General features: G+C 39.3%; 4 protein-coding genes across 7 annotated transcripts; 3 read left to right on the top strand and 1 right to left on the bottom strand.

The window, feature by feature from the left end:
* Positions 1-4,207: 4,207 nt before the first annotated feature.
* On the top strand, positions 4,208-14,884 carry CFAP90 (cilia and flagella associated protein 90). The gene is made up of 3 exons (XM_056330607.1): positions 4,208-4,454; positions 8,032-8,148; positions 11,641-14,884. Exons 1-3 carry the CDS (start codon positions 4,272-4,274, stop codon positions 11,818-11,820), a joined length of 480 nt encoding a protein of 159 aa, XP_056186582.1. The 5' UTR covers positions 4,208-4,271; the 3' UTR covers positions 11,821-14,884.
* A 133-nt stretch (positions 14,885-15,017) lies between these two features.
* Positions 15,018-23,923, bottom strand: FASTKD3 (FAST kinase domains 3). Of its 2 annotated transcripts, none has more exons than XM_056330603.1 (7): positions 23,816-23,923; positions 21,847-23,304; positions 19,479-19,564; positions 18,709-18,871; positions 17,472-17,541; positions 16,078-16,192; positions 15,018-15,308 (listed from the first exon to the last, which is right to left on the bottom strand). In XM_056330603.1, the coding sequence occupies exons 2-7, from the start codon at positions 23,273-23,275 to the stop codon at positions 15,198-15,200; spliced, it is 1,974 nt and encodes a 657-aa protein (XP_056186578.1). In that variant the 5' UTR covers positions 23,276-23,304; positions 23,816-23,923; the 3' UTR covers positions 15,018-15,197. The 2 variants fall into 2 exon arrangements, with proteins under 2 accessions (XP_056186578.1, XP_056186577.1); XM_056330602.1 differs by having other exon boundaries at positions 23,704-23,841.
* On the top strand, positions 23,420-24,130 carry LOC130145938 (basic proline-rich protein-like). The gene has a single exon (XM_056331503.1). The coding sequence runs from the start codon at positions 23,420-23,422 to the stop codon at positions 24,128-24,130; it is 711 nt and encodes a 236-aa protein (XP_056187478.1).
* Positions 23,914-55,304, top strand: MTRR (5-methyltetrahydrofolate-homocysteine methyltransferase reductase). 3 transcript variants are annotated; one of them, XM_056330606.1, is made up of 16 exons: positions 23,914-24,053; positions 25,007-25,145; positions 27,874-28,058; positions 33,062-33,215; positions 35,216-35,333; positions 36,419-36,791; positions 39,819-39,941; positions 41,775-41,928; positions 44,286-44,374; positions 45,990-46,170; positions 47,962-48,004; positions 48,437-48,623; positions 50,918-51,036; positions 52,585-52,677; positions 52,768-52,947; positions 53,918-55,304. In XM_056330606.1, exons 3-16 carry the CDS (start codon positions 27,915-27,917, stop codon positions 54,060-54,062), a joined length of 2,103 nt encoding a protein of 700 aa, XP_056186581.1. In that variant the 5' UTR covers positions 23,914-24,053; positions 25,007-25,145; positions 27,874-27,914; the 3' UTR covers positions 54,063-55,304. The 3 variants fall into 3 exon arrangements, with proteins under 3 accessions (XP_056186581.1, XP_056186580.1, XP_056186579.1); XM_056330605.1 differs by lacking the exon at positions 53,918-55,304 and adding an exon at positions 24,412-24,608 and having other exon boundaries at positions 23,920-24,053; positions 52,585-52,876; XM_056330604.1 differs by lacking the exons at positions 23,914-24,053; positions 53,918-55,304 and adding an exon at positions 24,120-24,301 and having other exon boundaries at positions 52,585-52,876.
* Positions 55,305-144,179: the final 88,875 nt, after the last annotated feature.

Below are 144,179 nucleotides of genomic sequence, written 5' to 3' on the forward strand. Positions count from 1 at the left end.
TTGGGCAGCAGGGTGGCTACAGAGGTGGCTTGTGTGCGAAGCTGCTAGAAACTTCTTCCATGTCCAATGGAGACAGTGCTGGCAAGCTCCAAGATGAACCCATCACTGGCCAAGGCTGAGCACATCAGCAACGGTGGTAGTGCCTCTGGGAAAATGTATTTAAGAAGAGGGGAAAAAACCTGCACAACAGCAACTGCAGCCAGAGAGAGGAGCAAAACTACATGAGAGCAACAACCCTGCAGACACCAAGGTCAGTGAAGAAACAGAGGCAAGAGGTGCTCCAGGCACCGGAGCAGAGGTTCCCCTGCAGCCCGTGGTGAAGCCCATGCTGAGGCAGGCTGTGGCCCTGCAGCCCATGGAGGTCCATGGTGGAGCAGATATCCACCTGCAGCCCATGGAGGTCCATGGTGGAGCAGATATCCACCTGCAGCCCATGGAGGGCCCCACACCAAAGCAAGTGGGTGCCCAAAGGAGGCTGCAACTCCATGGGAAGGCTACGTTGGAGCAGGCTCATGGCAGGACCTGTGGCCCTGTGGAGAGAGGCTGGAGCAGGTTTGCTGGCAAGACTTGTGACTCTGGGGGTATCCACGCTGGAGCAGGCTGTTCCTGAAGGACGGCACCCCATGGGAGGGACCCACCGCTGGAGCCGGGCAGAGTGTGAGGAGCCTCCCCCTAAGTGGGAAGGAGCGGCAGAGACAACATGTGATGAACTGACCACAGCCCCATTCCCCGTCCCCTTGTGCTGCTGGAGGAGAGGAGGTAGAGAAATTGGGAGTGAAATTAAGCCCAGGAAGAAGGGAGGAGTGAGGGGAAGGTGTAAGATTTGGATTTATTTCTCATATTCCTACTCTGATTTGATTGGTAATAAATTAATTTCCCGAAGTCGAGTCTGTTTTGCCCATGACGATAATTGGCGAGTGATCTCTCCCTGTCTTTACCTCAGCCCACAAGCCTTTCATTATATTTTCTGTCCCTGGTCCAGTTGAGGAGGGGACCTGGTGGACATTTGGTGTCCAGCCAGTGTCAACTCACCACTTCAGCATACAAATAATAATTGCAAATTATATGAGTCAACCAGTTATCATTTTATAATTTTTTAAAAAATTATTAGAATAAAAATAATCACAATAATCTGAAAAGCCTGATTCTCTGGTCAAGCAGTTGAAATTGTAGTTACAAGCCAACCAAGAAATGTTTGCAATCTGCAGACTGAGGCTCAGTCACAGTAATTGTGTAGGTAATTACTCAAAACAGCAGATATATTCAAGAAAAGTTAAAAAATTTTCTGAGCAGCTTATGAACAATAAACCCCTGAAGACTGCAAAACGTGTGCTGACTTTTGCAGGTGATGTATAGTTGTCCCCATCTCCTTCAGAAAACTTCTGAAGAGCTTTCCTGTTTGAGTCAGGCAGTTTGTCACTAATTAGGATCTAGAAGAAACAAGTGCTTGTGTGAAGTAACTGGCTTGGACCAAAGCTATAGTAGTGGAAAGGGGACAGAGTTTTTGAGCCATTTTTGTTTCAGCCTTTTTTTCAAGAGCCATCAGATGGAACAATTGTGGCAAAGACTGTCTCTCCTTCGTGGCTCAGCTGAGGGTCAGGAACAAACAGCAATCTGATGCATGTTGAGGTCAAACAGCAAGGACAGAAGATGAATTGCTAAGCCTTAATTTGACAGCAGGCTAGCCATCTCAGCTCTAAGTGACATGAGTTCGAAATAAATACATCACCTTGTAGTAAGAAAACGCTCCTGTGTTTTTTCTGCGTATCAGTAACCTCTCCAGTAATGTCATCTGGCCTCTTGTGTCTGTCCCATCTCCATCCCCCTGTGGTCATCTCTGTCATGTCTTCCTCCCACCCCCATTACCATTTGCTTCACAAATTCCTTTTAGGAATTTGCTTGCAAAGTTATTCCATAAGCCAGTTTCACATTTCAGAGCAGTGACTCTGCCTTTGAGACACCTTTATGGCTATAAAAGTACATATCAACATATCTGCAATTCAGGAACTTGAGTGGTGGAACCTGAGGGGGATATTACTGCTCCCTAAGAAGGCAGGCAATTGAACTTTTCCTCCTTAAGAACTGAATTCAAAGCAACTTTTAACACTTTGGTCTCTGAGCTTAGCTGTATTTGAGTGCATAGTTTTTGACCATATAAATTAAAATTTATCAATTGCCCTCTCACAACTGTTCACATGTTTTTATTGAAGTTGGTAAGAAAATAAACTGACCTCCCATGCTACTGCATAACAGGAACATACACTTAACAGTAGAATACTGTCTGTATATGATCTAAATCTGGTTATAACTGGAACAGAAGTATCTGGGCATTCCTATCCTGCTTCTGGGGAGTCTGCAAAAGGTGACCAGGAAGAAAAAGGCCTTTGTAAGAGTCAAATAATTCTAAAGAGATTTATACTTTTCATTGGGCAGGAAAAATGAACTGAAAAGCATCAATTTTAAGTATTTCCAATGGGGAGATGGGGGTGTGGCAAATCTATAACAAGCATCCAGCAATATTTTTAACAATCTAAATTGCATCCAGATAGTGTAATTCATCATAATTAATTCCATCTTAAATGTTAATCAAAATGAGCTACATGGGAGCAGTAGAAAGAAAACTGGAGAGAAATCTTTCAAATCTGACTTCAGAGCTCTTGTCTAGCTTAGTTTGTATTTCTGGCAAACGGTCTCTCACAGATCTATTTATAGCTGCAGCTTCAGCTAAGCTACTTTTTATAAATGGGCTTGCTATCTCTTGGTGCTTGGACTAAACTACAAAAAAGCACTTGCACAGTAGCAAATGTGTCTCTGCATAGGAAGCTGATGTAAGGCGGCTGTTGGATTTTCAATTCCACTGCTCGCTTATGCTGCACTAATTTGGCCTATGCTACAGAAAGAAGAGGATCCTAATAGGTAGAGGAATGTTATTAGATAGGCAGATGGAAATTGTCATGAATGATTAACAAAAACACACACCCAAGCCTGCAGAGTACAAATGCCTTCACACTGCACTTGCAAAGAAGCAAGAGGCTCTATGTTATTTGGTGCATTACTGGTGGGAGAGCAGTAGCTGTACAGTAGGAATGGGACTTTTAAATCAGTAGGCCTGATTTATTGCCTGGGCCCAAGATGCCCAGAACAATTGGTTGTGAAGATTTCTGGTACTCTGAATGTTAGCATTTTTAAATAAATCTTGGATGTTCAGTAAAATTGAAGATGCCTAAAAGTGCTGTTGTGAAAGTGCCTGTCAAAAGATACCAGTAGCAATGATAAATAGCAATGCTGTACCTACGGCACATTGGTTCTGCAACTGTGGTTACAGAAAAGACAGGTAAACCAAACCAAGCCAGTCACAGATCCCCCAGGCAGCACAGCAAGAAGCAGCATGGGCATAATTATGTGTACATATAAAAGCAGAAAAAACATGGTATAGATATTGAAACTAGGAGCCAGGCGCTACTAGGGCAGAGCAGTTTTAGAGTCTGTTGTTGGAGATTTGGACCCAGGAGATGCTTACTTTCAGTGTCCCCTACACAGGTGTTTGTGTGTGAGAGGCATTTCCAACTGCATTGCCAGAAATTACTAAAAATTCCATTATAACCTGTGCCCAAGTGGGCGAGGAGGTGCTGGCCTGAGACCCCAAGTTCCTTAGCACTGGGGATCCTTGTTCTGACAAAAACTGCACGCTTCGGTGTGGTTTTATTCAACTTCTCCACTTAAAAGGGGATTTCTGGATTGCTGCAAACTGCCACGGCATCAGTCAGCTCCTTTTCGGCCGGGCTGTGCTCCAGCCTTCCTCCCCAGGATCTGTACGTGATGGGGGCGCTGGCCGGGGGGCGCTGCCGGAGCCCCGGGCCGGGCCGCAGGGCTTGCTGCCCGCTGAGGCGGCAGGGTGTCCGCGGCTCCAGGCTGGGCCCGGAACCTTACTGCGGGGTACCCGGGAACTCACACCGGTAAGTTCAATACCGCCCTGCCGGAGCGCCCTGGGCTCCGCCGGGGCCGCAACCACCAGAGCCCAGCCGCGCCGCGGGGCCGGTTCATGTCGGGCTGCCTCAGGCTCGGGGTCGCGCCCGGGAGGGGCTTGGCCCGCTGCCCCCCGCGCCGGCAGCTCGTTTGGCGGCGCTACGGGACACCCTGCCGGGCCCATACCCCCGCCGCCCGGGCCCATACCCCCGCCGCCCGGGCCCATACCCCCGCCGCCCGCGCCCTGCCCTCGCCGCAGGCCACCCGCGGGCGGCGGCAGAGTGTTGCCGGGTAACGGCGGCAGCATGGCGGTCCCCGGCCCAGCTGCGGCCCCGGTGACGGGAGGGCCAGGACGGCCGGAGGAGGCACCCGGTAGCGCGGCAGGAGGGAGGCGGCAGCCTCCCCTCTCTGCCCTCTCCGCCTTCAGCCACGTTCCGGCCAGGCGGGAAGGGCCTGCGGAGCTCAGTTACTTCCACCGGCCGGCCAAGGTGAGGCGGGAAGGCGGCGAGCCGCGGCGAACCGGGGCCTGGCAGGGCCGCAGGGCCGAGCCTTCCCCTGGGTTTCTGTGCAGCGGTGCGTGGTCCCTGTTTCTGTGCAAGGGCGTCGTGAGGGACCTGGTCTGGCAGATGCCTAAGAAAATCCCACTAATATCTCAAAGAGCAGCAGAAACACCACACGTTAGTGGCGAGTAAGGCTATCTTGTGTCTAAACAGCAGGTTTCATCTGGATAGGCCTTTGTGAAGTGTAATGAGTGTTTGCTACTTCTGGATGTAAAATGAGGGTAATGCCTTCCACTGGATGGCAAGGGAGACGTGGTTTGCCAAGGATTAAAGACCAACCAAAATGGGAGACATCTTTAGGGAGAACACTAGGAAAGGCATCATCTGCCACTAGGGCTGGATGCAGCACCTTTGTTTTTTCTGTTAATGCACACTCTTGGGAACCCTTTAAAAAGAAAGTGCTTTGTTTTCAAAAGGTTTTCAGTGTGCACTGCACAACTTTTCTGTATGCTCAGCTTTAATAAAGAAAATAGAGCTACTCAAAACAATAACAGCAATATATGCCTTGATAACTGAATGCTTCTGAAGGTGTTGCACTAACTTGTGGTAACTCAAGCAGACTAGTAAGGTGCCTTACTCCTCAATCTCTGCTGCATTATATCACCCTTTTTCCTCATTCTCTCTATCCTCATATTTAAAACCAGAAATGAAAACAATCTTACACCTTCAGCCTCAGCTGGGCTACACTTCCTGGGTGCAAACCTTTTTCTCTCTGAAAAGTGTCATATGAGACATTGAACTTAACTCATTTTTTCCTCCAAAAAAATAACATGAAAAAATTCTGAAATGTTTGTTATATCAATGTAATGCATCAATATTAGGCAATGTGTATTTACTTATAACAATAAATACACCCCATGAATGTCCTCCCCACCCAAGTGATAGGCTGCTGATTACACAGAGCACTGGGCAGCGAGAGGACTGGTGACTTGTGAGAGTTTGCAGGTCTATAGTCCTGGAATGTGGGCAGGTTACAGACCATAGTACAGCACTGGGTATTAAAGGAACAGCAAATTTCCTGCATTGACGGGGTGACCCTGCTGAAAGACAGGTAGACGTGTAATGTCAGACCCTTGCGTGTTGATTTCAGCATTACCTTGGGAAGGTGCTCTGAGCCAAAGGCAAGTGGGCACAGTCAGTGCCATACTTAACAAAACATGGTAGGGAGAGCACAAGAGTAAGGCTAGGGCAGGTCAGAGGGCTGGCATGGTGCACTTGTGACTGGTGGAGCTCTCAGTCTATCCAATTTGCATGGAATTAGCAAACATATGGTAGAGTTTTTGCTTACAATATAAAGTCTGTTTTCACATTCCCAGTGACCTGGTTTGTGGAAAATGCTGCTCCAGTGGCATGGAAACAAAAAGCGGTAACAGCTGTTTAATAGGTTTCTTCACAGCACAGGCCATAGCCACAGGGGAGGAAGCAGATTCAACCCATTCTTCTGTCCAATTAAGGAATTAGATCATTTGAAATTTTTTATTTATACAGGAAAAGGAATTTCGTTTGTTTTTGCAGCTTAAATACTTAAAACCAACTCTGTGTCAGAGACTGAAGCAGAGAGAAATAAAATGAGGATGCGCTCAGCAAATGGCCAGAAGCCAGAAATTCCTACCTTTTAATCCCTTAGCCTACAGTTCCTCCCTTGATTGCTTTACATCAGTTACTGTAGATAGTTTGTGCAGTATTTCTTCTTCTGTGGCATGGAGAAAGCTATTACCTATTTTATGTGTGTCTGGAATGTTAATGAATGTTTGCAAAGTGCTTGGCTTTAGTAGAGTGCTTAGCTTCAGTTGCAGTACACAGAGGATGCCCACTCTGAGTGCAAATTTATTATCTGCTCTGTGTGAGCCCCTGGCTCTGAAGGGTTTAAGAAACAGCTCACCACCACCACCCAGGCCAGCTAAGTCAGCATTTGACAACAAAGAGAAACAACAGCCAAAGTTTATCAGTGTATTGAGCACAGAAGCGTTTCCTCTATGCATCTGGCAGAAGATCTTAAACAGACCATCCGGGACAGGGCTAATGTTTAACATAACAGGCTGGCTACCTATCTGTGAGTTTCAGAAAGGGTGACTTATCCGCTGTTACACAGGTAACGAATAATGGACAAATAATACCATGTGATTAAAAACAAAGGAGCAAATAACATTCCCAGTGGTTAGCACAAATCAGATGCCCTCTAAAATTCTGAATGAAACTGGTAGTGTGAGGAGGAAAGGAGAAGCAAGAAAACACAGAACAATAGTAATAGTAGTAGTAGTAATAATAATAATAATAACAATAATAATAATAATAGTGACAAATTAGATGCAGGATGCTCTTGAACATGCCTGAAATAATTCTCTGGGGCTTGATGTTTTCTGAGAAATGATGGGATGGATAGGTTAAATACCAAACCACCTCTCTCCTCTTGGCAGAACCAAGCAATGGAGATACCCTTCCAAATGAAGCCTGTGATTACAGCAGTGCCTCACTAGCACTCTTAACTATGGTTTCCTTTCAATGGAACCATTATAGCCTTCATGACCTGCCCTGACTTGACTATTTTTGGAGGATAGCATTGTAAATTGTAAGACTCAAGATACAGGAGTTTTTCAAAGGCTAAATTTGGCACACTGTAAAATTAGAGGTAAAAAAAAGCCCAACAAAATGCACAATTTTTCAAATTTGTAGTCAGCCCTGCACAAAACCAGTGATTGATTGACATATTTACCAGAATATAGACCTTTTAATAAAGTTCATTAACTAACAACAGACAGCCTACTTCAACAGGGTATTTTGCTTTTGTTTCCTTAAAAACTTTTTGGTTTTGAAATTCCTTTGACTCCATTGATGAGAACTTCTTGATTGGATTTAAAAAATGCATTTGTTAGCAGATCAGATCCTTAATGTTGCTTATCTTTAATGTTGCTTATTTGGATGCAATTATGTCAACAGGTATCATAAATACTATAAAATTATGACTTGGGGTGTGCTGTATTTTCATATGTGACAGATACATGCATACTACTGGATCACAGGATTACCTGTTTCTGAACTCTTCTCAGTTCTGCTTTAATCAAAAATCAATTAGTGATTCCACTGCAGGATACCTTTGTCTTTTTCATAACAAATGAATCTTGAAAATGCCTGCGTTCCTTTTACGTTACAGTGCCAGATCATTTGACAAAAAGATGAAAGAAGTTCAGAAAGTTAAAACAAATAAAGCAGTTAAATTTCCTAAAGTTACAACAGATTACAGGGAAAAAATGAGGTAAATGGCCACAAGGGAAATTTCAGAGCTGAACAGACTTAAAAAAAGATACCACCTGTCATTAGGTAATTTTTATTGCTGACTGTTCCAAAGCAGTGACCCAAACTTGCCAATGGTAGCTCAGTAGTATTACAATTGTCATCATCTAATGCTGTATGTGCACTGTTTAAGTATTGATTTGACTACAGATATTCTGTAACCTGTGAAGTTAAGCAATACTGTGAATTAACCATTTCCCCCCCTTTTCTCAAGACAGGAGATGTTTCCACATATGATGCCATTTTTAAAAGACCAGAGGGCTACAACAAAAATCTTCCCCGGTGCGACAGACAACATGCGAAGAGTCATGGTCTTAACATTAATGAGGAGGTAACCCTTTGATAAATTCGTAATTATCTTTGTAATTTTTGACATGGCTGGAAGCTATAGGCATTGTTTTGCCCTATATGCAGCCTATATGGTAGCAAAGGAATCAGAAGGAGGACATTGTCTTCAGCTTCGAGGTTTAGGTGAAGGCATTAGCCAGTGAAGACATCTAAATTAGCTCCTGCTCTTTGGCATCCTGTAGATTTCCAGGTGACAAGCTATATGCAAGTTAAATCATGGGGAAAGAGACACACAGCAAGGCAAACCCTCTGTTACAAAGCTTCAGGGTCACTGAGAGTGACTTCTGAATTGTCTGTGTCCCTCCAGTTCGGGTAGTCCTGCAGTATTTCTCTGATACTTGAAAAATCTCCCCGAGAGGTTTGGATTCAGGGGCTGCAACTCAAAACATTGTCCTCTGGCATCCACCCTCCCTGTGCCAGCACTGCTGAGAGAGCCCAGATCACTGAAGCTGGTTAGTTTGTTACACAGACTTAAACCAGGTTGCCCTACAGGAAGGAAGTTCATAGGGAGCTAGTGCAAAGGAGGGGTCAATCAGAAGACCATGGACATGCCTGGAAAACACTGGGCAGAGCATTCAAGGCCAGCAGAATGTGGGTTTGGTGTGCAGCCTGATAGCTAAGGGAGGATACAACCATGTTTTCAAAAAGCTGCCTTGAAAACAGAAATACTGTAATATATGTACGTATATATACGTATGTATTTTTCCACGCAGCATCTGAATAATACACATACATACACAAGTGTGTATGTATATACTTATATTTGTACACACACACACAGAGCCTACAAAAAACAAATGAAGCCTGTGTGTTAATGGCCCCATAATCCCAATTGGTTCATGGGATGTAAAGAGATGGGTAGGCTAGGAATGGCTGCCTGTACTGTTGATTCTATATGATAAAGATGGAAGAAGGAAGAGAGAGACAAAAGTTAAAATTATTGTAATCATGGTGTAATAAAACAAAGGCCACTGCGTGTAATTAGTCTCACTAGCAGCTCTGTACACCAGACATTTCAGTGCAAGTGCATAGCCATTCAGCTCCGTCAGAGCGTAGGCAGTATTAGGTGCTCCCAAGGGACTCCCAGGAGTGCCCATTACCAATCACCTGCTCAAGTCTACTAACTCAGCTGCAGATCTCCATAAGGCTAAAAGCTATGTAAATGACTACTCCAATTAAAAATGAGTCCAAAACAAAGCCAATTCCCCTCCCCAAATACCAAGTCCAATCTCCAGCTGGGAAATTTGTGTAGAAACGGTTTATCAATGCAGAGTTAAGTTTTTTTACTGAGCTCTTGTGTCAACAAAAACTCACTTTCCTGCCAGTTTGCTTCCTAAAACAATTATGGATGGGCCAGAATTCATAGCAGCTCTGCTGGGCAGTGCATGCAAGGGACTCTGCCTGAACAGATGTCCCTTAATCCAGTGCTTTAATTAGCATGGAGACACATGAATCCCACAGCTGTTAAATGTTATAACGCGATCCTCCTGCACGTGATGACACCTAACACCGGACTTACCCATAACTAAGTGCAGGTTACATACTCAACTCATGCTCTTTAATTACCTCAGTGGCCCTCACAGACTTTACGTAATAATAACTATGTTATAAAACATAATAAATAAAAAGGCCACAATTGACATCTTTCTAGTACAACAATGAAAGCAGACAGGCTGAATCCACCACAGTACACTGCTTTCCTTGAAGTCAAAAAAAAACCCGACTACAAGTAAGCCCTTCATTTCCTGCAGAGAGCCTGGGTGTACCCAGGGAATCCAAGACTACAGTCACCGGTACTGGTTTAGCTACACATCGCACAGCAATGGCAGCGGAGTGTTTGCACAAGGCTGCCATTGCTGATTTCAAGTGTTAGTAGTGCTAGAATTACATGCTGCGAAGGCGTGTAGTGGGATGCTTCCTAGCCAACTGTTGGAAAATCTGAAATCTGCTGAATGCTGAACCCATAAAGATGAAATGCCACTGTGCACAGTCAGCACTGTGCTACCAAGGATGCTGAAAACTGAATCTTAATTATTTAAAGGGAACATAAACTATTGGAATTTCATACTGCTGCCCATCATTATCATTGTAAACCCTGTATTGCTAGCAGTCTTTCTTGATGGTACAAAGACTGTCATTTCTCCTTTTTCAACATTTAACCACAACTGGGGTAGGGGAGGGAATGGTCTTATTTTTTGCCTGCCACTCCTCTTGACTTGTTTTTTGTTCTCGTGGGGTTAAAAGTTGGTGTACTGAATAGCTTTTAATGGAGTGGAGCAAGGTAGGCAGGAAGGGTTGGGGAGAATCTTGGGGGACGAATGGGTGTTTTGGTATGGATTTTTCTGTTGGGTTTTGTTTATTTGTTTGTTTGTTTTTATAAAGGGTTTACAGCATCTCCCCAAGAATGTCAGGTCTAGTTCTGCCCATGAGTCTGGAATGTCTCTCAGCTGACTGCCCTGCTATGAGAACCCTCGATCTGTGCTCCCACCTGCATCCTTGCAGGAAACACAGGGGCTCATGAGCTTCATGGGTGCTGTCATAAATGGTGATATGGCTCAGACTTGTGTCTGTTGTAGCAAAGAATCATTTGTTGGTACTTGAATTGTAGTGTTGTGTCCACGGCCTAATACATCTCAGACTTTTGGCTAGAGAAAGAAAAAAATATCCTGTCTTTCCCTTCTGAGTGCAGAGCTGCACATTGCTGTAGCACAGGAAGGAACTGCAGATTGCAGATTGATTGCACAGTCACTTAAAGTGCAGTTTACCAAGAACAAGCTTAAAATAGTCTTTTCTTGGTTGGGTTACTTTTCACAAAGACCATTTCCTATCATTGCAGAGCAGTCATTTCTGTAATCTTACAGCAACAAGCATTTTTAGTAAAACCTTTCACTGTACAAAAAAATACAGTAGTATATGCTTTATGTACTTCAGGGAAACCTTGCATGGACTAGTGGTTGCTCAGGGTTTCCTTTAGGCTTTGATTTTTTCCATGTGGTGCTTTCACTGAACTGTGCAAGCAGGGTAGGTGTTCCTGTAACAGGGGAAACAAATCAGATCTATCCTATTTTTCAAATGAATCATGCAAGTCAGTGCACAAGAAAAATAAGAATGAAAATAAAATCTGTGTCACTTTGCCGTAACAGCATTTAGTTTGCCCATAATTATATATATAGTAATTGTGTTCGTGTGTATGTGTGTGTAAAAAATTATCAGTCCACAGTAACTCATGGCACACCACCATACATTATCTCCCTGTCATCTAGTTATACATTCATGATTTATTAATATACATAAAAAGCTAGGTCAGGGATGGAACAGTGAGAGTGTAGATCACTGCTAAATAAATATACACCCGTATAGCAGAGGCTATACAGTTGTCTTGTTATTTTGCCCCTGGCCACAGCACATTTAGCAATAGAAAACTGCCAAGTATTCACTCTGATTTTTTTACAAGGAGACTTTTATATTTTCACAGGAAATGGCAAGACCTGTTGCTGTTTTGTCATCTTCAGAGCATGGGAGACGCATAAATAAGCCCATAGAGCAGCCAATCAGAGATCACACAAGGATTAATCATGTGCAGGCAGAATTCTACAGGAAAAATGGCATCACCTGCTTATTGGAGAAACCTCCTCCAAGCCTGGATCCATGCTAAATCTCTTGTATCTGTCATTGCCAGAAACATTTATGTGGAAAAAAAGACACTTTGCATCAAAAAGCAATGTGGTGCTTTTTCCTTTACATTTTAGTTAATGAGAATGATTTGGATTAAAAATAGGATGAAATAGCAGCTGTACTTTTCCTCATGCTGATTCAAATGCATGTCTTCTCCGTACAGTCTTGTAAAAATCTTACAAAGAGCAGCATCAGCAGGAGCTGAACATTTTATGCAGCAACATTGGAAGTGAAACCTGTTGGGTCAACAGCTGTCTCTGTGCAACTTCAGGCAGAGCTTGTACGTAATTATTCACAGACTTAACATTTAAGCAAGTCTGCTCCTCAAGGTATCAGTGGTCATCGACTTCTTAATCCTTACAGTGTTACTACAGAATTGCAAGGTGTCATTTTATCTGCACAATGGCTGCAACAGGGTTTCAACCTAGATTTTCCAAAATGGATGGGCTTACCCATAAATGGGAAGAAAAGAAATTATCTGACTTCCAGAAGAGCTTTAGCAGTTTCAGTAGACTTCAAGTGGAAGTCAAGTTAAAGGGAACTTCTGAGGACTTAGCATTTAAATAGACAAAATCTGGGCTTAGCTGATTGCAGACATCCATTTATCTAACTTTCACTATACAAATGGTGTCTGAGGGATTAATCTGTTCAAGAGTGTCACAGGAATCTTTAGTTCTCTATCCAATGCTGAAAAAAGTAAACAACAACAAAAAAGTAATACTAGCAGAACAAGCACTAAATAGTTTGGTAGAAAGAATGGGAAAAAAAAGGATTTGAGCAGTAGTCATTTAAAAAGCCTGTTTAGAGTAATTGTCTAAACCTGCTTAAACATTTAGTGCCTTGTATTCTGACTGAATCCAGTACTAAAGTTTTAAGGTCATTGCAGGAGAAGGAATACCTCCTGCAGGGTATGCACCAGTTTGATTCTCAAGAGCCATTGATCTTGTTGTTTAAATCACAGGCAGTATTGTTCAAAAAGGAACAGCAGCCAGACTGAACATACCAGAGCAAGGACTGGAAGTCCACAGCATTGTCTGACACTGGAGTTCTGTCAGGTACTTACAAATAGAGAACCTGTATCACTTGTGAACACAGTGAGTCTCCTCATAAAAAATAATAAAACCAAAGAACTTCTTAATCTGGGGCCTGGATAAGGAATAGCACAAGTGCAATCAATAGCACTTGTTTGGCCTGATGTGAGAAGCAGAGCACAATTCTGAGAGGTGTTTGTTACTTTCATTATTCATGACCTGCCAGTTCCTCTGTATTGAATGAGCTAGGGACAAGAAGGCAGTAACTGCTACATTCCATTTCAATAATAAATACTTTGTTAAACAAATCCAACAGCATTAAAGAATTAAGCATTTAAGTAATCACAGGAAGAACAAAGCACGAAGGAGATGATGTTTTCTAACAATACCAGAATGCTTTTTTAAAAACCAGTATTAAATGTATACCAGCGAAGAATGAGGTAGAATATGGCCATATTCTAGGCAGGTTATTTTTAGTTTGGGACAGTCAGTACAAATTACTTCTTTCTAGTCTTACTACGTTTAGCGTTTGAAAAACTACTGGAAATCAGATTTGTTTGAGAACACCACCACCTTCTGGCCTGTGTGAGAAACAGGCATCACCAGCTCACTTGCACCGCGGAGCGTCATAAATCATCAAAACACCAGTATAAGTTTTCCTATCTCATTTCTTTGCTTATGTCGCCCCCCTTCTCTTTCAGTCCTTTCTCATCCCTCCTCACTTTGAAGGCTTTTCACAGGTTGGTCCTCCCACTTGTTTCTCATTCAGGTCTGAGTGGTTGACTTTTTCCTTCAGTGCTCACTTTCAAAAGAATACCTTGAGGATTTCTTCTATCAGGGAGAAGTTCCTTATATATGTCTGCAAAGACATTTCAGTCGTCCTTCAACGTCTCTTTTGCCAGGATGACAACTGTTAGGTTACCTATGTGTTGTAAGCTTCCTGTTACACTGTTGGAAAGTACCTCATTACCTCTTGGTGCTCCCTCACCTGTCAGTGAGTACAGTGCCATATTACTGTGAGTAAGGGTTTTCACACATGCAACAAATTAACACTAACAGAATGCATGGTATGGTGCAATGTAAATAATATTTTGGATCTGGATTTTGTATCCAAAAATCTCCAGGGATTGCTGGGACAATTGACAGACATCTGCAACTTACAAATTATTAACAGTAGCCTTGGAGGAGAAAAAATAGCCATGCTTTGTATCCACTGGTGAAATATACCGACTTCAAGGATGTAAAGTTTCACCTTTTTTTTTAATCAAATCATAACAGTTAAAATCAAACTAGGTGATGCTGGGAATTCTGCTTTTCTACTCATAAATAATAATTCCACACAGGACAGGAAGCACAAGCTAACGTGAAAATGTGTGTTACATGCCCATTCATCAAGTATACATTATGTGATTGGAATTAAGGCTATGTTATTTTCCTTTTGTCCATTTGTAAAGCAACACGCTGACCCAAGTTAGGGTCACCTGTTCTAGCTGAAGTGGTTACTGGTTTCAGTTCTCAGTTCTACCCTTCTGCCAGAATTTATACCCATACATAAAAAAAGATGTCAGAAGAACTATGTCCTATGCACTTTAGAGCGTAATGAGTTTCAGTTTAGGCTTCAACAACAGGCAGTAAACTGAAGGAGCTCTAGAGTGCATACATTTAGACACTTTACCTAAAACTGCCTCCAAACACAAAATTACATATAGCACATACCCAAACATCAGGTGGCTCCCACACAGATAGCTGTGCAAGTCCACTACCCTGTGGCAGCTGTTCTTCTACAAAGTAAAGCAAATCTTTTTAATAAAAAATCTCTCATTTTCTGTAAGGCATTGCTGTTTATTGAATAGCACTGTTAAGTATGAGCAATAAGCCAATACTGCTTATGCAACTACTGTAAAGTTTAGTTTGCTACATGAACAGCTACAAGTAAATTGGACAATTTCTTCTTATACTGTCAAGAGAAGCCCTGATTGGTAGGTAGCATGGCACATTCTGTACATTCAGACCAGCCAGTATCCTTGAATAGTCACACCTGTCCATTTGCAGTTGTGAGTTAGAACCAGTGAAAATACAAAGGAAATGCAGCATTGACTGTCTGGCACTTACATCTGTTAACTTATAGTAAATACCAACACAAAACTTAAGAAAATATGTTGCTCTTTATTACTCTTTACATGTCATTTGTTCCAAATATTGGAAGGTCTCACATTCGGAAGGTCAAATGATCTTAGGTGGTGTTATTTAGAAAACAGAATTGAATTGTTTTTCCAAGCACAGTATTCACATTTTATAGTACAGGAGGCCAACCTGTCATTTAATATTATTCTTCAGTGTCAGCAGCTGAGTCCGTGTTATGAGGAAAGATTTTTTTGTGTAGGTATTCTGCCATTTTCTTGGAATTCTGTAGACTCTCTATCTCAAAAAATGGAATCTGGAAACAAAACAAAGATTGCTGAACTTACATGTTAATAAACAACTGGGTAAGGTTGATGTTCATTAAGCAGAAGTAAAACTACACATCAAAGATTTGTCCATTTTGAAATTAAACATTTAATTCTAAGCATATAATTGATCTGTAAATCATCTGAATAGAGATTACTGTAAAACAAAGAGTCATATCCATTATAGGTTAAACTAGGTTAAACATAACGGAATTAGGCTTATGTGGTAAGTGATTATATATGAAAATGGCAAAAATCTAAAAGTAACTGGTTTGGTCCAAAGTATGTTTAAAGATAAAAATAGCCCTATTAATTCAACAGGTAAAATAAAGGATATACTCTGGTGTGAAAATGTTATTTATAATATAAAGCAGTTCTGGTTTTTTAACTACTCTTTTTAAACTTTGAATTCAGACCTTTTTGAAAAAGTATTTAATTAAAAATCCCAATTCTACTGAACTCTTAGACATTTTCCTTTAAGTCAAGATTTGGACCTTAATCACTGCAGAGAAGTACTCTTTCAAGCAGCCACTATTTGGTGGAAAACACAGGCAGAATACACATCCAAGGAAGAAAAAGGAATTTCTGTAACACCCTCAGAAAGGCAAAAGCTAGACAGAGAGAACATAACACAGAAAGGACAAGAGTACATCTGCCTTGGGAAGTAATTGCAACTATAGTTTTAAGCATTATAAAATATTCATTTTTCACTTGTTTTGTTAGCCAGAGCAAAAGCAAACCTCTGTCTTTGGACTTTACCTGTACAACTTCATAACCAAGTAACTGAAGATGTCTCTGTTTAATAGCTTCTTTTCCCAACAGATTGTGGCTATTAACGCAAAATCTATTTTGACCATCAACACAGAGGGCAATTCTAAAATGAAGCACAAGTGTAGTATATATTAAAAAAAATAAATCAGTTATTTTAACCCCCACAGCTACTGCAGTTCTTAAGAAACATGAGACAATACCTCCCATCTTAGTCCCCAGTACCTCTCAGAATTAGATGATGGAAGTTACCTAGTTCAGGTCAATTTAAATCACTCAGTTTAAAGGGTGAGAGGGGAAAAGCCTGAAGCTTAGTGAAATTGATCTGTAAAGCTTATTTATATGCTCTGAACAAAAATTACTATACAAGTTAATGAGAGCTTGACATTTTTAATGCTACTATTGGTAAGCTATTTTGAATTCTTCTAGTAAAAAACATACAAATACATGTCTCAGCTTGAAAACATTTCAGCAGCTAAATTAAACTTATTAGTGTACCTGTTAATCCTGTCAGAGTTCCAGTTAAAGGTAAGTTTAAGTTAAACCTGTACATATGGATGGCAGCATCATGGATTAGAACTATATTTTTTTCTCCTTGGTGATAAATATCACATCAACTTAAACCAAAATTTGTACATCCACTGTAAAAAAACCTGCTTATATTTTCAGTATGTTAAATATATTGTGACCTTATTTACACAACAGCTACAATTTAAAAAAAATCAAAGCCCATTCTTAAACATTTAAGCAAGGGATTTTTTAAAGAACCTGTATTAGTCTTGTGAAGGTTAAACTGGAGAAAATGTAACCTTTTCAAAGACTTTTGCTTTATCCATAGAAGGGCCATTGCAAGTACTGTGCAGGCAGGTTGCTTAACTTTGTATCCAAGGTTTCTCGAAGTAATTGTTAACACATTCTTTAAACACCTATGCCTTTTTCAATAAAAACCAGCATCTGTAGCAAATATCCTCATTACACAGGATTCCTTACAGAAGTAAATCTGTGAACTCAAACCAGCTTAAACTGTCTTAAATCTATGCAGACATGCTCAATTAGAATTAATTTGGTTTTAGTTTGAAAATGAATTACAGAAGATCAAAATACATTACTATAAGCCAAATCAGGATCACTTTGATCCTGACTGTCACTGGATAGAGAGACTAATTGTCTGACACTGCATAGTCAGGGGGCAAAACAACGATGAAAAAGTAGAGATCTCAAATTTTGCCAACTTTTTCCTTTTGCCAGTGGTTTCAATGTGAAACCTGAACTTTTTTGAGGTCAATGGCAAAATGCCAATTAGCTTAAGTGTCATCAGTTTCACCCTGGATGTTCTTTATCAATGCTAACCAACATTTTACCAGCGGTTTCTTTTCATCACTTACCGTCTGTGTACCTCTTCACATTGGGCAGCAGGCAATACAAAACCTTCTTCATCTAATTTAATCTCAATATCTAATATAAATGAAAAGAGAACTGACATTAAAACTCAATTCATATTAAAAAGTTTACTGTAATTCTCATCCTCTTACAGTTCATTGTTTTACAAAATAAGTAAAATACTATCACAATACTTTTTTCTGAATCACAGATGCTTGTAAACATGTGTATAGGCTATTTAATAAATGAGTGATGATAAATAACACTTCAGCCTTTCATAATGCTAACAGCAAAACAGTATTCCAAGTCCACTAAAACCCATAACATAGTTAAATGGCACTTTGCTGGGCTGGCAAGACCTCTGAACTTTGAGGGTTTAAGGAGGGGATATCTATCTCTCTCAATGCCACCCCTGCTACACCCTTATTTTTTCTCACTAACTCCCTAATTTTATAGATTATGCCGATTTTCATGTAGAGATTTGGACCTAAACCCTGCCAACTTCAACCCCATGTGGAAGCTAAAATGCAGAATAATTCTGGAATCATCACTCATTTCCTATTTTTTTTTTAAATCTCTCCAATGTCCATGGAGTCCAAGAGACCCTTCCCTCAACACCTTGTTGATCATGCACTCCTACTGGACACACATCTTTCTCCATCATTACCTTCCCTGTTTCCTTTGCTGGCACATGAAACACTGTTTTACTCTTTCAGTCCACAAACCCCCAGTGACCACATATAATCAGTAGCTCTTGCTAAGGGGAGAGAGGCCAGCTGAGCAGGGCAGAGAGAGGGCTGACAGCCTTCCAGCTCTCCCTTTCTCTACTCACCACCAAAGCAGAGATCAGGCAAGTGGTATTGCCTCATTTTGATTTACATTATACAAATTGTTGGTAGGATAAGTAAAAGAGGAGCTGATAGTAAAAATACAGAACATAAAAGTTAGTAGCTATTTTCAGTGCAAACTGGCTGTGTAAATTCCAAGTAATACTGCAGTTCTTTTCCCTCCCTGTTCTTCCTGATTTTCAAAATGCATTTACTTAAAAGTTCCTATGACATCTCCTCATTGCAGACCTACAGAGTTTTGTATTCCAGTTTACTTTTTCTCTATTTGCACAATGTAGAAGGCCCACAAAGGGAATAAAATCAACCACTTTTTTATTTCTGGAACACAACAGAGCCTAAAGTTCTGACAGCATAAGCACATTTTTCATTATTAATCTAAAGAAATGTTACTTACCAACTGTATAGAAATATGATGTTGATACCTCTGATGCAAAATATATTCTTTTTTTCAGCAAATAAAGTAATCCAGTCTTCACCCTTCTCAGAAGGTGAACATCCAGAGAACTGTGAGGCACGGGAAAGGCCTTTACTTGATACTTTGGAAGGAGTTTGGGACCCTACGTAATGACAGAAAAACAAATCAAACAAAAGAAAAAGGGAGATAACATGTTCGTAATTACCTCACATTAATGTAGCAAAATGTATTCTGTGCATTTCAAAGCCATGTTTATTGAGAAACTTACAGTCTGAGGTCTGATCTGCTGGAAACTTACAAAACCAAACCAAACCAAACCCAAAACAACCACCAGAACAACATCAGCAAGCTTCCATGCTATCGCCTTGAACATAACGTTCATGAGAAATGCACAACTGCTCCCATTCCTCTACATTCAGGGGCCAACATCAAAGCGCCTGATCTCTTTTGTGCTCCAAGACTCCACAAATGAAACATAAAAACCAGAACAGCTGTTGGAAAAGTACTTGGAAATACACAAAAAGCACTTGATCTTGGAGCTATTCAGTTCCATCAAACATACAAATATATCAAGTCAAGCAAACAAGTAGCAATGCTTCATGTTTTTATTGGGGGGGGAGGGGCGGGAAGCTGTTCCATCCAATTCCAATGTTTTTATGGGGAAGACTGTCCTGAACTAATTATCTGCACTGCCCTAATGACCTTATCACCTCTTGTTAACATTAGTTCTATTTTCATATGTACCATACCTCATAAAATGGGCACTCCAGGGTAACAGCCAGAAAAAGCTGGGTTAGCTGGGACATAACAATTCTGTCCAAACCAGGTGGCTGAGCTGAAACAACAATATTCAGGTTTTCAGGTGCACCTTCAACAAAGTATCTTTACACAAACCATCATGCAGATGTTAGGAAAAGCTGTTCAGTTTAACACACAGGGAAGCAATTTGATCATTATCATTTTTGATCATCGTTGAATTAACAGAAAAATCAGTTGTGAAATAACATAGTTATTAAAATGAGGAAATGATTTATAGAAATAGCAACAAAAAACTCCATACAAGTAGCAAGATCTTAGTTAAGACTGTCATATTCTTTCACACACAAACGCACCCAAAAAAAAAAAAAAAAAAAAAAAAAAAAAAAAAGAGTTCTGAGAGATGCAGGACGTTCTACAGGAAGGAATATGTTTGAGTTGAGGTCTTGGAAAAACATCCCATACCCTTATTCCCACAACCCCTTCTCCCCAAGTTATAATCCCAGGATCTCATTGTTTTGCTCAGGTTTGGGGTGTTGGTTTTGGGGGGTTTTTAACCTGAAAAGTAGTGGATTAAAACGGACTAATTTCTGGAGATTTGTCTACAAGTGTACACTTGAAGTATCTTTCATGTTATACGCAAAGTATTATTATAGAATGTAGTGTAAAGTGCTGATCGTGCAGGTCCATCTTTTCAAGTTCCTGTTCTGAAATTTGACCACTCTAGTGGAATGCCTTTATTGATTTAAAAGAACGTATCCACAGTAACCGGGTGCTGTGAGAACTTTAAAAGACATTCTGGTTTTTAGGACATGAGTGATGTCTGCTTCCTAAAAATCAAGCCCTTAAGGTATTTCATGCTGAACAGCTAAAAATTGAATGACCTAAGTTTCTAATCACTTTGAAAATTTGATCTTATATACAGTTTTATTAACAGAGCAATCTTAGCTGAGATCTTGAGAAAGTCACTCATCTTTCTGGCATAGCTTACATATCTCTATAATGCTGCTAGATATCCTTTACCAGCTAATACAGAATTACTTAAAATCTGTAGCTTACAACTGTGTTGTTTATAATACATTCGTGTCCATAAAATGCTGGATTATGCAATAGTTAGAGCTAAGGATAGGCTATCACATGGAGGATGTTCTAAAAGTTTACTAGTCTGGGTTAAAAAAACAATTAGGTGGAGGCAGCCCTTGCAAACAAGACAGTCTTAGAAGCAGTGGGTGAGCAGACTCTGCGATCTCCTAAGATGGGATAAAACATGAGGTAGATTTTGTTACATTTTGTTACATTTTCCTCATTTTGGTACAAGGCCAAGGATGGGACTGTAGTGCTTGCTCAGAGGTAGCAGGGAAAGGAGCTCAGGGCAGGGAACAAAGATGGGCAGAGGAAGCCTCCACCAGAAGAGTGCAGTTGGCAGACAGGATGCCAGTGGAAAGAAGCATCACATAACCATAACAGATTCTAGATTAGAAGTAATTTAAAAGCCACGATGAAGCGCCAGTCTTCATGCTTTGTTAAAACATATGTGTGCCTTAGAATTCAATTTACAATTTTACCTAGATAATTAAAAAAACCATACCAGCCTATCCTTAACTGCTCACATTTATGATGCTGTTAAGTTTTACTGGTTCAGATCTTGCTTCTATTTTAATTAAGCCAACAATTATGCACTGCAAGTTATTTTTTTTAGCTTTATCCATTTAGCCTTTCCAGCTTTCACAAGCTGATCATAATACAATATGAAAGAGAAATACAACCAAGTTGGATGCAAGAATATAACAAAACAGTCCTTATCCTGAAAGAACAGAAAAGTCAAGAGGACAGCACAAGGCCATACATGGTTCTACCTTACCCCCACCAACCGCCGGACCTGTCACAGGCTAGTGGAAAGTAAGGAATAAAGTACTAGTCCATTGCCTGTAAGGGATTCTTTAATTGAATCATAAGGCAAAACAGTATTTGAAAAACACATTTTGTACTGCCTGAGATTTAGAGATGCTGTGTATATAATTGTAACATGTTCTTATAAATAATTGTAATTTAAATTTCTTTTATCCCAATGCTACACCTCTCTAAACCCACTTCTCTCTAGAACTTGTACTAACCTTGACCAAAGTTTATAAGGTTATTTAGACTATTTTCAAACTCCTCTAAATGATTAAACTGAAAGATAACTGCAACTGTGACAATTAGGCAACAGTCTTTGGCCTCCTGATCGCTATTCTCCAGTCACCTTCATCAGGTCACTGTTGATGTGACAGATGAAAATGGTAAGGAATGGGCACTTGACAAAAGACACGCCACATAACAGAACAAAATGTGGAACATCACAAGAGAAACACTGCTCCTTACCTTGAAGCTGTTGCAGAAAATAGGGACTAAATATTTTTGGCAGAAAATTTACTGGATAACGCTGAATAAGGACACATGAGTGCAGCAGGTTCACCAAGGTGTGAGGCTGAAAGCGATTAAGGTGAGTATGCAGTATGGTTTCAAGCTTCCTAAACAGGGAAGAAGCACTTGGAGGCTGATAGTTAAGAGTCCCAAATGGTATAATGTACCCAGCAATCTGGTCAGTGGTAAATCTGTCAGCATCAGCAATGAAACTTTCTGCGACTGCATCAAAGATGGGCTTAGAAAGGATCATCTTTCGGCAGCAATACTGCATGACTTTACTGACTGTTTGAGGATGCAAGGTAAAGATGGACTTGGGAACATGTGTTTCCAGTGCCTCTGTGAAAATTTGTTCACCGTGTCCGAAGTATAGGAAGGCTTCCAGTACATTTACCAGTTCATCATCTGTGAAATACGGAATATGCTTCACCGAATGTTTACACAGTGCCGTGACTAAGGGAACTGCCCGAGTCTGATGAAGAACGACCAGTGAATTCAGTATTATGCTTGTGGACTCTGGGCTTAGCTGGGAAACTGTGGTTAAAGTGGCACTGTTCAGTCTGTTTAGCAAGTCTTGGTATTGTTTCCCTTCCCTAACAATCACCTGCAGCATCTTATAAACCATCACAATTTCCCTAGGGCTCCACTTCTCAATGTCTTTTTCTTGGATGTGGTTCATGATTTGTTGCAGCGTCGCACAACTTGGGCCCTCCAACTCCAGCAAACTCTCTCCAAGAGCACATAGATTTTTAACAGTCAACTGTCCTTTACCAAGCCGTTCCTCACCCTCTGAAAGCAACCTTGCCATCAGTGTACTCTGCGGATCTATACGTAGTTTTATCAAAGCTTGCAATGCATTCAGCAGCCCCGTGTTTGACAGTTTTGAGGATTCTAATTCAAACTGGAAGCATAATGCCCTGAAAACTTTGTTGTCTAACACTCCTTCAGGGTTTTTCAGACCATTGTGATCCACCTCAACTTCAGAAATTCTCTGCAGGGCTCCTGATGCCATAGTATCAGACATGACTTCCAGAGAGCTAAGGAAGTCAAAAATCTCTTTTGATGTACAAAGGCTGTTCAACTTCTTGAAAAATAGTTGTTCATCCATCCACACATTATTAGATTTAGTACAGCTCCCAGTGTCCCCACAAAGACACACAGTTTCATTGAGAGACTGTAGCCACAGTTGTACGTGATTTTTTCTACAAAGCATATACTGAGATTTGTCTTTGAAACACAGTGTCCTCATGGCTACAGAGCTACAGCTCTGGGGCTTTCGCTGCCCACTGATAAAGCTCAACCTTTTGCTTAGGGTTATCAAAATGGACCTGCTTGCTGGTGTGCTGGATGAATAAAACTGGAAACTCTTTCGGCTAATCAAAGCCATATTGGATCAAATGGGTTCTCAAAAGATACCTAGAAGAAGAAAAATACATATAAATACATTGTTTGGAAAACAGCACCGGTGTCTTTAAAAAGCAGCAAACACCACCACCACCCCGCAACATTTCAGCGGCTGGACACGACGGGGATGATCCCTCTCCCACGACCACCAGCACAAGGCAACGCAGAGCCCCCTCCGCAGCCGGGGGTCGCACACACACGCGTTCTCCCTAGCAGGAGGCGCACGGCCACGCGTCCCCGTGGGGGGGAGCCTGGGGCGTGGCAGCCGGGGGCGACGGGCGAGCCTGAGGGGCCAGGCGGCTGCGGCGGGGCCTCTCCCACCCCCTCCGCCTCACAGGCCCCACACCTACGGGCACGGCCCCGAAAGCGCTGCCGTGGGCCGAGGCGCGTCCCTCCCACCGCGGCGCCTACTGCTGCCCGCCGGGCCCGGGCCGTCGCGCCCCCTCCGTCCTCCTCCTTCCTGCGCCGCTGCGGGCACCGGGCGGTGGCGGGGGTCGAGCCGCGGGAGCGCGGGCGGCCTCACCTCCGCCGCCATGACGGGCAGCGCGGGGGCTGCCGGGAGCTTCCGTCGCTCTCCCGGCGGCAGCCTCGGGGCGCCCCACCGCCTGCCCCTGCGGGACCCGGCTCGCCTCACCCCGCCCGGCCCGGCCCGCCCCGGCCGCCTCCTCGCTGCCGCCCCGGACCGGCGCGGCGCTGCGCGGGCCGTTGCGGAGCGCAGGGTGCCGCCGGCGCTTTGCCTCGGGAGTCAGATTGGCGCCTGCGTACGTATGGCTCTGAAGCGCGTCCTTCAGCGCAAGTGACCGCGTCCCCGCGGGCCGGCGGCGGGCGGGCGCTCTGAGGGGTAGCCGGGGGCCGGGCGGGAGGCGAGGGGGCCGGCCCGGCGGCGCCGGCTCTCGGGGGGCTCCTGCTGCTGCAGCGGCGTTCGGGCCTCTGCTGGCGGCCTGCCTGCAGCTCCCTAAAGTCACCGTCCCCCTCGGGGACAGCTCCCTCCCTTCCCAGCGCCGTGCAGGTTGGTCCAAACAAATTTTTCTGGACGGAGGTTCAGCCCTGGGCCGTGGAGGGTTTTACAAGCAGGTTTCATTGAAGTTCTTGTGGGTTTTGTGTTTGTTTTGATCATAGAGTGAAAGCGATTCTCAGTAAGTCGCTCACTGTTAACAAAAATGGCCATGGGAATGCCTTCGTGGCTGTGACAGCAGGGTCTTGCCGCCTGGTTTAGAGCCACGCTGAAGTGTGCAAAGCTGCTGCGGAAGTTTCTTGCGTTTTTATCCTGTCCGTGGCCACGCAGTTTGACATTTGTGGTGGACCAGGCACACGAGGTACGTAGCCTGGCCTTACAGTACGGCTGTGTCATTGCTGGGGCCGGCACGGCTGGCTCAGGGAATGTTCACAGGTGGCTTGTTTCCTCCTACAGTGTGTTCACTTATGGAGCTGATGGACTCCATGTTGTTCTTTTGCAGACCGTTAGTTTTCTGACTTCCAAGTACTGGAGCAGATGAGCTATAATTTGGAATTTCATCCGTAGTTTCATGTTAAGCTCTGGTTTGAGCCAGCAAATCCTGGACTGTTTTCGCAGCTTAAACATTGTTTTGTTTTTTGACATGTGATTACCAACACATCAACGTGTTAAATGCTGCTGGTGTGGTAATATATTAAATGTAGATCTCTAGAAAGCTTGATAGTCAATAATTATCATTTTTTCCACTCTTTATTCCAGCTGAACTCTCATCACATATGTGGAAGTGGCATATAGTTTGTGAAGAGTGTATAGTGCAGGAAAGCAAGAGCAGCGTGAGCAGCAGTATGTTCATCTGAATGCAAGTGCGTTCCTGCTTTATGATTACATTCACCTGCAGGTAGGCATGAGTACTTTTCCTTTCTTGATCAGTTTCTGTGTGAAACTCTTCCGGTTGATGACAAAGAGAAGATTCTCTCACAGGGAGAAACTCCTCAACTTGTGTAGTTTGGAATGAATAAGGATCAAAAAATTTTATTGATCTATTAATGAGAAAATTAACTGTCAGGCAGGTAATTAACTGTCAGGCAGGTAATTTAACTGCAGATTAATCAGTTAATTGAACTATATTTTCAAGATCAACATCAATGCAACAGATACAATACTAGGCACTTACAAATTGTTACTAAATGTCTACAGATATTTAAACAGCCTCTTAGATCAAATTGCAAGGATTTATCTAATTGTGTCCTCTGCCCATTCCACAAGCACACATTTGCACTGTTACATACACACATAGTCCTTTCCCTCAGGAGAGGATCTCAAGCATCTCAAGCACTAATCCTCTCTTCTAGCCACGTGAATTCTCTTGTTTACACATGCCTGCTGTGGGAGATGCGGTTGCTCTGACTTTTGTGTCTTTATGCAGTCTACTAGTCCACACACCAGTAAGAAAGCCCCCTGGCAAGGTCATATGTATACCCACAATATGGGTAGCTACTTTTTCCACCCTTTACTGTTACTGCACTAGCTGGAGTAGAAGCAGCTCACTGTCTTATGGGGAGGCTGCTCTCCCTGGCTTGGGCAAAGGTCATTATGTTGCTAGGGCAACACCTGTCCATGTCAAACCACACTGTGACTACTTTTCTTTCTGTTTCCTCTCCTCTCCCACTACTTCTGCAAATTTTAATGCTTTCTTATACATCCTCCCAAGATGACTCCTGTTTGAAGTCTATTGGTAATCCCCTGGCTATTATGTTGGCAGTTTACCCCTCAGCTTTTTCTGTATAGAAGGCTGCTGTCTTATGGTGTGGTCCCAGTGGAAACCTGATTATCTTTCTCCCTTTCTGAGGTGTGAGAAAGAATGTAGTAATGAAATGCTGCTTCGTCTTTATTTTCTCCATTTATAGTTGGGCATTGCCACCTGCTGTCAAGGGGAAAATTACATGACATGTGACTAGGATCAATATGTATTACTACAGGGATCTGGGGGTATTCAAACTATTCAAACTATTTCACAGGAATCATCATAATTTGTATGGTATCAAATTTCTTCATGTTTCTTTTGGAGAAGGAGGGTGAAAAATCACTTTGTGAATTGTTTTGGCATACGTATTTCCTGTGCACATGCACATGAAGCCAGTTATTTAAATGACTTTAAATAAAGTGACTGTTAAGCTATATTAATATTTTTAGGTAATATAATGTAATACATTTAAAGTGAAAACTATAATGGAAAATGTCATAGAACAAAATGCAATGAATGGAAGCCTTAACATTTTCTAGTAATTACACTTTTCATGGAATTCATGTGTAGTACAAGCACTGTACTCTTAAGTTGCCACTTAATTTTACCAGTTTTGATTTACAACTATGCTTAAAAAAAAAATAAATCTAATAGAGGAAACCTTTCACAATACTGTGGGGAGAGATATAGTGCCATACTAATATAGTGCAGTATTCTTCTTACACAGTTGAGCTGTGTTTTTTTCCCTTGAGAGAAACAGGAAGAAGATATGCCTGAGATTACTTAGCCACAGGTTTTCATAAATCATTGCATGTGGCTAGGACACTGAATGATTTCTGTAGTTGAATCTGCGTGGGAGTAGTAGATGAAGTACAGCAAACTGGGCCCAGGCATGAGAAAAAGATTTGAAGTTTGGAAGTGATAATTAGTCAGTTGTAATTCTAGGCATTTGAGTTCTACTGCAGTTCCGTAGCAGCGACAAAATATTGATGGAAGATTAATTTGTAAAATATGCACGAGAGGGCTAAATATGCACGAGAGGTGCTCTGCTTGTCTCTCGCACAGCTTCTTGAAGCTGTCCTTACATGTTGTGTTCAGTGTCAAAATCATGAAAGAAAACTCGCATTCAAACTTTCTTGGGAATGGATAAGGATATGCATCTCATTCAACCAATTGCTTACAAGACTTTGTGAGGGAATGGCATTTTATACTACAGCAGATTTCTTGAAGATGGCTTCCTATTTTTAGGAGAAACCTCCCAACCAGTCAATTCTGTAGTTGCACTTGTGTAAGAAGCTCATTTTTGAAATACAAAATGTAAAACTATGTGTGTGTTCTAAAATATAGACATAGTGGGCAATAAAGTGTAAAGGCATTCAGGCAAAAAATACTGATATCAGAAAAGAAGAAACTGAGAATTTTAATTTTTTCTTTTTTATTTTTTTTCTCAAGCATTGTAGTTTGACTTCACCAGCTCTGTGTTTTGTTCTGTTTTCAAATACATGTCAGAAAAGTAACCAAAGCAGTCACAGACTTACAGTGAAAAATATTATTAAGTAGTAAAAATAGTATATATTTTCGTGAAACTAGTTACTCTATTGTATTGTTTACTAATACGTTCTTGATAGTGAAGATGCTGTGATATTACTGCACCATAAAGTCACTACAGCCCATATGACCAATACCACATGTCCTTTGCCATGTGGCCTACAAGGCTTGGTTGTGAGAAATGACTTCTCTTTAGAATAGATGCCTGATTTCCAAGTTAAGTGCCAGTACTGCTCTCCTTTAAAGTATCTCTTTTTAATCTAATAAGCAAAGCAAAATCTTGCTGTTCTGCATGCAATAAATTTGCTTTTATTTCTTCTCTTTTCCCCTGCAGTGTCTTTAAAAAAAAAAAAAAAAAGTATTCTGTTTTGGGAAATGTGCTGTGATTTAAAAAGGAGGTTTTTACTCCTCTATGCAACACAAAAGGGGCAGGCAAAAGCCATAGCTGAGGAAATATGGCAGCAAGCAGGTGCCCATGGACTTGAAGCTGATATACACTGCATAAGTGAAATGGACAAGGTGAGATACTCCATGTTGTTTCAAAAAATAGGTATTTAAGAGCTGAATTTTTCTTCATGTGTTTGATGGGTGGCTGTTAATAATTGCGAAGGCTGAGCACATGCACCCACCTAAAATATACCATCTAGTTTTAAATTTTTGTTTGTTATGAATAAGTAATTTGGACCAACACTCACAGATGCTTAATAGCCTTCTGCCAAAGGTACATCTTTCTTGTGATTTTTCTTACTAGAACATTAAATGAATATATCTTTGATCTTTCTTCTAACAACAGTGCAGTGATTTCTTGAAATCTCTTTATGTATGTAGTAGTGAAACATAGAATCATAGAGTGGTTTGGGGTGAAAGAGGCCTTAAAGATCATCTAGTTCCAAGCCCCCTGCCATGGGCAGGGACACCTCCCACTAGACCAGGTTGCTCAAAGCCCCATCTAGCCTGGCCTGAACACTTCCAGGGATGGGGCATCCACAGTTTCTCTGGCCAACCTGTTCCAGTGCCTCATCACCCTCACAATAAAGAATTCCTTCCTTGTATCCAATCTAAATCTACCCTCTTTGAGTTTAAAAGCCATTCTCCATTGTCCTATCACTACATGCCCTTGTAAAAAGTTCCTCTCTAGCTTTCCTGTAGGCCCCCTTTAGGTATTGGAAGGCTGCAATAAGGTCTTCTTGGAGCTTTTTCTTCTCCATGCTGAACAACCCCAAGCCATTCAACCTGTCTCCATAAGGGATGTGCTCCAGCCCTCTGATCATCTTTGCAGTCCTCCTCTGGACTTGCTCCAACAGGTCCGTGTCCTTATGTTGGGGGCCCCAGAACCGAATGCAGTACTCCAGGTACAGTACTCCACGAGAGTGGAGGGGGAGAATCACCTCCCTTGACCTCCTGGTCATGCTTTTGATGAATTTTGAATGAATTCTATATTTGCTGGTCAGCTCTCCTGTTTCCTGTTGTTAGAAATAACACTTCCGCCCCCACCCCCCGCCCCCGTCTGCTGGGTTTTTTTTCTGTTGTGTTGAGGTCCTGTGTTCTATTAACTATGGGCTCCAGCATGACCCTGAGCTTTTGTGGGGTCTTCTCGAGTTACTTAGCATATGCACTCCAGTTCACAGGGGATACACTGAAGTTCTGTTCTAGAAAGAAATAAAAAGCTTGGCAAGGAAGTAAGGAAGTGGGGGTTTATTATTTGCTACTATCCAGGGTTAAGGGTCTGAAAACTGTTAGTGTCTGTAACTAAAAGCAATATGGACTGTAATTTCCTTCACAAAGTACTTTCAACTGTATGTCCTCAAAAATAAAATAATTAAAAAACCCAACCAAACAAAACTTGATAGCCTGGTATTTCATATGAGATGAGCAGAAAATAACCAAAAGAGTTTTTTTCATGTACTTGAAGATGTAAGAAGTTTATAAAAATAATTTAGTTTTCTTTTAGCAAGTTCCTTTGTTGATACTACATGTTGAGTAGCTGGACATCTGCTTTTAAATGAATGTTCACTGAGTATGTAGGAAAATGTTAACAAAGAGACTTTTATACAGCCAGCAAGGAATTTGAAGATTCTCTTTATATTCTTCCATTTAATTCCTTCTGCATTTGACAGGTTTGGAGATTAGTTTCAGGAAAGCAGTAGGCATGGTATTTCTAGCCCTGTTATTGGCCTGCCACTTCAATAAATCTGTTTTGTCAAATTTGGCAAGGCAACTCAAAGCTGAGAGTTGTTGATGAGGTTAGAAAGATGTACTGGATTGAGAATCTGAGAATTCGGCACTGAGGAATAAAGTAGTTTCTGCAGCTTTGTAGATTTCATCACTTAAGCTTTTCCTTACTCTTTGCTGTAACTTCTAGAAGCTTAAGTGTAGTTGGGGAGGGGAAGGCAGGATGGCATAATGTGATGGAGCAAGAGCTTGCTTGAATTTGGCAGGGCCTCTTCTGAACTCCTTTGGGCATTTTAGACCTGAGAGTTTATTCCACAACATGCACAGTTCAGAGAGAGGGGTGTGTATGCTTTAGGTGAAGGTGTAGGAGGTTTCCATTTTGTTTGTATTTGTCTGAAGGCCCGTCTTTATGCAGCAGTTCGGTATTTTTCAGACCTTGTCATCACTTAAAGGAATTGCTGTGAAGGCCTATGGGTGGAATCGGTGGCATCAGAGTCAATAGTCATAATGTGATCCTGTTGCCATACAAAAATTAACGGTCAAATGCTGCTCAAATCTCGGAAACGCTGGCTGTTTCCAGGTCATGACTCTCACCTACACTCTCATAGGTGAGAAAAGGTCATAAATCTTTGGTTGGCTACTGTGATTGCTTTTTATGCTTGATGGAAGACTGAAATGAAGTGGAAGTGAAGTAGGAGCAGTGAAATAGGAGGCTAAATGGAGATCATCTTGCATCACAGTGCAGGTAGTCAGCCTTGGATGAGTTACCTGAATAAGCACATTCACCGTGATATGTATTATTCTGAAAACAGCCTATCAGGCTGTCTGATCCCATCCTCTTCCTTCAGCAATCGTTCACAGCTTGAGCAGGTTGCTCACTGCTGTTGTATGGCACTGCTGTCCTTGGCTGAGGAGTACTTTTGAAAGAAAGAGAAAGAATGGGACAAAGGTTTAACACTAAGGATATAGGAAGAAGTGGAAGGTAGAGTAAAAAACTGTAATTGTGTAAGGTTCTTGTTGGTCTAGTGATATATCAGACCTCCCAGTTATCGACAAAAATTAGTGCAGGACTTCTGTCACCAAACGTTGACTTCCAAAAGGTCTTTAAGTTTGCAGAGGAGAATGTGCAGAAGAACAAGCAAGAATTTAGTGAACTAATCATACTTCTGTTCTAATACACCACTTTTTACTTTCTGAGCTTGTGTCTTTTTTTTTTCTCTTTTTCTTTTTAATGGAACACAAGTCACTGTAAACTTTTATTTGATATTGGTAGACTGTTGCTTTTTTTACTTGAATTTGCTTTTGTTTGTAAATGTAGTAGTCACCTGTGGTAATGCACTGCAGAAGCTGTTGTATTTGGACTTGCCAGATCAGCTGTGGAAGTTCTGAAAATATGAATTACTGCAACAGGACCCTTAAGGCCTTTTTTTGCACAGCTTACAGTTCAGTTTTGGAAGTCTCAAGAATTTGTGGGTACTTGGGGTTTTGCCTGAAGTTGTAAAAGACAAAACCTCTGTTTGGTATGTTCCTAGTCCACAACTCACTGAAGTCTGGCCAAGTACTGGGGAAACAACTTGCAAGCTTACTCTCTTGTACTTCTCCAGGCACCTGCTATTGGCCACTGTTCAGGACACTGTCTAGATGGGAATTTAAGTTGCTCCATGCAACTGCTTTTAGATTCCTCAGGAAAGTTTTAGAAAACATGACAACAGCAAAACCCCTTGATACTCTGTTTCTTTGTATTCCTAACCTTTGTGGATTGTAGGTATAAGGGGTAACTTTTTACATGGCTTGAGGAGTGCTAAGGTTTGAGTCATTTATTGGGTGAAGTGTTTAGAACATAACTCCTCACTCTGAAGTTTTGAATTGCAGCCCTGAAACTGCTTGAAATGCAACATAGTATCTCTTGCAAACTTTATATTTTCTCATAATCCTACTATTTTATTAAACCTGGAATGCTGCGAGAGTTTAAACTGAAACCTACAGGGAGCAGTAAAAGGAGCTTGGGTTTCTTATTATGGCAAAAAGGAAGTTAAGGAGTGACCTAATAGCAGCCTACTTGAGCCAAACTCTTCTTGGCAGCAGAAAACTGTACAATGGGAGGCAAAATCCACTGAGTGTAGCCTGATTAAACTCAGATTGGACGCTAGTGGAGAAGCTCTTCTGGGTGGAAGAGGCTGCCCAGAAAGGTGGAATCTCTACCCTTAAAAGTTTTCAAAATTCAGCCGGAGTAGTAGTTGACCTATGCAGTGTTGGCAGTTAGTCCCACTTGGAGCATGGGGTGATACTAGGTGACCTCCAGAGATCGCTCCCAAACAAGGTGTCAGTGATTCTGTGGAGCTGTGTTTCACATAAGTCACTATCTGTCCATGTGATTCAAAACCTGTAGCCTGTAGGGGTGCTGTGAAAGAGCGTTTTGTGCCAGTGACCTGACTGGCTGCATGCTAGCACAGTGCTGCAGCCCGCTACCAGTGGAAAGCTGGAATAATCAAAGAAACAGAATGCTTTTTACCTCAGAAGTAATAAATGTTTGCATGAGACCTGAATTTACGGAACTGGTGCATAGTCCCAAATATAGCCAGTTCTCATCAACCTGGTGTAATGGAGTAGCCCCCATAAAATCATGGGAAATATAGAAGATTGGTATTTGCAAAGGGGAGAGAAATGAACTGGGAACAGGAGCCAAAATAAATGAAACTGTAGAGCACTGTGAGACTTTGTTCAAGGCTACCTTAGTTCCTGCAAAGTACAGTGGGGGTTTTTTGTGACAAAGTCAGATGCAACATGGAAGTTATCCAACAGAACCAAATGATCCCTAATAGAACTTAGAAAAGATCCCTACAGTTTGTATAGCCACACCCCAGGTATCTGTGTGAAATGGTCAGGATTATGGCTAACAGTGTGATTGTGATCATATATATAAAAATACTTTTTCTACTTGACAAAGCAAATACTGTATGAGTTGTGTATTTAAGCTCTACGAGTGCAGTTGTGAAGTGTTCTTCATGTGTATACTAACCTGCCCAAAATGCTACCCTTCAGTGTTTGTGTATGGGATCAGGGGATAATTCAAGTTGAAAGGGACTTTGTGAGGGGAACTCAGTGGAGGTCAAAGCAGGTTCCTCAGGGCTTTACCCAATCTGGGTTTGAAAACTCCAAACACGATTATAACTTGCATCCCCAAACTGACTTGTAATTACTTGAAAGACTTTCTCTGGCTTAATACAGGTAAGATAAAATTAAACATTTTTCTGTGTACCTTTGGGAAAAGAAAGAGTGGAAGATAGTATCTAAGGCCACAAATAGATATCAAATGGTACCTTGAAACTTACTTGTTCTATTACTTGCAGTATAACCTGGAAACAGAAAAGGATCCTGTAGTTATTGTTATTTCCACCACTGGTACTGGAGATCCACCAGACACCGCCCGCAAGTTTGTAAAGAGAATTCAAGACACGACCTTGCCACCTGATTATTTTGCACATCTCCAGTATGGATTGCTAGGTGATGTAGTATTTTCTATGTAATTATAGTGCTTGTCTGTCAGTGAATAATACGTAATTTTTTCACTTGTGAATAGGTTGTTTGGGCTTTTTTAAGTGCCTGTAAAACACTTTATTTATAGTATGAACAGCTTTTTAATATAATGTCCTTTATGAGCAATAAAGGAAAATTGTCACAGAAATGATCTGAATGTAAGCAACCAACCCAATTTTTTTATAGTTTAATTTTCTTTGCTTAAACAACATATGATATAAGCTATCTATAATTGCTGAAGTTTTAATTTGTGTCAAGTCTCTGTGGACTAGATGAGCTTATTTGACTTTGTGGGTAACTGGGCACTTTTCTATACAGAGGGAAAGGCAGTATAAAATGTCCTTAAAAGATAAGGTATTAAGATCATCCCATCCCTTTAAATTCGCAATACTTTTTAAGATTTTGAATGTCGTGCTCCTCAATAGAAGGAAGGTAACTTCAGGTTAAAGGTTGATATGCAAATTCAGATTTGTCAAAATGCATCTGATATATCGTGACCTGATGGTAAGATCAGCTTGTTGAGTTTTCCGGTTGTGTTTAAACAAACTCCAGAAACTTCTATTTGAATCTAGGTTTTAACTTCAAAGATGTGAGGAGTGATGATGCTCCTAGGTTTCTCATGAGGAAAGTACCCACTAGCAGGAAATATCTAGTGGAGGTGTGATGTGGAAGTCTGAAATATATGCATCCTAATCATGTAACATTTTGAGAAGGTGTTATGCTGTTGCCTAGTTATACATTACAGTTTGTGAAACAGTTAGGTTTTCATAGCTGACTCAATGCTTATGTGCATATATGAAGATAAGCATTGCATTAATACTCATCAATACAGATATATTATCTAAGTTAGTGTTTTGTGATTCTGGTTTAAAATGTTATCAGTCTTAAAATACATTCATGGTATCCCTTTCAACTTGTCCAATGAAGTGTTCATTTTAAGTACTGTTCTTGACAGGGAGCAGAAGTCATTAAAGAAAAAAGAAAAAGAAAAGGAACAAAAGGGCTGTTATAAAGGAGAAAGCAATAGTCCATTGTTGGGGTGGGGCAGGGGATTAATAAGGATCTAGCAGTTTGAATTGCACACAAGAAAGGGTCAGGCTGTGAAAAATCATGATAGTTAGGATACTGAAACAGTGCTGAGGATTACATATGGAATTTGTGAAGACTGCCTACCAGTGGTCTTTGGGATTGGTAGATAATCATCTGTTAAGGATGAGGTGTGTGTGGTTGATCGTTTTTCGAGTGGACCAGTGGTTTAGTCGATCTCTTAATGTCTCAAATCCTCCATGAATGTACCTCCTGAGTCCACTGACTGTTTGACTGATATCAAAGAGCATCATCTTCTAACAGAACATCTTCACAACTGTTAAAGTGCAGAAAACCCAGTGCAATGAAAATGAGGTCTACAAAGAAATCAATGATTCTTGGGGAGGAGGATGTTGGACCAGATTCTCTTATGCACATTTTCCTACATTTCTTCTTCATGCTCTTTAAAGTCACTCCTTTTTTGATTATTTTTTCTCAAGGCTCCAATATTCTTAAATTACTTTTAATACTCTCTCCATTACATTGTTAAGATATATTAACAATTTTAACCTGAAGGTGAGATCATTTCTTTCAGTAATTCACATACAGTTTATCAGTTTCACTCTTATTAATTATTTTGGTTACTTACATTTTTCCTGTAGGAGCAGTTTTGTATTTTTTAAAAGCCTCAAACCAAAGCAACATTCTTCTGAAATATGAAATATTGAAAGCCAAGTGTTTTTAAAGAAATTCTGTGTCTTACATTTGTGAAGAAGGAACCACTTTTTCAGCTCTGCTTTGGGACAAACACAGGGTGTTTTTGAAGGTCAGATTCTTCTGTTTGCCTGCAAGAAAATCCTGTGTTGTCTTTGCAGATCTTGGTCTGTGTAGCCTGGGTGGCTGGCTGAATGACATAGTTCCCCTTTTCTTTAATTTACTAGGTCTGGGAGATTCAGAGTACATGTTCTTTTGTAATGGTGGAAAGACAGTAGATCGACGACTTCAGGAACTTGGTGCTCAGCACTTCTATGACACAGGATTAGCAGATGATTGCGTAGGGTAAGAGCTGCATGAATTTGGATTTTGTTTCTTCAAGGTGCAATAATTACATGTGAATTTGACTAAGCATTCTGAACTCTTTGAAATCAGGTGAACCTGAACACTCAGCACCTCATAGATATGAGTCTTGTCTGAACACAGTATGCCTTTTCAATCTCAGTTGCCAGTAAATAAAACTCCATTTTTAAAGTGTGAGTAACATCTGTAATGGCTGGAAAAATGGGGGGTATTTAGCAGTTTTAGAAATTAAGTAATTCAGAGTAAGTGGAGGCTTTTGAAAATGTAGTCTGTTTACTGGAGAAAATAAAAATAAATCCAGTTCCCAGTAGGTGTGGTACTGCGTAATGGGATCACTTTCTACATACACATCAGACTTTTATCCAATCTCACATCTTGCAGGTGAGCTGCTTTAGGCAAATCCTACAATGCTTTTTCATTTTTTTCTCTCCTCTATAAACATCCTTTTTTTTTTCTTTTTCCTTTTTTTTTTTATCCCTATAGAAAAATTATATAAGAAGGAATTTTTGATTGCTGTAGACAAATTATGTAAGAAAACAAGTCCCTTCCTGTTCTGTTGCTCTTTCTGGCCGGTAGGCTGCAGTCTTGGCTTGTTTATTTTGAACTTCAGATTGTATCAGCTTTGTGCATGGTGATGCAAGACATTTGAACACAAGCATTGCCTTAACCATAAAACTTGTGTTCTAAAATAATAAAATTGGACCGTTAGTGCAAGCTGTTGATGTTGCTGTTGCACAATGCAAAGTTGCATATTTTGCTATCATCCCTTCAACTTCCTGTCGTAAAGTTCAGCATAAGAAAATAAAAATAAGAAACTGGAGGAAGAGTAAGGCTGTTACACATTTTAGACTCCATAAATTTACATAGTGGTAATAACTAAATGAAAATACTTTTTAAACAAAAAAGTAATATTCTAACAGCTGCATATATATATATATATATATAAATAAATATGGGAAATGAACAGTGTTTTTAGCTTTTGTGATGTGTTCATTATTTGTAAATTAACAGTCTAGTAGATCACAATAATTCATCCATTCCTTTCTCTTTTGTGTGTCTCTTCCAAGTTTGGAATTAGTGGTTGATCCTTGGATTGATGGACTTTGGCTTGCCCTCAAGGAAGCATTTGTATTGCAGAAAGAAAAAGAAGGCATGAACGGTGTTGTCGATGCTGATTCTAGCTCTCACTCTGCAGCCCCACACATTGTGCATGAACTAAACTTAAGCTCAGAAGTACAGAACTTGAAGCTAGAAGATGAGGGAGTGAAGAGTTCTGATATTCTGTCACAGAAACTGATTGACATCAATCTTGTGGCTTCAGCTAGAGACAGTGAACCTTCACTTATTCATTCTGTCCCTCCTGTCTCTCAGTCTGCTCTGAATATTCCTGCATTGCCAGCAGAATATATAGAGGTACAGTTTCAGGACACCCATGGTGAGGTAAGGACTTCACTCTGAATGATGAAAGCTTCCAGCTCTGGTAGGAGCCAAGAGCATATGCTCCTACATATGGCTCAAAAGAGCAAAGTGGGTGCTTACATGAAGGAGATATGTCCATGAACGCAGGAGGCTTCTGAATTGTAAGTAAAAGATCCATTTATAATGTGAAAATGTAGTTACCACCATATAAGTTGAGTTATAGACACTTACGTGGAGGTATAATTTAGCTAAATAATAATCTGGCATTGCAGTGCCAGGAATGGAAGAATTAAAATCCTCTAGTGGCTTATGTTAGAACAGTGAAAGCATCTTCCTGTAGTAAGGAGTATAGGACAATTTCTGTTCAAATTTTTAGTACTTTCAGAATGCCTTAAGAGGGTGTAAAATTGCTCAGAAATCTTGATGCATATTTAATAACAGACAAACTGGTCATTGTAAAACTTTATAATAATTTTACTATTGGAAATGGAAGATGAACGGTAGATCAAAAGCAAGTGTGTTTTTTTCTATGAAGCCATGTTGAGCAAAGACCTGCTGTATAAAGAGAAGAATTAGCATGAGCTGGGAATTATCTGCAGTTGGCATATTTAGTGTTCAAAATGAACTGGCAGGTGTGACTCAAACTTTTCTGGTTGCCTGCCAAAGGGCAGACGTTTTGATTATCTGTGTGAGGGAGCAGTGAGGTCTGGCTGCTCTTTAAATAACAGGGAGCCAAGAGCTGAGCATGGTAACACAGCCAGTCCCGTCACCCAGTACTGAAGTAGTGAAAACCAGGAGATGTCAGCCAGGATCAGCCGAGAGTGCAGTGTCATCAGGCAAGTTTGTGGGAACGAGACAGGTCTGGAGCCAAGCTGGGAATTCCATCTGCAGATCCAGGTCTGGGCCAACAGGATCTGGAGCCAGTCATGGGCATGGTTATGGCCGAGCTGCCAGCCAGTGCTGCTGTGATGTCGCTCAGGCAGGGACTGAAGACCCAGGGCTGAGCTGAGCTGAGGCTCCTGGGCCTGTGAGCGGAAGTGGGGCTGGAATCCTCTGGTGGGGCTGGTCAGGACCATGAAGGCCAGTTAGTATTCTCAGGGCCCTGACACTTTCTACTGAGAGTGTCTATGGTAATGGTGGGAGAATCACTTAGTCTAGCTAATATAATTACATAGGAGTGTTTGAATGTAAAGACTGGATAATTTTGCTTTTATTTTAGACCTCGTATGTAGTTCGTTGTGGTCAGGTTGTTGAATTAAATAATCCAAATTACTGAAACAAAGATTTATGATTTAGAGGTACTCTTCAATTAAAGACTAATAGTTCGTTCAAAAGTGGTGCTACAGTAATTAAAAGAGCCTGTTTTCTTATTTTAAAGTCAACGTGTTTCAGAGATCAGCCTGAATATAATTGGTCATGTTCTAATATTGATGCCTTAACTTTTCTGTAAACAGAAAAAAAGTAAATTTTGCTTTTGAACAGCAGATTAAAAAAACCTGAATCTGCTAATCTGGAATTCAGTGACAGATTAAAGATTATAGTCCAGATTTCAGGTATAAAGCTGGGTGGTTGTCTTGAGCCTTGGAAAGAATCAAATGCAGGTTTTGGTTTTTTCCCTTTGGCACTATTTTTGACATAGTTGGCTAGACCTTGGCAACACGTAGGTCCCGTCTAGGGTCATGTTTGATTTTACAAGTATGACACAATTCATGTCCTTTTCCAGTATTTCACATTGCAAGAACCATGGGTGTTTTTTTCCAAGCACAGCTGAAGTCGGTTTGTTTTGAAGTGCATCAGCCTGAGGTTTGGGTACAGACTCCCTGCCGTTTAAAGAAGGCTGGGTGCACAGTCTCTCTAGTTATTTGATCTGTGTCCTGGGCTGTTGACTCTCAGGATTGAGTTAAGGTGCTGAGCAGAGTAGCACAGCAGTATGGCAGCAACAGTATGCATCTTAAGCCTTTGTGGCAAGTGTAAGATAATACAGTTTATCTTAAATCTTCATCTCATTATGCCTTGAACTTGACTTGGAGGGAATATGAATGTAGACACTTATCACTGTCCAGCTGATGTACAATAATTTGATATGGCCTAAGCTGTTAATTGCCATATCAAATATTTTAAGAGAATAATAAAATTTCCAACTGTTGGTACCAAGTGATTCTCCTGTCCTTTTTTTTTTTTTTTGTCTTTTCTTTTTTTTTTAATAGGGAATCTTCAGATTAACACATATTCTTTTACTAGTAGAATAATTCCTTTCCACTTGACAGAGTATTATTATGGACGTTTGGTGTGTCTCCCATGTCTTTTCATTTTTGTCTGTACTGATCTCAAATGAATCTTGCTGACAATAGGATTGGAGAAATGAGGGCTGTAGTCTGGTCTTCAAGTGACAGTCTTTGCCAGAGGTGGTCTGGAATTATTCTTGGTGCCCGTTTACAATTCTTGGGGCACATTTTCACCTGTGTAGAAATGTTGTGGCATAACATGATGCTGTTTTGTAGAGTGAGGTTTGCAGTTTAGCTCTGAATTTAACTGTAGGTTTTAAAATTCCTCTTATAAATTGTCTGCAATAATAGCCCCTTTTACACCTTTAAGTCTTAATCTGTAAATCTGCAATAATGTTTTTAAATAGCTCCTGTTCTTACTCCGTATGTTGTCTGTTCTGTACACCTAGTAATCCTTTAATTAGATGGGAGTTTTCTGGGTTTTAACATAAATACATTCTCTAATTGGCTGTTTTTAAGGCAGCTCTTGAAGAAGGAAACAGCTAGCTGCATTTGATGGGAGTTTAGGCCCATTAGACTATTCAAGCCAATTGACTTTTTATACTTGGATATATGCCTGTTACTGCTTGGATGTGATTTTAAAAAACGTAGAGCAAAACACTCTATGAATATAGAAGTTTTCTGGTTTTCCTCATTGTTTTGAATCATTTTCTAAGGTTGTTTAAAAAAACTTGTGTACCAACACTAATTCCTGTATGGCATAGTAAGCTGTTGTTCAGCTGACTGGCATTTTTAGTGTAAGCTTTCATGTCCTCTTTTTCAGAATCCGCATCTATCCTCACTGATTTCAGAGGGGACAGCCTTTGAAGTGCCAGTTACAAAAGCAGTTCAACTCACTAGAGAAGATGCAATAAAAACCACATTGCTCTTAGAACTTGATATTGCAGTAAGTTCGTGATGGCTTTCTCTTTAGTGGGTTAAAATAAAGGGTGAAAAGCATGTGTGTTATGTATGATAACTGGGAGGGTAATTATTTATTTGACTGTTTAAAAAGAAATAATAATTCTTAGAATGTTTTTGGGTGGAAGGGACCTTAAATAGTTCCAACCCCCCTGCCACTGGGGTGCCCTTTCTTTCGCTAGACCAGGTTGCTCAATGCCTCATCCAACCTGGCCTTGAACACTTCCAGGGATGGGGCATCCACAGCTTCTCTGGGGAACTTGTTCCAGTGCCTCACCACCCTCATAGAGAAGAATGTTCCCTATATTGCGAATGGATGTCACTTTAGACTGATCAATTTTTTAAATGAAAAGCTTGATTTGTTCACTGAAAGATATGACTCCAAGGAAGTCAAAACAGAATTAAAACTGTCAAATTAATTTCTCTGTTGTTCCATGGATATTGTATTAACAGAAATACCTTTTTGAAGGGAATTTGCAATGCAGAAGGGCAGGCAGGGAATGCTGAAAATGAGTAATCATTCAGTTTGTGAGTGCACAATGTAGGGAATATTCAGAAACTATAATAAATTGAAGCTATTGCTTGTGGTAGGTGGTCTACACAAGTAAATGTTTGACTCGTATGATCAAGTGGTAAGAACAGTTTAGCTTGAGCACTGGTCCTGCTTCTGGCATTCATTTGCTCTGACTTGTTAACTTACTACTCAAACTGTCAACCTCTGTTACCCTTGGTGTAAAAACTGGTTAGTTTATTCAGGGAAGATCACATTTTGTATACTGATTTGAAGGTGAAAGGCAGAGAATGCTCGATGTTACTTTACAAGATATCTTTAAAAGGAAAATATGTTGCTTTTGAGTAGGTTTCTAGAATATTGCCTTTGGGATATTGTGGTTTTGGCAGTAACTTTTATTGGACTCTATTAGCCTGATCTGTGTCAATATCCATGGGACATATTTATGACTGAGATTTAAAGATAGTCTATTAAGTTTTGAGCAGCTGAGTCTCTGAGGTGACATGTCTTTTTGCATACATCTATATGTATACATGTATCCTGTCATCGGCACCCACTGAAAATTAGAACATTTTTTGCCTTTTTTTCCTAATGTTCTCAACAGTCTGTGTATGCAGGTCACCTCACCTGATGCATAAGGGAAACATAATGCTGCAAGTATAATTACGTGTGTTCCTGTAACAGACAGAAGCTTGAGTAGGGTTTCAGCAATTGCACACAAGAACCTCAGCCAACTAAGTAGAATCTAGGTCTTAAGATCCGAGATACCTTTTAATTTTCACTGTGCTCTTCTCTTGCTAGTTTTCATTATTTTTTTTCCTTCAGAAGATAAAAGCGATTTCGGTCATTTCAGTCACAGTTCATCAAACAGTTTAACCAGCAAATTTTTAGTGGCAGGGTATCTCTATACAAAGTGGCATTAATTATAAGGACTTCCTTTCTCTGCTCTTTTCAAACCAGAAAACAAAGTACATCAGTAATTAATAATCCGGGCTGATTATATAATACATCCCCTTAATACATATGATTTTCCTTCTGTTTAGGCTGCTCATCAGTGCTTATTAAAGAGCGCCCAAATATGTAAACCAGATAAGGAAAGATCTTTCTAATTAATAAGGTTAAACCTGAAAAGAAGAGATGAGTATTTAGTTTCTAATGTGCTCTCAGCAGTGAAATGCTAGTATAGAGTAAAAGAACATATGACTTCATGTGACTGCAATAGCAGGAAGACTTTTGTCAGGAATGGTGATGCTGTTGGGCTTGGTTTGTGATATAATTTAATAGAAATGATCTCATATTTTAAAACAGGATACAGTCTTCGACTACCAACCTGGAGATGCATTCTGTGTAATATGTCCCAACAATGTTGATGAGGTGGAAGAACTTCTTCAGATCTTGGGACTTTCTGAAAAAGCAGAGTCCTTTATTTGTCTAAAGGTTAAGCAGGGCACTAAAAAGAAAGGTATGATGTGATGCACTAGTCATGAACAAATACTCCTTTCTGTGTTGGTAGTAGTTGGTATGCATAGTTTTGAACATTTTTATCTTTAGTATTGGGACACAGCTGTTGTTTCATGGAAGCATGTTGGAAGTCACAGAGATGTGTTAAAAAAGAGATAACACCTAGAATGCTGCTGGTGGTTTTTCTGTAGATGAGTTAGCTTCTGACTGGGAACTTGAGCCTGGCATTAGCATTCATCCATCTCATTCTTTCTCTGTGCTCCTTCATGTTTATGGAGATGAGCCTTTACTCACATAACCTAACAATCCCCCACTTGGAAGTAAAATCTCTCCTTGCGCAGCACTTCGCATCAATCTGTTTTACAACCTAAGAGGACCACACTCCTGAAGCAGAAGACTTAAGGCTGCTGCAAGATGCCTTTTAAGGGGCTTGTAGGTCTATGTGGATCTGTTCTGTCTTATGATCCCGTGCCTCAGAAAAGGGTAGCTGCAAGGTATGCCCGTGTACTGCCAGCTGGACCTGTGAGAATTAGTCTTCTCTTGCCTTGCAATTGTTGTCTTCATGGGGCTGCTAAGCTGTACCTTTAGTTCTGCAGGGTGGGTAGGGCTCTTTGTTGTTCCAGTCTATGGGTAAATTAGTTCCTATATCCAGATTCCCTGCATCAAGGGCAAAACAAGTTGTCCCTTAAGTATGAAATGTAAATGGACCCCTGTTCTTGGAATTAGGGAGTAACTCACCTGTTAATGAGGTGAGTTTACCTGACAGGCCATGCTGTAACATACTATATGGGATGTCCAGGCCCAGCTGATACCCATCCTAGACTCCCTCTCAAGTCACAAACCTCTGCTGGGAGGGGTCACCGTTTAGATTTGGTGCAGAGCCAATATCAGTTACAGCTTGGACCCTGCACTAGGGATGAGCCCTGCATCTGCAGGGCTGGCCTGGCTTGTTATCCAGCCCCACTGCACTGAACCCCCTCCCACTTCACCCCCCTGCTTGGGAAATCCCCATTGTTCTTGTTCCTCTGGGACAGACCCCTCCAAACACACCTGCTTCTTCTGCCCTGCCTGCCCCTGACCCCCACTGCCCCAGCACCAAAAAAAAAACTAAAACCAAAACCAAAAAACAAGTCCCAGAAAGGTCCCAGCTTTGTAACAATCAACCTTTGGATCAGGGCTTATCCAAAGCACCCTCAAGCTCCAGGCAGTATTATCCCATTCACCTTTGACGAGATCATTTGAGAGAACGAAACAGAAATTGTCTGCAGTCTTGTACAAGGTCTGTTGTTCAAATACTCTATTGCCATAGTTGGGTTTTTTTAACTGTATGTATGAGCGTCCTGGGAAGAGGATTAAGTACTTCTAACATGCTGTCAGCATGTTCAAGAAAAGGGAGTTTATGTGAAAGTGGATGCTTCTTTCCTGCATTGTATTTATGCAGATCCTCTTTATGTTTGAAAAATAAATTTTGTTCTTTGTAGCAAGGGTTCAGTCAAGTGATGCTGATATGAAGAGCTAATTTAGCAAGTTATATAGGTATATTCTTAGAGTGAAAATTCTGTAGTATTAAAGGGCTCTTGAACATGGAAAAAAGCATAGTAATCAATAGCTAGATGTTGAAGCCAAGAAGCATTGTCAAGAGAAATCACAACATGCAAGTTGGGTTTGTAAGGAAACCATTTGGGACCTGCAGAGCTTATTGATTACAAGTTTTGTCACATAAATGCTCTTATATTGCTTTTGGGGTTAACGTAGAATAACATGGCATGGTATGAGGCTTCTAAGCCTGGCTGCACCCTAGCTGATTCCATGAAGGGATAGGTGGGATGTCAGTGAACCTCCTTCCCAGAAATGGAACCTGTAGAATGTACAGGAGGGATTATTTGCTTGTACAGAAACCCCTTGGATCTGCTGGGCTCCAGCTTGGCACTGGCTGCATACACCTTTGGTTAGGTTGTTAGAAAACTTCAGCATGTTTTGATTTTCAGGGGTGGTTATTGATGGAGGGGAAAAAATACGGGTGGTCCTTTTCCTGGTAACTATTCCTCTGAGTTTCTTCAAGGTGGAAAGTGGCAACAAAGCTTCAAGTGGTTTAGCAGTGAAATTTATTTGAACACTTGTGTATATAGCCCTCTTTTTGTTTGACTTTTCATTGGAAAATTGTCATTGGTACTTCATTGGCAAACAGTCTTGCTGTTTAGTTTATAATTTACACTAACCAGCTGGGGTTTAAACATTCAGAATTGAATATGCTTTAGCATCTTGTAATTCTCAAAGGAGCAAGCACTCTGTGATGCCATTTTTGGATGTTAATAGATGCATGTTTTGTTTTGTTGTTTTTTTCTCCCAATGAACTAGGAGCATCTTATCCACAACATATTCCTGAAAGAAGCACTTTGAAATTCATTCTAACCTGGTGTCTGGAAATAAGAGCAATTCCCAAAAAGGTGTTTATGTTTTTCTTCTTATAAAGAGAAATCCTTAGTAGTTCTATGCTCTATGGGTTCTTACAGATCTATCCTTGCTTCACGTGTAGTTACTGTGTTTCTTGGTGAGTAAGGATTTTCAATTTGTATGCTGCTGTTTGTAATTTATTTTAAGAAATTTCACTTCTGATACTTTATCTGGCAAACTATGAGATACCGAAATCTCTGTTCCTGTTCTGCAGTACCTTGATTCATAACTAATCTGGAAGTAAATAGAAAAGTATTAGATATTTGGATTCAGGTAACTGGAAGGCTCATGGCACCTGGCCTCATAGGCATTTTGGAGAAATCTTTCTTTCTAATCAAAGGGAGCCATATCTGTGTCAAGTTTTGTTACTGAAAATACTCATGTTGCTCTATGCAAACACAGCCATAATGTCTTCACAGCATTTCAGTAACTGGCAGAATTAGAAGAAAGATTTTTGCTTCTATAGTATTTGTTCTCACAATGTGTGAATATTATTTTCCTTTCATTCTGTGCCTGCAAAAAAACCTGGAAGCTTGCAACTGGAAATGCGTGTGTATTTCTGGTATTGTCAGAACACATTTTAAAGATAACTTTGTATGAGGGTTAAAGCTAAACAGTTGTGTTTGTTGAGTCTCACTTTTTACTCACTTTTAGTGTATTTTGTAGCAGAAGAGAAGAGAATCTTCCAGTTGTTTCAACTTTTTCAAAAATGCATTTAACAATTTGAAGATTTGTCTCAACGATAAGAGTAGGCAGAGAGTGCTGGCTGGGGAATATCACCCAGGCCAGTTTTTATAACCTATCTACTTTATTACCTGTTCAGTGTAGAACGTGCTTTATGTAACTCCATACTCAAAACTATTGTTTGGGTGCACTCAGATTACTTTCTGAGCATTCTTTTGTGTAGACTGTGCTGTCTGATTGCACTTGGTGTTTTGGATCACTTTTCCTTTATGCACTGTGTCTATTTCCACCTTGCTTTTGAAAAAGAAATTGTAACTAATTGCATCTAATTTTTACTGTATCTTTCAGTGCTCAATTTAAGTTTCCCTTAAGAAAAGCTTGCAGTTCCATTATGTAGGCATAAAGTATGGAATAAAAAACCACAGCAGCATTTACATAACTTATTAAATACCATACTTTATTTACAGTAATACCTCCTCTAAGACTTTTTATTATTCCTTTCATTGCTTCTGTAACTTAGCAAATGGTGGTTTGTCTTGAATTAATTTGTGTTATGTAGATGTTTACTTAACTAAAGTGCAAATACTAAATAAGAAAGCCTCTCATAAATCTGGGATTTTTCAGGGAATGGGTTGTACCTGTTTATTTGTTTCTCCCCTGCTCAGGCTAAGTAGGATTTTCTGACTTGCTAGCTTGTCCCAGGCATTAGGGGAACAGTCAGGAACAAAACAACAACAACAAAAAGGTAAAAAAAAAATATCATAGTAGGTGAAAGTGTGCATTGGGAAATAAATTGTATTATCCATTTAACCTGTGAAGTGACTGCTTCCTGTCCCCAGGCAACTCAAATTTTTCCCAATTTTGTGACCATTTTCCCAAATGGACAAGTTTTGTTACCCTTCACTCTTATTGTTTCCCCTGCAGGCATTTTTGCGAGCTCTTGTAGAGTATACCAGTGATGCAGGAGAAAAACGGAGGCTACAAGAGCTTTGCAGTAGACAAGGAGCCTCTGATTACACACGCTTTATTAGAGATTCTAATGTTTGCTTGCTGGATTTACTTCATGCTTTTCCAAGCTGCAAGCCTTCAATTAACCTGTTAATCGGTAAGCGACTGATTTGTATTAAATTAGATCTGGTTTCTGAAAATGCATCATACTAAATGTTCACTTTTCCATGAAAGGGTAATAACTGCTCGGTTAACTTCTTTAGAAATATTATGGCATCCATAGTGATCAAACTAAAATTGGGGAATAAAGCTCTTTTCTCCTGTTTGTAGTCTTTGACCCTCATTCTGCAAACACTTAGGTGCATATCTGTGCTTCAACTGACTCCAGATTGCTCCTGTACATAAAAAATAAGCATAAAGTGTTTGCAGGATTAGGATCTTTAAGAAACAGTTAATCAGCTGCTTACAATTAAAGGCATGTTTTTACAACTCCTGATTTCCCTGCCTACATGTTCTTTTCTTGCACTTTTACCTGTTATAACAGAAAGCTTTTCTCAGTATATTTGTATTTATGTCCAACACACTCACTGGGTTCCTTGTATAGAACACTGAAGGACTGAGATCCCACCTGTAACCACCTCAAATATATCTGAAAATACTGGCAGTTATTTTCCAGATTAAAAAGCAGATTTTCTTAATATGCTTATTTATATGAAACAAAAAAATTGCATTTTATGTTCTTGCAGTTGGTCCTCTCCGTGCCTACCTTATATCTTTCCTTCCTTAGTATACTGTCAGGAATCTTAAAAAAATTAATACAAGCTCTGCTTCACTTCATACAAATACATGAATTTTCACAGTGAAAGCAAATACACTTAGCTTTTCAAAGGTGGTATGAAATGTGCTCTAGCAACTGAACTGAATAAAAGAAAATTTGAAAGTTTTTGCAGAGTGTTCCCCTAGGGAAGTAATGTGCTGAGTGGGCTTAGTGTCTTCATTAAGTGATTTCACTGAACTAGCTTTTCTTAACTGACTTGCAGCTATCTTTTGTAGCAAAGCATCTTTAAAATATGTCAGGGTGTCCATGTACTGGTTGGAACAACTACAAAAGCATGATACATGTGGAAAACTAATTAAAAAGCAGTTAAATTGTATGTTACCCTGTTACTCCACTCCACTGTATGTTTTCTGGCATTTGTTATGCCCAATTTTTCTAGTATTGGTTGCATATTGTCACTATTCCCCACCATATTGTTCACTTAGCAATATGTCTCTCCTTTTAATATGCCCTTCTCCTCAGCCAAAATGTGCAGTCTGCATGCAGGTCATGCCTTTGAAAGCACCAGTGAATTTGACCTTTTCTGTATACATACATACATATGTAGATATTAATGTGTGTGATATATATAGTGGGTTTCTCATAGAAAAAAATACCCAGTAAACTCCTGTGTCTGTTGCTTTTTTAGCTGTGATTTCAAAAATTTGCATAGGTACTTATAGTGGTTTGAAATTGAACTGGCACATCTGCTTCTAGGACATTGTATACAGATTCAGTCAAGCAATTCCTATTCTGAGAGCTTTTGAGCTCTTAGATGAAAAGTGGGGAAAACTAAATTTCAAGCTTCACCTTGTCCACTAGCTACTGGCATCTCTTCTGGCACCTTACTGTTGTTTTTAACTTACAAAGAACCCCGTAAATTAACTTTTGTGGCTTCGTCTTGTAGAATCGCTAACAGATGTTCCATGAAGTCTAACAACCATTCAAAATAGGGTGTGAGTCTTAATAGATAATTGTTGGACCACCAACACTGAATGTTAGTGGAGTAAAATTACAGTTAAATTATAATATGCTGTAATCTGTTGTAGTGTAAATACTCATTGTATGATATTTTCATTGGAGTGAATCAAATATTAAGGGATGCCTTTTTTTTTTTAATTATTTTCTCAGAACATCTTCCTAAATTACAAGCCAGATCCTATTCTGCGTCAAGGTAATGAAATATTCAAATTATATCTCCTTGGTAATTTAGGAATGCTTTTTTCCTAAATATGTGTGTGTGTATGTTATAATCTAAAGAAGAAAGAGAGGAATGAGGGATAAAACCGGAGGAAAAAGCGATTTTGTCCCTGTTGCAAAAAAAACCCAGGGTTTGAGTATTTCAAACATTGTTTTAAGTGTCAGGCAAGACTTTGATAGAGTTCTAAAGAACAAGCTCACATGTATGAATCTGGTAGAAATTTGGATTCCCTTTTGTAGGCAGTGGCCTCTGAGTCCAGCCTTAAGATATCTTCTAACTATATATAAATATTTCACAGTTACCTGAACACTGAGTATGTTGGTTCAGTTGAGATGGTTTGGGCTGCAGGTGGACAGCTGTTTCTCAGGTTTTGGTTGTTTTTTTTATATACTTTTGTCTTTGCAGTTCAAACTTATATCAGCCAGGAAAACTGTGGTTTGTATTTAATGTTGTGGAGTTCCCTGCCTGTCCTGCTAGACCAGTCTCACGGAAAGGAGTATGTACAGGGTGGCTTGCTGAGTTAGTTGCACCTCTACTGCACTGCAATAAAAATACTCTGGATACAAAGGGAGGAAGCTCTTCAACTGAGAAGGTATGAATATTAGATCTAAACTTCTTAACTGTTAGATTTATGCAAGTTTGAAACAACTGCAGTTTCTTTGTTCACTGCTGTGATGTAATGCAGGTTTTTGGCAGTGTACACCTTCATTTTGCAGTTCTACCCTACTTTTAAGTTTACCCTTCCCTCTGTAGGCATATCTAGAACTTCAATGCTCAATTACTAGATTTAGATTTTACTTTATCGACAGATACCCGAGTTGTGAAACTTTCCATTGCTGAAAGGCCAGAGTTGTTTTCCACCCCACTGTAGTCCTAAGTGAGTCTTGGATGATGTTTTTGTGGACTAAACTATCACTGTGCAATTAAATGGTTATGACTGTTAGTGTTGTAGGAGAGAGGGACTTGGTCACTTCCAGGAAAGGGTGGCAAATAGTATGGGAAAAATCATAAAACTCACTTCTTGTCAGGTCTCACACAGTTTGCAAAGGCCAAATTATTGAATACAACATAGGGGACAGTTGTCTGTGGTATTTCTGATGGGCATCAAAGATGGTTTGGCATAGTGGGTATTATTAAGGAAGCTACTTGCTGGGATTTTTTGCCTCTCTTCATTTTGTGGTGGAGAATCTATGTAACTTAATCAGTTTCAAAGTTAATAGGTGGAAGATAATTATAAAAAATTTGGAATTCCACTATATGTAATTAATTTGACAAAAGAACTTTTGCCAGTGTAATCTATATTTGGTTAAGAAAAAAGGAAGCAAGCACAGATTTTGGTTACAAGAAAACTGCCAATAATTCAAGGTGTTGATTCTTCAAAGTGGAAAGGAAACCCATACAAGTTATTCTCATTTTTTAAAACTAACTCAAAAGACAAACTGATTAATATGTGCATCATATATCTTATTCCAGTACTCACATCTGCTCTTTATTTAAAAATTAATTGATTTGCAATATATTAAAGATCAAACATGAAAAATAGATGGAGTTGAAAAAGAACGATTATTGCAAAATGAGTCTGAATAAAGTTCAGAACTATTTACATCTGCTGTGCAAGCTAGAATTCAGCATAGATAAATGTGCAGCAATACATGCAGATTGCAGAAATAGATGGAATACCAATACAAAATAGATGAGTGTGATCTTATGCAAAAATACCTTAGATTAATTGTAGACACTTTACAATATAAATGTGTTCACCATATGCAGTGTTTTTTTAAGGAATCACCAATTTGGAATCATTAACAGAGAAAATGGCTTCCTGACTCAAATGTGTTTTGAAGTAGTAAGTATTACAGAAATACAAGTATTGCCATCCAACAGAAGGAATTACATTATTTTTTTTATCATGAAACCAGAGAAATAATCCTATTTAACACTGTACTATCTGTAGTGATTTAAATGATAAGAATTGAGAAGTGCTAAACCACTGAGTTTGACAGAACAAAGTTTAAAAAATTTGGTCCAGTGCCTTATTCCTTCCTTAAACTTGAAAGTAAATTAAAATCCATTCATTACTAACATGCAAAATAAATCAGGTATTTGCTTATGACTTGAATGGATAAAACTCTACTATGGCTGCTGCTGAGTTTTGACTAATATATTAAAGAATTAAAAATTGTCATCTCTTGTTTTCTATATGTTGTTAGCCATGCCTCAGAGAATAGTTGTGGAGCTGCTATGAAAATTATATTTAGACTTCCTTTCAAACACAGGTCTGAAGGTCAGAATTAGAGTTTATTGGTAGAATGATATGAACCATTTTCAAAGATCTTTGAGCAGTTGTCTGCCTGCCCTCACCCATATGCATTTTTGGAGATCATGTAAAACTTTCATGAAAATTAAGAAGGCAATCTCAGTATCCCTAGGCTTGTTTGCTATAAACAAATCTTTATCTCCACTGGAATATTTTTAGATGTCTACAATGTAAAAAAAAAAAGGTTGAGTTGCCTAAAATAGCAATAAACTAGCTTTACTTCTCTTTGACTACAAACACCAAACTTCCCATGAATTCTGTAGCAGTATTTGCCAAATTTATGGTGCAGTCAACTTTCATATTCAGAAATTCAGGTTTGTGTGATTTTTCCCTAGATTTCCTCCATATAGATTAATAGATTTGTAAATATGGTGTGGGGTTTTTTCAGAAACTCATGTGAAATTTTATTCTAAATATCTGTGACATTAAAAATAAACTCCAAACTTTGGGATTTGGAAAGGTGTGTGGACACATACACTATGTAAATATCCTGAAGGTTCTAAAAACGTCATGGTATTTTCACTGCTTAAGAATATTCCTCACCTGTATCCTATCTAATTTCATTTTAGATATCTATTTTTGCTCGTCCAAACAATACTTTCCACTTACCTGCAGACCCATCTGTCCCACTCATGATGATTGGTCCAGGAACAGGAATTTCACCATTTATTGGTTTCCTACAACACAGGTATGTAACAAGTTGTTACCTGGAAAGCAGACCTTTTATGTTCAAGAAGATGCAGCCTCAGGTTTTGAGTACAAATGCAGTTAATCTCTTTTTGTTTGTTTGTTTTCCTTCTTTTTACTTTTTGTAACACTGGTATGCTGATTAGAGAGTCTTATTAATTTTAAACAAGCAGTGCTTGTATATTTATTTGTTTTTCAAGTGAGTAAAACTTAACGCTTTCATCTGACTGTACTGAATATCCACATGTATATGAGGTATATGAGGAATCGGGGTGAACTGGAGAAACAGTAATAAGAAATTAAATCTTTATCTATGTGTTGCTAGTGGAAGTCCTGTGAGAGGCTGGTAGTTTTAGAAAAAGCATCGATTGGCTTAAGTTTGGTATTCAAAATCCCTTTCTTTCAGAAGTGGCATCTATATTAAAAGCCTTGGTGTGATGATTGTCAAGGTTTCTCCCACATTCTCTTATTTCTATGTGTTTACACATTTCGATGTTTTAAGATGAGGAGCTTGGCATCTGAACCCTCAACTGGGCAGTAATCTTAGGTTTGTGGGTTTGCATTTGAGGGGAGGTAGATCCCTTTTTTTCCCCTCCAACTTCAGCAATGTAATTTTGCAAGGCAAAGAGATGCTTGTTGGAAAAGTAACAGACGCTACGTCACCAAGAATACGTAAAAAACATTTGGAGGAAATGAAGAATGGGGAGAGTGGAATATACGGGTGGGAATGGTCGCAAGTTTTATAGGTAACCAACACATACTATTCCTACATGACTCTAGTTCCAGCAATAATGGAGTTTCTTGCATCCTGTAACAGCTATTTTTAAACCATTTTATTTGAGAGAAAAGTGAAATTTTTATGTGATGTTTCTGACTGCATGCTTCTGCTTTAACCAAATCGTTATGTACAATACTTGCTCCTTAATTTTAATTCCCAAATCTGTCTTTCTCTCTCAGGGGTATTTTGCATTTCATAGCATTTCATAAGCATTTGATCAGTTATGACTGAAACCTCTCTCAGGCAGTAACTAGAAAGTTGCAGCTAAAAAAACCTCTAAGTAATATCTTCAGCATTATTTCAAGAAAACGTAGTGAGTCTTCTGATAATGTGGTAGTGAATAGATGGTTAATCATGAAGTCTAGCAGAATTCTACAGCTAAATGGAAAGCATGCTGAAACTGCTTTGTGCTGAGTTTTCCTAAGTGTCTTTATAGGGCTTCCAGTGAAGGATAAAGGGTAGTGATCTCCTTATTCAGCAGTCAGGATTGTTTTGTTAGATGTTTGGAAGTGTCACTCTTGGCTATTCCAATATGAAACTGTGGCAAAAAAACACCTCTTTGAAGCTGATTGATTTGCAGCTGGGCCAAAAGTGAGTTGCCAGGAAAGTCAAATAAGGAGGCTTTGGCAGTGATATACCTTAAGTCATTTCACATTTCTGCCAATCCAGAGGTTTATTAAAGCATTTAGTTATAGATGGTTTATATTCTGTACTTGATAAAACGGGATTGGATTTTCTTTTTTTTTTTTTTTTTTTTTTTCCTCTGTTTAGGCAGAAGCTCAGAGAAGAACATACAGACTGGGAATTTGGAGAGACATGGCTGTTTTTTGGTTGTCGGCATCAGGATCGAGACTATTTGTTCAAGCAAGTTCACTCTTTAGCATTCATTTTGTATTCATGAGGGAGTGCTTATCTCTGAGCCATTTCTAACAGTTTTTATTGCTTTTCATTCAGAGACGAGCTCAGATGTTTTCTTGAAAATGGCACCTTAACTCATCTTAAGGTTTGTTTCTCAAGAGACTCTTCGACTGCAGAACTAACCCAGCCTAAATATGTGCAAGATGTCATTAGGCTTTATGCTAAGGACGTTACCAGAGTCCTGCTGCAAGAGAGAGGTTACTTCTATATATGTGGGTGAGTAGAGTGGAGATGGAGTGTCTCAGAAAGAGAACAGAGTTAGCAGAACTTTGAGGCTTTAGAAAGACTTGGAGCTGTCTGAAAGAAAGGACCAACATATGATGCTGAAAGAGCCTTCCTGTAACACTAGAATTCCATCACTATCTCCATTTTTTCCAATATAGTCTTGAAAGTATAGCTTGTAACCACACAGTTCCACTGGCCTTAGTCACTTATTTTTTTTATTTTAGTATTCAAGCTGTAGGAGGTTTCAGGCTAATAGATTTCTCTTGAGAAAATGAGGTATTTGACTACATGTGATGATAAACTAACTGCACAGCTGTGAGATAGCAGCAGTCTTCTGCTGTGTTCCAGGCTTGGGTTGGCCAGAACGCTAGAGCTCTGTAATAATAATAATAATGATAATAGTGTATTTTACAGTGGGAAGTGGATTTTTTTTATTTGTGGATGATAACTTACCTGGAGGTTTGAGACTTTCAGGAAGTTTGTTGATGAATGGACAGGCTGTTTGAATATGGAGCCAAATCTCAGTATGTTCCCCTGCAGGAATAAGTGTCAGCTATTTTTATTAATAATAACATTATTAATAAATGAGGGTTTGGTTTTGGTGTTGGTATTTTTTAATTCTGGAACAATATAGTGATATAATAATAAATTCAGCAAGTCCAGTTCTCCCTAGAAGAAAATAGTTATGCTGTGACAGCTTAACTATGGTTCCAAGGGTTTTTTCTTATAAATTACACCATACTGAAAACCGTAATGCCTGAGAGAAACCCTTGTTACTGTCAGTGCTCAGCTACATGAATACTCAGTAAGAATCTTTTCATATAATATAAAAACTATATTTGGGGGGGGATTTTTTTTTTTATAATTCCTCTTTTCCAATATTATCCAGCCTCTGAAGCTACTGATAAAAGACAAAATATACCATTATGCATTTTCCTCCTCTTCCCCCCGCCCCCCGCAGAGATAAGAAGCACATGGCTGATGGTGTAAATGATGCTGTAGTGGACATTTTAAGCATGGAAATGGAAACCGACAAATTGGAAGCAATGAAAACCCTGGTCATGCTCCGAGAAGCAAAACGATATTTGCAGGATGTTTGGAGCTAAATACTTGGCTTTTCCTATGCCTTGAAACACAGAAAAGACTTTATTTCACCATATGCTTTTGACTAAAAGTAATCGTCAAAAGTGCTGTCTGTAGTCACCCAAATCTTAATTTTCTCTATTGACCTTTCAAGCAGGAATATGAAACCTCTTACGTGTCAACAAACCAGGCTGCCTTTTGAAGTGTATGGGGTTTTTTAATGATGTTGTATTAATGGGCTGTTTCAGTGCCTTGATTCTCTCATTTTAAGATTGGTTTAATGTAGAAAGTAAAAACTTCCATACTTGTAGAAGTATAATTGTATGTTTACATTATATCATGTGGATTTTTTTTCCTATAATGTATACACAAAAAAGCTAGAGAGATTAAATATGATGCTGATAAATGAGTCATCAAATATGTTACTCACTTTCCAAGATTTATTTGAACATTTCCTAGATACTTCCTGAGACTATTCATATTTTTTCAGCTTGCACAATGACAGTTACTGACAAAAGGAATGAATGATCAGAATATTGCACAGAAAGGTTACTGCATAATTTCAACTCTATAAAGTTTTCTTTAAATAGTTAGCTTTGTCATTACATCATATCTCAAAAGTTTTGCTACACTCCATACTAAACCTTATTAGATATTCCTGCATAGTTGTTTAAAACCTTTTTTTTCATTCCTGTCTCTAAAATATATGTGGTTTAATTTATGAGCAAACTCACCAGTTGGCTTGAATTTGATTGCTGGAGAAATATTGCTTAGTAAATTCCTTCTCAGATTACTAAACTAATTTTTTTTTAAGTTGAAGACATAGCAAAATACAGTGTTTTGAAAGCAGTTGCCCCTACATATGACAATCCACTGCAGAAATCAAGTTGTTGAAAGCAAATTGTTGAAGTATCTGGTTTTCTTTCTAACAAAGGCCATTTGGAGTGTAAATAGTTGGAAGAGTGAAAGTATAAGTAATTCATGCTTCTTTTCAGATCCCTCCCCTCTTCACTCTGCTTTTTCTGCTTTCTAAACATCCATGTTGTCTTCTTGGTTCCTTGTCATACTTAGATCTTTAAAGATAAACACAAAGCATGAGGAAATAAATTTTAGACAAATCATTGTTTCCTGGGGAAAATTATTGTTTTGCCTGATGCATAATCAGAACCATATCACTTTATTCCAAATCCTGTGGTTGTCTAATGATCATTAGTTAATTGGTAGGTAAACTTAAAAAAAAAAAAAAAAAAAAAAAAGGAAAAATATAGGTAGAATAAAAAATATAGTTAGAATAAAATCGTGTTTAAAGAAGAAACATTCTAGTGAAGTCACTGGAATTAAGGTTTTGATGTAACCTCTGTAATGATTATTTAAATATCCTTGGAAGAGATCAACTAAAACCTTGTGCAGAAATTCTTCAGCAGAGTGGTTATATCAATCACTGTCAAGTAACCTCTACAGAAATAGCTCCATAGGGAGAGATGGCTTACAGTAACTGTAAACAGTGCATTTTTTGATCTTTGGCACATAAGAAATGCTTTTTTTTTGAAAAGTACTCAGATTTTAAACTTTAATGGAAATTACTAAGGTGTTACAAACATCAACATTTTGGATCAGCCAGTCACCTTTACATGTTTTTAAGAATTATTAATAAAAGAAAAAAGCTATCAGTATTGCAGTAGTAAAAATAAATCATTAACTACCTTCTGTTAACTGGAGTTTGTTTGGAAATAGCACTTATTGTATCATGTGTCTTCTTAGGATTTATTATTTTCAGTGCTGCTTGGAAGTTCTTGGAGTTTACAGAAAAATCAATGTTTTTCTGACTGCAGGTTGCAGCTGTTCCCAGATCTCTTACAGGTGCCGATTGTTGTGTTACTTACATACCACAGTACAGAAGTTGCGCTGACCGTTTTAGCAATACTACAGGCAGTAGCCTAACACCTTTTGCAGTATTAACAGTTCTGTCCTTTTCTGATTGTGTGCATTACATTTGCCATACATTGCCCCTCTCCTGTTATCAGTACTCTACAAAACTAAAACACTTGGTTTATTTAGTAATGTAGTGGTAAATCCATAGAGAAGCGTGTGAGGTTTATTATGATCTCTTAGAACAACAAAAAAACAGTTGCAGCTTACTCTTTAATTTATAACTGCATGGTGCAGAGCCCAAAGTTCAAACAAATTAAAATAACCCCAACAAAAACCACCATGCCTTACCTGAAGGAAGTAATTTTGCATTCACATTCAGTGACACTGAACGAGCAGGAAAGGCAGGGAGGAAAGGTCTTCTGAGATCCAGGAATCATGGAGGTGGAGAAGGCTTGCAATAAGAACTTGTACGTTTTTCTCAATGCAATCATGTCTTTGTATAATTGGATAATGCTGGTTTATAAGTTCTCAGTGTGTCTTATGGAAAAGCATACAGGAGTGGATCTTACTACGTCTTCTAAAGCTAAGCAAGGGATTTTTTTAGGATCTTTTCTTTCATTTTTTTTCTTTCTTTAAGCTTTCTTTCATTAGAGAAATACCATGTATGTGTTTTTCCTTATAGTTTCAGAAATCCTTTGTTACAGCATTCCTTTGTGGTTTGAAAGAAGTTGTGTGCTGTTTCTTACATTTGAGAGGCATACTGTGGTGATTGTGCTGGTACAAGAACTGGCTGTTATGCTAAAGCTTTTGTTCCAGAGAAGCACTAATAGTAAAGCATTCATTATGGCTTGATTTCTCATCAGGTTTTGAATGTTACTGAATTTGTGAAATAGGGTTACAATTTTTCTTTTAATCTGGAGTTTCAAAAGAGGGGTTACTTTTTGAATTACTAAACTCGTGCCAGTTTTTTTCAGTTTGCTGCTTCTCAATTCAAGCTGACTCTACTGCACCTGGAAGCAGAAGTAGTATTTCTGTGTTTCTTGCACCTCTATTTCTTCTCCCTTTCCTTCCCCCTTCTCTCCCAACTTCTCAGGAAATCTAGAATATTAGCAGAAATAGGATGAACATGCTTTTCTAGCAGCCTCTGAAGATATTGAGTATCTTGAGAAGTTTCTTCTGAGAAATGACAAGACCAGATGAGAGAAATGGCAAAATCACAGAACATGACTAGTGTGTCCATTTAAGGTCTGAACTTAGCTAGTAAATGGCACCTTAGGTGTTGAATGGCACGGGGGGTGGGGGTGGGGGGGCGTGGTGGTATTGGAAGTAAAAGTCCAAGTTGATTAAATTTAAAAATAAAAGAAGCTTCTGGAATAAGGCAGGGGCTGTGTTGCAAACTGTAGAGTTTGTAGGCAGTTTGAAAATAGAGGAATAGCTTTTTCCCTCTTTCACTATTCCAAGTTACCAGCAACCATGATTTGGAGGTGAATCTGACGGCATTTTACCCAAAATGAAGTGGTTTTTTTCCTAAGAAATCTTAGATCACTGAGCTGAAACATTTTGAGGGGTTCTCCAGACACTGTTTTATTTGGTAATATTGACTCTGCCTCCATAAATACTTTTGTTCTGCCCAACTTTCTGAATAGGAAAGGAAAAGACTTTAAAGCAAACAACCAACCAGAAAAAAAACACAAAAAAACCGCAGCACTTGGCTGATTAACTTTGCTTTTTACCTCAAAGGAACAGGGAAACATCAACTGTGTGCTGTGCTTGTTAAATCTGTTTCACACATAAGCCTTATCGTATTTTCGATTGTTCCTGGGGAATGTGTAGTGTATTGCCCTCTGCTTGTTTCCTTTGGAGCTTAACTTCCAAGGCCGCAATTTTTGGCTTAACTGCATTCCAATTTTACTTTGGAACTAGAAATGGGAAAAAGAGTATTAGCTTCAGAGAAAGTGAGTGCAGTAGGTCTTACCGGTAATGTAATTAGGAATCAGGCTCATAACTCTTCCTTTCTGTCTTTGGTACTTCTGTTACTCTATCTCAGCACCTGTGAGCTATGTACATGTTACTAACAGCTCTTGCTCTGCACTGCTCCTAGATAAACTTGCCTTCATTTTATACAAGAGAAAACCCAGACAAGGAAAGGCTACTGAATTGTCCAAGGTGAAGAAGGAAATGAGCAGAGACACAAGCTGCTGTTTCTCCAAGAGCCGTGCTACTCATTAGCTCATAGATCCATCTTCCTCATGCATTTCCTCAATAATTGCAGTCTGCTATCACAGGAAATCTAGTTACTTTCCAAAAATGCAGAGGTGGTTTTAAATAATAATTTTGAGTATCTGTTGTACAGTGGGATGGAAACTCAGGCCTCAGGCTTGGTTGGAAGGGGTAGGTCCTGCTGTGCTCTACACAAATTCTGTCCCGGAACCGGTTTGTCGGAGGTGCCAGCAGCAGGTGTCAGGGTACGTGTGTGTCTCTTGTGAGACAGCTGGAGGTGTTGGCTACTGGAGGGACCAAGAGGTTCAGGCCAGCTGCTGGAGAGGCCATGGGGTCTGGAGGTCAACTGAGACCCATGTGCAGGTGTGTGTGTCTCTGTCTATGAGGCAACTGGGGGAGAGCAGAGATGTGGGGCCCAGCTACCGGTAAGATCCAGTATATGTGATTGTCTGTGTTGGTGGGATACTTTGTACGTATGTATGGATATATATATTTCCTACTAATGACCTTTAGTCTGGTCAGCTAGAGAGAGGGACAGCTGCTGGTTGGACCTGAGATCACTCCAGGTTAGGGCCTGATGCAGACCGGGTTGTGTGTGTAGCAGGGAATGTTCTTGCCCTCAAATTTCATCCCTGAAAGAATACACTTTTAAATGTATTTTTAAATAAAACCCCAAGACTATATTTGTCAAAATTTAGTGGTTTGAAGATTTTTTGTGTTTCATCACTTGGTATCTGGTGCATCCTGCGTAACTGAAGATGAGGCCACATGTGGGAACATTTATATTTTTCACATGCGGAGCCACACAGAGGTTTTGTAGCAGGGTTCTTGTGCGTGCTTTCTTGCCCCCCTGTTCCACAAATGACTGCAACGTGTGCAGGGCTAAGCAGAATTTCAGTGAAGCTATTAGCCATTTCTTACTCCCATGACATCTGGTTTTCTCTCCAGCTACTACTCCCTGTAGCTCTATGGCTGGTGATAAGACATTACCTGCTGCCACCATCTCTTCAAGCCACTATGAGGTAGTTGGTTAAAATGCCTTTTTTTATTATTATTTTTCCCCCTCTTCCTGTGCCAGTCATGCCTGGTATGTCAGTGGCCAGCATCAGATGTGGCTGTGCCTCGTGCCCTCGTGCAGATTCCAGGCTGGAGGTCTCTGAAGCCCAGGTCCTGCTTAGCTGGTACTCAGGAATATGGTGAAATCACGTTGTGGGGCTTTGTTTGTTCATCTGCTTGGATTTTTGACAAGGTGTATTTTTTATTGTTCCCATTGGCTGCATCCACTGTTAGGTGTTAGCTTCAGGTACATCCTGCTCTTAGGAAGACTCATGGGACAGAAAGATTTTTCTCTTCCCTGCCTCACAGAAATCCATGCAGCAGGATATTTCTTCTGACACAAGCGTCTTCCTCACTTGACCCTTCATTCTTCTGTAATGCTTTTAATTTATTTTTCTTGTGTTTTCAGAATTTTTTTTTTAGTAGAGCCCAGCAGTGATAATCAGTTCCATTAAGGTTTTCAAGAGTATTTACCAGGCAGGTTATATTGTTTTTATTTTAGCAGGTTAGATACAATCAAGACAGTGGAAGTGTTACTATTCCAGTATATTCAATGAAAAAAATATTCCATGTCTGCCTGTTAGATGTTCTTCAATTTTCTGCTTGTTCTTTGCAGTCATTCATAGTGCTGCACAGGGCAGGAGATGCATGGAATGCCAAAGTTAGTGCCATCTGTGCACATTTCCTGTGGACTCTTCCATTAAACAGTAACTTGCTGCACTGTTAGCTATTGTAAATACTCTGAAAGTCCTAATGTTTTTGAAACTGTGCCTGAGCCTGAATGTTATGCAAATACTTCTCCAGCAGTTATATTTTATGGTAACAGCAATTAGTGTTAGTAGGCAAAGGTGTGTTGTCACATAAACCATAGGGAAAATATACACTACATGTTTTATCTAAATGTTATCATGTGGCCTTACCAATACCACTTCCCAGTTGATAGTATTTCTGTGGTGTTAAGGATAGAAATATTTTGTCAGGTTCTTGGCCAGAGTAGTGTCCATGGTGGATATGATACCAGATGCCTACACCTGAAGATTTTATGCCTTTTAAAACCTTTGTCAACACCATGACATACATAATTTTAAATGCATCTGACTCACAAATCCTCTGCTTGAACGAACGATTTCAGCTGCAGCTGTATATGGTGCTAAATTCCACTTAAATAAGCATTTATATTCAGTCCATTATTCTGTGGATGATTTTTTTAAAAAAGAATAAGCAAAACATTTATAGCAAGCAGATATGAAATGACCTGCCTGAAGCTCAGTTTTGAGCTTTATGGTTCACATGAAGTCATATGCTTGCAGCTTTTCTTTTCTATAATGTAAATATGGATATTCTCATTGCATATTTATACATTTAGCAGTTTTGTACGTTGATGGCCTTGTACAACTAATTTATTAGTGTCTCAGTTTCACTGGATGTCCCTTGTATAAAAGGGACTGTTGTTTTGGGGTTGGGTTTGGGGTTTTTTTCAATAGCTCTTCATCCAGTGTCTCAATCTGGCAGATTCAGATTTTTTTCTGCTCTTCAAATGGAAACTTTATGCCTCCATCTCTGGATCTGTTTACCTCCAGTTATACTTCATCTGAGTTGGTACAACCAAAACTGAATCCAGTAGTCCAAGTTCCTACATGACAGTGATCCGATAATAAATAACAACAGAATATTTTCAGTATTATTTTCTATTCTCTTCTGGTTTTTGAGGTGTCATGGAGTAATAAAAATGCGAGAATCACTGTATGCCTGCTGGTGATTATAGGAAGAATATTAAATTGCTAAAAGTTAGATTCTACAGCCCTGGTCAGCAATGGTGAACTGAAGACATGAATCTACATTGTCAGAATGGTACAAGCAATTGATTTGGATCTGAAAATTGAGCTACTCGATACAATGGTTTAATATAAGAGCTATAGACTATTTTAATGAATCTTGAGAATCTGCTCTCCAGTTGAAGATAATACGTAAACATAAAAAGCTGCTCAGTATTTAATTAGTTGCCTATCATAAAGAAATCAAAATACTTTTAAATTGATGGCAAAAGCAGTATATCAATTTGTTTAGTCTCAAAACCCTATTCAAATATGTTTCACATTGAAAAAAATAGTTTTATTCAAATGCAAATTAAAGTCTTGAAAAGTTGATTCAGCGCAACTACAAATTACATTCACTTTCATTTGCATTTCAATAAATGCTCTGCTTTTGGTGGAAAAGGTTTGTCATGTTGACAAAGCACTCAAAGCCAATTGTGCTTATTAAAAAAGAAAAGATTCTACAGCTGGTTTGAAAACAGCAGTTTTGCAAGGCTCCATCAGTCAGGGGTATTAATTTCTAATCTGCTTTTAACTCTATTGCTTAGATGATCGATTGCTTTTCCTTTTTTCTTTTTTTTCTTTTTTCTTTTCTTTTTTTTTTTTTTTTTAATGCATTTTATTGTAACTTACTAGAAAATCAGCAGGGCTGTTTCCAGTACATTCTCCTCAATGGTGGGACAATGGTGTTTTTAAATTGTTTTTCAGGTGTTGTGAGAAAACAGTGTCAACTGCCCTCAATTTATGAACATCACTAAACCCAAGCAGAATTACAGGGCTATGACTGCTCTGCATTTGGGCAGGGCTACATGTTGAAATAGGCACTTAGTGCATACATGTATCTCTTTCCATGCTTTTGTATAAACTCCACCTTCCAGATAAATGCCAGCTCCCTGCTTGTGATTCTTGCAGAGCACTGCTCCTTGAGACTAGGATAATGCCGCACTCTTTTTCTTTTGGTGGGGACAGACTCCTATAGAATAAGCTACTTTCTATGTCACCAGCACTCTAATGTTTTCTGTAAAGATGAGAGAGGAGCGATATATAAGCTACTGAAACTGTGGTCAGGTAAACATCTTGTGGCTCTTAGACACGGTTTTCGAGGCAGGATCTCTTTCCCTTTTTCATGTTACAGTTCCTAAACACACTGGGAGGAGGGGGTGGCATTGATGCCAATGGAAGCCCCAGAGGCACAGCTTGATGGTAGTAAATTTTGAGGTTTTCCTTGCCTAAGAACAGCTGGAGCAGATACAGGTAGGAGGGGGAGAAAGGGATCCTGTAACATTTTTTAAATAAATGATCGGATGTCCAAGAATTTCACAAATTCACAATTCAAAATTCACAATTTTAAAAACATCTGTTCCTATGAGAAACAGAACACTGATTATTTTTGAAAAGTTATTTTTGTAAAATTCTCAAACAAAAAGCTGATTTCTAATTAGAAATGGGTATATTTCTTTATCAATGGACAAGTTTGTTAAGGCTTTTACAGCTTTGCACAAGGAGAGTATTGCATTTTAAGGTAAATGGAAACATTTTTCATGACTGTAAAACTTCCTGCAAAAGTCAATTCAGAACTCACAGGAAATTGGGATAATAATTCTTTCAGCAGTCTGTAGTTGCTTTGCTTTTTCTTTTTTAATGGGCTACGTAAAACATCTTTGTTTTCTTCATACACATGCATGTGTGCATGCCTATATGTATATATATGCATAAATATATCTCTCTCTCAATGTGCATTGCCAAGATCTCCATTTAGTTTTTGTCCTTACTTTACAGGTAAGACATTATTTTGAAATACCTGTCTGGATAACTGTGGCCTTCAGTTTACACAGCTGTGTTTTGCTGTCAAAATATATATAGACCTTTATTCAGAAAATGTCAAATGAATACTTCCAAGAAAAAAAATAGCTGCTGGGTAGTTTCCTCCATGCAATGCTATCAGAAGAATTACAGGTTTTTTCTTACTTTTTCATTTTGCAGAGAAAAAAGACCTTATGAGTGCACAAACGGTAAATAAAGAGAGCATAAGTCTGTAAACTGCTGTACAGGTGTGGTAGAAATATTTATTTCCCTCATTCATTGTTTCTTATTGTGCCTGTAGCACGCTAGGGGCTTTCAAACATAGGAAGAAACATAACTGATGTAGCTCATATTAATCTCACTAACTGTAAAGGGTTTTGCAAAGCTGGATATTGCCAACTGGCAGAAGATAAAGGAATGAGAGAGTCTGTGTATTTTGTAAACAGGTTATTATCCGATGTTCTTATTTATGTATCCAACATGCAGATTGTGAGTCTACTCTAGATTATCTTTGAAAGGTCATGTTGACCAGGAGAGGTTCCTGAGAGCTGGAGGAAAACAAAGCACTTCAAGATGGACCAGAAGGAAGATCTGAATACAGGCTGGTCAGCTTCACCTTGATCCCTGGGAGAGTGCTGGAGCAAATCCTCCTGGAAACCATTTCTAAGGGCAAAATGGTGACCTGTCTTAGTCATCATGGCTAAGAGGAAGTAGTGCCTGGCCAATGTGGTAGCCTTCTGAAGTAAGAAGACTGGGTTGCTGGATCACAGGAGAAGAGTGGGTTGTCATTTGATCTCTGCTGTAGTGAGGCTTTCAGCACTGTCTGGCTGATGAAATACAGACTAAAGAAGTAAACAGTAAGGTGGATTGAAAACTGGCTGAACTGCTGGTCTCCAGTGGTTGTGATTAGCTCAGCGGGATGCCAGTTACTAGTGGTGTGTCCCGGGGAACGATACTGGGTCCAGCCCCGCTCAACATCTTCATTAATGACCTGGACGACGGGGCAGGCTGCACACTCAGCAAGCTGGCACATCAGGCAGAACAGGGGGTGCAGTAGTGGTTGACAGATGAGCGTACTGCCTTGTAGAGGGAGCCTGACAGGCTGGAGCACAGAGCCAACGGGAACCTTACTTGCAAGTGACCTTTGCAAGTGCTTGTCCTCAGCTTGACTGCTGGCACCTCCCTTACATGGAGCGTAGTTTCCCCCAGCTGGAAAGCTTCTGAATTGAGCTACAGTCAATGCAAAGGTACTCCCCAAGGAAACCTGCAAATGAAGAGGGAGTCCTGTAGAGCTTATTCAAAGCTTGCACATTGGGGAGTTTGAGTGTTCTTTGATGCATCTGGTACCGACAGCATGATGTAATGGTCTACAGTCTACATCTTGTTTCGCTGACAATACTTTCTGAAATGTTCAGTATTACATGCATTTGGAAGGGGTGGGTGTGAGGAGGGGATTTCGTGGACCACTACTGCAGTTATCCTGTAGAGCCATTTTCCTTTCCCTGATGTTTGCAATAAAAATGATCACATTGTTTCCTAATAAAACTGTATGTTGAAGTTCAACAGTGTTTTTCCATTACAAGATTTTCAGGAGCATCTTAAGCACTGTTATATGACTACATTTGTATTGTGTTCCAGCTTTGTTTTGGGCCAAAGCCAGATTAATCTCTTCAAAGAAAATATTCAAGGCATGTTATAAACTTCTGCAATTCAGTACATCTGGGCAAGTTCATCTTCAACAGAGCTAAATTAAAAAACAAACCGGTTGACTTATTGTGAGTCAGGTTGTAAAAAAGGGTGCATACAGGCTTCAGTAAGACAAAGTATACGTGCCAGCTGGCCTAATAAACCAAATTTTGTTTTATATTTTCACTTTCGGGCTTGTGCAAAGAATGATTAGTTTGCTGTTATATGAGTCATGTACTGAGGCTTTGCAGCACTGGAGAATAGCCAGCTTTGATCTGGACAGAGATCCAGCTAATTGTGAGTTTCAGATGATCACTTATAATTAAATTTCTAATGCATCTGAGGAGGGTGGTTAATACTGACTTGTAATGTTGATATGGAGGGTAGATTAAGACTTAAAGTTTCAAGTAGACAGTACATGTTAATATATGGTTAAGCCTACTGGGGTTAACCCACAATGCTCTACCTTGAAATAAGAGACTCAAAGATTTTTGAATGCATGTGCTCCTGTCAGTGAGGGACTCTATAGATTCTTGTATTCATGGCTTGGTGATGGCTGAATATTGCAGTGAACTGTTTCACAAGTTACTTGTCATCAACTTGTATGTGCAGCACACCAGTCAATGTTTTATCATGTGTGATAACATAGCAATTAAATTACTGTCAGGACTTCTGGTTCATTTTGCCAAAGATCTCCATGAAATTATCACTCCCCTCGCTGATGAGTTATGGTTACTTGGGGCAACAGTTGCTTTAAATTATTTTCTCATTAAAATCCATAAATTCTCCAAAAGTATATAATTCTTGTTAAACAACTAGTTTTCATATTTTGGGTAGCCCTGAATATAAATATGACCCACTGTAAATCAAGGTGTTTCAAATGTCTTAAAGTATTATGCATAATTTAATTTAGCAATTTATCTCATGTCACACTATTCTCCATTGTGAGATTGCACAAACCACCTTGTTGCCTCTTAATTCTTGTATCATAGCTTAGTGTCAACGCCCGCTGTTAATTCTATGCAAAAGCTGGACTAAAGAGGTCTTTTTCTATAACATAACCATGTGGAATCTTTGAAAAGGGTTAACTAATTTCTCTTTATATTTTCTTATTTCCTTTCTTGCTCCTTTGTCCTTGCACCTTCAAGTCTACACTTCTGTCACCTGCTTATCTTCTTTTGCAGATGCATGTATTGCTCTGATAACCTCTCAGCTCTCCTCTGACTGTACTTGTGGCTGTGTTTCTCATGCTAGAAGGCAGCCTGTTGGCAGTTTGCATATTTGCATTTGAACACATCTACATCCAAATGTGACTCTGCCTTCCTGAAGGTATCTTAAGTTTTCCATGCGTTTTTGTGTTTCATGACAATAATTCCTATGGCAGTATCTAGGCTGGAATTCTGTCTTTCTCCTCTGCCCCCATAGAGATCTGGGACCTCTGTTGCAATAAAGTGTAAAGAAACATGCAGAAACGGCTGAAAGGCAGGAATCAGCAATGGAAGAACTTTTCCCTACCTCTCCCTGTATATTTCAGAAATTAAGGCCATAAAATTCCACTTTTTTAATAGGACACCTATATTTGTCTCTTAATAAATTGATTCTGTGTCTCTAAACTCATATTGGGGAATTTCTGGTTGTCTGGGTTATCCTCTGTGGAGGAGTCCTTTTCTCTAGCAGACCATTCAGATTAGAGAAAGAGATGGAAATAATGTTTTCTCTAGCACTGAAACGGGTGAACTAGTCAATGTGATGCAGATAGCCATGTCATCATTTGGTTTTATTTAATTCCAGGTTCAAAAATCTATCAAGGGTAACCCAAACTAAGCACTGATCATGCGTAAGATGACAGAAGGAGTCTGCATCTTCTTTTTCCTGTTCTTATCATACCCACAACAGGGGGGGGTGTATGTGTGTGTTTGTGGAAATCAACCCCTGGCAAGCCAGCAATTAAGCAATCAATGATCAATGCAGCACACACAGATTTCTGTTGCTGTAAATCTACCCATCACATATGTATCAACCTTTTTTCTAAGGAAGGAGGAGAAGGATCATTGAAGTGGGAATAATATAGCTGAACAGTCTTGAAGTATTAATTTTCAGAATGCTTGGTTTTCGTTCTCAGATTTGTGTCTCCTTGCTGCCTGCTGGGGTTGAGATTTCTTGACAGGGTGCCTGTGATTCATCACGTGCATTGTTCAGGAGCTTTCCTGAGACAGACTGCCAAGTTTATCTCTGCTAGCAAACTGTGGTAGAGGAATACAATAAAGGCAGTTCTGCCACAGGTGGACTTGCTTCCTAAGGAGACAGAGGATACTTGTGTTGCTGTCAGCTGCTGGGGACTCTGCTGTCTTGCAGTCAGCTCCAATTTGCAGTTGAAGTTAGATAAAAATTCCTCTGAAGTCAGCAATATGGGAAATGTGCTGAACTAACACAGTCCATCACCTGCTTTGAAGGATGAGTGCTTTCTGGCTAACTTACATTCCTGGTGAGCTAGTGTTTTGGAGAGTGGCACGTGCATCTGCCTTCAGTGAATTCTTTGACCTCTCCAGGAGAGTGTCCCCCACGGTGTGTACCCATCTTGCGTGCCGCTGAGCATAGCAAGTCTAGCCTCCTGCGCTCCTCAAACACTCCTGCCCTGTTACACGAAGACTACATCACCAGTCGCTCATTGCCAGGGCCTTGGGCAGCTGCAGTGCCAGGGACTACATTTTGATGACGTTTATAATGCCTACCTTCTTTAAGGTGGGGAAGGATGAAAAGGGAAAAGTGCCTTTGGAAATGGCAGCCTGGGTGATGTTAAAAGAAGTTGCCTGACATTATCTTGTAGAAAGAAAAAAAACCCTAAGCATAGCACAGATTTACTAGGGGAAAAAATGTCCACTTCTTTTAGAGGAGATTGTTACTCTAATTAAAATAAGGCAAAATGTGATGTTATATCAGAAGTGAACAAGGATGGAACTTCTGAGCAAATAATGCTGTCAGTCAGCATAAATTTGTGCTTGGGCATCAGTATGGAGTTCTTAAGTCCTAAATTAGAGATATGGGTAGATGGCACAACCTCTCCATAACACAAATCTTTTGTGAAATCATCAATGAAGACATCATAGTGTTAAGGGTGAAGCATAAAAGAAATCTATTGTGTTTTTATTTCAGATGATCAAACACAAAAATTATTATTTGCAGTGTCGCATCCTCATTGTGTCACAGTGAGTAATTATTGCTATGATCCATTGTCGTCTGTTGTCTGTGTTCTAGTCTGGCTAATACCTGACATCCCATTTCTGCAAATTTTTATATTCAGTCCATTCCACTTACCTGCCATTACCTATATATTCCTCTACACTCTTCCCAGTTTTATTTTTACTGATTGGATCAGAGAAAGAATCCAAGAGCTATAGCTAGTTTTACTCTTTTGATTTTTGTGGCTCTATTCTTTGTACTATTCTTGCTCATGTGGATCTGCCTCAATAGCATCAGTACCGTGCAGAAAGATAACCAGACAGAATGCATGTAGAGAGATAACCACTGTGATGACCTTTGTAAGCAGAGCTGCAAATAGCATGACAACGTTCAGAAGTAAATAAAAGATCACTTTAAAAGAAAACAGGAGAGAAAGCAAAATGAGACTGTACATTGATTTAAGTTCAGAACAATTTTAGAAGAGCTGAAAATGATTGCAAAGTCTAGAGACTAACAAATTTAACCTCAAACACTTCCATTTATCATTTTTGGCTGGTAGAATTAGCTTCGTTTCAGAAGCAATGACAGATAGCCTTCTTGATTTACGATATATTTTGGCTAAGGCCTGAAATAGTCTCCTAAAACCCTAGTAGCAGAAATCTTTTATATTGACCTGTGGGAGGATTGATCTTCAGCAGAAGGTAAGGCAAATTCCTAGTGTAGCCACAAAGTCAGATCTTACAGAAGAGATTCATCAATCTTGATGCTCTGTTTAATTTTCTTTTTAAAAGAAATAAGCTGCTTTAGTGGAACTGCTGTTAATAAGAAATAAAAAAACCCTGCCACATCAATGAGTTTGAAAATGTTTTTTAAAGCAGCAACTTGTTTTGCAAAACTGGTGGGTTTGTTCTGAGCTTGGATCTTTGCTTCTTAGTATGGCTCAATCATAGTGTCCAAGTTTTAGGCGAGTGCAATGACTAAGAAGCCAGGCAGTGAGAGAGTTGGGAGCTGGAATTCTGGGCTTGGCTGATCTTTAGTTTAGGGAAACTTTTATGAATGTTGGTGCTTTGGCTTTCCCAAAGATAAACACGTATCAGAGCTTGGCAGGATTTTTCAATTGGGCTTAATTATTTACACTTATAATTGTCTTGGACACATTTTAGAAAGTTGACCTTGTCCTTAGTATTTTGGCATGTGAATTTATTTGCTTCTCTTTTATTCTCTTTCCTTTCCCACTCACTCTTTCTTATTGCCTTGCTGTAGTATTTAAATATCTGCTAGATCTGTTTTTCGGCAAGAAAAAACCACAAAGGAGGATTCCAGAAACATTGCCCATTCATACAGGAATGGTATCAAGAAAGCCAAAGGTCATCAGGAATTAACAGTTGTGAGAGATGTTGAGGGCATCCAGAAAGCCCTAGAACAACATGACTAGGTTTGTGGATAGGGAGAGAACTGTGGATGTAATTTAGCTTAACTTCAGCAAGAATTTTGACATCGTTGTCCACAATATTTCTGCATCTAAGTGTTATGGGTAGAGACTCTTCAGCAGCTAAGTACCACACATTCAAGATTTAGGGGCTCATAGCCCCCTCCTCCCCCCAAGAGGATGGGAGAGAGAATAGGAAGAGCAAAAGTGAAAGAACTCATCAGTTGAGATAAAGACAGTTTAATAAGCAAAGGAAAGAAGTGTGTGTGTGGGGAAAATCACACAACAGTGGTGGTGCAAAGGCCACCACCTCCCCACAGCAGACTGATTCCCAGCCAGTGTCCGATCAACAGCTGCCTTGGAAGACTGAGTGCCTGGAGAGCAGCTCTGAGGAAGCAGACTTGAGGGTCTTGGTAGACCCCAGCTAAATACGAGGTAGCAGTGTGCCCTGGTGGCAAAGGCAACCCAACAGTATCCTGAGTCGTGTAGGCTGAGGGAAGCAACTGTTCCCCTTGGCTTAGCACTTGTAAGACCACATCTAGAATTCTGTAGCCAGTTTTGGCCCCTTAATACAGGAAAGACTGTACCAACAGGACCTAATAGTAGCCGTCTGTATGACTCAGCAAAAGATGAGACCAGAAGTTTCAAACTGATGTTGCTTAATGGGAGGACAAGGCAAATGGCTTAATTTGAAACAAGAAAGGTTTGGGAAGAATATAAGGAAAGTTTTTTTTCACTGTGAGGAGTATCATGTGGTGGATCAGGTTGCCCAGAGAGGCTGTGCAGCCTTCATCCTTGGTTTATTTCAGGTTTGGACTAGATAAAGACCTGACCTGTAGCTGGCCCTGCTGTGACTTTGAAGTTGGATTAGAAACCTGCTGGGATCCTTTCCAACTCAAATTATCCTATGATCCTACAAACGCGGTTAAGTTTCAGAGTCAAAATTAATCTTTAGGACTAAATATCAGGGCAGCCACCTGAAGCAGGGACACTACCTCTCACTGTATGTGTGTTGCAGAATGCAGCATAACGGGAGCCAACCTTGCAGTCCTGGCAGGGTAGCAGAGCATGTTACAGTAAGAAAGGAAAGAACAAAGCCAAAGAGCTTTTAGGAACTCTAGCTGCTCGGAGATACAGTTTCTCGAGTGGCAAGGCACACCTGGCTAACTGATCAGTGTCACTGTTCACTCTCTGAAAAGGTGCTCAGTTTGGCGTTCACCTGAAGCTCGGAAATTTTTTATTCATTGTTAATTAGAATTGGTTTATTACACTATGTTGCATGTGAATGTATGCATGTGTGTGTCTGCTTCCTATGACGGTGTATGAATTGGGATGCCTTAATGAATATGCTTGTAGTGATAGTTTGTAATGAAATGTAAAGTGATAGAGCGTGATGGAGGTGACTTTGGATCATCGGGCTGTTAATGAGACAGAATTAGCTATGATTTTTCTTTAAATATGAGGAAAACAGTTTGCTGAAGAGTGCAGATGTGCTACTAGCTAAGCCAAGCATTGCTTCTTCCCAGAATACCATGTGTAGGGAATTCCAAGATACCAGCTTTGATATAATTTCAGAATAGCTCCCAAGTACCACTAGATAGCTACAGACTGCCTGTACCATACTTGATACATTTGCAGGATTGCACTGAAGCAAAACAACCAGGCATCATACCAGTTGTTAGTATAAATAAAACATGTGTACCCACTGCACAAAAGCAATCAAATATTCAGCCTTAAGTCTATTTATCTACATTTATTGCATTTGTGTGTATGTGAGAGAGACAATAAAAAGAATGTTGTATGTGTGTTTGTGTTGCTTTGGTTTTTTGAACCCAGTCAGTAAGGATACGTAGCAGGGTAGGTAAAACCCATCTCTTAAGGTAGTGTAATGTAATTTTCTTTAAATGAGGAAGCCAACTTGCCTGATTTCTCAATCTTTTTGTTTCAATTTTTGGGAAACAGAAATGTAATGAACACAATGCGGGGTATGAAATTGAATAAATGACTAATACCCGTGTTTCCTTTCTGAGCTTCTGCTTATGTTTGTGTGAAGGCAAGTGGTGCTGTGTTGCTGCCTCTGCAATAGGCAGTGCTGGAGGTAAGGCTGGTCATCACCTGGGGTCAGTGCTCACGGTCACAGGTAACAAAGAAAAAGACACCCTGAATATTCATCTTGTTTTGAAGTAAAGTGTCCTCAGATTCGCCTTTATCTCCAAAAGCTGAACACCCTGTAGATTTTATTATTTCCCTTGAGGATGAGAATTGGACCATTTCACTAGGGAAACTGGGAAATATCAACAGTAAAATACCAGACTTTTAAAACTCTGTATTTTATTTGACCTCATCTGTTTTCTTCTTTTGAGAGAGAAAGTGATGAGCTAACCAAGTTTCCTGATGATGGAAATTCTTCATTTAGTCGGGGCTCAAGGGTGGTATAATTTTTACTTCACATCAGTACCTGCCTGTTAACATTAGAAATCCATGAAATTCTTGCTCTGGTATACCCATCAGGTATTACCACATAAAAAACATACATGCAAAAATCAAATCTCTGGTATAAAGTAAGTGAGTTGGTATTAAGTCTTCAGAGAGCAAAAATGTTATCTATCCAGACTTCAGCATGAGAGGCTTCAGGAGCTGCAGTTCAATTTTGGTTTGACTTGCTCTCCCCCAGACTTCCCAGGCTGGCCAAGAGACCTCTGTCAGAGCAGGCCATGCTGTGGCATAAAGAGCTGGTGAAGCTGCCTGGAGCTCCTTCAGTGTTGAACTAGTCTGCCCTCACCTATCTCAGATGAACACTTGGTGCAGCCCTTTCATTTTGCAAAAGCATTGTTTTCAGTGAGATTACCTCAAAGACAGAGGGGAAAAAAGCCAATCATGAGTCACTAACCTTCATTTGGCAAACAAAAACCATGGCCATCTCTCCTGTTCCCACACAGGGGGAGAAAAACTTTACCCATGATGTTGATTTCCTCTTTCTGATAAGTAATGAAGTGTAGTCTGCATCAGATGGTAATCTGCATCCCCCCCGCCCCAGTTTTGAATGGCTATTCTGTCTGTTTGTCTTCAACATTTTCAGAGCTCTCTGCCTTTGCTTTTAACAGGAATGCAACACTGGAGTCTTTTGCAACCAAAAATGTTGAAAGCAACCATATGGAAGAAGTCACTGCAGAAAAGCAGCAGAGGAATAGTTGTTACTCCTATTTCTTTGGACGTACAGGAAAATCAGATGTTTTTCTGAATTTTTGTTCACGGATGCCCATGAATAAGAAAACCCACAAATTAAAAGATCCAGTTATAGTGGATCCCATTATCCCCTCAGCTATGGTTTTGGATAATACATGAAGAAGGAATTGATGCTGCCAGGAAATCAACAGACAGTTTACAGAGAGTACCTTCTTCAGGAGTACACATAGTTTGAGAACTGGAAAAGAAACTTCCAATATATAATATGTATCCGAGTTTTATCACCTGTAAATATATCAGTCTATTTTATTGTCAAGCATAATTGTTAAGGCTCATCTGCCTTCGGATACTTAATGTGTGTACCCTTTTTTTGAAAGCAACATGCTCAGTTCCTTGAAAGAGGCTGAGCTGAGGGACTGAATCAAAATTACCCTTAACACCCAGAAACATTCACATAATCTAAACTTATTTAACTGTGACTTGGGAAGTTAGTTGTTCTTAATTATTTTTAAAAATCTAGATTTGGAGATGATAAGCATAGTTATTGTGGTAAAGCTCATAAAGCTGCTTTAATTCCCATTTAGAATAGGAAAGAAACATGCTTAATATTTTGAAAAAAATATTTTTAAATTTCTGTGAGGGTAGGAAGGGCAAAATGTGTGTGTGTGTGTGTGTGTGTGTGTGTTTGTGTGTATTGGAAAAGAAAATATTGCACACTTTTAAAATATACTAAAATTACCTAAAATTCAAAATTTGAGTCTTGGCTCTTAATAACATGCAGACATCCATCACCTCTGTAGCTATTTCTTTTGGAGTTTCCTTATTGGTTTTGGGGTTTGTGGCAAGTGTGAATTTTCTCCTGTCTTATTTCCTCATGTTTTTCATACTCTGAGCCAGCACTGGTTAAAAAAGTATTTTGATCTGTTGATGAAATAATGCGAAATACTTTGGAAACAGCTGTATTATTAACAACATGCAATTCAAGTTGATCTGCTTAAAACGTTGTGTGCAAAACCTGATAAATTAAATAACATTTCCTATGCATTAAAACATAAAAGGTGCAACTGAATGGGAAATAAACACATCCACCTGTTATGTTGCAGAGCTGTTCTGCAAGCAGTCATTTTTGATAACTGACCCAAAGTTTCAAGCTTTAGAAGACTTCTATTGATCTCCTTGAATGTTCCCTCAAGTATCCCATGAAAAGCCTAGAAGCTTCAGGCATCTTTGAAACAGCTACCCTCACTTTAGCAGTGGTAATGTGAAAAAAGGCCTTTTGGACATTCAGTCATGCTGTTTTAGTGAAAAGCCATGTCATGACATGAAACGTCATGGAAGGTAGCACCTCCTGCAGTTTTCTTTCACTCAGAGGAGCAGTGAACAAATGCAAGTGCTAAAGGAAAAGCCCCTCCTGATTCTGATTTTTGCTCCGAGGTCAAGGCTTCAGCTTGAAAGTCTTAAGTTGTCATTTCTTCTAGGAGTTTTCTTCTACTCAGGATTCCTGTTTGAAGACTGTCTCCTTTGTAATATCTTAACTTAGCTTCTGGTAAGGAAGAACTCTTGTTCTTTTCTTTTTGGTAAAACATGTTGGCAACTGTGTGGCACCAGAATCAGGCCCATTTTCCAAAACAACTCTTCAGGAAATCTTTGGATACAACTGTAACAAATCTGGTTTCCTGAGTGCGTACAGCCTGCTGCTTCTTCCATTTCCATACTAATCATGCATATGATAATTCATCCAAATCCACATCTCCCAATTTTGCACTGTCAGACTCACAGTAAGGGACTGGTAGGGACTGTGTACTTTCAACTTGTGATATCTTTTTGATTTTCACAATTTTTCAATACTGCAGAGAAACATTGAACTGAATAATGTAAAAAATAAAAAGCAAAAATTAGTAAAACCAAGTAAATATTTCTAAGGGAAAACTTTTCAGCTGAGGCTTGTGGTGGTACATGAGAAACTAAGACATCTTGAAGGCCAGTTTTTAGGTGGTTGCTGCAATGAGAATATTACATTTATGTTTGAGATATGGATGGCAGACTAATTCACAGGAACGATTCATGGCAATTCCCTCTCATCTCTTTACCAAGAATTTGCCAGCCATTTTTCTGCATTAAAATTTTGCTGTAAATCTGCTGTTCTGTACTGATTTTCTATGTGAACTTGCTGCTATCAGTGATTGTCAGTGGCCTGCACAATAAGGTTGGTTAGGTTTAGGATTCTGTGTTATCAGCTCTACTGAATCAACAAATCTGATAGATGTTCAGTGTCTGTGCCTGCTGCAGCCATAGATAGCCGCCCTGTCTTTACTGTGCAAGGGGAGGTTGCACTGTCATATTCTGTCCATACAGGTTTCCTCTGGAGCCAGAGAATTTTTCACCTACTTTGCTCTTCTGGTGAGCTCCAGGCATCAACAACTGGTTTGCCAGCCCCAGGTCCTCCTGCCTGGTGGCAGGTGCCTTCAGTCAATGCCAGCAGAACGTCCCTGAGCAGCAGAACAAACTTCACCACTGAGTCTTTGTGGGCAGAAGCCCTGAAAATGATCAGTGACATGAAACTTCCCAAACTTTGCAGAAACTCGTCTCCTTTTTACTAACAATTTGTTTCACAGGTATTCAAAATTTTACCAGTAACAGTTGTCTTGTTTATTTGCAAAAGTTTAATGCCACATTCCATAAACTATTTGTTAGCATAACATGTTCCTAGTCAGTAGCTGGTCCAATGCTATGCCATGCTGCAAACCTATTGCAACATGGTGTCTGTTTATTATTTTCAGTCATTTTGCAAAAAATCTGCATGAAACAGCCTTTTAGGTTGCAAAGTGACTAAAAATGTTTGCAGTAGAATAGAAGGAAGTTTGAGTGGATCCTCTGGACATTGTTATCAAGTGGAGGGTATTGACTGGTGCCTTCATGCCTGGAATGGCAACAGACACAGGATTCCTGCTTCATTCATCTGGGTGCTCCTTTGCCATCTGGGAAAGCATCTTACTTCATCCCTCTGTCAGGATCCTCCTGACCGTGAAAGCTTCTCCTCTGTGGTGGCAGAAAAAAAATTGCTGTTAATGCAATCATTCTTTAAATGGAACTGGTCATTACAGAATGCTGGAATAACCACTAAAGTTTACACATACAGATTGGTATTTTTATTTTCCTCCAGAAGGAGGATGCCCCTCTGTGGGTCTCAGGCTGTGGGGCATGCCTGGTACCCCTCACTGGGCCTGGCAGTAGAAGACAGCCTTGAAGCATGCAGGAGAGGTGCACTGGTTGAGGATCTGGGCTGCCAAGTAAGGGAGCTGTGGGAGGCAGTCACAAGAGTGCACAGCATCAGAGATGATGATGAAGAGATTAATAGGACCTTCTCTGGGACTCTGCAGGTTCAAGAGCCTGACTTCCCCACTGCACTGGAGGAGGGGCAGGCAGAATTTTTGCCTGTTTTGGAAGTGGAGACTCCCAGGGTGGTTAAAGCTGGCTGTGACTTCTGGCATCAGAGGAAAGGCTTCTGCTCCATCTGAAGGTCTGAAACTACAAGATAGACTCAGTGCCCTGCTAGCAGGCAAGGGGCTGGGGCCTCAGTCTAATGAGGCATCCAAATCATTTGAACCTCAGGCATGCAGCAGCACCAGGAGGAGTTGGCAAGCAGGATGATGAGATGGATGGAGAACCCCATCTGCCTGCTTGATGTCCCCTGGGTCAGTATGCTGCCTGTCAGGGGCTCCAATTCCAGACAGTATAGAGACACCTGAGGTTTATCCAGTTTTCAGACTATTAATCCCTGCTGCTCTTCTGTGAGGTCACCAGTTACACTGCCAGGGGACACCTGGAGCATATCAAGCATGACTACATGCCTCTAGGAGTGATGGTCAAGGGCTTGAGGCCCAGATATTTTTTTTCCTTGATCCTGTCAGTCGTCCTGTCTGTCTGCTTATTTTGATGCCCCCTGCACACCTGGGGCTTCATTTGAACTGCTGTTTCCTGTTTCACAGCCGAGCTTTATCAACATCTGTGTTCTCTTTCCGCTCTACCAGTAGATATGTTCAGGTGTGCAGTGCTGGGTTACCAGACTGACTGAGCTGCCAAAAGAGATAGTGTTATCTCAGCTTGAGCGTGGTACTGCACAAGTGAATCTCACCCTGCAGCAGACGTAATCAGCTCATATTTGCAGTGACATGCCTGAGATATGCTGCTTGGGTATCTGCAGCTATGCTCTGATCAATTGTATGGATGTGTCCCTCCTGGAACCATCAGTTTTATCAGGTTTGAATTCTTCATGGTTTCCAGCTGGACATACTCTTTGAGCACAGGCTAACATCTGCCCTTTGTCTCCATGAGAGAGGTCATGGTTCCCATGTATATGTCCCCAACTTTTCATTTCCCTGTCTCACATGGTGCTGTTTCTTCTGCAGTTCTGGGACATTGCATTCCGTCAGAACTCGGAAATGTTGTGTGAGAGAAGTTTGCAAGTTCTAGTGGACAAAGATCTGTTACAGCCCAGTTCCGTGTGGGCAAGGGAAACTACCGTGAGTGCAGCATCTCAAAGGCATTGGATCGAGTGCATGGAGTAGTGGTGGAATCTCTGTTATTGGTGATTTTTTACATGTGACTGAACTGGACCTTAAGCAGCTTTATCTAGCTTTGGAAGTTAGCCTCGTCTGGAGCAGAGGAAGAGCCTGAATGACAGTCAGAGTTCCCTTTCAACCTAAATCCTTCCATGATCCTATGAAATGATCATGTCTAATCACATATAGCTAAATGTAAATGATCATTATCTGTACACATTCATGTGCCCAGGTAAGGAAGAAACTAAGCAAACTGTCCTTCCCACGGCTGGGAAAGCAAAAAACCCACAAACATTAGCAAATAGCAATACTTAATGATAAAAGCAGTGTATATGGCTTAAAGATAATGTAGTTGTAGAAAGAATTTGTATGACTGAGCAGATATCCCATCAGCTGTCATCACTGCTGTGGGGGAACTGGTCATGCCTAAGATGACTGTCTGAAGTTTCAGGAGTCTGACTCCCAAAGCAATAAAGTAGGAAGCACTATGCATGGCACTGCTGTTTTGGACAATTACAGGACCTGTTTTTCTTATCAAGTCTTTTTGATTCTTTTACACTCAGAGTCCATTTCCATTATGAGTTACATGGAAATACAGAAATATTGTTCAAAGTCCTTTTTTGCAGTGTGGTAATGCACTGCACTAGAACATTTTTTGAAGTTCACCCTTTAGTCTTGAAAAGTTTGTATATTTAAATATGCACTTTAATTTTGTTCTGTTTCTCCCAATGCACAAGGGATTCACTGAATTTAAATGATTAACAAATATTGGCAGTCAGGTCTTTATTTTTTCAGCTTGAATGCCAAGTGTTAGCAGGATTCAATTTAGAATGGTTGCAACAAAGATCTCTCTCCTTGTAGTGTGTTACTTTATCTAGCCTGTACAGCCCATTTTTCTGTGACAGTCAAGTTACATGCCATGGAAGTTTTTAAAGCAGATAAATAATAAAATCCAAATACTACTGATTTCTTTGTACCTGTGGCCAATTTAGCTTTGAAAAAATATTCTCAGATTTAAATGGGTAAGTGCCAATTTTTCATTACCTTTCTGTTAAAAGTATGTATTAACCAGAAAATCATAGGCTCTGTTAGCTTCAAAATGAAATACACATCATAATTTTGAATGTACTCAAACTGAATTGTGAAATCAGTTTGGTTTCATATTTAAAAAAATATAAATTAGTTGGATTTTATATTGTATTTTTATATAATTCTTTCATATTTGTAGCAACAGTAACAGTTCATTAATTATAGTGAGGCTTTTGCTTTAGTGCTCAGAAGATATTATCTCAGGAAATCTGCTTCTAGAACTACTCAAAAGTGTTTAAACTAGTGATTGGCTTTCCATCAATGTTTTTTTCCACGATGAAAGTAAGGCAGTGTTGGGAATTCTTGGTTGGAAGTCCTCCTCATCCTCTGGAGGTCTCTAGTCCAGCCTCCTGCTCCAAGCACTCCTGCCATCAGCGCTGCCTCAGGTCAGCTGTGGCACTGTCCAGCTCTCTCGAAAACTGCCAAGGGCAATGAAGGGTGTGTATCTGTACATACATCAGTATAACTTTTTGAAGGTTAGATTTACATTTCAAATTCTAAAATTTTTTACAGAGAGAATTAATGGAAGGGAGGGGAAGATGGTCTCTTTTTAATAAATTCTTCTTTAGTTTTAGAAAGTTTCACAGCTTTTCTGGTTGTCTTCTACCAAATTCTTCTGGTTCTGTTCTAAACCCTTCTGAAATCACAAGCATCGAGGGAAGAGAGCATACCCAAGCAACCACAGCCACCAGCTTTAGGATCAGTGGAAATTTTCAGATTTCATTTCTACTGCAGAGTGCTGATGCACTGAAAGTGAAACACTGTGGAAATGTGTCAGCACTGATGAAGCTTTCAAAGAACAGTAAATATCTTTCTGCCTTGTTTATGGATAATTTGGCTTCCTGACTCCCCATGTCTCAGCAGGTCACCCACAGACTGCTCGAACACAAGATTTCCAGATTCCCTTTGGAACCAAAATGGCATGTAACAGGGTTTCACTTCCATCAGATTTTTTTTGAGCCTGTTGGCATTTTGTCCTCTCTTCTGTATGGATTTCTTTCAAGGTTTGCAGGCAAGCAGCAGTTGTTTTCTAGATCAGGCCTTGATCAGACCTTCTCTGGGGAGATCTACCCTATGACATCTGTAAAATCAATGCAAGGGGCAAGAGGAGCTGCTTTCCTCTAGTTTGTGGTGGTTTGCCTCTTCTCAGACATGGAATAAACACTGCAAAAGTTGTGCAAGATGGGATGCAGGATGAACCTTGGGTATACTAAACTGGGCAGGGTGTAGGTGTGATTTTAGGCAAAGCACAATTGTTAGCCTTTGGAACAGGAGATATTTTTGAACATTAAGCATGCTTTTAGGTATTTTATTTGGTTAATAAAAACTGATGAGGTAAATTCATTTATAAGAGTCTGTAATATTTGAATGTGTCTATATTACTCACTATATATGATTTCTTGCCTATCGTACCAAAAATCAGAAAAGAGATTCATGACCGAAGATCTCATTATATATGATTTAACTTCTATAGTTTTAATATTTAAACATCTCCACAGTGACTTGATTTATGTAAAGAGCTGTCCTGAAAGTATTGCTTATTCTCAGGGAACAGTCTTTTCTTTGTGTCTATTTTTTCTCCTGAATTCCATTTCTTTCCTATCAATATTACTTTACATTTTCTTGTGAATTGTAATAACATTTTCATGTTCTTAGTATGTGGTGCTGTTTTTACTGCATAATAATACCTTTTCTCCACTTAAAAGAATAGTAACTGTTGGAGAATAATCAACTATTGTAATTTCTTGCTAAATCAGAAAAACATTAACAGAGAATATGGATACTGGTTCAAAATTGCCCTTTTTTCTGCATTGCAAGAGGGGAAATAGTACCATAAATCAGTACAAGTGAAGCTTTTGCAATGGAATGGATGAAACTTTCTTTTGTAATAACATTAGAAAGATGCATGACAATGAATTGTGTGACAGCCTGTTACCAGCACGTCAGCACTTGCAAACTTGTTTCTGGTATGAGGATAATGTGATTTTCTTGGATGAGCTCTTTCTTAGGTAGTGTATGCAGAAGTAACTTTTCTGGATTAACTAAAAGCAGGTCTCTTTTAAGTCATTGGATACTTCCTTGTAAAATTCCAGTTTATCCCCAGTTATCCCTTTCACAACAGATTTCTTTGCAGATTACCATATCATATTATCTGAAAAAGTTTACAGGGAAACATCACGCCAGAAAGAAGCTGAAAATCTGTAGCTGCAGTTACAGGCAGAGGTACAGGTTCTTACCCGCATCAAAAGGACTATAATGGCACTCTGAAGGTGTTTGGGAGTAGTCAGCATAGATTTATGAAGAGGAGATCATGCCTGAACAACCTGACAGCCTTCCACAATGAGATGGCTGGCTTGGCAGATGAAGGGAGAGCAGTGGATGTTGTTTACCTGGAGTTGGGAAAGGCCTGCTTTCAACATGCCTGCTAAGCCATCCCTCTTAGACAAGCTGATGAAGTTAGGATAGATGAGCAGACAGTGACTGAAACCCAGCCGACCTGCTGGGCTCAGGCAGTTGTCAGCAGCAGCACGAAGCCCAGCTGGAGGCCAGCCACTAGTGGTGTGCCCCAGGGGCCAGTGCTGGGTCCAATCCTGCTTAATATCGTTAATGACCTGGGCAATGGGGCAGCACTCTCTCAGCCAGTTGGCAGGTAACGCAGAACCGGTCCAGGGAGGTTTGTGGTTAATTAAAAAGATTAATGACCCTGACAGACTGGAGTGTGGAGCCAGCAGGAATCTCATCAAGTTCAGCAAAGGGGAATGCCAAGTCCCGTACACGGGAGGAATAATCTCATAAAGTTTAACAACAGGCAATACAAAGTCCTGAACACCAGGAGGAACAACCGCCACGCACCAGCATATGCTGAGAGCTGAGTGGCTGGCAAGCAGTTCTGCAGAAAAGGACCTGGGGGTCCTGATGGACAAGTTGAACACAAGCCAGCAGTGTGCCCTTGCCTCAAAGAGGGCCAGCAGCAGCCAAGGCTGCGTTAGGGAAGGTGTTTCCAGCAGGTTGGGGTGGGGGATCCTTCCCCTCTGCTCACCACTGCTCTGCTGCGCCTGGTTTGGGCTCCCCAGTGCAAGGAGGGCATGGACATAATGTAGCATTTCCAGAAAAGGGTCACAAAGATGATTAAGGAATTGGAGCCTGTATCATAATAGTAACAAAATTATCTTATTTACATACTAAGTTTTTATTTGTTTCATTTACTTTTATTTATTATTTGTTTTTGCATATTGTACTTTATTTACTTTCTAATTTCACTTATGAAATAAATTTTATTATATAAAACAGTAACATATCGAGTCAAAGCAAGAGAGTAAGTAAAAACAACAGTGTGGGGTTTTTTTAACTTGTGTTCTTTTGAGAACTGATTTGGTTGACAAGTATGATATTACCTCTTTTTTGATGCAATAAATGGTGAAAGATTTCAATGTTTTGGAAAGTGAAGGGGATACCTGATGAACTACCATCACACAACATCTAAAAACTGAAGCTGTAGGACACAAAGTTTGATTTAAGAATGAGCTGTTATACATCAAGATTGAGCATATAACAAAATAATTATGAAAGTGAATATTTCATTTTTGTGATATATAGTTTGGTAGTAATTTTAAATCATATAAATATATTGCCTTTCTTTGGATGTCTGTGTTGGAAAAGCATTTCAGGGAAAGATGGGGAAGAGGTAGGAAAACATGAGGTGTAGCAGGCTTTTAAATGTACTTTCCACGCTAAGCTGATAAAACCCAAGTTTGTTGTGCCCTGAAGCCACGTGTTAACCTTTAACTCTGCTGTCAAATGACAGCTAAAAAGGAGCAGCACAGCTTTAAGACACAGGATCCTACAGGCACAGCTCAGACTTGTCAAAAGTGACTCCTTGGCCTCCCCTGTCCCACCCCAGGTAAACAAAAGCAGTGAACCCTAAGCTAAGTGACCTGCTCCTGGCAATATACACTGTCTTAGGGTCACACTTTACTGACAATGTTTGAATTAAAAGGTCTTAATATAAATGACTTATAAACTGTATGAATAACCTTGTCCTAAAGAAACAACCTGTTTTGTCCGTTTGTGATGAGCTGTTGCAGACCCTTTGCAATTGTACGTTTACATAAAGCATGAAGCAAAATTAATGTGCCATCAAAGATCTCTTCATTATGTGCTAGAAAAACCTGACTTGGTATTTATTTGAGTAACCTGCTGGTGGTACGAGGCTTGTAGTCTGTCTTTTCTGCAAGATAAACATGCAAAAATAGATGAAGCCATTAATTTTCTGGAGACAGAAAGCCTCATGATCTCTGAGGCTTGTTTTCTCTCCCTCTCTGGGTGCCTGTGGACTTGGTTGACTATTCACTATGAAGTCTGTGGAAAAATTGCTGTTGTTAGGGTGACAGTGGGGAGCAGCCAGTGGTTGCAATTGTGCTTGCACCTTCATTTACGCAAGCACCGCTGCTGGATGCAGGGTACAAAAGGAGCTGGAAGGAAAGAAGGGATCTCCCCTGGGACCCCCGGAAAGTCATCGTAGTATCATATTTGGGAACTGCAGCTGAGCTGTGATATGCTAGCATTTTGGACTCAGTTCCTCTCACTGTACATTATTTGGTCTGTCCACCTTTCTAGCTTTCACCCAAGTTACTATGAATTTCTTTTTGAGTTAATTCGTCCCAGATAGTCAGGCCTCAGGACAGCAAGAAAGACCACATAGGTCTGCATTTGATTATGCAATATCTAAGTGCTAAAATGTCAGCTAAATTGCTTTAGGAGTGTTAGAAAGGTGCAAATCGAGCACAAGGAGAAAAACATATGAAGGAAAAATATAGATGACAGACAGAAAAAGTTTCAGAAACACCACAAAAGGATGACTGTATGGAACAGAGGTAGCAGAGCTCTCTGTCTCAGGCTGTTATTGACTTATTTGTGCAAAACTATGCCTTATAAATTAGTAATTTCCCAGAAAGGTGCTATTTATCTTGCTAGTATCTCCCATAATGAGCTGATCAGAAGAAGCCTGCGGTTACTGTCTGGGACTATCTCTGAGAATGAGACACCCCACGCGTTGAAATCTCACCACACTGACTTCTTTTGGAGGCACCAGTCAGTCTTAGCCAGACACATTGGTATTGTGATACTCAAAGTAACTTCTCACTAGTTACCCAGCATTCTGCAGTGCTGCAAGTGGCCTTTCTCTCTCTTTCTTGTGGATATTTATGGGATTGAGCATCCTGCTGCAGAAAACTTGAGACTTTTCATTCCTGCATATTTTCCTCCTCATTTTAGCCTCTCTTTAGTTGTATTTGGCCAAAGATAGGACTATATGAAAATCGTGAGCAAGGTACAATGCAGTACTTGGTTTAGCATCTCTTTCCATCCTATGAAAAAGTAAAATGAGAAACTTAGATCTGAACCATTTGAAATCTAGCATGTCTGAAACCTGGGAAGCTGGAATGTGAAAGCAGAAGAGCTTGAAATATCCTCTTGTTTTCAAGTATCACTAAAATGGAGAGCCTCCACTAACTGTTTCTACATAAACTCCAAGCTCTTGCTGGACCTACCTGGGGGAAAATAATGCATTTTAGTATTTTCCTCTAATTCCCAATGATGCTGCTCTGACTACCTCATCCAGAACAGCTCCAAAGTCACCGATGCCAGCCTGGGTGCTATTGCCTGTGACAAAACAGGTAAAGCACAGTTTGCATCTCCCTTGGCTGGCTCCTTGCCTCTTTGTCATTCTGGCAGGTCCCACCTGACACATGGTCGCTGTGACACTGGGAAGTCCTTCTGACAGAATGCTCCAGAGCTGAGGTCACCAGCACCGGACACTGGTGGTTCCTCTGCTCAGTTATAGTCTGATGGATAAAGTCACTGCACAAGGGTACCTGCATTTAATGGCTGTCCCCTTATGCCACACTCTTTCAAGTTTCTCATAGCCTGGTATCTCTTGATTTCCCAAAGAACATTACTGAAGCTGGTTATGTATCCCTTCATGGGCACTGGCTCTTCTGTGCTACATTTTTACATCTAGCCCAGAGGTGATGAACTGAAAGAAGCCCCAAAAGGGTAGGAAGATGGAGATCTCGATATAAAAATACAAGCTGTTGCAGAATAGGCTGAAGTATTGTTTATTTAACGTATAAAATAAAATCTGTAAAACTAACTTCACCCGTGCTACTTTTTTCATATAAAATGATCTGTTGGCTGTTGGAGGCAGTCTAGTTTACCTGTTACTTTCGTGAGAGATTTTCCTGGCCTGAGAATTTGCTATTTAAAAATATAAAATCCCTCACATACAATTTTGCATCCAGTTGCCCTCCTCCTTTTATCTAAAGTAATAATTTGTCTGAATGATTTATTTTTTGGAATAAGGTTATCCCTACACACAGAGACTTTATCAAAGTACCGCATGTGTATTTGTATTAATGGGATGATTTACTGGTAGGAATTTCTGTCTGGTGCCAGAGTTCTCTATCTTCAGTGATTATTTATGTCATCACATGCTTTACTTGTTTATTTTTTGGCTGACCTTTTGTAGGCATTGTCTTTCATTAATAAGCATCAGTCTGGAAAAATTGTGACTTGCAAATTGCACACTGCTTCAGTATTTACAAGCCATCAACTGCTGATGATGAATACAGAGAAAACAGGAAAGAATGGCCTTGTAAGGCTTTTGTGCAGGACTTAAAATCTGTTTTAATTTGTGGTTCTGCCACACGCTTCTTATGTGGCCTCTGGAGAATCGTGTAGGTTCAGAATCCAAGCTGTATAAACATGATAATGATAATTCCTCCACTTTGTATTTACCTTGCTCTTGCATTACAACCTTTTTGGAAAATGCTGTAATTTCTGCTAGATTTACAAGATGGCTATAACAGTGGTCTGTGAGCTCCTTTAGGCCCACAGAAACACAAATCATCCCTTTTTTGTTGCATATGTTCAATGGAGAATAACAGGTGGGCTTGTGACTTATCCTAGAGGCATGGCATTAACGTGTTGTAGAGTCATACACACCAGCCATTTCTAATTTCCTATCATTTATCCAGAGGATGGCTTTAAGAATCAGAGAAAGGCAATGAAGAAAAACATTTCTTCATCAGACTCAATCACCCATAAATATTGGTGAAACAGATTTGTGTCTGAACAGGCAACCCTTTCTTAACCCTTCGTCAGGGACGATGTGCTGCCCCCTGGACCAGGACACTGCTTTAAGTGTATGGAATGACTTGAAGGCTGAAACAAGTACCAGGTTTACATGCATTTCATTAAAATGATGTCCAATGTTAAAAATCCACATTGCAAGAATCATCAGTTTTATTAATAATTATATTGAATTCCTCCAGAAAGGAAGGGATTTAATATCTGCTTACACTAATTTCATCTGAAGCTTCAGAATGAAACTGAATAGTATTCCACACCTTTTTTCCTTAGTGAACATGAATCAAGTTGTATTTGGGCTGCTAGGAATGCATGGGTTTACATCTAAAATGTAATTTCTGACTTCCTGGGGAAAGCCCTCCAAATTCAAACAGGAAATAAGAAAACAAATCATTTCACCTTCAAGTTACTTCAGAATATTTAATTTGGCTGGTCACATCCTCTGTACCCAGCAGCTGTCAAGAGATAACTTCCAGAAAGAAAATAAAAAGGCTTGACAGTTATACTATCCTACACTTGGGTAGAGTACCCTTTCCTGACCCCTGAAGGTGAACAGTTAGCATCTGACATGAAGAAAAATCCCTGCATCCCTGTTTTGCATATTCACAAATACTGGTAACAATCACTGGGGTTTAGCCCAGTTTCTTCAGAAAGTGAGACTTCACACTGTTCTCCCTGAATCTAAAGAAATCCCTACGGCTGTTTGTTTAGCAGATCATTCGAAACACCACTCTGGAGACAGTATTAAATGTGCAGGCTGAGAATTGGGAAGTTTCACACACAGATCAGCTCTGTCAAGAGTGGACCAGAAACAAATGCTCAGGTTAGTTTAATATTCCACTCTGGCAGCCCATGTGGAGAGCTGACAACCACTCACCTGGCTCTGACTGTTGGAAAACATCAAAGAATTTTCAAAACTTGGCAGCACTTAGTGCAAATGCAATCATTGACAAGATAGGACTTGAGCCCTGGTGGTTCCTGGAGGAGATTTTGCACACAAAGTCATAGTAGGATGAAGACTGAAGCACTTACAAATTTGATTAAGATTTGCTACTCTTACTGGTGTAATACCCAAGACTACAGGCTGTTGTAGTTGAAGGTCATTAAGAAAGCTGTCACAAACTCTTTTTCTTGACCTGTTGAGAGAGTTCATGGTCTAGAAAGACCGTTTGATTCACACAAGATTCTACTTTTCAAAGGTTTTTTTCATTTTTGAGAGATTTTTTTTTCTGCCACTGAAGGAGATGGTAGAAGGAAAGCAGAAGAGTTGATGCATATGCTGTGTAGCACACTGTCAAAATCACAGATGAATAGCATCGGAGTTCCTCCAATTCTGTGTAGCTAAGGACCTCCAGAGGAGAAATCTTGACTGAGTTTCTGGCATCTGTAACAGGAGAGAGGCAGGAGGCTGAGCAAAGAGTGATAAACCAAAAGGATTTAAAGCAGAGGTCTGAACTTTGGAAGCAGATACTTGCATTGGCAGGAGCTGAAACAGCCCCAGCATCAGAAAGAACACCTACTGAACCAACTCAGGGAGTCGTGCTGCACAGTTTCTCCTTTCACTGGCCATGTGGTCTTTGGGACTGAGAGATAAGTTCACAGAAATAGTTTAAACAAAAATAAATGTTACTATTTTTTATGCTTTCACATTAACTTTCTATGCCTATCTGAAATGTCCATTTCTTATCTTTCACTGTTTTGCAATCTCAGAAAAGTTCATTCTAGCTTTATTCTGCATTTATCTTCATATTTCTTCTTTTTTATTTTTTCTTTTATTGTTTCCTGTGTTATTACAGTCCTCCTGCTTCTCCCTGAAAGCTGCTTTCATATAAGTCCTCTTTTTCCAACCCCATCTATCCCTTCTTGTCTTCCTTGAACACCGGGAATCCTCTCTGCTGTTCCAGGTCCCTCCAGGTAATTGCCTACGATGGATCCTGTACTCAGAACAACCCCCTTAATCCTTTCCACTACCACTCAATACACCTTGCATGTCTTCCCATCACACATCTGTCCTGCTGTCCATGATGCTTGGCTGAGGGCTGCCATGGGAGAGATTATATACAGCAGAGACAATCAAGGCAGTTTGGAGAACAGAAATCCCATTTCAGGTTCAGCCCTCAGTGGTTCTCTCCTAATCCTAGAAAGGCTGTCGCCAAGCTGGAGGGTGATGGCTCCACTGGGAGATGCTGTGCCAATGAGACTGTTAGCTCACAATTTTGGAATAACGTGGATGTGCTGGAATCAGCCTTTCATTAGAATTGATGCATTCCCATGTACTTGTTAGAGCTATTGCTAAGAGCCTGTGAAAACTGATTTTCATTAAATGAACTTTTGCTAAAGTTGAAATTACTTTAATAAAAATTGCGGGGAGGGGAAAGGCATCTGAGACAGTTTCACAGCTGCGTGAGTTGACTCTTCCTTCCCATTCCCTGGCCAACTTCATGTCCAGTTTCAAACAATTCATTTCTTAAAGACAATATTGTGCAATGTTTCTGCAGTTGTTCTAGTGTTTAACAAAAACAGATTTCAAGGCAGTAATGTACTGCAACTGATTCCCTTCAGGCTGCTCTGTCTCTAGGTGCTACTAAATTTTCTTTCTTTCAGGTCTCTCCAAGGCTGTCCAAAGTATAGCAATACTGTCCAAAAGACTAGCATTGTGTTTACAGCATATTTGATTCAAGAATGGATTAATTAAATATACAAAATGGGTTTGATTTTTGTTTTAAGCTTTGCTACATGTGTTTTCTTTGCTTTCAGGGGTGTGTCATCTTTTCCGACATTCCAAGTCAGAAATACAGAAAAATTATCAGATGCATATGAAGAAAATAAGGCAAGTCAGCCAGTTTATTGTATAGGTTATTGACAGCAGAAAGTAGGGAAAAAATTTTCATTTCAGATAAATCATCCATCTCAATAGTTATTACATTTTAAACTCTAAGATTTTTTTCTATATGATTTTGTTATAAGGCAGAATACATAGCAATTTATTTATTTTAAAGAGCTCTTTGTGCACATGAGGAATAATGAACTACAGGGATTGTTGCTATTGGACCACAATGCAAATTGTATCTATGGGATTGCAGGGTGCAACAGAGAGCATCCATTTATTTCGTTTATGTTCAGTTTGTGTGCTATATTCCTTCAAAAAGCAAGTAAGTGGTTCAGACCCTCCAGGGCAGACTGTCCTTTTTCTTGGGAGTAGATGAGTCTGTTCCTGGAGGGGTCTTGAAGCCCACACACTTCGGGCAGAGGCAAAGAACTGGGGCCTGCAGTTCACAGGGAGACACTACTGAGAGGAGCAGCAAGCAGACAACCCCCACACCAAAAGGCTACAGAGGATTGTGCGGTTTCACACAGTCCAGAAAGTTCTTGATTTAACTGAAAGCAGAACTACAGTAGACAGGGGGAAAAGTGGTTTATGAGCTCTTAAAATTTCTGGTTTACCCATTTTTATTATTTAGGAGGTCTTTGTCACCTTTTACTTTCTCTGTTTAGAAAGTTAAGTATTCTACATTCTTAGATACAAGATAAAATCTGCTTTGCTCCCCACCCCCGCCTCCCCCCGCCCCTGCTTTGTCCCATTTAAAAACATGCTGTTCTTACAGAGGCTCACTGCAAGGTCATGACTGAGATCACCTCAAAACTGTAGTTGATTTAGGGTACTTTTATAGTTAGCAAGTGCATTAGCATACAACTATTTCACTTACCTCTTCTTTAAATAACCCAAGTATAAACAGACTGTATTCAGATAACATGTAATAAGACATGTATAAAAAGCAAAAAAATATACATAAAGGACCAATACAGTAAAAAATCAACCAATTTGAAATTCCTGCTGATTTTGTGCATTTGAGTCTACTGAGTTATTACAAGGCACATTCTAATTTTCCAGTTCTGGCTGCCTGACCGATTGTGAGGTATGGATTCTGCAGTCTCTCAGACAAGTTACAGAATTTTAACTTACTCCATTCCACTACCCATTTACTGATATATGCATGTAACATTATTGAAGCGTTGTATTGTTCTTACTCAGGTATTGTTAGGATTAATGCCAAACTGCAAATGCTTTTGCCTCACGTGCTGGGTTTCTGAATGCATTGATGTCCGTACCGTTCTCAGTTGCCAGCCCTTGCAGGCAATGTTCATTGGCAAGATGGAAAGTCTTCCATTTGTAGTAAAATACAGAGATGTGTGTGGCTAAAGATCAAATGAGAGCAGCTTAATAAAGCAGATGGGAATTTGCAGTCAGGTCAGAACAGGCAATGGTTGTATTGGCTGGGATTCCGTACTGGGGACTCTCAGAAGATTCAGACATTTGACATCAGACAGAGACTTGGGGCTTTCAGCCAACAGTTTGGGTTGTTATTCCAGCTCTCCATCCTCTCATGCATGGTTCATTCACTCAGCTATGCTTTACCCCACAGTTCTTCCTTCCTAAGGGGTCCTCCTGCCTTGCCTCAGCTTGTTCTCTCTCATCATTGTCTCAACAGCTGCCTGTTTCTTCTCAGTGAAAGGAGAAGCTTTATATCTTCATTTTTATGTTTGAATGGACTTATGCTGACCTGGAAATTGAGTGAGAAATCTGCGAAACAGCTGCCATAGCTTAGTGCAACTTGTTGAAATGTGGACAAGCCCTTCACCGACCTACCCCAAAGCACTAGGAACAAAAAAATGGAGTGACTTTTTATTTTTCCTTATAAAGTTTGATGTTTTAAAACATTTCTTTGTAGATAGATAATTATTAGGCAACATCTTAGAAAATAATTCCCAGTAAGACAGTCAGGCAAAAACAGACTTTTCTATTGATACGTGAAATCTCTTAAAAGGAACTATTGATAAAAAAAGCAGGCTCAGGCATTTTCTGTAACAGTGTTCCCTGGTGGCTCTTGATGAAATTGTAGATTCTGGAGCAGTGTTAAAAAGTATTCTTACAGGACCTGTGATCTGAAATGGTTACAGATGAATTGCAGCAAATGCTTTTTTTTAGGTGTGGAAGAAAACATACCTGATAAACATGCCCTCAGTTAAAAAATCCCTCAATAAACATTTGTATATTTGCCATATATCTCTGTGTCACAGAAAAACTGAGATTCAAATAAAACATCAATATATATGTAAGCATTTAGTGTATTATTTGTGCAATGTATGTGTTTATACATATATAGGTATACATTCCATATGCCCAGCATTTGAAATTAGGCATCAAAATTAGGAGTTGGACAAATTCGAACTAGCCAGGGACCTTCTACAAACGGCATAGTCTTCAGATTAAATGAAAGGTTTTGGGACATACAGTTTCCAGAATGCCACCCGTCCAAACCTGAGTCTCTGGTGTACTCCTCTGGTCAACGCGGTGTAACGTAGCTGTGGTTTAGCTTGCACAGAGGTGGTTGCGACTGGAGAGAGAGAGAGAGAGACGGTGCTAGTTAACATTACAGTAGACACTGCAGTGCCTGAAAATGAGGCATTAATAATTTAATTTTAGATTATTTAGAGGACCTTTGTACTGTATCTTCATTCTGAACTATTTTGAAATAATTTTGAGCAGTGTCTGGTTCTGCTTAGCTGGTTCTGAGGAAGTAATTGAGAGCTAATTCCAATTATAACCTGTGTTAGTAAAAGGGCTCATGTCACTGCACGCACCTTAGAAATCCGGTAATGATGTATTTTTCTTACACCAGTGATCGTTGGCGCAACCCACTGTAACAGTATTCAGACTAAGAAATATGGTATGCCTTCATATTTTAGGTGGACTAAAACCAACAAATTGTGTTCCCTTTTTTTTGGCGTACTCTAATTCAGAGATAAACCCTCATATCAAATGGCTTTTGCAGATTTATTTGGAGTTAATATTCCAAGCTTAATTTTCAATTTATGTCAGCAAGGAAAATGATTTTTTTTGAGAAAAGCCTTTTTTTTTTTTTTTTTTTTTTAGTTTTTCACACCTATCCTACTTTGAACATCATTTCTTTCTATCATCTTCTGGCATGAGTTTACCTTTCTCTTTAAAACAAACTGCCTTTTAGTCACTATCCTTGTGAAGAATGGTATTTTCAGAAGGAACTTGCACTTGTTTGGCAGGTGACATGCGCTGAAGCACACGTTGACAATCTCACTGATTCCTAGCAGGCCAAGTGCTATCTATGGTGATTGTCATGACTGGACTTCCAGTTGTCACAAACGTGGCTGGCCTTGATGAATTTCTGCGCATCTTTTAATGCTATCCCATGAATTATCCAAGGAAGTCCTCTGCAGTCTTCTCCTATGATTAATGACTATGCATAGATAAATTCTGCATATATACTGGTTTTTACTTCAGGGGATTCTAATTAGTGAGAAGAACAGGTTCTTTTAATAGGTGCAGACAATTATTCCACACACCAATTTTTCTGCTAGAACTATTACATCTTTACCAAAAGAAGTGACCACCACGGCAGCGGAGTCTGTCAAACATTACAGTCTGTTTTAAGATGAACTCAGGAAGAAATATTCTTTTTTTGCCACATGAATTGCTATTTCCAGAATCCATGTTTTCCAGAGGACCCCTAGATAATAATAGTTTGTTTAATCAGCTCTTTAAGGATCACTGTTCTTGTTTGTATCCAAAAGAACTGGCTATTGCTGCTGCTGGGTATAAACAATAGCAGTGCTGCTGTGTTTGCTCTTTCCTTCCTCTCTGTATTAGTCACAGAAAAGATGTGTTAACATTGTCTGGAAGACTGTAAGTTCATTTTCCTTTGCTGTGGGGTGATGATAAAGCTCCTTGAGACAGTACTTCTTGTAGGTCTGTAACTCACAGAAGTTCTGCATTTTGAAAATTTCTCTCTCAAAATTCCCATTAGAATTTGCAGAATGACATTTAGATGCAGGATTTTTTTAAATCCTTCTGCTAGAATTCAGAGTATCTTGAAACCTGATCCTTGCTGCCAGCATACAGCAGCCATGAACATTCACTCATTCTGACTTGGATTCCTTATCATCTGCTGGAAATAATTTTCTTTAGATAGTTTACCCTTTAAATGCTATACTACCATGTATTTATTTGTAGTTATCTCAGGTCCTCCTGACCCTATGGGATGAGGGTATGGATCCCTCTCCCCATTCCAGATCCCTCTCCTTCCTTCTTGGTGAGAGTTTTGTACACATGGGATGCTTCTTCCTTCTGGTAGGAGGCAACCCTTGGGAAAGGGGGAACTGCTGACCTCTCAGCACAGTGTTTTTTGCCCAAGAGACAGAGGAGACCCTGTGTTGCTTTGTTTGACCCCGCTTCAGACAGCCCTTTCTTGATCCTCAGAGGGTCCAGGTGATGTTGCATGAGCTGGGGTCCTGATGCTGCAGGCAGCCCCTCTTAGGTTACAATCTTCTTTCACTCCCCTTTGTGGCCAACAGTATTGACTGCCCTGTACCAACTGGCAGTAAAGCAGAGCAGATTTAGAGGGCTGCTGAGCAGGTCTGGTGATCACAGATGTCACATACGGAAATCCCTGCTTTAGTTTTTGGTTGAGAAGGGACTGTTTTCATGTGCTCCTGCTTACTCTGACCACTGGTTTAAAGTCATACTTCAACAAATAAGATTAAAACATACAGGTCAAATCACTGTAGCAAATCAACACAGGTCCTAAAATCTTCCAGTAGAATTTACTTAATACTGGAGAATTCTTATTTTCCTCACTGAACCAGAAAAGTTAAATCTCTCTGAAAGGCGATGTGTCTGAAAGCTACATGAGCCTTATTTCCAAAAGGCTACTTGATAGCCTAAGAAATCCTGGGATCATGAGAAATAGAAAAAAACTCCTTGTCAGTGCAGATCCCACCAGTTGCAGCTTGGTTTTTTTCTGTCATCTTGGATGCAGAGGTGATCAGAAGGCTCACAAGCCCCTTTTTTCCATAACAATACACCTGCAGCCTTCTCTGTGACAGAGAGTTTGAATGACATGAAGCAATTATAGCAAGATTTATCAGCAAAACTTAAGCCCTCTGGGCTTTTGAAGATCAAAAGACTGTCACAGATATGATCAGTTCCATTTATCATGTTATCACATTCTCCATTTTCACCTTGTACTTCTGAACGATCGCAAATTCTAGTCTTGATAAGTCTAGCTGCAGCATTTACGATTTTTATTTCATACCTTTCAGCCCTGAGACCTTCAGATCTAACTAACTGCATCACTTTTATCTGCTCACTAATGATTCTTTGGCTGACATGTTGTTACAACAGAGTGAAGCTTGAAACCATCCCTGTGGGCTTTAAAGGTTGATCATTTATATGGGGGTGTTGATGAATGTAAGTTGTGTCTGCAAAATTTGAAGTTTTTTCAGGATCTATGTTCCCACAAGCCTTTTTCATATTTTTCATGCCCAAAATTGAACTCATAAACTTGTCAGCCCATCATGACTATTACAATCATAAACAATTACAAATGAGACCATATGATAAAGCACCTTATTCTCTCCTCCCCACACCCAATGTATTAATACTGCTATATTAAAACCTGGCATTTCAATCACAACAGAAGTGCATTGCTGATATGAAGGATGACCTAAATGGAATAAATGTAAACGAACACTTTCTCAGCCAGACATCAAGTGTGCTCTGTGTGTGATTGGTACTTGGCCATGTATGAGACAAATAGAAATACCGTTACTCAAATTTTGAGTAGATTTTTTCCTTTGCCTCTCAGTCATTTCTTTCTTTTTAATAGCTTAAAAGGGCAGGGACTTCAGAGCAGGAGAAAAGGGGCAAAACTAGTCTCTTTTGGTGATGCACTAAAACACTATGAAGTCATCAGGGAACAGTCTACATGTCTGAGCACTCAAAAAAGTAAGAAGGGCTACTTTTGACAGCAACATAAAATACCACATTTTTCTCAGTAAGGTAACCACAGCAAGTGAAATTACAGCTGAACACTGCATCTGCAGAAGGCGAAAATGGCACTTTCCTTGTACCTAGACAACACAGTTTAGACAAGCATGCTGTCGCTTCATAGTCTGTGTGGATGGTGTGTTGTTTCTCTGGATGAATTAACTCCATGCTGGTGTAGAAATGGTCATTGACTTGCAACTGCATTTATTTACTCTGAAAATACAGATGCCAGATGTACTGATCAAGGAAGCTATAGGTGCTAATAACGCTTACCTGTACAGAGCTGAACTCTCAGATGCATTAGGAAAGGTTGTTCAAGTTCTTTGAACGAGGAAAGACAGGTGAAGATGTTAAGCAGCAATATCATTGCATTTCTGGGAACCTGCATGTAGGTTTATCATGTGAACCAGAACCACAGCATCTCATGACGCAGAGAAATCTATGATTATGCAGGCTGTATTTCTTCATAGGCACTGTGGTGGGACCTTAGGTCATGTGGAATGCTTGGGCTGGGCTGTCCAGGCCATCCTTTTCCCTAAAGTGAACATCTCCTAAAAGACCTTTAAATTCAAATGACTTTTTCTGTCAGGTTTTCTATCAGGCCAGTTAAGAGATTATACTGGATGGTGCAAATCCCCACCCCTGTTCTGCAACCTTGGGGTGATACATGTGCTCTCCTCTCCTCCACAGGTGGAAGCTGTTGGTTCTGTAGAAGGTTCCCAGCTGGTTAGGTCTTCCCTACCCTGTCTCCTCCTTTGTCTTGCTGGTCTTTTAACACCTATCTCCTAAGCAGAGCTGCTCTCAGGAATTGCTTCTCTGGTGGGCACCACAGAGCCTTCTGCAGAGCAGCCTGAAGAAAGAAACCACTTGTGTCCCTGCAGAAGAAACACAGAGCAACTGTGAGTAAAGACATAAATTTCATAATCCATCTGAAATAATAGTGGCCATGCTCTTGCATGAACTGAAATGCAGATCTTGGGACCTACCTATTTGAGTACTAGGAAGCTGAATATCAAAATGTTCAGTTTGTTATGCTATTCTGTACCTCTTTGCTCTTTCAGAAGTCCTGCATACCAATAAGGCTACTTCTCTAATAGTCTCAAATGACCAAGAAAGATATGCTTTCCTTATGAGATTAATGACCTACAGATACTGTGTTTGGTATTAAACTCTATATATTGTAAAATTATCTGTGGTACAGCTTCTGGTAGCTCTTAGATTCACACAGGAAAATATCAAACCTTCACATCCTTACATGTGAATATACCAGCTAACCTTCAGCTAACTTAGTTGAAAAACAAATCAAGAAGAGATTAAATAAGGAGATTCTCTAGTGACATCAAATTCCCACCCACAAAATATTGCTTCCTTAAGTGCAGTTTGAAACTGACTGTAAGCATTTGCAAGTGAAGCAGCTAATTAATTGCTCCAGTGGAGGATAATACGTGGAAGCAATCAGAGATTTAAATAAAACCAGTGTTCTCTAGCATAACAGACAAAGGCAATGTATTAAGAATACATCAGTATTGCAAAGCCCATGAGCAAAAGTTACCTTAGCTCTAAGACAGGAAATGCTGGACAATCAACTCAATTTTCAGTAACCATTAACTTTCAAAAAGCCTCTCAGACGCTCTCTCAAGACTCCTCATTCCCAGTCAACTTCTGTAATGTATTCTGTTTGTTGCAGAGAGAATAAAAGCAAGAGCATCCCAGAAACCAGGCAGTGGTTCTTACCCTGACCTCTGCTAATGAAGTCCTGTCTGATTCTTTACAAGTGTTGAATTAACTCCTCTTCTTGGAGGCTTACATTGACTTAAAATACCTAAGTGATCAAATGTACGGCTGCTCTTTGATTTGTTTACTGCACTCAGCAGCACAAAGTCTAACAGCATAGAAAGGTTTCAGCAGGAGCTCTAGTGCAGTGAATTAACAGAATGACTTGCAAGATTACAGTGCTTGGCAGTGATCACAGCACTGCCAAATTTCAATATCCTCTGTGGGGAAACTGCATCTGTAACCAACAGTGTTGTGTAGACTTTTCTGTCTTGGTCATACTGCAGCTGCCATTTCTTAAGACATACTTCCAAAATGTTGAACCACATGAGCAATGAGTAAACTTTGTGTAGAACAACTTCAAGGGTATGTCATAACAAACAGCATAATGTTAAATAAATAAAAGAAGAGATCTTCAATAGCTAAAGCAATCAGTGGTGATGTATGCAACTGAAAGGAAAAGGTCCGATGTTCTGCAAGTTCCCAGGCAGGGCATTCCTGAATGGGAAGTACTAGATAGGTCAAAGAGTCTGAAAGGCAGAGTAACATATAAAGCATCAGCCACATTTTTCCTCTTAAAATTCCTGGATGAAGATAAAGGTAGCATCAGATTCTCACCAGAGAGAAGGGCTTGTCCAAAATTAAATTAGTCCAATCAATTGGTTAAATCGGTACTCTGTTAAAACACAAGGCTCAGAAGAAAATTTCATTTGAAGTCCCACCCCAGGTTGTTCTCCAGGCGGTTTGCAGGGGTAACCCAACACCACCTGCTAACATGAGACAATTCTTTTTCCATTTAGGGAAGATGTTTAGCTCAGAGTGTTTAAATCAGATGAATACTTTTTCTGCCTCTCAAATGCTTGTCTACGATGATGTATGTGTGTGGTTTTAATACACATTTCATAGGTTTACACTAAGAAAAAATAATTCCCATCTTGGTTCTACAGGTGTTGCTTTAATGTCAGTTGGAAGGGAAAATGCTAGAAGAGAATATTTTCACTATGAGATGAAATTCTGCTTAATAAAGCAGTTTTTACTCGGTTAAAAAGTAATGTAAATGTCACCCGTTATGAATAGATTCCAAGTTTTCCAGTGCTGGTGCTGCAGTGGCTAAAGTTTTCTTGTCTAATGTTATTGTCAGAATAAGTAGGAATGTACATGAGGAAGGGGCCACCTTGCTCAGAGATGGGCTTACTGCTGTTGCTGACAGCCACACTACCTGATCTCTTTCATACATTGATAGAAACATGATTTTCAACCCCAGTTATGTGTTTTATCCCTTGTGACACTTAAAAAGCTGTTCCAAAACTCACGCAAGTAGAATTAAACCTCCAGATTCAATCATACGTTTGTCTATTAACAGAGAACCGTTTGTTCCTATGCAAAAAAGTCATTTAGCTTAAGTAGCTTTTTCTTCCTCCCAGAGTTTGTGCTTTTGATAATGTATTTATGGACAGTAACCATATCCCGTCTTACTCTTAAAGATATTTCAAATTTTACACTTGAAGAAGATAGGCTATTTAGAAGAATATATTTAATTCAGAAGTAATGCCAAGAAAAATCTGAGACACCTGATCCTTTAAAGCATAAGATACTCAAACTGTGGAAAATACAGAGCTATACTTGCTCTTATATTATCACTTGCAGATATAAAATATGGTAAAATTATGTACAAAGTAAGGAGTTCGCACAGACACTGTTCTGATGGTGAGGTGTGTAGGAAAATGTGGTGGGCTTTATACATAAACTTGGATTATTTGGAAATCCATTTATTGGAAGGAGAAATGTTTGCAGAGATTGTCAGCTGAGCTCCTAGTACCCACATCTTGAAAAAATTCACTGGACAGAGACGTCAATGGATAAAATGGGGAAAAAGAAGCTCCGTTGTTCAGATCTGATCACGTCTTTAAATTTTTCTGTTTGTCCTTTGTTAAGTCATATATATATATAACTTTTCAAAGGTGTTTATGAAAAATCACTGTAGAACTATTTTCAGGTGTAATTATCACCAGTACCTAGTAGATATCTATACCTGTACCTGTGACTAGCTAAATTGTGCATGTTCTACGATTATAGATATAAAATCTGCCAAAATACGAAAGGTCAGTTTTATGCAAATTAGGCACATGAGTTAAAATATGTCCCGATAGTTCTCTTGACTTTAGTAGGCTTTCGATCCCACTTTAAACATTTGTTCTTTTATACATCAGCTCTCGTAATGATTCTGTGTGACAAGCTACATTTCTATAAACTAGGAGAAGTAACAGTTCTTGAACTTTTAGGATAATGTAAGACAGTATTTTTAATTTTATTGAAAAACATTGTTCATTTAAATCTCACCTTTAAAGGTCATGGCTGACACGCAGAGGATACCAAAAGAACATCTGCTTTTCATTGGCTTGCTGGGGTACTGAACGTACTGGCAGGCATGCCTTTTAAGAAAGGTTGTTCTAAAAGTGGCAATGCTGTCAGCAGTTATGCTTCCCTGGTTGCCTGGAGTATTAAGCATTCCTGAATGGCTGCAGTCTCTTTTTAACAGCAACTAAAGTAAATTTAGATAAATAAGTACTAGTCTCCACCAGAACAGAAGGGTTGAACATCACTTTATTTGTATGAAAATCCCCCTGGTGTATGTATTATGTGTTATCAAGTTTTCCAAAAGGAATGTGTGTTGTTTCTGGGCTGAATTTGATTAATTCCTGTTACAAAACTCAAAGTTTTGTTCAGAAGACTCTACTGAAAATACAATCCAAGGTATACTATAGTTCAAATTCATCTGTCATTTTTTATCTTGCAATAGTAGGCTGGAACAGAAGAAGTTAAAGACTACTTTGCTATTCAGAATCACCAAAATGTTTTTTTCCTTTCCTTTAACCAAAGCATGAACAGCTGGGCAATGGGCTATAGGCGGCTCTGTTCTCTGGGGGAAAGTCACTTTGTTTCTTTTGGATTTAGTAATTACGTTAAGTTAAACACTAACTAATTGTAGGCATTTTCCTCTTCGATTTAGTAAGATAGGAAATCTGAACCATAGTGAGACACTTAAAAAAACAGAGAGAAGCATTTGGTGTCCCATTCACACCCTTGGGCTCCTTGCAATTATTGCTGCTGCTCATGTCTCTTTTCCTGGATAGCGCCAATGTCAGTAGCAGCTTACAATGCTCAGGCATATTTAATTGAATGACAGATGTTGTATGATTAGAAGGGACTACTGGTGGTGGTGGTTCATCCAGTTTCTGACTTGCAGCAAGGCTACTGCCAGCACAAGGTTAGGTCATCCACAGCTTTGTCCAGAAGAATCTTGAAAACCTTTGAAATCCAATGGGATTTTCCACACCCCGCTTACTTCATGGGGTTGTGCACCATGGGACTGAGGCAATGCCATATTGCCTCATATGCTCTTTAAAGTTTGGGTACTTGATTCTTCAGACAAAATGCTGTGTAAACTTTAGCTTTTCTGATGTCTTACAGTTTAAGAGCTCTAATTTTAGAAAAGAAATGACGTCTGCTTCATCTCATGCACTCTGCACTTTAAAATAGTTCTTTCAAAGTAAGTGCAAAGTTTAAATGAGGTGCATATCTGCTTTCAAAGTTGATTTCTTGCTTTTTGATCATTTATGAAAGCAGATGCACCCATATTGATAGAAGAACTTGCAATAATAGGAAAGCAGTTTTAAAATGAGCTATAAAGGAAGTTAACTGGTTAAATAATTACGAGTGATGACTCATCAGACTGCTATGAACTGATATTTTGTGCTTAAATAAAACTATGGTCTGTTGGGTTGTGGACATAATGGCTTATAACACCACCACTTTCTTCTGATACCTTTGGCTTTTTGCTGTAACCTGTTAATTTTTCATTTCTTTTCCAAATGATTCCCCTTTGTGAACCCAAATAGAACTGCCTGCATAAAAACTAGACTAGGGTAGTACAGAATAAATTAGAATAGCAACTTTGCATTCTACTTTTGAGATTATGTACATTTTCAGGGCACTTGACTGAACTCCCCAGGCTTCTACATTCACTTTTTTGGAGCAGAACATTTTGTCTGCCTTGGTGTTCAGTTTTCCACTGAAAACTGCAACTTCAGCCTAAACTGAGCAGTACTTTTGTGCTTTTGCACTTCACTTTTGCTGTAGGGATGAAAGAAGAAATCTGCAGCGTGAATGCAGGAATGACAGCAAATTGAAACTAAAAGTGTAATTGAAATAAATTATTTTATTACCAAGTCTTATTTTATTACCAACTGAGCTTTGACCTGAATGGAGCCCAGGCTACTGGTGCCTAAAAAGCAAGGAATTGCCCAATTATCAAGGCTGGTCTTCAGAATGGTCTAATGGTCTTCAGCCGTGACTACCCTGAGCCACTTTAATGCATTTATCATTCTACATTCTCTGGGACTCGCTGTCATATAATGTGCTAATAAAAATAGACATAAAATTAATTTTCCAAAACGATTAAAAATTTAGCTACCTCGGGTAGGCCTAAGGTGTTCAGCTCTAGGTCTTATCAACATCAGGCTGATTCTCATGTAGAATGTGTTTTCCAGTTCTAGAGAAAAATCAACCTCAGTTTTGTGTATTAAGGAGCCACGTTGCATTTCATAAAAATGTTTGCACTTGTGTATATTATTTGTAAAAATACCTTAAGGCTTTGAAGCTTGAAACTACGCACACTTTGTTTATCTTGAACTTCTGCTTTTTTAACTTACTCTTCTTATTTAATTTTTGAGAACTGAGAACCTGCTATATAGTTTCTTAGCCAGAAATGTTCTTTATGCAGCAAAACTTTTGACAGCATGGTTGGGAAATTACCACCTTGATATACATGTACAAAAATGCATGCAGATTGTGGGGCTGGGTAGAGCTTTTGGACATGTCCTATGATACAATGAATATACTACACATATATATATGTACACCATATTGAGCAGTGCACGTGAAATTATTACCAATCCTTGTTACTTACCAAATGCCTCCGTTATTGTGGTGGGTTGACCCTGGCTGGATGCCACGTTTTCACCAAGCTCCTCTATCACTCCTCTACTCACCAGGACAGGGGAGAGAAAATCAAAGGCTCATGGGTTGAGATAAGGATAGTAATTGGGAGAGGTAATGGGCAAAACATGGACTGGACACAACTAAAGAGTGAAGAGTGGAATGATCATGGGGAATTACAGTTGTGGTGAAGGGATGAGGGGTGGATTGTGTGTAAATTGTGCACTTTTTTCTGTGCTGTGATGATGTTATTTTGGTTTTGGTGTGGGGAATTGTTTTTTTTTTTGTTGATGTAAGTGAAGTTGGTAAAGATTGTGTGACTAATATGTATTTTAATAATGTTTAAATATGTGATTCATAGAGACGAGGGATAGAATGTATAGGGTTTGCATGGCAAGGTTTTGGTAGTGGGAGGTGGCTTTTGTGAGAAGCTGCTAGAGCTTCCCCTGTCTGATGGAGCCAATACCAGCCAGCTCCAAGATGGACCTACTGCTGGCCAAGGCTGAGCCCATCAGCGACCATGGTAGTGCATCTGGGATAACAAATTTAAGAAAAAACCTGCTGCACAGCAGCAGCCAGAGGAGACGAATGAGAATGTGAGAGCAACAGCCCTGCAGACACCCAGGTCAGAGCAGCAGAAGGGCAGGAGGGGCTCCAGGTGCTGGAGCAGAGACTCCCCTGCAGCCCGTGGTAAAGACCATGGACATTTTTGATTCGGCTACTTACACCTGCAGATTTCTCCGTCATATGTTGAAAGGAAGGATCTTACATTTAAAAAGCCTTAAAAAGTCTGAACTAGCATTAGGCTATGAAGAGATGTAACTTCAGTTGTTGACTATGTCTTCAAGTTGACTTCCAGATGCCTAATAGATTGTGTGCTTGTAATGTTTAACAAAATAATCATGTGCTGCTTTTTAACAGGATTATAGAGTACATAAATGATTGCTGATAATTTATACGAATTATATAAATGACACTAGAGAATGTAACTGTATTTCCTTCAGTATATCCCACTCTTTTAAGAGCCAAGAAATGTGATATTTGAAGGTTCAGTTACAATTTTCAAGTTCAATTTTAAATTGAAATTTGATATTTGCTGGAATAAAGATTCTTGACTGTCATCCAGTGTACCATATCTTCTTTCCCCAAACTGACAATTGTACAGATGACTGATCTAGTCCTGGGGAAACAAGTGGAAATTCCTTGGATGCCCATTCACAAAGTCAAACATAAAGGCTGATGTGTTTTTGCATCAATAATTTGCCATTCTGTAGAATCCTTTCTCTGTTTCCAGGTCTGTTATTGATTCCAATTATTGCTTCTCTCTTGTCCATCACCTAAACTGATCTCTGATTGCAGTCTCTGTTTTTCCTTTTATGATGAAGGTCAGGAGACCTAGTCTATTTTCTACTATCTCAAAAGCAACAACCTCTTAAAACTTTCCAATTTTCTGTGCTTCCTCCATATTTTTCACTCCATTGATTATAATGTTACTTTCAGAAGTTTCCAAATGAAAAAGTGTTTCTTCTGAGGTTTTCTGAGATGTGCATGGTTCAGTCAGTGTGTTAAGTGTAACAAAATTGTCTGCATAATGTGGCATGTGGGATCACTATATGAACACAACATCTGTGATGTGAGAGCACAAGACATTTTATGATAAAAACCCAAAGAACGGGTGTTTGAACATAGAACACTCTAATTATAAAAAATAATGGATATTTTACTTTTACAGATAAAAGTATATTAGACAGAAATTAATTAAAAATATTCTAGGGTATTTCTTAAAACATTGCTGCTTCCTTATTGACATGTCAGTATCAGTAATTCTATATGATATGTCAGTGTTGCTCTGACTTTGAGTTTTATTGGTAAGCCCATTGTACACTAATGCCTGTGGGGAAAAAAAAAATCTGTTTTCTTGATTATCATTCTCTTGTCAACTTTATCATGCCATCCTAATTCTCAGATCTTCTTCCATGTGCTAACAAAAAATATAAATACAAGCTAAAAGCCACACTGCAGCTATGGACTAAATACATAGTCTATCATGTCTGCCAGTTTCCAGTATGAATATGCTCAGAGGTGAATATTGAGTTTTGAGGGCAAGGGGTACTCTGAATGAAATAGGCAAAATCACTTTGACAGGAAATAGTTTTCAGAATTTGTGAATAAAATCTCAGGCCATCAGCGTATGTATCTTTGAGAGAGTGAAATGTTAAGAGAAGAAGGAAGAATTTGTTATAGATATCATGGGATATGATGTCAAAAGTCTTGCTGAAGTCAAGATAAACAACATCTGCTGCTGTCCCCTTGTCCACTGAGCCAGTCATCTCATCGTAGACGTTGGTTGGTCAGGCATTTCTCCTTCATGAATCTGTGCTGACTAAACCCAGCGATCATCATGCTTAATATGATTGGAAATGGCTTCCAGGAGGATTTGATCTACCACCTTTCAAGGGAATACAGTAAGGCTGACTGGGCTGTAGTTCTCTGGATCTTCCTTCTTGCCCTTCCTGAAGACAGGAGTGACATTGGCTTTTCTTTCAGTACTCGGGAGACTTCCCCCATTGCCATGACCTTTCAGATGATGACAAGAGGCCTTGCAGTGCCTACTCCTTTAGTACTCAAGATCCTGTCAGATCCCATGGACTTGCGCATGTCTAGTTTATTTAAATATTTCCTAAGTTGATCCTGCTTTATTGAGAGTAAGTCTACTTTTCTCCAGACTTTCCCACGGGTCTGAGGGTCCTGGTATTCCTGAGGAGAATTCTAGCCAGAAAACAAACAAACAAACAAAAAGATGTGAAAAAGACACTCTGTACCTCAGTGTTTTCCTTGCCTCATCAGCAGGGTTTCTGCCCCGTTCAGCACTGGGGCATTTCTAGCATTCTCTAGTTTTCCCTTTGCTGTTGACACTCCTGTGGAAAACCTCATTGTCTGTCTCCACTCACACCTCTGTCTGTTCTAGCTGCTCTCTGCCACAAAGGAAACTCCTGTTCCTCAGAGGGTCTGTATCCTTCCTAAGGAGCATGCACAAAACTATTTTATATTTCTTGTCAGAACCAAAGTTCAAGATTAGTGAGCCAATCCAAAAGAAAATCATAATGTACAAAGCTTCAATATGGCACAGACAGTATAACTGCACCTGTTGTACAGCATTTGAATGTGTCACCGCCTACAGAATTAAAGCAGCTGTGTGCTTGCCCAGGTTTTTCATGCCAGTTTTCTAACTGGGAAGACCTTACTGGCATCAAAACTGAGTAGCATCTAAGTGTTCTTTTCTGTATTCATAATAAGTAAACAAGCCTTTAATAAGGAATAGTCAATATAATGCTCTTTTAGACCTTGCATCACAAAGAAACAAATAAGCGATAGTCACAGAAAACCGATTTGGCACCAGGAGTGGATTAGAAAGACAATTTTGTTGCGGTTACTCTGGTTTTCCTGCTATTTCTGTTGTTCCTTTTGCTACCCTTTCCTTCCCAAACTGTTGGAAGAACGATACAGCATAGGTCTGTGTAATAGTATCATATACAAACTTCTGCAGAAATATTCTTTTGTTTCAGTACTTAAATTATTTATATGTACTTGTATGAAAATGTGTTTTTCACTCTTGAATAAAAGAAAATCACATCTTCCCAGCATTTGAATCAAGTATGAGCTGCACAGAAGACACAGAATTTCCAAATAGCTGTGAACTAAAACAAAATAAACTTGCTACCTGGTTTGCTTTGAAGATACTTTTAGGCTTAATCCTTTTGTTCTAATTAAGAAATGCCTCAGAAATACATATATTACGTTACACCCTCTCCAGTGAGCCATGTAATAGGACATGTTCTGTGAAAGAGCCTGCCATCCATGCTTTATTGTCTAATATAGAAAATTCTGTTTATATTTAAGAACGTCTGTTGTTTTGAAAAAGAAGCCATAAAGCTCTTTTAAGTATTTTAGACTATTACACATTTTACTGAGGAAATGCTATATGTCAGGAATGATAGCAGTTTGAAAACTAGGCATGCTATGCAAGAATTATAATCTCAAAAGACAGAGATGGTGAATCCTTAGACAGGATCCTTCATTTAAGTCAAGTGAGTTCCATATACGGTACTTATATCCAGAAATGAATTGTGCGATTGGTGTGTGAAAACTAATTACACAATTCCCTTTACATGACATAAGAAAGCGGAATAATCTGAAGGTGTTAAAGTAGAAAAAGCTTGGAGAAAAAATGCAGTTTAAAAGCCAAGGAGGCTGATTTCTTGGCTTTTATATATTGCATCTCAAATACAGCGTCTCTTTCCCATACTTGCATATTTAATATAAACTTATACAAGTAAAAAAGTTTTAATGGGCTATTCACATGGAAAGTGGTGATTTGTGTTAATGGTGTAATGATGAGACTTGTAAAGGACTACACTGGAGACTTGTTACATGTACTGTTATTTATCTGCAGCTAATTTGTTAGCGTATGGTTGATTTTGTTACCCACTTTATTTAACTTTCTGGGAAATTTAGTTTTCTTTCTATCTCTAATTGCATCTATGTCTGTCTTTAACCTACGATTCCCCAGGAAAGTTTGATGTTAACAGTGTAAGGCATTTCTCAACATAAAGCGGGACTTTGGGAAGCGACTGCTGGGAAAGTGAAATATCAGAATCATCATGACACCTAGCCAGCTAGCGGAGAAGAAAGAAACCCAGTGATGGGCTTTTGGTAATATTTTGGATCTCAGGCAGCAGCAGTGTGAAGGCAGGGGAGCAGTAGCGCCTGGAGGCACAGCAGCAGTGTTAACAAACTGGATGTTTTCACACTGAATACTAAGCAAGGCTCACTGGTGTTGCCACTGTGTTTACTCTGACTCAGTGCTGCAGTATCAATTACCTTGTCATGTGAAAAGGTTGGGGCAGAAAACACAGGCACGTATGCTGCTCTTTAAAAATCTCATTTACTAAAACCAATTAGGAAAAGATAATGAGATTGCTGAAACTACAGTAACAAAATGTGGTAAATGGCAACTCAAAAAGCAGTGCTTTCACTCTACCAAAGTGAAAGGAACTTGTTGGGGCTTAATTAGCGGTAATCTGGTGTGCTGAACTGGGGATTACAATACTGGAGCAATTCCTGTCTATCTGCTCTTCCTGTTGTTCCTGTTTTATAGTGGCTGTGACTGTCTTTTACTCCTTTTTGTTATCTTCTCTGTGTTTTCACCATATACAATGTCATATATATTCAGTTTGCTTCTGTCATGTCCTGAGATCTGTTCTACCCCACTCCCAAAGCTGCGTTCCTTCAGTAAACAGTGACTGAGTGTGTGGTGTCGGATGTGTTTGAAAGGTTTCCTTCAGCACCTTCTGCACTGGTCAACTATTTCATGGTGGATTGCAATGGAAGGGTATGGGACTTGATAACCTATTTAATGAGGGTGTCAGTAATTAGATTGGATATTTTTTCAGTCACCCACAGAAATGGTAGAATCTCCATCCCTGGAGGTTTTCAAGACTTGGCTAGAAAAAGCCACAGCTAACCTGGTGTAGTTTGGTGTTAATCCTGCTTTTAGGAGGAGGCTGGACTACAGACCTCCACAGGTTCCATCTAAGCATCTCTTCTGGGATTTTGTAACCCACAGGTTTTTCCAGCCTCTACTCATCCCATGACATGAGAGAGGAGACACTTTGTTTAGGACTTCCCAGGACACAGACTGGCATGAGACCCACATATCTGTTTTCTCAGTGTTTTAGAGCTGGTGTCCTGGTTTCAGCTGGGAGTAGTTAATTTTCTTTGTAATAGCTGGAACAGTGCTGTGCTTTGGACTTAGGATGAGAAGAACGTTGATAACACGTTTTGGTTGTTGCTGAGTAGTGCTTACACTAAGTCAGGGGCTTTTCAGCTTCTGCTGCCCTGCCAGCAAGGACACTGGTGGTGCACGAGAACCTGGGGGGAGACAGCGCGGATAGCTGACCCAAAGTGGCCGAAAGGTTGTTCCATACCATTATGATACCATGCTTTCCAATGGTGCGGAAAGGCATGATTGCCACAAGACACTGGCAGAGGAGAAAGCAAAGACAAAAGACAGATTTTATCTGGAAATGGTATAGAATCTTTTCTGAGGAATGAGACAAAAAATGGAAATAATGGGATTGTTTCTGGAAGTATGGGAGAAGAGGAAAGGGAAAGATTTTACAAAAGGAATCTCTTGTGTACTGCTGACTTGGGCCATTTCATCCTCTGGTCTTTTAGTCGAAGAGTCTGCCATGGAAAATCTAAATGACAAAAGCAAGCCTCTCACATACATTGTAGTAACAATGATTATTTCTTTTCCAATAATTAAGTTTTTTGTCTTGACTTGGACTTCTTTTAATGTATGTGTCATTACAGTATCATTCCCACTATCTCAGAAAGATCATGATTACAGGAAGGAAACACGTTGTGATAGTAAAGACATGTTTCTTTAAAGTATATGTCACTTAGAAATGAAGGCATATTGGAGAATGACTGGATTTAAACTGATGAGTGACTTAATACCCTTCTCAAGGTTATAGTTAGAAAGAGGCTAGCAGAGATCAAATGATTGTTGTGTAGACCATTTGGAAAAGAAAAATATAACAACCTGTTCTAATTTACAAGCTTAATAAAAAGATTAATAACTTTACCAAATTAAACATAACATTAATCATATTTTTTGTCCTGCCTTAATCAGCTCTGTCAAATCATCAAACATAACCCTATTTTCTTCCAACACTAGAACTGCACTGAACTGCCATTTTGATAAAGCATTTCATATTAATCAACCTCTGTATTAATATCTTCATAGGATAAAATGGAATTTTAAGTAAATGGTTCAGAAGTTTGTGCTTTTAAAAATCATAGGAACTGTGATTTTGGAAAAAATTAGCTTTCTGAAGGCATTTCTGTCTGTCATGTCTTTAGAACTTTTCTCAAGGAAATAAGTACATGTGACAAGATAGCAGCAGATCAGTGCAGTTTGAAGCAATTACCCATCTGCTCAGAGATGTGGTAAAAATCTGTAAAACGGAAGCTTAAATTTTGAGGCATTTTATGTGGGTGTTTAAAATATTTTGATCATTGAGAAATTAAAGGTTAAATTCAGTAAGTATTCCCTCTCAAAGCTAATAAATTATATAACTTTTAAGTAACATGGGGAAATGCTAAAGCACTTTATTTTTCTTTTTATAAGGAAAGTGGAATTAAGTTTAATTTTTCAATCCACAGTGACTTATTCTTTCACGTAAAATAAATTTATATGACTTGTAAGTGAAAAGTGTATTGATATTAAGGGCTTCTCCTTTTTAGTGTTTTAGTGGAGAACGTATTTCACACTACTCTTATATGAATGCTGGCAAAAACATGCCTTGGTAACAGGTAGCGTAAAATATGATTTACCTAATCCATTTTATGGTTTTCTAATTCCTGATGGGATTATAAGAAAATGTTTGGAACTAGAGCTGTAAAAGAACCAATTTTTACCATTTTCTATAGCTTTAATGAAGTTTCAAGGCTTTTCTCATTGTGGAGTAAGATAGCCCAAAACCTGGCTAGGACTGCAAAAATGAAACACAGCAGTCCCGATGAGCTTCAGGAGGGAAGTCTCACTTGGAATGTAATCCGCTGGTTCAGATTTCTGTTTTGCCAGATCTGGCCTTTTATTCTGAACTCTAGGTATTCCTCTTCTCATGAAAGTGACTTAGTCTTGTTTGCATTGGCTACCAGGGAAGTCTGCTTTCTATTATCTTTTATATCTTTAAAGGTTTTAAAAACTTTAAACATAACATTAACCAAATCAGAGAATCTGATCTAGTTCTGTTTTGATTCAAGTGAATGATCTGAACCCTGAATTGTGCAATCATTACCTCTTGACCTATTTCTGATGCATCAGTATTTTCCAATCTGTGAGATTTTTTTTTAAATTCCTATCCTGTTCTCTGTAGAACTTGTTTTTTATTAGTTAGAGGGCATGATGACATTATGATTTTTGTAGAGAACATTGTGATGTTATGTTTTTTGTTAGATTTTTAGCATCTAATGCTTATGGACATACAGTCTTGGACTGCAGTGTCGGGTTGAATATGACCAAGATCAGGTTAGTCCATTAAGGCAAACTTGTGTGTTACTAGAAACTATTCTCATTCCTCCTTGAGACTGCTAAAATAATTGCCTCAATACTGTTAATGAAATGTTGATAGTAGTTGGAGTACTGAAAGCAAAGCCTTTTTGTAATTAGTCTCTGCAAAGATCCTTTCCTAAATATTATCTATAAAGCTAATGGAACAAAATATCATATTTGACTGCAAAAATGGAAGCATTGTTGATGAATGAAAGGATCTATGCAAAAACTCATGTAGTCTTTTGGGATACTTAAAGATGAAAGCTACTCTGTATATCAGTTTGCAACAAGAGTTGCACCTAAAGGCTTTTATTCAACATTGCTATTGTGGTTCCCTGAGGAGTCTGCCAGGGAACACATGCACCATCAGCTAAGGTTTAGAAACCACGTAATTCCTCCTATCAAATCCTAATTTTTGTGCTTTCTCAAATACTTTTTTTTTTTTTTTCAGTATTGAGGATAGACTTCTTGAAAGTAGAAGAGGTTTGACCGTCAAATAGTAGTCATGGTTGGAGCTAAGATTGCAGTTATGGTCATGTGTGCCACACAAAGGTAAACATTTCAGTAAACAAAACGTTATTCTCCCACTGAATTTTATTATATCTTTCATTTTGAATCATCATTGATGGATGGAAGTCCTTCCTGACTGTGTCTGGTTTTGGCTGGGTTAGAGTTAATTTTCTTCCTAGCAGTTGGTACAGTGCTGTGCTTTGGATTTAGGATGAGAATAATGTTGATAACACATTGCTGTTTTAGTTGTTGCTGAGCAGTGTTTACAGAGTCAAGGATGTTTTAGCTTCTCACAACACCCCACCAGTAAGTAGCCTGGAGGGCATGAGAAGCTGGGATGGGACACAGCTGGGACAGTTGACCAGACAGACCAAAGGGATGTTCCATACCATATGGTGTCACGCTCAGTATACCGACTAGGGGGAAAGCTGGCCAAGGGATGCTGCTTGAGAAGTGGCTGGGCATCAGGCATCAGGTGGTGTGGAACTGCATTGTGCATCCCTTGTTTTGCATATTCTAAAATTATCATCATCATCATCATCATTATTCCCCTTCCTTTTCTGTCCTATTAAGCTGTCTTTATCTCAACACATGAATTTTACTTTTTTTTTCCCCCAATTGTCTCCCCCATCCCACTGGGTGGGGGGGAGGAGTAAGCAAGTGGCTGTGTAGTGTTTAGCTATCTGCTGGGTTAAACCACAACAGCTCTTTTTGGCACCCGCCGTGGGCCACAAAATGTTGAGACAATGATAGATCTGACCAAAGCGCGTTAAAACAGATTTGTTATAAGCGTTCGTTATATTAGTTTAATAGTCGCCAGCCAGAATGCTGATTTATTTGCTGTCAGAGTTGTGCTTGTTCTCAGAGTTGCATTATGTGATACCTTACTTGCTGCGTAGTTCCCTGTTGTGGTGTTTATCACCTCTGGGGACTGGGTTAAGGTTAGCATTTTCTTGTAGTTTGTAGCACTGGTTTACGGTGTGATAAAATCGCCGGTCAGGAGACTAACCTGGTGTTAGCTCTCAGCACCGCCGTCATCTCCGTAGCTTGGGCGCCATCTATCGGAAGCTGTTAACAATTACACCTTTGATCTTGGAGAGCCAACCTACGGGGCAGATGCCTTCCTCCATCTTCCCCTCTCCGCGAGGATAACTACAATAGCTCTTCAGGATTTTGACTATCCTCGGGATGTTCAAACCAGCGTGTTCCTACTGCTACATCTCCTGAATGAGTTTCAGGTCTTTTTTAGGGTTAAACAACTGCTTAGGAATACCACCCAGAGATCTGTCCCAAAGCTGGATAGTTACAAGCCGCAGGGTGCGTGGGATAGCATGGGCAAGTGCCTAGGACAGTGATTACCTCCAGCATTTTGGAATTTCACCCCTGGATAAGTGCAGAATCCTGAAAAACAAGTAAAAATTTTGGAAAAATATGCTGTCACCTTGGCAATTCCAGAGAGATGCAAATCACTTCAGTGGGCTGAGGCCTGGCCCGTGCCTGCTGTCATGGCTTAACCCCAGCCAGCAACTGAGCATCACGGAGCCACTCACTCACTCCCCGCTGATGGGATGGGGAAGAGAACTGGAAGAGTAAAAGCGAGAAAACTTGTGAGTTGAGATGATGACAGTTTAATAGGTAAAGAAAAAACACATGCACAAGCAAAGCAAGGAATTCGTTCACCACTCCCCATGGGTTCCCATGGGCAGGCAGGTGTTCGGCCATCCCCAGGACAGCAGGGCTCCAGCACATGTAGCAGTTCTAAACTTCATTACAGTGCTGTGCTTTGGATTTAGGATGAGAATAATATTGATAACACGTTGCTGTTTTAGCTGTTGCTTAGCAGTGTTTACACAGAGTCAAGGACTTTTCAGCTCCTCACCCACCCACCAGCGAGCAGGCTGGGGGGGCACGAGAAGCTGGGAGGGGACACAGCCGGGACAGCTGACCCCACCTGACCAAAGGGATATTCCGTACCATTTGGCACCATGTTCAGCATATCAACTAGGGGGAAAAGTGGCTGGGGGATGCTGCTTGGGAACTGGCTGGGCATCAGTCGTTAGGTGGTGTGGAACTGCATTGCCTGTCACTTGTTTTGTATATTCTAAATCTTTTATTATTATCATTCCCCTTCCTTTTCTGTCCTATTAAGCTGTCTTTATCTCAACCCATGGATTTTACTTTTTTTTTAGTTTAGGGATGAACAGTTGAAAACCTAGGCTGTTCTGATTTCTACCATGAGATACTTAACCCTGCCCAGGCACGATGTAAGCAGCTTGACTGCCAAGCACAGTGCTCTGCATTCTTGAACCACAAGATTCAGTTCTTTCTTTGTTGATATCTGGGTTTTGTCCTGCAAGACTTTGCACAAGTTGGTAAAGAGGGAAGTTCCCTCAATTGCTGCTCCTGAGGAAAGTCTTTTTACTGATAAATATATTTTGGGAAGAAAACAATCTCTTGGAAAGAAGTGGGCACTGAACTACATTTCACTGAAACTGGTGGAAAAGTGGCTTCCTCTTTGTGACATATGTATTATCAGTAGGTGGGTGTTAGATTTGGAATTAAATTTCTGTTATAAATACTTTGTATGCATGAATACTTTTTATGTATGAATGCATTTTATTTTATGCATTCGGATTATCAGGGTTTGTTGATCACAGTTGCTTGCATTTATGGTCTTATCCTTATTGTGTTGGTGTGGCTGGAGCACAAGTGGCCACAGCTGAGCCTTCTGACTCAGTAGACAGCTGATATTAGTTTGCTGTTATGCCAGCTGTAATGTCACCGATATGGAATAATTGAACTAATGAAATATAAATACATAAGATTTATAATATTAATATTGTTTATGATATAATGTAATTATTAACAAAATAATCCATATTCCACAGGATCTCTTTTTCTCACTGTCACTTCGTTATACATTTTTGAGGAGCATATTTTTTTCAACAGTCTTGTAGAAATCTCATTCGATATAATTTTAAATAAAACTTGTTAATGATCTTTTAGCAAACCCTACATTAAAAAAAGACACACAAAAATCTCATGCCCCTACCATATCTCTTCTACTGAGTTCCCCAACAGCTTAAGACATGGATACTTCAATAACCGTTAAAAAAGCATGTAATTTCAAATAATTTTGCTTGTAAATATATTCCCTCATATCTACAGTTTGGAAAGCCCAGTCCAAAGCAACAGTTAAACCCAGATCTCCCCAGACAACATCCAATGAAGTTGTATGTTCTCAGCAAATAATTATGTAACATAATCCCCCAAAATATTGTAAGAAGCATAAAATAAATGGAATTAATTAAATTCAAGGATTAACAGGTACAAACCGCCACACAGGAAGTTTCAGCTGAATATGAGGAAAAAACTCTTCATACTGAGTGTGACAGAGCCCTGGAACAGGCTGCCCAGAGAGGCTGTGGAGTCTCCTTCTCTGGAGACATTCAAACCCTGCTTGCACACGCCTCTGTGTAACCTGCTCTAGGAGAACCTGCTTCAGTGGGGGCTGGACTAGATCATCTCCAGAGGTCCTTTCCAACCCTGACCATTCTGTGATTTCATGAGTTTAATGTCAAGTTTTAATATGAGTTAGCCTGTGCTGATTTAATTAGTGAGCTGTGGATTTAATTAGTTAAAACAAGTTTCCAACTTGAAATGTGACTAAAGCTTCATCACTTTTGTCTGATAGTGAGAGAACACTGGACATATCAAAGGTGTTTGTCAGAAATCAGGGTTCAGCACGCTGCAGATTAACTTGGAAATGGATCCTGAGCAAAAATCTAATGGCTCTTGAGGACAGAAAATAAATAACCAAAGAGTTCTGTAACTTTTTAGTCTTGAAAAATCCACCCACATTATTTCAGGATGATTGTTAAGACTAAACTTTGTGTGTCCAACTTTGGAGACATTTACTTGTAATCTTGTAAAAATATTTTACACGGAAATATACAATGGAAATATACAGTACATTTTTGTTTCTTCCTTCAATAATTTTAAAAAATATTTTGGGAAAAAAAAAAGTCATAACTAAAATATGGTCATCTATATTTTCTTCACCTGCCATGCAAAGTATAATGACCCAGCTCACAGGTAACACCCACGAGGGACCCAGTTTCTGGAAAGAAAAAGGCAAGACTTCAAGACTCATGTTACAAAGATGAACTTCTACTAGCATCTGCACCACGCAGAGCTGTCAATAGAGAAAATGGTAACTACTGCTCCAACCTTCCTATTAGGGAGTCATGATCAACCTGGAATTTCCTTTAAGCACCCATCCTTTTATTCCTCCCTGGCACATAGCAGGTTTGAAGACACAATCTGGCTCTCACAAGATTTCTGTGTTTTTAACAAGAAAAAGGAACTTAATAAGGAAGATACAAAATTTACATTTTTTTAAAAATAATATATTTATTTACTGACTTCTTGGCCTAAGCCAGATTTTTAATTCTGTACTATCTACCTTGATCAGGTTAATGCAGATATAAATGTAAATTTCATTTTCTGTTTTTGAAGGACACCTTTTAATGAGATTATCTGTAAACTGATCTTTGCTATCTGTCTGCCCCTGTTAGCTTCGTATTGCCAGGTGTCAAATAAATGCATGCATTACCTTTTGAATTTTTGTCAGTTTGAACTCATGAACACTGTTCGCCTAATAATTTTATTCTTAAAGTGGTAGCCTCTTCCACCATTTAGCAGTTAGTTTTTACTTAAAGTAATATCCACTATTACCCTGGGTTTTTTTACAACAAATGATAAGAACTGACAGCTGGGCTGAAGTGCCCATCTTTTCATAAAAAATCTTGTATTTATGACTTCAGAGAAATAACCAGCACTGAAAAATAACCAACCTGGATTGAGTATGTGGAAGGGTGGAAGGGGAGAGTGTAATATCAAGGCTAAATCAAGTTACTCAGGGTCCTGTACAATGAAATAATGAAAATGGCTTGTAACCATGCAGAAGTGTCCCTTAGCTGGTGCCACAGTAACTGGCAGCGAGTGTGGGAAGTTTCCTTTTCAGATCTGCAACTGATAACTTTTGAGTTCAAGAAGGATTTTTATCTTTTTTTCCCCAGATCAGTTTGGGACTTTGCTCTCCTATTATCTATGCAGTGGTAGAACTGTCACTTAACAGTTAACCTAGGGCACACCAACCGCCTCTGCTCTCTCTAGCATTTTCCTAGGGCACCTTAGCTCTTCATAGTTTTTGCCTTTTGTACTAGAATTTATTGAGTGTTTTATAGTGATGTGGGAAGTGTTTCTCATTTCTTAAATGTGGATGAAGTATTCTCTGTTTTTTCTTACAGTATTGTTCCCTATAAACTTTGGGGGAAAGAGGAGTTGGAGAACCAGAGAACTGGATGACCTCTGATAATTATGTGGTCCTATATACAATGAATGACACATTTCTGAGGGAAGATTTTCAGGGAAAAAAAAAGTGTGCTAGCATTTATTATATTTTTGAGCGGTTTTGTGAACAGTACTTCAAGCCAAGTCTCTCTAAACTCTTCCCTTACAGTGCACACACCAAAACACTGACGAGGTTTTAAAACTCAGGGGTTACTCAGCAGCAGACCATGGAATTGTCTAAAAACAGAGAAAGCACAAAGTAATTTGAAGGAGACAAAAAAAAAAAAAAAAAAAAAATGGTGTCATGGACATATCTCCTGTCTGTGCTGTCTTTGCAGGACCTATCCTATCTCCTGGATTTGTCTGTAAACTCTTAAGTGTCTTTCTAGGTAGCAGCAGAGCACAGTCTCTGTGCAGAAATTCCATCCTTCCACCCCTTTGGAGGTCTCACAGTGTGCCTGCTCCTTACTCCGTTGAAGTGATCTGTATCTGTTGCTCTGTAAACTACACTCCCGGGTAGCTCTCATTTCTCCCTGTGCTCTAAAAACTTCTGTTTGTTGACGGGCACTTGTATGTCCCTAGGGAAAACATACTTTCCCCTTCCTTTCTGAAGGATCCACCTGCCCTGAAGTGTAGTAGTAAATACTGGATGAGCTGCAGCTTTCCCTATGCTACCCAGCACAGTCTTTCTATGAAACATTTCATAACAAACTGTGACGTAAGTGCTGCCTTTCAAAAAATAGTAAACATTTTTATGAATATGCTGCAAAACGTGTACACATGGGTAGATGGCAATTCCTTGAGTAATTATGAACCATATTTTGTTGCTTTTACTTACCAATTAAGTTTTCATTTATTCAACGTTTTGTCATGACTTCATAAAAAATTATTATTGTAAATTGGTTTGGGAACAAAGCAAGATCCGAATTAATAATATGTTATAAGACATTCCTTCAGAGCTTCTCACAAGCATTCCTTAGAGCCATTGAATTACTAACATGAACATTATATGGAATTGCACAACCAACATGCATTTTTCTGAAAGGAGATAGTTTCTTTATGCATTTGCTATGAGTTTCTGTTTTGACTCAGCAGTATCTGTGCCATAGAGAGTAAGCTGTATTTGATAGTCTTTAGTCACTGAAGCTGAAGCATTACTTTCCCATTAATTACTTCTGCTGCATGGCTCTCTAGCTACTGGTCAAGACAAAATTAAAATAATTCAATATTTTTATAATAAAATATTATTTAATATGGTTTTATACTCTCCCTTGATATGAAGGCTTAATGAATGAAAGTAGTATAAAGGCATTGTGTTAACTATGTAAGCAAGAAATTCTAGCTAACATGACCCTAGCTTCTCTTGGAGTGGTGTTTCATATATGGAGCATTCCAAGTTCTGATGCCTTCAAATGAAAATAGGTTGCTGCTTCCTTAGAATTAACCTCCCTAGAATCCTTTATTATCACAACATGATCATCAAAGTTGTATTCCTTAAGGAATTATCTTTTTTGGTACAGTGTTCAACTATCTTGAAGAAAAATTCTTGAGTAGTGAAATGGTTCAATGGTGCCTATAATTTTCATTGACATTGATGCCATTTTTTAAAATTTTTAAATAAGACTGAAGCACAGCTTTACAGACAATGAGGGACTGCTTTTGAATTTGAAAAAAAAAAAAAACCCAACAGCTGTCACAGAAATACAGTACTCATCACAGCAGAAATATGTAACTGCGTTGCTCTAATGCAACATCATGGCAGCTAGCTGCAGTTTATGTGTGCGTTGGCATTTTCACCTTTAAGCCTATTTTTGGTTTCTCATAAATTTCTCAAACCATGATATTCCTGGTTGAAATATCTTGTCTGGCATCAATTGAGAAGTATTTAATTTTAAAAACACAAAAAGACAAAAAGAAAAACAAAAGTAGTTTCCACATAAGCCATTCTGGAGCACATTCTTGAAGGCACAAATGTGTAGAATAAGATTCAGCAACTTTGTTTACTTGAAGAAGTTTCAATTTGAATTTTTATTTTAAAAAACTGGCTTTTGAAAAATAACTTACAGATCATACAAAATATATTTTCTTTGAAGACTTTGGACCTTTACTGGGGTGGATATCAGAATTTACAGACGTGTCAACCGAGAAATGGTTGTGGGCAATACTGGGGAAAAAAAGAAGGAAAAAGGAAATGAAAACAAACTTAATACTATATTACAGAAGATTTTCTATACATCAGTTGCATTAGGACTTGTCTTCAGGACAAACATATAAAACAGTATTACGGCAAGGAAGTTTTTGAATAATGAAAGACACTGTAGAAAGAAAGAATTTTGTGGTAAGCAGTCTTATGAGTGGACTGTAAATAGTTCTTAAAGGGAAAAACAGGACTGCAACAATAAAATTCTGTTGCTTTTCCTAGGTGACTGATATTGTAGAAAAAAAAAAAGCTTTATTATCTTGCATCTGCCAGGAACCATCACAAGAAACAGATGAAGACTTAGTGATTGTGTGTAAGACATTCTCAAAGAACTGTCTCTATAGTCATATTCCAGTGTAACTTCGTATGTCATGATATGTAGAATATTTCCAATGACATAATGACTATTGGTTGGGTTGGTGATTTATAGATGTAGAACTGGGATAAGGCTTTGGAATAGTTGGTTGTCAGCAACTGTTAGAAGAGATCTGAAAGGTGATAGTTACTGACTTGGTAAGGAGGATCTCAAGTGGGAGCCTGAGAATTATAGAAGGTGTATTATGGAGAAGTGTAATTGTGGGCATTTTTAAATGTTTGCTTTAAGCCTATTATTAAAACATGGGAAATTTTGTACCCTATAATAATTCACATATTTCTACTTTACATAGTTATGTAAAAGCTATTAATGACCTGTCAGGAATCTTTGAGATAGGCAGAAGTGAACCGACATTCTGATGAAGTCTTGAACCTTGCTAGCGTGAGCTATTCTGGCAAAGAGAGAGGGGGGTTTATGGTCTCATAACCACTGCGAGGTTTCTGTGGCCAAACTTAATACTGTAGAAGGTGAAATAAAGGCTCCTATTTTTCAAGTGAAGATCTTTTAATACATGTTAAATCTTATTTAGGACTTCCAAAACCTGCTCTAGACTCTTAGAACTAATGTGAGAGAACATAATAAAACTGAATGACATGAACATAGTTCAGCATAACTTTTTTTCTTTTTTTTTTTTTTTTTAAGGGGGTGGGTGGGTGGCTACAGTTGGCTCAATGTAATGTTTCCAATTTTATTCTAACCAGGAACTGAAAGTGACAGACAGACCTACTGAAACTTTATTTAGACTCAGTGGCAATGGTAAGAGTGACTATGCTGAGAAATAAAATAGTAGTAAAATTGTATTGTGTTTTTCTATAGGCAGGGTAGATTTTGAAATCTCTTCACCTTACTGTAAATGTTAGCTATTTTGCAATTTAAAAAACCAATATGTAATTTACATTAAGGTGTGATTCCATGGTTGTGTATGTGCAGGTAAAATAATACCTCTTTCAGTCCAAGACACCATGTGAAGTAAGGTACATAATGTTTACAGGTATTTTATTCAAAAACTAAAAATGGATATAGCTGAAAGTTTGTTATGTTTGACAAGAAAATATTGGTAAATGGGAATACAATCTTAGATTCCTTGTATTTCCATTCAAAACTACATTGACGTATAAACTCCATCATTTTTAGTAGTGCTGATGAGTCTTCCAGTTGTTATAAAGCAATACTGCGTCGGATGTATATTCCTATTTCAACCTCTACTTTTTCTATTTCTATTCTATTTCTAGTTTGGTTCTCTTAGGTGCCTATTTCAGCGCTATATGGATGGCAACATTGAAAAGAGAAGTTATAGCTGATCCAGTAAAGATTCCCTTCTTATCCAAGTATGCTTGTTTTGAGAGGTTCCTCATCCCTGAACTTGGACAGCTCTTAACAAAAGATATATTTTGTGCTCAGATAATATGAGGTGCCGGACCCATTTTTTGGCCTTTTTCCCTTGCGAGTGAAAAGAAGCTATCTGATGTATGGAACACTGAACCAAGGCTTTTAACTGGCAGGTTGGGCAGAAAACCCATGGAACAGCATGAAGACTGCCTAAGATTTAGTAGACTGATACTTTGGATAAGGAATAGCACTTGGCTCTTAACAAGTTAAATTATTACTCCAATTTATAAATAGAGAAATTGTGAGAGATACAGTATTTTTTAATTCCTCTTAGGTGTGCTGGCACCATACAGGGAACATGAAATAAATATTAAGAGTTCATGTCAAACAGTTTCGGATTTGACCTGCTCTTAGGGCTATATTATGTGAAGAATCCAGTGTATTTCTTCTCTCATCAGAAAGAGAGTCCTTAAGTGAAATATTTTTCTCTATCTACACATAGAACTAATGTGCCATAGCATTTCAAAACACTTGGAAAAGCAAATACTTGCACCTGGGTGATCCTCAAAACAGGAAATCTACCTTTAATAGCAAATGGGGTTTGTGATATTGGGGCACCATATACACTTTTTTTCCCAGAATTGTCCTATGTGAAGAAATCTCGTTGAGTGTTTTTTGCTCAGCACTGTGTACACAGTTAAAAATTCTAACAGTATACAAACATATCACTTTTGATGACTTGCAGAAGATATTTTCTGCTTCTTACTGGTTTTGTTTACCTCAGTTTCACTTATGTTTTACATTAGTGTCAGAAACACTACTAACAGTTCTCTGGCAGTTATCAAAATAATTTTGTGTGTTCTCTGAGATGTAAGTTAAATTGAAATTTAATATTAGTTTAAATAAAGCATCAGGCTTCTAAAGTGTGTTTATTTCCCCAGAGATCTATTTGATCCTATATTTTCAGGTCTATGGTTTTTCTGTGACACATTTTAAAAATCAGAAAATGATCTGCTAAAACAGAACCCATACTGTGATTTAATATGATTACTAACACACTGTATGATTCCAATCTGCTGCAATTATATAATGTAATTTCATGAACCAAGATGGATATTCTGATCCTATTACAGTTTGACACAGGGGGCTGTCCTGCAAGCCACAAAATATTCATTACTGGTGTATCAGATTGATTTAATGTCCGACCAAAATTTCCTAAGACGAATAAGAACATATATAGAAATTTATTTCTGTATTAATGCCCACTCACAAAATAACACAGAAAACTTATTCCACTGTATACAATTCAAAATATTGCATCTCAACACAGGCTAGCTCTTGGCTAGTACCAGAAAGATAGAGCATGCATGTTCTGCTCATGTTTATTTACTTGCCATTTATTCAATGGCCTTAGTAGGAAATAAATCCTCTACTTCTAATGCATTATGAGATAAAAGTGTATATCTTTGTACTGATCTTTTAAAAATGAAGACTGCAGAACTTTTGCTTTGAATGCTGTTCTTTCTCAGATCCAGACATCACTGGCAGAAATAGGCTTGTGCCTTGTAGAATTTTATAGGCATTATGTCACAGCAGATTATTAAGGATAGACTGATTAGTAAACTGACTGTAAAGGTGGAACTTGGTTTTGGATTTGATAATTTGTTTGAAATTTACTCTTTGTCATATAACTAAAGGCAACAACTGCAGTCCTGTAAAAGCAATTTTGAATGGAGTAGTAACTTGTAGCTTGTGATGACTTTGCCATCCTGAATTAGTAAATTCAGTTTATTTTGACTGTTACAGAGATGAGTAACTGTAACAACATGAAGAACAACATGAAGAAACTCCGGATAAAACCAGCATTTCAGACAAATAAAAATTGTCCTCCTAGGGTAGCACATCTAATATAATATAAAATATAACTTTGAAAAAAAAGAGCTTATTAGAATGGCTTTAAAAATAACTATACAAAAAGCCATGCTTGATGGATGTAGTGCTTCATTGCAACAATGTGGTATTTCTGTATACAGGTTTAGGTAAGAGTGTTTTCTCTGTGGCTGTGTTAGTTAACTCAGTTAAAATCTATCCCTAACCCACTTTCAAGCAGTTATAAAGAGGAGATATGCTGAACACCTAATTCTGCCCCATGTCTTCTTTCTTCAACAGCCTCCAGAAAACTTACAACTATTTTTTCAAGCAATTTTGGAAGGCACCTGCTACATGTCCCCATCTCCTGCAGTGATCTGAGTATCACTTGCCTCACATATTGAATTGATACCAGAAGTTAAATGTATAACCTTAGTATATGTAAAGCCTTAGTATCATTATTAGATTGTAACCAAGAAGTCCTTGTATCAATATAATTGTTAGGTTGTGATCGAGAAGACCTGGTATTGTATGGATGAGATTTATGATCTAACTTGAAAAGAACATCTAAGATGAAAGAAAAGAACTGATTGAATCCATAGAAACCAAGCACGTTTTGCCAAGTAACATCCCAAGAGGACTAAGATGATCAGGTCTTGAAGTAATCAGAAATGAATTTGGGTTGGTGGTTGCAAAATCAGCCCTTCAACTCAATTCAGAAGAAACTACGTGTGTACAAAGGGGGGACTAATGTAAGAGAATACCAGGGAGATAATTGAATATGTATGGGATATCAGGGACAGGTAATGCATATGTATGATTATACAGAATATAAGGGACGTGTATTCAAGGATAATGTGAGCACGTTAGGAGGAGATACTCCCTGTGCTGCTGGTGCTGTAATAAAAAATGCCTGCTTTCTAAACTTCAAAACAAGTCTTAAAAAGTTTCTTCAACCGATCTTTTCATAACAGAGTCAATGAGCTTGAGAAATGAAATACTGCGAGCTAAGATTGTTACTTCTCATGAAACCAGCTGACAAAGACCCATTCTGGTGTGAAGATCTGGCAGTCTTTTAGCAATCCCCGTTGGAAGCCTGCTGTTCGGTTTCTTGTTGAAATATCTTCATTGTTTTGTTTTTTCAAAGTACAGCTTTTTATTCTCTCATGGGGTGCTAACTGTCAATCATCCAAGCTCCATGCTGCTTTGGTAATTAGCTAGTTTTTGATCAGAGGACAAAAAACAAAAGAGTGAACCCTGCCATGAACTGAAAAGAGGAGACTGAAGTGGAATTAGAGATTAGTGTTTGAGACCTGATTTTCAGATGCTCATTGGTACAGCTTTACTGCTAATGGACATTTTCAGCATACATTGACAAAGAACCTGGTCCCTAAGCTGGGGCAGACAGAATGGGTGGAAATACCTGGGAGTTATGTTTTTCCCTGGCTATGGAGTACTATAGGCCATCATTCAGATAGTCTCTGGAAAGATCTAGAAGTTGTGACTGCAGAGTTCATCTGTTTGCTCTCTAACATGAAAATGTTTTTCTGCCTCTGACTAACTTGTCACTGACATCTTTCATCCTGTGCCACAGAAGGTGCAAACCCTCCTTACACCAATTTAAAAAAAAAAACAACCCAACAACACAACACCCAACCCTTAAGAGAAGTTAAAAGAAATTTGAGAAGGACTATTTCTGGAGAAAGAGTTATTTAAAGAGAAAAGTAGTGGAGACATAGGATGTTGTAGGACACCAAGAAATGAGAGTAGCTTATATCATAGTCACAGGATAACAGCAATTTAGATGAGGTAAATTTGTTTTCTAAAGTCCTTTATATCCTAATACTTTGCTTAAACATTCACAATGTTTAGCTTTAAGAAGAATGCCTGATCATTGTGTTCACAAAAGACTCCTGAAGAGTAGAGCCAGAGGTGCCTAAACTTACTATAGTTAGTTTAGGGTGGACAATGGACAATCACTCAGATATGTGCATATATGTATATATATACACATGTGTATAGCTACTACAGTCAAAGTCTGTTTCAGGACTAGGAAAATTATGCTATTCAGCCATGGATCCAAAAAGGCACCTAAAAGACTTGTTAAATGCACTCTTAGTGGCCCTAAAGGGCATGAAAATATATCCAGCCTTCATACCCTGAGTATGTGCTACCAGGATGCTTAAAATTTTCAGAAGCCAACAAATACTCAAAATTGATTGCTTCTTTGTATTCTTTCTCTCCCTCTCTCTGTCTTCCACAAAAGAAAAAAACAGTAATAGCAAGTAACAAAGAAGGTCCTCAGATATAATAGTAAATGTTAAAGAGCTATGAGCAGGTAAGCAGATGGGCAGAAATCAGCTCTAACTGGGGAACAGTAACCACAGTTAGAGTCCACTGATTGTATTCACCTTCAATCTTTCCTGTAATGAATAATCCCACTAAAATAAAATGAAGTTCTCAACATGAATAATGCAAATAGTGTGTTTTAATTTAGGTGAGCTCATAAGTTTGGAGATTTTTTGAAGAATAAAATTTTTGGAGCCCATGAATAACATTAACAATTTTAAAAATTAATGGAAGTTGAGAATTCTAATTTGAAGCCTTTATGGAGTGTTTAATCACTTTAAATGCACATAGGATATTTTGTCTTAAGACAGCAAACATTACAAAAAGCAAGCTGACATCACCTTCCTGTAGATCACACATAATTTTTTAAAGGTGCTAGGCATGCCTGCATCATGAGTTTTTGGAAACTCTTTACACATGCTTCATACATACTGGTTCAAAGTGGTTGGTGTGTATGTATCTTGCTTGAAAGCAAGCACGCGCCCTTCTGCTTTCTCTCTTGCAAAAAAACTTTTGAGCTACTAGTCCTGAGGTTCTTAGAGTGCTGGAGGTTTAGAGCCAGGCAGAATAAAACTACCAGCCCAAGGTTATCAGTTTAAGGCCTTCACCGGTGAAGTGTGATCATTCTGGCAGACATCCTAGCTGCCATCAAAGGAGACTGGATCCTGTAAAAACTGGTCACCTTTGGCAAACAACTTGCCCAGAGGAGAATTGTTCTGAGTTAACTGACGAATAAGTCACTCAACCCCTATCAATTATGGGACACCGGGGACTCTCCTTAAGAACTTTTTGGCAATTCAGCCCCAGCAAAAGCTCTTCTGTGTCTGTGTGGGTTCACGCAAAAGGTTCATTTAGACCAATATCGTGTTTCTGACAGCAGGCAGTGATACTTTCCCAAATCGATCTCCTGACCCTCAGCCCACTGTGGCCCTCAGACTTATTGGACTGGAGGTCATTTTTGTTTTCCGTATCCCTTAAGGGATTTTTCTACCATCAGTCAATCCTTTTTAGAGACAATGTCAATTTTTAGTGCCTCCGGTATCCTCGGGGAAGGAGTTTCACAGCTCAGCTGTGCATTGCGTGCAAAGGGAAGCTTTTCCCGTTAGCTTGTGTTGTAGGGCATATCTGTTGCTCTTGGTTCTTGTACTGGAAGATGGAGTGAGTTTTTTACTGTTCACCTTCTCCATGTCATGCGTGATTTTATAGCCACACAATTCTCCCTGTCATTTCTTTAGCCTGAGGAGGCTACTGAATGTGTTTAATATTTCCTCATACAGAATCCCTTCCAAATCCTTAACTGTTCATACAATTTTTTGCCTTTCAAATAGTATTTACCCTTTTTTATGGAGTTACCTAAATCCCACACAGTATCTCAAGGCAGCACAGCATGGTTTTATACCACAGCATAAAGATGCTTTCTATTTTGTTCTCTGCTGCTGTCTTAATAACTCCTAACATTTAATTTCCTGTCTTGACAACTATTGAATGACCTTTTCCAATCCAACTATCTATCACAGCCCCACAATCTCATCAGATCAGAGAAAATCACTCCATAAAGAAAATGAGTTGTTTTTACCAATGCACATCCGTTTTCATTTATCTATATTGCATTTCATCTACTGTTTTATTGCCCAGTTACTCAGTATCGAGTTCCTCTTCATAATCAGTCCCCATCTTTATTATCTTTAATAACCTAATACAGTCAGCAAAAATGTTTAACTTGACTATTCATCTCTTTGCTATTCCTTCATGAATACATTACACGGCACAAGCAAGAACAAATGGTAACTTCATAAATTTTAATTTATGAAAAGCATTTAGGAAATTTATTTAGGAAATTAAAATATTTAGGAAAACTAATCATGGGAATCTTTTACTGTTTTACCATGGTTTTCTAAGAATCCATAGGCAGGACAGTTTTTTTCTGGCAGAGGTAGTGTTCTTTAGTAGACTTACTGATATTCTTGAGGGAAAAAAATAATCTTGGGCATACACCCAAGGTCCCTGCCAGGTCTCAGAAAAGTAGCAATTTTCAAAACAAAATGTACAGAAAGACCAATTAGAATTTATTTAATTATATATCAGTTAAACTGCCTCTGGAAAAAATAGGTCTTGTTATCCAGGGAGCAGAGGGAACATTGGGAGGGTGAAAAGGACAGAAGGGAGAGAAAACCAGAGAGGGAAAGAAGAGCAAGAGAAGTGGAGAGATTAAGAGGTATCCATCACTTAAGGGAAAAAGACACATAGTGTATAGCCTGTAGAATATGGAGAGTTCAGTGCTGGGATGAAACATTATAATATACTATAAAGAGAGTTCTGAGGTTTGTCTTGTTTCTTTGGTGGAGATGAAAACATCTCCACAGAGATGGAGATGGAGGTGGAGTGATTATTTTCTGGGAAGTGCCTTTCTTTGACAGCTGGATATTTCTGTCATGCATAGCCTGGATATACGAATTCATGCTGGTGCATAATAGCTGCCTAGTATCGACTACATATATGCCTTGATAAGACCTGGTGCACTGAGTGAAACATTCTACATTTGTTCAGGTGCAGGTGCAGCATCCAGAGATGCTCATGGTTCTGCTACAGGGAGTATTCATAGAGAATAGTACAGATCTGTTAGTCTTATTTTTGCTGTGTATGTACAGTCTATATTCAGTGTACCTAGGATTATGGAGAACTTGCTTCTGTTGGTTGATTTCATGAGAGTGAGAAGCTATTTAAAGGCTCAGGAATGTGGCCGTGGGAAATTTTTTTCCCCAGGATTTTCTTCCAATACAGGCTCTGTTAATGGCTTTCCATGCAGATCCAGGTGAGAATGGTATGTGCTAAGGGGGATTTCTTTTTCCTTATAGCTAGATAATTCTTCATGTGGTGTTCAGGGGACTCTTAGAAATATGATCTGTTTCTCTAAGTATCTTTGTTGGATAAAATTCCTCCTTTATTTACTAAGGTGGTTATTACAAACCAAATGCAATGGTACAAGAGAGTTCACCTCTGTCTTTTAGCTTTTGTTATGTGTTTCAGATGGTAGCTGGTTTACGTAGACAGCTATTCTGGCGTGCAGGTTTTCTGTGTATCATAGTTTGTAGTTTGACATTGTGCTGACTGTACTGTTCAGAAAAGTGAGATTGGTATAATAGTATTTTGGAGATAATTTGACAGAAGGGTGCAAATAGTTGAACTTGTGGGGAAAACAGTAAAGGACTCCAATTTTCTGGGCCAGGTAATAAGTAATAAACATGACACCTGTGTATCTTAGACTTTTTGGTACTGTTACGTTAAAACCCTTCTTGAACATAGGTTCATAGACAGTGGGCCCCCATGTAGTGCTCATACCTATGCCTGTACCTGTACCACAAATGATTCTATCAGGTGTGCACACTGGCACATTGAAGCTGCTAGCCTGGCGGACACTGGGTTTTGATTTTCCTGGAAGCTGTACTGATAAACTCTCCAGTTTCCTTTTTTTCAGCAAAACTGGAGCTCCTAAGCTAAAGGCAGGACTCTGTGTAGAAGTCACTGAACTTCTCTGTCTCCACAGTTGTCTTCTGGTCCTATAGTTTAAGAAAAAGTCCTTTCCCATAATAAATGTGTGCGAATATGTCACCTGCCCATCAAAAAGATAACCATATGCAGTAAAATAAGAACCTCCTGCACTTCTTCATGCAGTTTATCTACCGGAAGGAGTATGTTTTTTAAAGGAGCTGTTTTATGTGGTCCCTTGTTTTCTTCTATGCCCATATAACTCCTGTCCTCTTTTATGACTTGCCTTCAGGTGTGACTAGCCTGCTGATCTCCTTCCTACATCAGCTTAACTCCTGGTTTTGCTCGCTTCAGTTCCAGGGGTCTCCTTGCTCCATACATTCCAACTCTCAACAGCCTGTTAGTTAGAATCTGCATGCTGAAGTGTATGTAATGATCCAAAGATGGAAGGACTATTCTTAGTCTCCATTTTGATCTTGCAACAGAACTATCTGAAGGAAAAATTTGACTTATCTAATTTTGAACGTATGTGCCTGAGCCAGTTGCCTGTATTACTTCTGTGAGGAGAGTAAGACTTGTGGTGCATGATCCATCTGATATACTTCAGATGCCCATCTTGAGATGAGTCATTTACTAGCAGTACAACTTTATCCCCACTTATTATTGAGGAGATCTAGAAAAGCCGTTCTCACAAAGATCTCTGTACTGTAGATGTCTTAAAACAGATGAGACAGACAGATTCTATTACCTGAGCCTCTGCCAATAAATTGGCCATTTCAACAGAGGGGAGCCTGGCCAAATAAATTCCTCTATGAATTCCAAAAATAGCAGTGAACTTGAAGTGAGGAAATTATTCATCTTCTGCCACATGCATAGAATCATAGAATCATTTAGACTGGAAAAAACTTTTAAGATATAGTACAGCTCTTAACCCACATGAAGTCCTTTGCTATAGATGTAAGGCAGTGTCTGTAAGACCACTAAACTCATTCTTTTAAAACATATAAGTAAATATAGTATTCTGAGATAAATCCTAAATATCTTTTATGCCTTTTTATCTCCAGCTAGTAATTTCCAATTTTTACAACAAACTATCACACAAAAAACTCCAACCAAACAACCAAGATAAAACAAAAAAACAAAACCAAAACCTTCTGCTCAGAAGCTGCAAGCAAGGAATTTTATGGAAATTCAGGGTATTTAAACGCATTCTTCAGTAAACAGTAAGGAAACAATGACTCAGTGACTATTGTCTAACACATCCAACCTGTGCAGGAAGAGAAGGCAGAGGAAAATTAAATTTCGGCATTTATTGGAACTTGAAATGCTTTGTTCATTCTTTGGGTAGCTGGCTGTCACAATCTGGATGTAGTAAAGGGATCTTTTGAGTTGGGTGGGGTTCCCCCCCAAACCCCACCCCTGAACTTTGGCTGTCAGAAGCCAAACCCTTCATAGTGATTCTGAGAACACTTGCCTCGATATAATTCTGCACTGACTTGTTGAACTCTACCATCAATGTCAAACTTTCTTGAAGACATATAATTCACTGTGTTAGCACTTTCATCTTAATATCACAGCCTTTCATTCTCACAGTCAAGCAGTTTTAGGTTAAGGATGGATTTCTGATTGCTGTCTTTCAAGCTCTGTTATTTAACCTGGCTGTGAAATGGAGCCAACTAGCATTAGACATTTATAGAACACTTTGTACTGAACTATAGGAAACAGAAGTCCTGTCAAGATGGCTGCAAACTAGTTCCATCATTTTTGCAAGTGAATTCCGGTGAGTCTGAAATGACTCGCTGTATGTCTGAAATACCTGCTTCAGCACGGTACTGTAGAACTGGCTGATCCCAGGCTGTTTGGTCTTCAGATCCAGTAATACCATCTCAGCAGAAAGTAGAGGGCTCTCCTTTTATTCTAACTCTACTTGCTGCAGTGTCTCCCACTTGTGAAACACCGTGGGAGAACGTGGGAATGTCTGAAATATCAGCAAGCAGAAAAGTCAACTTTGGCCCATGGCTTCAAGTCTCTAGGGTCCTCTGACTGCAGAGACATTTAGCTTAGACTTGATGCTGCGGCTACAGATAACTGAGCTACAGAGAAGTCTTGCTGTACTGCATGAAAAGGAAACAAGGTTTCCACAGCATTTTACTTTTGCATCAACTTTCCATCCTGAATTTGTTCACACCTTGCCCAAGCAAGTGTGTTGGGAGCTTCAGAAATCATTGTTTTCCAGAACTGCAGGGCAAATGGCATACCATCATGGGTGTAGTAGAGGCATTCTTTGTGAAATTTGTATTTCTTCTATATATAATATATATAATCTTATATATATATAATAATTGTACTTCTAGAGCTCTTCTGGGTTTTGTTTTCTGTGATTTGTTTTCACAATGAGGGATGCAGATAGAACTATGCTTACTGTGAAATAAGGTGTCTGCAAGAAATCTGAGAGTTTGTGCATCACATTTATGAACCCTGAAGGAACAGTCCAGCACTGGCCAAACTGGTAGCATGATAGCTGTAGAGAAGTCAGTGAGAAAACTATAGATATCCATAGATTTATTGAGTCAAGGACTGCTACATTTCTACATGCAACAGTAGTCATCCACAGAAGAAACTAGTCCCACTCCCTTACAAACAGAATGATGGAGAAAGGATGGTGGAGTTACCAGCTCAGCAATGATTTCCTGTGAAGGCTCTTTGTGCTGATGTGTTGACCGAGTCACAGAAAAAAAGTCCTCATATAAAGCAATTTTATAGCCTGAGATCTCTGTTATTATCTGTGTAACTAATATATTTTTATCTACTTCAGAATTTAACTGGGCCATTAACAGTCAACTGCATCATAAGTCTGTAACTGCAGATACAGACAGCTGTTCTTATTCACTGAATTTCATACCATTGCAGTTTGACTTTCCAAGCTTGTTTGGTATAATTCTAGCTTATTTCTAACTTACTCATCCTCTCCTCCTTCCTCTTCTTTCCATTGGTTCATACTTCTTCACTAGCTCAGAAAAGAACAGAGCCACTATAATCATATTAAACAAGAATGCAAGGAAGGTTTTTCCACCAGACATCAGCCTATTGATGAATTTTTTACAGCAGCTCTAATTTAAACTAATAGCATATGCTGGCACTAAGAGAAATTATGAAGTATCCAACAAGAAAGGTAGAGAATCTGAACTTGAGCTGAAAAATGTTTTTTAAATGCATGTGTTGGATTAAATTAATTGTCATTCAGACAGAGTATGACGTTTTCTCTTATGTTTTGAAGGACTGCTGTAAGTTAGAGGGATAACTTGAAAAGTGAGACTACATAGATAAAGTGCTCCCTTCCCTCATACTCCACACCTCCCCCCCCAAAAAAAAAAACCCCAAAAAGACACCTTCCCCCCCAAACAGAAAAACAGAACAAACAAGCAACCAGGGAACCATGAATCAGCCCACCAGCACTCAGGAGAAGGAGTAATTTAGAATGTCTGCCAGGAATGACAAAACAGGTGAAATTTCTGTTGTCTGTTGTCAGCTGGGTAGTAGTCTCCAATTCTGGAAGCTAATGATGAGAACATACAAAATTGAAGACATTCTTGCCCAGTGCAACAGAAGAATCCATTACCTGCTGCAGTATAAGCCTTTAATGAAGGTAAACCTAGTAGTTACACTATAGAAATTGCTGGATTCTATGTATTGTTCAAGTATGCAATTGCCAGGTGGAGAGAGCAAGGCTTTTGCTTGATGCATAGCTGTGGTCTAGTTTATTCCTGCTCTCTCTAGGACTCTGAACATCTAAAAGAGGACATGGATAAGAAGAATTACAGACACACATCTAGCGCACTGACCTCCAAAGCGAGCTGACTGCATGGGAAATGTCCTCATTAAGAGAAAGTGACAGATACACGGTCTCTGAACCTTGGTCTGATTTGCTGTCTGAGGCAGAAAGCCCAGACTGGTGGGTGAGGGCAAAACTCATGTCTTGTACAAAACCACATTGTCATATAGGCCCAGGCGAAAAGTGATTCCACCTCTTTCATTCATCCTAAACAGCAACTCACTGTACATCTTTCTATTATGTATGGTATTATTCATTGCCACCACCTTGTTAACCAGCTCTTACTGAAATGATATGGAAAGAGAAGGAGTGTTGCATAGCCTACTATAAAAAGATGATTTAAAGAAGATATATTAAGATGATAAAACCCAAGATAGAAATATAAAGGACCTTTGAAGATAAAGCAGACTACACAGATTTTAGAAAAAGACTGAGCATGTATTTATGTTGAAGAAAACAGGTGTCCAGGAAAGACACAAATACCACAAGGAGCAGTAACAAATCTATAGCTGGTACTTTATAGACTTTACAGTAGTCAGCCAAATTGAAAATTTAAAAAAATAACCAGAATTTCCACCCTTCAGCTGAAAACATTTAATTACTTGCCACTGATGTTTGGTCTGGACTGTTCTATAGATCTGTGATGTCTATGGCAGTGAATTAAATGTGAATAGTCCCTACCCCGAAGCTGTACTAGCGAAAGCTTGAAACAAGATGACTAGTTTTTAACTCTCTGCTAGGAACAGCCACTAACCCATTTTAATGCCTGTACCATATGAGGAAATTGTTCAGGAGTGTGTTAGTTGGCCAAGACTGGAACTATGCTAGGGACCATTCTAGCATGATAACTTTACCATTTGGTTGCAACACTTAAGAAAATTTATTGGGACTGTGTAATATAATAGTGTAGGCATGGTACTGTAAGTGGTAACACCAGAAGGGAAGAAATACTTACAAGCTGCAGCCTGCATTAGGCTGCCTGCTTACATAAGGGATAGTAAAATTTGGGAAAAGAACAATTAATGAAACCTGAGAGAGAGGGGACATACAAACTTAACATCTTTATTATAATCAGTAATATTCATATGTCCTTTCTAAGCCAAAGAAAGAAATGCAGTTCTGCAAGAACCAGCTAACTTGCATTTAGTGTTTCCACTGAAAGCCAGAAGGTACATATAATTGTCATTTCATGAACAGACTAAACCCTAATGAAAAGGATGAGGAAAGATCTACAGATAGTGTAAACTTGAAAGAACTAAATAATATTTACAGCACAGTGGTTTCACTTTATGGATTCCTATGTCAGGTGCATTAATGCTTTCAGTTCAGCATGGGATTGGTGTATATAAAATAGCCTCATATAGCAGGTTCAGTCAGACAGATCCCTCTTGACAAGGAAGATAGTGAAGGGAATACAACACTGTAGGAAGAGAGAGCAGGAGAAAGCAGGACAACACTGATAAGATTGCATGACACTTCAGTGAATGTGAGCGCATGTCTAAACGAGTGAGAAGACAATGTGATGGGCAATGGGAAACTAATTAGTTACATAGCACAAGGATATGCTGAAGCCAACAGGAATAAAAGATACAAGGTCACTCTTCCTATTCTTCCCATAGATTCTTGTAGCACTTAGAAATATCATTCCCTTAAAGGAAAAATCATAATAGTGATTATTTGTGATCACTGTAATTTTTTTTGTTTCTATCTGAATAGCACTGGCTTTGATTTGGTCTACTGCATAAGATCCTAACCCTAAAATGTTGGGGGGTGACAAAAAAACCCTCCAGAACAAGAGGTTTTTCAAACAGGTCAATGACTGTCTTGCAGAGCATGTTCTTTGTAGATGATGTCCGAAATATAGTATGTAATGTGGTTTACCCTTTCCACTAGTACGAGAAAAGTTACATTTGCTTCAAGAAATTAGGTTTCTCTAAGAAGCTTAGAAAAATCACGTTAATTTATTAACTTTAATGGATGATCACTTACAGAAATGTTTGAAAGTTTTTAATCAGGTGCTTTACTTCAGGCCTATTAATGAAGTGACAGAGTTAGCAAAACTACTAATCTCATGAAAGACTAATCTGTGCAAAAACAGAGAGGAAGGATTTCCCCTGCTGGTGGGAAATAGCTTACAGGAAAAACTCAGACTAAGCAGAATAAGAGACTGGAACGGAGAATGGGAGCGTGGGAAAAAGGCTGGGAAGGAGGTTAGGCAGACAGGAGAAGCAACTGTGTGTGCATGAGAGACCTGAACTGGGCAAACCAAGAAACAAGTGCAATGTTCCTGCTTGTGTTTTCTTAGTTGATCAATGAAAAGTGAATTTTCTGGAGTAGAGTATTCTAAAGGCAGATAACACCTTTTATCTTCATCAAATTATTTGTACTTAACTTGAGAACTGAATATTTTAAAACTCTTAAGGATACAAAAGGAAACAGAGGTTCTTTCACTAGTAGCTGAGACTGCTTTAAAAACTGCATCTGTATTATAAAAGGGGAAAAAAAACCACACAAGTCTGTGCCTTCAGTTTCCTGTGACAGGGTAATCCAAACAGGAATCTGTTGCCCATATAGTATGAATATGATTATTTAATATTAGCACCTGCCCCTGAGTCTCTTGGCATAATCATAATGTGTCCTTAGGGCTTATTAAAATTGCTGAAAGTTTAGTCAGTGTTTCCCTCTTTGCCTTATGCAAATGTATTAAACTATGAACACAGGAAAAATGAATCCGGACGTGAATTTAGCTGCTATTAATTTAGCTAAGCAAATTCAAAAGGAAAAATGCAGAGAAATTTCACAGCAATCAGTAGTAGGCAATTTTATTAACACCACATTTGAAAAATTAAAGTAATTCAGGCTGTCCCATTCTTCAATATCACCAGTCCATAAAGACTGTCAACAGTGCCAGGGGCATACGGCCATTCTCACCTGCAGGTAGTCAACAGGGTGTGAGTCATTCGTATATGTATATATACAGTTTGACTGACCCATTTCACACCAAAGCTGATGGAAATTGCCAATTAGCAATCAGAGGAGAATATGCCTGGGACAAAAAGCTCACATTGCTAGTAACTTTGCCTAAATTCCTATTTCATGTATTCACCTATAACCAACACATAGATTTAAAAAAAAATCTAGATTTCTGCTATAGCCAAAAATATTTTAATGGCAAAAAATGCATTCACTAAAATCCCTTCTAATTTGGGATGTTAATGAGCACTTGTTCTAAAATAAAGGTGTATATGACTTATTTAGGAAGGCAGTGTGAATCTGATTTCATTTATGTTAATTTTTCACAGATAAATGATAAAAGAATCTGTATTCTGGAATAAATGGTTGCTGAACAGCTAGACTGACATTTACTTACATATCAACTCCATTTGCAAGCAATTAAACTGAAAGAAAAAAAAGGAAAGGTAAACAACGGAATGACTGGGAATCAGATATTGAATGTTGGGGTAATTAGAACACCAATAGCAAAAATAATATTTGATACGACACCTGTTTTCAATGTATACAGTTAATATATTTATTATTAAGAATTGTTCTGGAAAAGATCATGTGTTCAGAAACATTCTGCTTCAAGCTGAACTCGGGTATATGGAAGTTCAAAATCAATGTAACACATACTATATATATATAACCAAGTATTTCAATGGTGTTCATTTCCCCTGCCTCATTACACATGATAGGAATGGATAGTCAAAGGTAATTTGGATATTTTATTTAAAATATTGCATGCCAGAGAATTTGCGATCTCAAATTTATAAGAGTGCATCAGATGCCTCTGGATTATGACCTTATTAAATTAAAATGCACGAGATCAGTATTAGGCTCTCTGTTAAGTATAATTAGTGTCCTTGATTCTCCATTTGTTTACACACATATAAATCTGATTTGAAAGGATTCACTGTGGTCAAAATTACATCCTAAAATGTCAATCTAATTAAGAATTTGCCTATGTATCTGAAACGCTTTTGACCACAGAAATGAATGGGCAACAATTGGCATTCATAGACTCAGAAGGTCTATAAATACTTATTTTTACGCTATGTCCAGTGCAGCAGTTTATATGAAGTGTCCCTGTAACTGCTAATTGGCTGATACCAAAATCTTTTGGTTTACTTAAAGACTGTATTATGTAAACCAGTAAGAAATCCAAAGATCTCTGCTCTTTTTTCCAAAACTAGGGTCCCAAAACTCATTGCTGAGCACTAGCACTTGACAAGCATCTGACATTTTACAATCTTGAATTTTTCTTTCATAGTTAGCTCTTAGTAATCTGCTTACCCTAGAGTGGAAGTTTTTTTGGGGATTGATATTCATTAGCATATCCACTTGCAATTAATTATGTGATAATTGCTGAAATAATTTTCCCCATTTACTGGTGTTAAGCAGCTGGTGAAGACATGTTTAAGCCAGCCAGAATCGTTCCCAAGAAAACTTTTTCCTGAATTCATCTGTCTCAAGAGGGCTTTAGGATGCCTAGCTGAGTCAGGTACTGATAGCTGGATGAGGCTACCAGATTCAGGCAGGCCCTGGCGGAGTAAGCCATCAGTTCATTCCTGTATGAAATGCTCAGGAGGAGGAGTTTGTGGTGATTACTCTTGAGCTGTGTTCTCCCTTTTTTTCCCTTTTTGTTTTTTTTTTTTTTTTCTTCCTCAATCATCAGCCAGACGTGAGTATTGTTTGTGACCTTATTGACAATATTTAGGAAAGAATATTTCCTGAGATGTTTTCAGCATTCTCATTCCTCCTATCATTATTTATAAGACAGAAGTACATAGCAGCAAAAATGTATTTAGAAGCTGACAATCCCATTCTGTATTTTAAATCTCATTACTTATTTGAGTTTTAGACTCAAAATTTTAATGCTTAGAGGAGGTTCTAGCTTATTTGGGGGTTGACCTAAAGTTGTTATTATTGCCTAGGTATCCAAAGACATTTCACAGAAGTAACTGCTTGCTTTGTTCTTGTTTCCTTATTACAGAAAAGATGATTATTTATAAATGCTTTAAAGTAGATCAATCAAGAACAATGCTGCCCCTTTCTTCATTCAGAGGTAACACTGTCCTTTGCACCCAAGCCATAGCAGCCTTTGGAGTACTGGGAAGACAATGCCATGTGTACTGAGGCTTTTTCGCTTGTTAAATGACTTTGTTACCTTTACTGAAGGAAGTGACTCAAAACCCAATAATGTAGGAATGCTGTGCTTTGGCTAACTTTTCAGCTGGGCTAGATATGAGAGAATAATATCCATGTTGTCCTCTGAAATCACCAACAAAATGCCTATCAAAAAAAGAAAGCAAGCCTGCAGCTTGAAGCTAGCAGCCTTGTGAAGAGTGTTTACAATTCATAATACAGCTCTTGCATAGCAATTTCCATGGCGCATGTCTGAGCTCAGAATTCTGTGCAAAATCACCGTGGAACAGATTAATGTTGATCTTCCCTCAGCTTTGTATTCTAGAGGCAACTGCTTTTGCTCAGTGATTTTGATAAAACAACCGCTTTATCTTGAAACATGGAGGTTGATTTTAGTATAATGAAAATAAGGAGTAAGAGACTGCACAATTTCACATTAAACACAAATGAACAGATAGATGCCATTTAAGTATATATTTCCAGAGACACATGAAACAAATAGCCTATTATTTAAGAACTTTTCAAATTTGTTATGAGGCAGGTGCTCTTAAAATAGCAGGCTACTTACACAATGCATTGATTACTACACTGTACTGCTGAATACAGCAAAGTATACATACGTCAATCAAATTTTATTGAAATGTTAACTGAGAACAAATAACTGCATGCTTGTTGTCACTTCAGCTGAAGTCACTGGCAGAGCTCATTTAAATGGAAAGGGTTCAACACTGAATGTCCTGTGAAGCTGCTCCTTACTCTATTTATTTTTCAGTTAAGAAGAATAATGGTATATTTTTATTATTGTTGTTTTCTGTTAGTATGGGGAAGATAATAAATACTTATTTTTAGACATAGTATTATGGGAATACTTTTCTGAGATAAAAAGTAATTAATTTTAATGTGATACATGTAGAAGTAATTTATATGGAGGGAGACACTTGCAACACAAGAAGTTCCAAAAAACATGGCAGGACAGCTGACAGGTGGAACTATTTCTGGTATACAGGCTGTTCTGGACTTTTCCAGCACAGTATTAGCTCTAATCACACTACTACAGAAAGCTGTGTTTGTGCCACAGATGGCCTTTAACATTCATTTTCTGTAACACCAGAACTCTCCTCTAAAAATATTTCTTTGTCCGCCCCCCCCAAAAAAAGCAAAACCCCACCAAACCCCAAACTCATTACTCCTTTGTGAAGACCCTAAAGCCATACAGAATTCAGGCAGGATGGTTGTCAAACATTTCTGGAGTAAACAGGGCTTCTGGTAGTAGTGTTCTGCATCAAGCAGAGTGAAATGCAAAAGCTTAATTGTGTGTCTTCCTGTAGTTAAGATTCCCTGCACAAAAGCATTGAAGTCCAGAAAGTGGGTTTTTTTGCTACCTACTACCTTGCTTAGAACTTGGAAGGTTTTTAAGAATGATGGAAAATGGGCAAAATCCCTCAAGGGCTGCAGGGAGGATGACCTCAAGTTTATGTTTGTAGATGCACCTAGACTGGAAAAGTAGCTAGACACCAGGTGGGACACCCTAGGAAATGTGTTATTTCCAAGCCACTCTCCATTGTCTTTGAAAGGTCATGGAGGACAGAAGAGGTGTCTGAGGACTGGAGGAAAGCCAGCGTCACTCCAGTCTCTAAAAAAGAACAAGAAGGAGGACCTAAGAAACTACAGGCTGGTCAGCCTCACCTCCATCCCTGGAAAGGTGATGGAACAGCTCATCCTGGAGGTCGTCTCTAAGCACGTGGAAGAAGAGTCATGAGGAACAGTCAACATTGATTCACCAAAGGGAAACCATGCCTGCCCAACATGATAGCCTTCTGTGATGGAGTGAGCGGTTGGGTAGACAAGGGAAGAGCAGTGGATGTTGTCTGTCCTGTCTTGACCTCAGTGAGGCTTTTGACACTGTTTCCCACAACTGCCTCACAGGTAAGCTGAGGAAGTGGGTTAGGTGAGCAGTAAGGTGGATTGAGACCTGGCTGAATGGCAGAGATCAGAGGTTTGTGATCAATGGCACAGAGTCTAGCTGGAGGCATTCCCCAGGGATCGGTACTGGGTCCAGTACTGTGCAACTTCTTCATGAATGGCCTGGATGAATGGATAGGTTGTACTGTCAGCAAGTTTCCTGACAATATGAAACCAGGAGAAGTGGCTGATGTACCAGGAGGCTGCTACAAAGATGATGATGAGGGCACTGGAGTCATCCCCACTGTTATGAGGAAAGGCTGAGAGAGCTGGGCCTGTCTAGCCTGGAGAAGAGAAGACTGAGAGGGGATCTTATTAATGTCTACAAATATTTTAAGGGTTAGTGCCAAGAGGATGGGCCTACACTCCTTTCAGTAGTGGCAAGTGACAGAACCAGGGTTAATGGGCACAAACTGCAACACAGTGAGTTCTATCTGAATATGAGGAAGAGCTTCTTTTCCTTGAGGGTGACACAGCACTGGTACAGGCTGCCCAGAGAGCCTGTGGAGTCTCCTTCTCTGGAGACATTAAAAACCCTCCTGGATGCAATCCTGTGCAACCAGCTTTAGGAGAACCTGCTTTAGCAGAGGGTGTTGTGCTAGATCAGGGGTCCTCAAACTGCGGCCGGCGGGTGGGATACGGCCCCCAGGGTCCTCAATCCGGCCCCCGGTATTTACAGAACCCCCCCGCCGGGGGTTGAGGGGGGAAACCAAGCAGCCGCAGATGGCTGCCTGCCACTTATCCGCGTGCCGGCCCCCTGGTTAAACAGTTTGAGGACCCCTGGGCTAGATGATCTCCAGAGGTCCCTGTTTGGTGAATCTGTAATCCTAGTTGCCCTTCTATATAATCACAAGTTAAAATCTCTTCTATGACCCGTATGCTATTTCTCTTTCATGTTATTGTTTATTCTCTTGATGTGCATGTAGACAAAAATGGACATATTTTTATATAAACATATGCATATAGTCATAATTTGCATTTCTTTTTAGGAAATAGATGGATGAATACTTTTGAGGTCTTGTTTATTCCTGAAATTTCCGAAGTGCTGAGCTATGGCACCAACCAACACAGCTGAGTTCTGATTTTTCTTTAAAAACAAGTAGAAATATTTTAGATGAAGTACATCCTCTTCCTCTGACGTTCCATTTTGTTCCTCAGGCACACTGTGTACATGCTGACTTCCCCCCTCTAAATGTGCATTGTATATATCTACTGCTTGTAATGTCTGTTCCTGGCGAAAAATCAGAGCCCTAAATACACTGCCTCCCTTCTTGCTTTCAGCTGCAATGGATATTGCTGGTTTTTCTGCTGCCGTTCTCTTGCTGGGTTTCTGAGTACTGCCCTAAGCTGGAGCATAAACCTGTAATATGTTAGTTGCTATTGCCTTTGGGGGAATTGGCTTTATTTCTTCTCTTTGAGAGTTGTTAGCAATGTTGCTGGTGCTTGCAGGCCATTTGCTTTCAGGATAATAGTCCATTCACTTTGTTTTCCTTTAACTGTTCCTTTATCAGCTATTTTGATGGCATCTCTTCTCTCCTGTTGTCTCTGAGGTACTCCAAAATGCTCTCATTCACTCTCTGTTTCTCCCACTAAGTACATTATTTCTGACAGTTCATCCATACACATTTGCTCTGTGCTGATTTATGAATTTTCTAATCTCATGCCGATTGTGGTGTCCCCAGTATCTTACCCAGGATGAGTCATCATGTCTCTAAACCCAATAGGAGAATTAAGAAGTTGTGGCAGTCCAGTGAAGTTGTCACTGACTGCAAAAAGAGAAACACAACCCCCATTTTTAAAAGGGGACAGAAGGAAGACCAAGGGAACTACAGGCCAGTCAGTCTGACCTCTGTGCCTGGCAAGATCATGGAGCAGATCCTCCTGGAAACTATGCTAAGGCACATGGAAAATAAGGAGGTGATTGCTGACAGCCAACATGGCTTCACTAAGGGCAAATTGTGCCTGACAAATTTGTGGCCTTCTATGATGGGGTTACAGTGTTGGTAGATAAGGGAAGAGCAACTGACAACATCTGCCTGGACTTCTGTAAAGCATTTGACACTGTTCTGCGTGACACCCTTGTCTCTAAATTGGGGAAACATGGATCTGATGGATGGACCACTTGGTGGGTAAGGAATTGTCTGGATGGTTGCAATCAGAGAGTTGGGATCAACAGCTCAATGTTGAAATGGAGACCAAGTGATGAGTGGCATTCCTCAGGGGTTGGTATCATGTCTGGCACTGTTCAATGTCTTTGCTGGCAACATAAGCAGTGGGATTCAGTTTATCTTTATCAAGTTTGCTGATGACACCAAACTGTGTGGTGCCATTGACATGCTGGAGGGAAGAGATACCATCCAGAGGGTACTTGACTTGAGAGGTGGGCGCATGCAAACCTCATGAAGTTCAACAAAACCAAGTGCAAGGTCCTGCACATGGGCTGGGGCAGTCCCAAGCACAAATACAGGCTGAATGGAGAGTAAAATGAGAGTAGCCTTGCAGAGGAGGACTTGGGGGAATTGGTGGATGAGAAGCTCAATGTGATCCAGCAATGTGTGCTTGAAGACCAGAAAGCAAACAATACACTGGTCTGCATCAAAAGAAGCATTACCAGCAGGCTGAGGAAGGTGATTCTTCCCCCTCTATTCCACTCTCATGGGACCCCACCTGGAGTATTGCATTCAATTCTGGAGCCCCCAACATAAGAAGGGCATGGACCTGTTGGAGTGAGTCCAGAGAAGGGCCACAAAGATGATCAGAGGGCTGGAGCACCTCACCTATGAAGAGAGGCTGAGAGAGCTGGGGTTGTCCAGCCTGGAGAAGAGAAGGTTCCAGGGAGAATTCTATTTGTAGCTTCAGTAATACAGTTTGAAAAAATGCAGTGCATCATGTTGGGGCATGATCTATTGCACTCATCTGATGGGTCGTAGTGGGTTCTGCTGGAAATGGGACACCTACATGTTCGATTTGAACTCAAACTGCAATATGAGGAGTACATAGGTAGAAGGTGGAAAAGAGAAGTGAGCCTGGAAGTCATTGCATTGCCCATTTTAGACAATAATTAGACTAACCAATGCTTACAGGTGCTGGCTGAACCAAGCTACCTAGGTGGGTGCTTGGTTCTCAGCAGAACCACACCTTCTAGGTGCTGCAGTAATTGGGAATTTACCACAAAGCCAGCAGTTATTACATGCTAAGTCTTCCAATGTGCTCTCTAAACTTCTAAATAATCATCAACTGGAAAACGTGGTAAAGTCAGGAGAGAATATACTGTATCTCCCAGGTGCTACCGAATTCCAGTACCTAATGGGGTCCTACAAGAGAGATGGAATGGGACTTTTCACAAGGGCACGTAGTGGTAGGACAAGAGGGAAGAATGGCTTCAAGGTGAAAGAGGGTGGATTTAGATTAGATACAAGGAAGAAACTCTTCACTATGAGGGTGGTGAGGTGCTGGAACAGGTTGGCCAGAGAAGTCGTGGGTGCCCCATCCCTGCAAGTGTTCAAGGTCAGGTTGGATGGGGCAACCTTGTCTAGTGGGAGATGTCCCTGTCCGTGGTGGGAGGGTTAGAACTAGATGATCTTTAAGGTTCCTTCCAATCCAAATCATTCTATGAATCTATGACCAAAAATTAATGCCTTAAATGTCTTTCATAGCTTGTCTTCCCCTCATCTCTGTTTCATTTGACAACTATGAACAGAAAAACTTGAAGTCTTTTGCTCATTTACATCAGATAACTGTGAGATGTCCCAGTGCCACTGCTTTTTCATCTTCAACATTCTCAGTTAACCTTGTTTTCATCACCTTATTCCGAATGTCCCATTCAGGCTCTCATAATATGCTTGAATGAATATTATCAACTTTTTACTTCCTGCTTTTCCAAATGAACACATCACATTGATCTGATTCTTTAATTTCCTTCCTTTGTCTTCCAGTGCTCTATCATATCTGTATCTTCTCAATTTCAAATCCCTGTGTGACAACTACACTTTGCAGGGGTGTTTGAAGCATTCTTTTCTGTTTGCTTATGCTCAATGCAGCATCTTTTAGTTTGAAAAGTTTAAAAACCCACTGAAGTAAACCTGGTGTATGTTTTATTCCAGGCTTGTGCAGGCTTGTCTACGAGGAATGCTGCTGAGTGATGGTTCTTTGGTGATTTAACTGAAATATAGATGGTGGCTATTCTCAGGTGACAGATGTCTACATTATACAATCAGATGTTATAACTGGCATTGATGCCTATTTGGCAGTTGCATCAGAGGTCAGACATTGAAACAGTTTGGAGACTAAACGATTCTGTCACTCCAGGACTTGGTCATTTAAGAACGGGTCTGAGGTTGGTGATCCCAGACTGCTTTCACTGTTTTTGTGTGTGAGTGCATGCTGATGAATTACGTCTTTGTGCCTGTCAATCTACCATGGTTCAGAAATGCTGTGCTAACTTTAAAAGACATCATATGCCTAGAAAAATTTACTGTAGAAATCCTGAAGGTCATAATTTTCTAACAAAAATGTGATGATCTCACCTGTCAACATTTGTCCTTTGCTTACTTGGGAGAATCATTGACATCTCTGTTTAAGCCATCAATCCTTGTCAGGAAAATAATTTAACTTTTTTTTAATCTTTACTGTTTGTTCACACTGTCTACTTCTGCCCTTTAAAATGTGCCAGAAAATAAATGTGGTGAAGAATTTTTTTTTTTGGAGAAGCTTTTCTTCAGAGATCAAAATAAAAACATTTTGGCCACTTTCTAAATAGTTTCACTCTGTTCAGGTAATTCAAAATTAAATCTTACAGTCAGCTATGCAAATGTACCAGTCTGAGGTTCTCCATACATGCATTGAGCTCATCGCAGGATCAGGATCCTTAGAACATGTTACAATATGATTTGGCTGTTTAATGCATTAGGGATTTAATGACTATTTCTCATATAGCTTTAGCATTCTGACTCATGTCATCATTCCTGAATAGTGGCTGCGAGAAAGGTATAAGTTTGTATTTCAATGATCTCACACACTCTATTGACAGACATTTCCCAAGGACTTTCCTCAGATTGGAATAATAATGCACTGAACACCTTCACCAAGAGGACAAACATTTGACAGGTGTCAAGGAGAGAGGGAGGCTGATGAGGCATCTGCAAGTTGAATTACATACCAGCGAGGAAACATGACTAGTTATATCACAGAAGAAAAATGTGAGGTTTGATGAAGTGTAACTCATTTGTGTTTCATAGCCCTGGGAAGCAGCAGCAACAAAAAAAGATGCAGTTTCATCTCAGTGAGCAGGAAAATGGTGACACATTTACAACAGTAAACAAGGCAAAATTAATAAAGACATTAAAGAAAATACTCTATTAGAGCTGAAGTTGGGAGCAAACACCACCATGAAGATTTATAGTCTGGAAAAGTGATATGAATTGTATACATGATTAGTGTTTCTGTTAGCGTTTCATACCCCTTGTCTTAATTTGCAAGGTGATTTCTAGCAAATAATGGAATTACCATTAATTAAACACAATTTCAGTGAAAGATAAGTGAAATTTTAGTACTTCTGACTCAAGTCTTGTTGTGTATGTGTGCATTGTGTCCCTGTCAGATTTTAGCTTTTGAATAGATCAATTCTAGAGCAGAAACTCTATCTTTTGGATTTTACAACACACAACACAGTAAAACCTGGTTCTGAGAGCCTACTGTTGCACACAGCAACATGAACAGTAGCAAAGCACCAGTAAACCAAGTGCGAATAAGCCCGGTGTACTACTTTCCTCAGCTGGTTAGGGGCAGATATGCAGAATTTGACATCAGATTCTGTCTTCTAACACACTACTGAAATGAAAGTTGCAAAAATGAATGTAAATTAATCTCACTTTTGGTGTCATTAGCTTCCACTCTCCATCTTCTGATTTAAGACCTCAGAGAAAAATGTGGAAAGAACAATAACAGGATGGTTCCTGAAGTCTCCTGCTGTCAGAGGTAAGATGGTGCAGGACTCACAACGAACATCTTAAAGTCTGTTTTCCTCACCGATACTTGATTTCTAGGAGATAAAGGCCTTGAACCCTCATTTCTTCACAAAGCTGCTCCAGCTTTCTCCTGATATCTTTAAAAAGGAGTCCCCGTAGGGATAATAGACAATGAACTATCTTTCTTGAAGCGCTAGGTCTGAATATCTCAGATTTTTCCATCCTTGCCCTCACTTTTTTACAGTATAGAATGGTTAGACCCAAATTCATTTGCTGAAACATTGGGAGCTTTTTGGTGGTTTCATTAAACAGTAGAGGTTTGAATCATACTTTTTAAATATAAAATTCCAAAGAAAAAGAAAAAAAGTATCTATATAGTTACAAAGCAGTGCCCTACGGAGTGCTTGAAAATGAGCATGAGATAAATCCTGAAAGTAACTTTTTCTTATTGAGACCCAATAGCATCCTGACTTCAGCGTTCATCTGACAACATCTATTACTTTATGTGAGGTGTGAGCTGGACAGTTTACACGTTTTTTTTATTTTAATACTATGCATATTGAATTATGTCAGACCAGCACAATCCTTTAGAGACATAGATTTATTTACTTAAGGTCTACAAGCTTTTTTGTTAGTGTTCATTGTAAATCATCCCAGGAGCCTCTAGCCTCTAGCAATTATTTAAAGTTTGAGATGCATTCAAACACTGTCATGTCTATTTCTGGTATATATTAATTTTCTCCTCCACTTTTACATCACCTTCCCTTTCTAATGATGTTAGATGAATCGCTTATCTAAGCTTTCATTTTAAGTCTGGTTTTTTTCTGCCCTGGTCCAGAATATTTGCACAGCCAATACACCAGTTTTAATGGTCCTTTAAAGTCCTCAATAACCAATAGCACGTATGGTGATCAAAAGGAGCAGAACACGGCTGCATGAAAGACTGTCACGCTGTTGTGTTG

This window comes from Falco biarmicus, chromosome 3 (assembly GCF_023638135.1).
Source record: "Falco biarmicus isolate bFalBia1 chromosome 3, bFalBia1.pri, whole genome shotgun sequence".
NCBI classification, from domain to species: Eukaryota; Metazoa; Chordata; class Aves; order Falconiformes; family Falconidae; genus Falco; species Falco biarmicus.

Excerpts from the sequence above, each read along its gene's own strand:
- CFAP90 (XM_056330607.1), top strand. The coding sequence starts at position 4,272 with ATGGCGGTCCCCGGCCCAGCTGCGGCCCCGGTGACGGGAGGGCCAGGA. Across the intron at positions 4,455-8,031 it reads ACTTCCACCGGCCGGCCAAG|ACAGGAGATGTTTCCACATA; the intron begins GTGAGGCGGGAA and ends CCTTTTCTCAAG. Across the intron at positions 8,149-11,640 it reads GTCTTAACATTAATGAGGAG|GAAATGGCAAGACCTGTTGC; the intron begins GTAACCCTTTGA and ends ATATTTTCACAG.
- FASTKD3 (XM_056330603.1), bottom strand. The coding sequence starts at position 23,275 with ATGGCTTTGATTAGCCGAAAGAGTTTCCAGTTTTATTCATCCAGCACA. Across the intron at positions 19,565-21,846 it reads TTTTCTGCAACAGCTTCAAG|CTCAGCCACCTGGTTTGGAC; the intron begins GTAAGGAGCAGT and ends TTGTTGTTTCAG. Across the intron at positions 16,193-17,471 it reads TGTGAAGAGGTACACAGACG|AATTGCCCTCTGTGTTGATG; the intron begins GTAAGTGATGAA and ends GCTTCATTTTAG.
- LOC130145938 (XM_056331503.1), top strand. The coding sequence starts at position 23,420 with ATGATCCCTCTCCCACGACCACCAGCACAAGGCAACGCAGAGCCCCCT.
- MTRR (XM_056330606.1), top strand. The coding sequence starts at position 27,915 with ATGTGCTGTGATTTAAAAAGGAGGTTTTTACTCCTCTATGCAACACAA. Across the intron at positions 35,334-36,418 it reads TTAGCAGATGATTGCGTAGG|TTTGGAATTAGTGGTTGATC; the intron begins GTAAGAGCTGCA and ends GTCTCTTCCAAG. Across the intron at positions 41,929-44,285 it reads GCAGGGCACTAAAAAGAAAG|GAGCATCTTATCCACAACAT; the intron begins GTATGATGTGAT and ends CCAATGAACTAG.